This window comes from Gobius niger, assembly GCF_951799975.1.
Source record: "Gobius niger genome assembly, chromosome: 1".
Taxonomy (NCBI): Eukaryota; Metazoa; Chordata; class Actinopteri; order Gobiiformes; family Gobiidae; genus Gobius; species Gobius niger.
Genome location: NC_136852.1, coordinates 25,154,786 through 25,279,204, shown reverse-complemented (window position 1 = coordinate 25,279,204; position 124,419 = coordinate 25,154,786). Strand labels below are relative to the sequence as shown.

The 124,419-nt window shown below is 42.4% G+C and overlaps 9 protein-coding genes and 1 pseudogene across 15 annotated transcripts in view; 7 read left to right on the top strand and 3 right to left on the bottom strand.

Annotated features, from left to right (window-relative positions):
* Nucleotides 1–2,835: 2,835 nt before the first annotated feature.
* prss59 (serine protease 59, putative) lies at nucleotides 2,836–12,845 on the bottom strand. Its single transcript, XM_079564264.1, has 9 exons — nucleotides 12,630–12,845; nucleotides 11,748–11,929; nucleotides 10,856–11,088; nucleotides 10,042–10,177; nucleotides 8,675–8,789; nucleotides 5,397–5,598; nucleotides 3,973–4,063; nucleotides 3,559–3,761; nucleotides 2,836–3,176 (listed from the first exon to the last, which is right to left on the bottom strand). The coding sequence occupies exons 1-9, from the start codon at nucleotides 12,825–12,827 to the stop codon at nucleotides 3,067–3,069; spliced, it is 1,470 nt and encodes a 489-aa protein (XP_079420390.1). The 5' UTR covers nucleotides 12,828–12,845; the 3' UTR covers nucleotides 2,836–3,066.
* Nucleotides 12,846–13,158: 313 nt separating this feature from the next.
* psmd2 (proteasome 26S subunit ubiquitin receptor, non-ATPase 2) lies at nucleotides 13,159–19,942 on the top strand. The gene is made up of 21 exons (XM_079578419.1): nucleotides 13,159–13,353; nucleotides 13,917–13,973; nucleotides 14,049–14,213; nucleotides 14,338–14,459; nucleotides 14,650–14,874; nucleotides 14,958–15,116; nucleotides 15,201–15,345; nucleotides 15,429–15,489; nucleotides 15,598–15,744; nucleotides 15,847–15,953; nucleotides 16,027–16,154; nucleotides 16,238–16,325; nucleotides 16,495–16,657; nucleotides 16,863–16,964; nucleotides 17,054–17,205; nucleotides 17,288–17,371; nucleotides 17,770–17,938; nucleotides 18,368–18,462; nucleotides 18,586–18,712; nucleotides 19,067–19,185; nucleotides 19,329–19,942. Exons 1-21 carry the CDS (start codon nucleotides 13,231–13,233, stop codon nucleotides 19,509–19,511), a joined length of 2,721 nt encoding a protein of 906 aa, XP_079434545.1. The 5' UTR covers nucleotides 13,159–13,230; the 3' UTR covers nucleotides 19,512–19,942.
* Nucleotides 19,943–20,480: 538 nt separating this feature from the next.
* On the top strand, nucleotides 20,481–49,985 carry LOC306964176 (eukaryotic translation initiation factor 4 gamma 1-like). 5 transcript variants are annotated; one of them, XM_079558118.1, is made up of 33 exons: nucleotides 20,481–20,515; nucleotides 25,587–25,636; nucleotides 25,699–25,826; nucleotides 26,394–26,477; nucleotides 28,093–28,125; nucleotides 28,642–28,662; nucleotides 29,579–29,755; nucleotides 30,690–30,792; nucleotides 35,700–35,836; nucleotides 39,223–39,315; nucleotides 39,504–39,594; nucleotides 39,814–40,785; nucleotides 40,863–40,951; nucleotides 41,299–41,482; nucleotides 41,790–41,923; nucleotides 42,066–42,191; nucleotides 42,264–42,665; nucleotides 43,012–43,158; nucleotides 43,494–43,730; nucleotides 44,033–44,137; nucleotides 44,614–44,907; nucleotides 45,125–45,236; nucleotides 45,307–45,418; nucleotides 45,619–45,860; nucleotides 46,294–46,415; nucleotides 46,632–46,804; nucleotides 47,393–47,518; nucleotides 47,982–48,063; nucleotides 48,199–48,297; nucleotides 48,383–48,517; nucleotides 48,787–48,868; nucleotides 48,956–49,096; nucleotides 49,667–49,985. In XM_079558118.1, the coding sequence occupies exons 3-33, from the start codon at nucleotides 25,752–25,754 to the stop codon at nucleotides 49,846–49,848; spliced, it is 5,112 nt and encodes a 1,703-aa protein (XP_079414244.1). In that variant the 5' UTR covers nucleotides 20,481–20,515; nucleotides 25,587–25,636; nucleotides 25,699–25,751; the 3' UTR covers nucleotides 49,849–49,985. The 5 variants fall into 5 exon arrangements, with proteins under 5 accessions (XP_079414244.1, XP_079414245.1, XP_079414248.1 ...); XM_079558119.1 differs by lacking the exon at nucleotides 28,642–28,662; XM_079558122.1 differs by lacking the exons at nucleotides 28,093–28,125; nucleotides 28,642–28,662.
* A 4,425-nt stretch (nucleotides 49,986–54,410) lies between these two features.
* On the top strand, nucleotides 54,411–69,687 carry LOC306964233 (eukaryotic translation initiation factor 4 gamma 1-like). 2 transcript variants are annotated; one of them, XM_079558210.1, is made up of 23 exons: nucleotides 54,411–54,627; nucleotides 54,710–55,052; nucleotides 57,378–57,524; nucleotides 57,817–58,053; nucleotides 58,374–58,478; nucleotides 60,058–60,264; nucleotides 60,470–60,584; nucleotides 61,725–61,821; nucleotides 62,655–62,817; nucleotides 63,082–63,228; nucleotides 63,373–63,612; nucleotides 63,773–63,877; nucleotides 64,298–64,588; nucleotides 64,794–64,836; nucleotides 65,353–65,471; nucleotides 66,099–66,271; nucleotides 66,863–66,988; nucleotides 67,490–67,571; nucleotides 67,962–68,060; nucleotides 68,146–68,280; nucleotides 68,549–68,630; nucleotides 68,722–68,862; nucleotides 69,378–69,687. In XM_079558210.1, exons 1-23 carry the CDS (start codon nucleotides 54,587–54,589, stop codon nucleotides 69,557–69,559), a joined length of 3,420 nt encoding a protein of 1,139 aa, XP_079414336.1. In that variant the 5' UTR covers nucleotides 54,411–54,586; the 3' UTR covers nucleotides 69,560–69,687. The 2 variants fall into 2 exon arrangements, with proteins under 2 accessions (XP_079414336.1, XP_079414335.1); XM_079558209.1 differs by having other exon boundaries at nucleotides 64,794–64,872.
* An 8,740-nt stretch (nucleotides 69,688–78,427) lies between these two features.
* LOC306964792 (eukaryotic translation initiation factor 4 gamma 1-like) lies at nucleotides 78,428–81,310 on the top strand (the record flags this gene model as incomplete). The annotated part of the gene is made up of 7 exons (XM_079558943.1): nucleotides 78,428–78,530; nucleotides 79,070–79,232; nucleotides 79,505–79,651; nucleotides 79,869–80,108; nucleotides 80,241–80,345; nucleotides 80,898–81,098; nucleotides 81,191–81,310. Exons 2-7 carry the CDS (start codon nucleotides 79,098–79,100, stop codon nucleotides 81,308–81,310), a joined length of 948 nt encoding a protein of 315 aa, XP_079415069.1. The 5' UTR covers nucleotides 78,428–78,530; nucleotides 79,070–79,097.
* A 2,744-nt stretch (nucleotides 81,311–84,054) lies between these two features.
* On the top strand, nucleotides 84,055–85,455 carry LOC306964411 (tubulin alpha-1C chain-like; the record flags this gene model as incomplete). The annotated part of the gene is made up of 3 exons (XM_079558404.1): nucleotides 84,055–84,190; nucleotides 84,258–84,406; nucleotides 84,481–85,455. The coding sequence occupies exons 1-3, from the start codon at nucleotides 84,070–84,072 to the stop codon at nucleotides 85,453–85,455; spliced, it is 1,245 nt and encodes a 414-aa protein (XP_079414530.1). The 5' UTR covers nucleotides 84,055–84,069.
* A 12,472-nt stretch (nucleotides 85,456–97,927) lies between these two features.
* Nucleotides 97,928–100,502, top strand: LOC306964709 (eukaryotic translation initiation factor 4 gamma 3-like; the record flags this gene model as incomplete). Its single annotated transcript, XM_079558821.1, has 6 exons — nucleotides 97,928–98,030; nucleotides 99,023–99,185; nucleotides 99,458–99,604; nucleotides 99,822–100,061; nucleotides 100,194–100,298; nucleotides 100,470–100,502. The coding sequence occupies exons 2-6, from the start codon at nucleotides 99,051–99,053 to the stop codon at nucleotides 100,500–100,502; spliced, it is 660 nt and encodes a 219-aa protein (XP_079414947.1). The 5' UTR covers nucleotides 97,928–98,030; nucleotides 99,023–99,050.
* Nucleotides 100,503–103,132: 2,630 nt separating this feature from the next.
* Nucleotides 103,133–104,554, bottom strand: LOC306964422 (tubulin alpha-1C chain-like; the record flags this gene model as incomplete). The annotated part of the gene is made up of 3 exons (XM_079558414.1): nucleotides 104,398–104,554; nucleotides 104,182–104,330; nucleotides 103,133–104,107 (listed from the first exon to the last, which is right to left on the bottom strand). Exons 1-3 carry the CDS (start codon nucleotides 104,516–104,518, stop codon nucleotides 103,133–103,135), a joined length of 1,245 nt encoding a protein of 414 aa, XP_079414540.1. The 5' UTR covers nucleotides 104,519–104,554.
* Nucleotides 104,555–108,981: 4,427 nt separating this feature from the next.
* Nucleotides 108,982–110,466, top strand: LOC306964463 (tubulin alpha-1C chain-like; annotated as a pseudogene). Its single transcript, XR_013794316.1, has 2 exons — nucleotides 108,982–109,417; nucleotides 109,492–110,466. The product of XR_013794316.1 is annotated as a tubulin alpha-1C chain-like (transcript).
* A 670-nt stretch (nucleotides 110,467–111,136) lies between these two features.
* vwa7 (von Willebrand factor A domain containing 7) overlaps nucleotides 111,137–124,419 on the bottom strand; it is a 17,389-nt gene continuing 4,106 nt past the window's right edge. The window contains exons 2-17 of the mRNA XM_079558227.1: nucleotides 119,255–119,497; nucleotides 118,930–119,163; nucleotides 118,685–118,781; nucleotides 117,652–117,783; nucleotides 117,215–117,410; nucleotides 116,892–117,061; nucleotides 116,447–116,559; nucleotides 116,124–116,240; nucleotides 115,809–116,015; nucleotides 115,446–115,578; nucleotides 115,007–115,159; nucleotides 114,822–114,914; nucleotides 114,164–114,447; nucleotides 113,789–113,925; nucleotides 112,956–113,115; nucleotides 111,137–111,680 (exon numbers count right to left, since the gene is read on the bottom strand). Of these exons, the coding sequence (XP_079414353.1) occupies nucleotides 111,156–111,680; nucleotides 112,956–113,115; nucleotides 113,789–113,925; nucleotides 114,164–114,447; nucleotides 114,822–114,914; nucleotides 115,007–115,159; nucleotides 115,446–115,578; nucleotides 115,809–116,015; nucleotides 116,124–116,240; nucleotides 116,447–116,559; nucleotides 116,892–117,061; nucleotides 117,215–117,410; nucleotides 117,652–117,783; nucleotides 118,685–118,781; nucleotides 118,930–119,163; nucleotides 119,255–119,464 (2,961 nt within the window). The 5' untranslated portion in view covers nucleotides 119,465–119,497 and the 3' untranslated portion in view covers nucleotides 111,137–111,155. The remainder of the gene's footprint in view (nucleotides 111,681–112,955; nucleotides 113,116–113,788; nucleotides 113,926–114,163; nucleotides 114,448–114,821; nucleotides 114,915–115,006; nucleotides 115,160–115,445; nucleotides 115,579–115,808; nucleotides 116,016–116,123; nucleotides 116,241–116,446; nucleotides 116,560–116,891; nucleotides 117,062–117,214; nucleotides 117,411–117,651; nucleotides 117,784–118,684; nucleotides 118,782–118,929; nucleotides 119,164–119,254; nucleotides 119,498–124,419) is intronic.

The following is a 124,419-nucleotide window of genomic DNA, read 5'->3' as shown; positions in this document are numbered from 1 at the left end:
TTAAGCGACCAAAACGTCAAAGAGCTACTCATACTGCGAAGACACTAAGGGGTGGAGTTGGAGCCAGTTGTCAAGATATTTTAAAGAAAAAGACATGGGCTTTCTCCTTATACATCACTACAGTATATTGGCCCAAATGTTAGCAGATTGTGTTCAACAGAAAAAAAGACAATTCATCTAAAATGTGACTCATCAATCCGTGTACCTTTCGATCATTAGTTATTCCGTTTCAAAATAAAATCAGAAAAACTAATTATGTGGTTGTTTTATTGTATTTCCATTTTCTAAATTAAATTGGAAAGGCAAAAAATTCTAAATAAAATATTGACCCATTTCTTTGCTATGCAGTGGAAACAAACACTGCTAAAACAACTTCCGTTATTTTGTTCACTACTGCTTCGGTTTGATTTGCTACTGGAAATGATGAGTAACTTTTTCTCTGCCTCTCTCTCCCTCGCGCAAGAGGGAAACAAAAACAAACTTAAGCAAAAGAGGTCGAGCTTCAACGCGATCTCCTCTGTAACCGTTGTTTATGTCATTAGGACTTTTATTTCTCAAACTCGTTGGGTTAGCAGCAGCAGCTGAGGTGACCGGGGCGGAGGAGGCAGTGCGCGGTGATGTCGCTTCGGAGGCGGCCAAGAGCGGAGCTGAGCGAACAGGTGGAAGATGTGAGTGTCGGGGCTCGTGTAGCCGCCTCACTCACGGACTCCACACGCCTTTTTCTCTCCCATGGCCCGGGAGAGCTGGTGCCGGGAGCGTTCGGGAGCTCTCTCTCTCTGTTTCCCCAGAGCCGCGCTCTAAAACCCTTTCCCGTCGTGCATTCACAAACTGTCCCTCTGCCACTCCTCTCTCCGTCCCCCCCACTTCAGCAGTGACTTTTGTTTTGCAAAGTAATCATGCACAACTAAAGTGACGAAGAGGAATAAAAAAAATATATATAATAACGCGCATACCCGTCGCTATGGGCGGGCCATAGGGGGCCGTGCCCGTCCCCCAAGATGCTTGTGCCCCCCAGACACAGATGTGGTGTAGTCTACGTGATACGCAGGTATACGCCGTATAACCACGAGAAGCCACTACAAATTGGGCAAAGATAGGCTACGTATCACTCATTTGCGCAGTGTTACTTTTGCGCTTTCTGCCCGATTAGACCAGCCCAAACTCCACAACAAGTAACTATTTCCTCCCCTGACACCGAGAGAGGGGAGCAGCGGCATTTCATCCCTCTCTCTCTCTTTCTCTGGCACGGTTCCCTCTAAGCTGCGTTCGTGCGCAATTGCGCACGACTCCCGTGTTGTCTGGGCACAAAATAAAACATAGCTGATATGACAGAGGGGCATCAACGATCATCCTCCGCTCTGAGAGTCCACGATGTCGGCCTCTTTATGCTCATTTCCAGTCCCGGCTCGTTAGAGGCAAAGGCAGTGACAGGTGCTCAGGTGTATTTTACCAGAAAGCGCTGAAGTTGAACCGAAAAGAGCCCGCGTTCCAAGTGTGCGTTTTACACTCAGACACTGCAGCTTTAATGAAGGCTGAGAGAGACTGAAGAGTGGACGCGGCCACAGCACTGACTGAGCCATATTCATGATCCAAAAACGGTGGTGAGGGGGGTGGGGGTGTGGAGGTACAGGCGCTTTTCTACAGCCTCAGAGTCCGGTCGTTTTCCACACTCAGAAACGTGTTTTCGTTGCATCGGCGCAGTATTCTGCACATACGCAAGGCCCAGCTCATTCAGCTGCTTCTGAAAAGGACCTCACTCATAAGTTCAAGTTTGAGTAGAAGGATGTGTTGATGAGGTTCAACTCAGAGAAACGCCACCTGCAACATACTGACGTTTCCGCCACGAGGACTCATGTTACAGCTGTAGTTGGTCTGGTCATATTTGCTGTTGATTATGTTTAATGTAATGATCAGTGTGCGCCAGGGCTACGTGAATACCATATGAAAAATATGTACTTAATAGTAAATGTGCCCCCCCGTGGATTTCATATGCCCCCCTTAAGACTGACGTCTGGCGACGGGACTGATAACGCGTGTGTCCTCTCCTCCTGGCGCCTGCAGCTGCATTTCCCCGTGTTCGCGCTGCTTTCCGCCAGCTTCAGTGTCGCTGCCACAGGGCCAGGACCGCACGACTCGCAAAAAATATCAAACATGTTTGAAAACCTTGTGACCGTGCGATTTTCACTCGTACGTTCGTCGTGAGCAGCTATTCGTGGCTCGTAGCCCCTGTACACTGCATGACAGAGATGCACAGTGTCTGCCCAGCTTTTTAAGGCTTTTTTCCAAGCAGAATCTCCTCACGGATATTTCTGAGCAACCATTCCCTCCGTGGTAATATAAAGCATCTCTGATCTCTGCATGTGTTGCCCAATTTTTAAAAAGTATATGCATAAAACTTTCCAAACAAGTGTAGGAGCGGCTCTGAGCTGAGGTCTCTCCTCACTTCCGGTGTCGCAAACAATAATAAAACGAAATAATAGTAACGTCATAATTTTGGGGGGAATTAAAAACAACTAGAACCAAAACAAACACATTGACATTGACGTATACAAGATGTCTTTTTCTAATTCAAGATTAGAAAGGGAAAAAAACAAAAAAACAAATGGAAATGTTGTTTTTCTGATTTTATTTTGAAACGGAATAACTAATGATCGAAAGGTACACGGATTCTCATCCAGCGTATGTGGAAAAGTAAAAAGGCTTAGGTGAGCTAACTTAAATGGACTGGAGAGCTGGTGCTGGTAGCTCCTGGGCTACTGGTAAATCCCTGGTGTACAGCATACATGAGCTGCAGCCTTGTCAGCTAGGCTATTGTGGGTCGCAGGAATTAAAAAAAACATCACATTTTATTAATGAATTATTTGCAACAGAATATACAGGATCTCATCACACAACAATAACAGATTTTTGAAACATTCATCACACAAACTTGAATGATTCCAGTGCACATGTCCCTTGTGGGAAGCGGCCATAAAAACAAAATCAATTGCGGTGTCCCAATGTCAACGATATGACCAGAATGAGTTTTCTTTCCAAGGCCAAACAGCTGTGTCATGGTCGGTCCAGTCACTGTTGGAGCCACTGCTGCAGAAGAAGGAAGATGTGGTCACGGGCCAACGCCAGCTGAGGAGGATCCTGGCTCCGGGCCGGGTACATGTTGGCGCAGTGGGCTGTTCCTGAATTGGAAAGGAGCGATGTATAAATAGTATGAGAGGGAAAAATAAAATGCCATGTTACAAGGGCAATTATCCCCCAAATAAAGTCCACTGTTGACAAAGAACGGCACAGTCTTACAGGCAGGCATTGTCCAAGTTTCCTGGCTTTGACTTTAGCAACAATTACATTTTACAATAAAAATTAAACACATTTCCACATGGATATAGAGGCTAGTTTATGGACAGCTGTTGGACAAATAAAACCAGTAGCAAGCACCTGGAGTGGATTTGTAACAATAATATTAAAATTGTGGATAATTGACAAAGACACCTATTGTAAATGTGTATTAAGAGTTGCTAACTTCCCCCCTTAAAGCAAGTGCAGTCATGTTGTTATTTTTACCTTTTATGAAAACTGCAGGCAGCTCCGGTGAGATGTTTGAGGTGATTCCCAGAGCGTGCCACGGATCGATGGAGCCGTTTGGAAAGACTATTCTGGAGGAGCGGATGTCGTATCCACCGTAATATTCATTTGTCTGAGCCACTGCCTCGGCCAGCTGCTCCGCGCTCACATTGTAGAAGTCTGCACACTGCTTTACGTGGTACCTGGGGAATATGAGAGTACTCAGTAAAAAAAAGCAACAAAGTACAGTTGGCAAAATGGTTAACTGGAAACTACTCGAGTAAGTTACCGTAAGTGTGGTTATATTTTAGTCCTCCACGGTCAAGTAAATAAAGCAAGCATAAGGTGGAGGTGCAAAATGGCGACAGCTTTGTAATTAGTGGAATTGGACATTAGTGTGTTTAGTCTACTCACTCCAGAGGGAAGCCAGCGAATGGTTGGTTAGGTGAATCAGTGCTTTGATAGAAGCCGAACTCAGTGCATGTCTGGTAGACCCACTGTCTCCCTACGGATGTAAAATAAGAAACAAAGACAAAATTCAGAACTGCCTTTATATAATTACCGGCATATATTTTAATATTTGACTATATGCAAGTTGTATTTTAACTTTTCAACTATACAGACTTTTCAACTATGCAGAGTTTAAAAATGTTCACTACAACTGCCTCTAAAATCCTGTCACTGTCACTCAAAATGATGTTACTTCGGGTCCGAAATGCGGTCATGCACGTGCTTAATATAGAAGGTGCAGTTACATGTATGACCTGAGGTGGCAGTAGTGAGTATTAAATGGCTAACTTGCATCTAGCCCCTTTAAGTATGCATGAAAAATACTGCAATAACAAACTTTTGTTATAGCCCTCAGCCATATAGTTCTACCACCTGCGACAGAGGTCGGGGGTTTGAATCCCGACTCCTGCAGGTGCACACAGTCGTTGTGTTCTTGGGCAAGACACGTCACCCTCCTTGCCTCTGTGTACATTGGTGTATGAATGAGTGTCTGAATATGTGAGTGGTTCCTTCCTGTAAAGCGCCTTGACCCCTAATATAGGAGGAAAAGTGTGATATAAGTTGAGCCTGTTTAATACAAATCAAAACAGCCATAGTGTATTCAGAGTAATAAAACTTTGAAAAAAATGACCCTAAGCTAACCGCCAGTGTCCGTGTTTACAAATGCTTCCAGTTACAACTTGTTTTTTAAAAGCCACTTCATTCCCCTCTTATCCCAAAGAAAAAATGAAGCTGGGAAATGGAGGCACAGAGAACAGTCAACTTCTGGTTAAAGTTTTGTTTTTGTCGCGAGTATCAACCACATGACTAATGTGTTTTCTTTTCAGTTATTTTTATTTATTTTTTGTTGGTTCGAAAGTGGACATTCCTAAGTCATTCTTCCTGCAACGAATTACAGATTACATCAAAAGCTCAGTTGTTTTCTATTCCAATGTCATTGTAGGTCATCTAGAAGTCTATTTTCTGCTCAAAGTGAATATTCTATTTTCACATGTACCATATCATTATAAAGCAAAGCTGTAATTTTATTGTCACATGTGCATGCAAATCTGCTTCTGCGTCTCACCAAGTAGACCTGACTTAGTTCTAGCTTATTCACAGCTTTGGCAATGTTTAGTCCAGATTTGTAAGATCATGGTTTAGTCTGGTTTAGTCTTGTATGTCTTTGAGTAGTAATATTTTTGTCCAATAAAATATGTGCTACTTCAAAAGCCAAATACATGTATTTTAAGATGGTACAAAGTCTGAAAATCCCTTTTACAGCATGATCCGTCCTTGCCAATCATTAGCAAGTTTGTCTACACTCAAACACAGTACCCCTCACTCACCTCCTCCCGCAGCCGGACCGTCCCAGGATGTGTTGGTCATGTCCCGGAGGTAGTTACTGAAGCTGACGTCCAGACACTTAATTGAGAAAGTTTCCATCATAAGCCGTGCCACTGCAGCGTATCGGGCATAAGGGTCCCCCAGTGAGGCATCAGCCATGACCCCGCACAGAACCTCGATAGTGACGTTGGTTCCAATCACTCCCTGTAAGCAGAAAGGTAAGCTGTGGTTACTATACAATACTGTCAGTTGCTGTATATACTTTATATTTTTGGTGTGTACTTTACTTTCCAGGACTGCAATAACGTGGTATCGTAAGGCCAATGTACAATAATGATGATAATGAAATACAATAACCATGTTTCCTGGTAATTTTCCTGAACTGGGTGAGAATGATGATTAATCCCATTGTATAAGCATGAAAGAAAAGAATGACAGGTAATGTATTTGCAAAACATAGTGAGCAAATATGTGCTTTTCCCAATCGTGTGTGTCATCCTCATTATACAGGTACATAAGGATACAAAAGCACAAGGTACAGGTGGTGTCATCATTCTGTGACTCTTTTGTAAACCACAATCCCTTGCACTCTTGTTACTAACCATGTCAAAGCTAGGACAAGATTATTTATTTTTTTACCAAATGTTTCTGCCTAAAAATACCCTTTCATCAATACATTCACTGCATTGCTCAAACATAAATGCCCGTTTCCTCTATTTCATGAAACGATGGGACAAACTGGTTTACAAAAACTTTTAGAGCAAATTATGTAATAATAAATACATGTTTCCTTCAGGCTGCTGACAATAAACAATAACCAGCAATGACAAATCACAAAGAGACAAAGACTCAGGTGGGTGCCAGACAAGCCGTTGCTTGCGGTCCAAATGATTCATTTCATTTTGTATCTGTCACATCTGTTGTGCACGGCTACTGCCTGCTGCAAGGACAGTTTATGTACCCCACACTTTACAGGTTGGGACATGCTCCTGTCTTGGCCTTGTAAACCATAACATACAGTACATGATCTGCCACTGCTTTCCGCTTAGGTAGAAAGACAAAGAGTTAGCGCTGATTCTCCTCGCTTTAGTGCTACATAATGACCCTTTTCGGTTTTTTTTTATAAAGCTCTCCATTGAAAACTCCTCAGCTGTGAAGCTCTTACATTTCTTATTGAGTTACACCTTCATTCACGTTTTGCTCAAATTCCTAAAGTGATACCTGAAGCAGAGTAGTTTGTTGTGAACTGGTGAATTGGAGAGGCAATGGCTGGCTTTTCGGCTGTGGACAGTTTCTCCTGGGTCTTTTATAAGTGTCTCTTTAGCTCGGGGCGACAGGAAGTCAGAGAGACCAAAGGATCTTTTGTTACTTTTTCACATGAGCTTATTGGTAACCGAACTCACGTATCCTGCAGGCTCCAAGAAGCAAGAAGAGAAAAAGAGGGGGTTTGAGAGAGAGAGAGAGAGAGAGAGAGAGAGAGAGAGAGAGAGAGAGAGAGAGAGAGAGAGAGAGAGAGAGAGAGAGAGAGAGAGAGAGAGAGAGAGAGAGAGAAAGACAGAGAGAGTGAGTGAGTGAGACAGCTAACCAACCTGGTAAAAAGAGTGAAATGAGGAGAAGTGCTAGTTTGGTCAATATCTGTATTTCTCTAATCTTAGTATTTCTTTTGTAACATAGCTCCAGGTATGTTTTGTCCAATCATGCAACAAGCTGTTTTCATTTAATTCAAGCAATCAAACCTAGTACCACTGACCATGTCCACATCTGTAAAGTTACATAAAGCAAAAAAAAAAAAAAGCAATGAACTTAAGTGAGGAGAAAACTTGACTCAGTTAAAGAGTGAGACTCCAGGGGCCTCTCTCTCTAATAATGGAGGGTCTATTATGTTACTCTTAACTGCCTGAGCGCACAGTAACCCTCCTGCACCTCATAGCTCACTTCCACTCAACCGGGACCAGATAGTGGTCAGAGAGCCACCTAAAAGGGCCCCAAGAAGACCCCCAACTTCACCTTTCGATTGTTTCAGGTTGACTGGGAAAAAACAGTTACTTAAAGCAATAGCAAAATGAGTTTTCAAAAACACAAGACCAGGACCTCTGATAGATGCTTAGTATCAACTTGTATATTCAGTAAAAATACAATAGATGTTGTATACAGTTACTCACTACTGCCAGCACTGTTGCCTCAAAAAAAGAACAGGAACCAATTATCTCAAATATCTTAAAGAAATCATTTTGTCACTGTTTTAATTTAAACTGACGATACTACTGTACAATGTGTGTAAATGCGTGCATGTAATCGTACGTAAACCTGGTCCAGGGCACTCGTGTGAAAGAGATTTTTGATCTCAATGAGATTTTCCTGGTTAAAAAAGGTTTGAATTAATGAAAAAAATAATCTAATTTGCAATAATGTAAAATATTGTATTTTTCCACAAATAAATATGATTAATGAAATAAACCTATGAAGCTAAAATCATGATTAAAACAACACATTTCAACAGACTCAGGCAGTGTTTTTATGCTTTTACAGTAGATAGATGTTGAAAGGAAATGTTTCCTGGAGAAGGTTTGTTACCTGCTGATACCAGTTACAAACCACTTTAGTAAATTATATGGGTATAAATGTAAAAGGGTAAATAAAAGTTCAAAAATGTGAAACCCAGACAATGTATTGTTCTTAAATGTGAGGGAAAAACTGTAAGGTTGAAAGAAATTTTCACTGAGCACCTGACCGAGATGGTTAACATTAATAAAAAGAGAACTATATGGAAGTTGACTCCTAGATTTCCATCCATGTGTAATTCATCCTTAAGCTGTGTGGTTTAGTTTACCAAGTCCTGGGTTATTGATTTTTTGTGCTTAGATGCTGAATGTATTATACATTTTGAAATTGCAAAAACAATTTTTTTCTTCTTACTTGACTTGTTTTTGTTTGCAACAAAAGAAATGCTCCTTGGGGATTAAAGAAGTAATTCAATATTTATAATCTAAGAAGAATTTTATGAAACTGGGGGTACTTTTAAAGTCACACAAAATAGATACCCACGTTATTCTATTATTGACATATAAAGCATAAAATTTGGAAATGGAAAACAATTTTACATTGACATCATGTCCTGAATATAGTGGACACAGGCACGGGATTATTATGGTCTATTAGTTTGTTATGGTATGGTCAGTACAGTGGACTTATACCAAATGTTAAGTGTGTCCAGTCCAAACACCACATTTACAGGAATAGGCCGATTCTAGTGCAAAATAACAATTAACACGGACGTTACCTCAAAAGCCCTGTTGTCCTGATTGTATTGGACCACATCCATGAAGTTACCAGCCAGTGTTTCCAGAAAGTAGGCAGAGTCCCTTTCCGACTGGATCTGCAGTTTGGAGCACAAGCTAAAGAAGATGAAGAAATAATGGAGATGGTGTATAAGTACAATGTTAATTCAAACACAAATCACTCGATTAAAGCCCCACCGTGTAGAGTTTTACCCAATAATAAATTTGAAATACATGCATTTATTTTATGACAGACATTTTCATCATTGAAAAATACCCCATAAATGTACAAACAAACATGTGCTTTTGCTGTGAGCGGCTCAGCTCTACTAAGACATGACTCTAACTTTACCAGGAGTGGGTACGTCAGGTCTGCGAAAAGGGAAACCCGCTTACAGTAAAGACATCAAGTTTGTAGTTAATTAATTAGTTAGTTCTATTTACTGGGTGGAATGTTACTCAGTGTGGCTTTAAAGTTGCTGTTTAAAATTTCTAATCACCCTTGGGTAAAAATAAGAAACTTTTCAGAGGATATTTGAGGTTGAACTTGTTGATTGCAAAATATCTTTCTTTGTTTCTAGTCCTCTTTGGTGCATGTAGTGTTTTATGTCTTGATTCTACTTTTGAACTTTTGCAAATTTGGGACAGATGTTTATCTTAGTTCACAAAAACGACTTCCTTATTGTTAAATTCATAACACAGTTGCTGTATTCTCAGCGCAGTGCGGTTTGAGAGCCTTGGTGCCGGAGTGAGGGCATGTCTGCATCCTGATTCACCAGAAACCAAAATAAAACTCTGTTCCTCTTTTGTGGTCGGAACAGCGCAGACACAGACACCAAGTTGGTCCCGTAAATGAAAAAAACACCCAAAAAAATGGCTTATTGCACTCAATCATTTTCTACAATGACCCAAGACTGACTTCAGTTACGCCCACGCTAATTTGATGAAATAAACATTTGAAATTGAGGTCCTAATCAACTATATTTCCAGCCTCAAAATATTCAGTCCATTTTGGAAGGTTTACCAAAATTGTGGTTAATTAATGATGAAACTATAATAACACATTGTCATCTTGGCTCACCAACTCTAGAACGAATAAATACATTGTAACACCTTGTACACAGTTTAAATGGGATACAGAGTGGAAACGAGCTGCTTTCTATAGTGAATGTGAGCACATAGGAACTCATATAAGGTTGCCTGATTATTCAAGGCATCAGATTTCCAGTGCTGCCGCTTTAGTATCTGATATGAAAAATTTGATTGTCCTTGGCAACTAAAGATATTTCACAAGGAGAGGAACTTTCCCTCAGCCTTGAACAGAATTCTGAATGACTCAAAGTGCACGAATATTTTGCATAAACTGTACTTGAAATCTTTGGTGATGTTGTCATAAGTCGTGGGGTCTTTCAGGAGCTCCACCAGAGTGTCTGATGCCGCTTTGACCAGCAGGGGACAGTTTGAGTTTTCTGAGGCCAAGGAGCGCCTCACAACCTCCAAGTACTCTGTAAAAAAAACATGCATATTAATATAGACTACCTGACATTGGGGGACTGAGCCTTCGCCATGGCTACTAACATCCAGAGATAAAAGAAACTTAAAAGGAGTTCCTGTTTCTGCAAGTGAATACATGTCGTAATTTGAGAACCACAACAAACACAGTCTAAATGTTAAGTGTTAGTTTGGTAACAGTTTTGTAACAGCATGAGTCACTGTGTTACATTTTCCTGTGAGATGAAAGTAAAATTCTCTTTTGCAAAATCATGGACTCTTTCTACTATTATCATCAGGGAAAGCATATTTGCGTAATAGCCATGACTAACCATTACCACAGACTCTTTGTATCCAATGGTAAAACAGAAACTATGTAGACAGTTGGACTTTTATCATGCAGTGACTTTTAGTAGTATCAAAGAGAAGGTGGTCTTTTTTGTGTGCAAAGACCAAGGCTCAAAGCAACCATGGCTTTACAGTATTGGGCTTAGTAAATAAAAAATAGCAGCATTAAAATCATTGATAAATGATTTTTACACTATATTAAACGTGTGATATGTTCAAACGTCTGTATTTGCTACACCTCAACCTTCTTTTATAGGCTCTTTAGGATGTAATGATGCCACGCCACCTGAATGAAACCTATAGCGGCTTAGAAACATTGGTGGTCTTGCCTTACGCCCAATTACCTGGGAAATTGACTTGGGCATGAACTGGTGCACTGGTGGCCGCAGAGGCATAGACGAGGTGCGGATACTTCAGTCTGAACCAGGCAGCGAGGGATCCAGGGTACGACCCTCCAAACGCCACCCACTTCCTGCTACTCAACCCCTGAGACTCTGCCATTACTGTCCTGAAGTGGGCCAGATCTGCCAGGGCCTGACGACTGCTCAGGAAGCGCAGGCCATCTGTGCTCAAGTCTCTGCAGAAAGAGTTTGACTTCATTTAGTTTCAATAATCTAAGGAAACTGCTCCATCTGGTGGCCTATGCTGTCTACCTATACTTGTCTACATATCTTTTTTAAAGAATTATGAGTTGCTTAAGCTATCACAATAACGACATGCATGTTTAGGTCAGTGGAGAAAACAACCAGGCTGTTAATTAATATACACAAGTACATTTTATGATGGATACTTTTACTTCACTAGATTTCAGAGCAGGTATCTGTTCTTTGTGCTTCAAGAACTACCTGGATGCTTTTTCACACTGTTGTTGACTGAATCCAAGTTTGGCAGTGATTTTCTTGTGCACCTGTGCACTTCAATGTGTAACCACTGTCTGTGTGATCTTGTGGGACACATGATCACACATGAAGCTTGGCTTTTATGGCAAAATGTTGGTATAAGGAAAACCCAGTTTATATTGGACATATATTATGCTAACACTTTAGTGTAGTATTTGAGTTGCTAGGTTACACCTTCTTTTTAGACACACATGTGCTAAATCTAAAAAGCCTTTTACATTTACTTAAATTAATGAATATTCACAGTGTTATAGCATAATTTCCCTCAACCACATGCCTATTCTTAGAGAGTGTATTGCATTAGGGCAAAAACTCATGTTTCATTCAAGAGACTCACGCTGTTGGGTGACTTTTCCCATAAAAGCGGTGCTCCAGCATAAAGCAGAGTGCTCCCAGCTTCTCTGCATAAGTGAGCCAGGTGCCATGGTCCATCCAGGCGGGGTTGGCTGGTCCCTCACCTCCGATCATTAAAAACACAGGACCATCAGGCTGGGCATAGGTGTCATTCACAAAGTATCTCTGCAACAGACGGACAGTAGTTGAGTAAGAACGTGTTCTTTAAGCATTAGCTGGTTGTTGAAGGTGGAGCGGACAGAGCCGGGTTGCTTTAACCACATAACTGCCACCTTAGGGTTAGGGTTAACAATTATTCACATCCAAATCTCAAAGCGTCTTGACTGGAGAGCTTACCGCCTATATGCCAGTGTGATGCCTAATTTGAAAGCTAAGACCTTCTAGTTTATAAAAATATGTGTGAGATCTGTGTAAGTGAAACACAACTTACGTTGCACTTGCCGCTCTTATATCCTGATTAGGGTTAACCAACCCTAACCCCATGATCAGGGGACACAGCAGGTAAAAAGTTAAAGGTTACACTCTGTATGTCCAAAATAAAAATAAAAACAGCACCATAGAGCTGTTATACAATTTGACTATTTAAGAGGATCTAAAGTTTATTTATGTACTTACTTGAAGGCTTGGTCTGAGTTTAGTATGTTGAAATAGTTCCTATTTTATTGTATTTATTACTCATTTAACCTGCATGGCATGAAGACGTCACATTATACATTTTGTTGATTCTGCATACTCACATCTTATACTTAACTCAATACTGAACTAGTATTGTATGCAAACAAACAGTATGGCGTTCAAATATTGCATTAAAGGTTAAAAGACTCAAATATTATCTAGTGTAGAGATGTGCATGACCAAACCTTACTTGTTTCCATTCTCTGGTGTCCTGACCATTAAAATGATCCAGTTTCTGAATGAACCATTTCTCCTCAGCTTCAGAGTTTTGGGTGCTCTGGAGTCTTGGAGCAAACTTTAAAAATCCTTTATGTCCTTTTCCAACCGTGCAGAGAGAAAACACAAACAAAATTGTACAAAGAACAACCCATCTAGAGTGCAAAGCCATGTTTGAGAAATAAGGAACTGGATGACAGGGGCATGTGATTTGAAATGTGGTCATATGACAAGATCCCCAGTGCTGCTTTCAAAGACTGTCAGTAGTTTTCACAATTTGAAATAGAACGTGACTCTGACAGACTCTCGCGCAGTACTTTATAAATTGATTTGTGCATCAGTACTTAAAATCACCTGTATTTGATTTGTGTATTTTTCATTGTGTGAGAACTACTAGACGGCGACTACTACTACTACTACTACTATTCTATCCGCTGTAAACGAGCGTGAAGGTTTGAACACACCACCACTAGGGGCGCTATGGTGAAACACACGGCTGTTCTCCCTGCAGTGAAGAAGACTCCTTTCCTCTCAGTAAAGTCGCTCGCTCGGTGATAGTTCATACATTTTCAACGATGGAAGAAGCAAAAAACAAAGAAAATAAGCAAACAGAGAAGAAAGATGAGAAAGACAAGGACAAGGACAAGGGGCAACTGGCCTCTGGGAAGGATAAGGACAAGAAAGAGGAGCAGGAACTGGTAAATTCGTGTATTCTTCTCATTCACACACGCACCGACCCGAAGCCTGTTGTCATATTTGCCTTAGTCACTGCGGCTTTGACACTAACACAACCTTATCAGCCTTTATTTCTCTCACTATTGTCGCGCACATATTATTTATACAGTTATCACGCCTCCTGTTAGATAATCCCAGTTCACTTTCACAGTCAGTATATTTGAAATGTGTTATATGAAAGCTGTAGTTTGGTTTTGAGCTATGCTAACTCAGCCGGTGGGCTAATGTTAGCATGCTAATTGTTGTCAAAGTTGACTGTAATGGGAAAGCGGTGGCGTTGTTAGCATCTTAGCTTTGGTCCTAACTGTGACACAGCAGCAAAAATACTAACGCTGCACAATAAAGCGTGAACAGTGTCGTAGTTTATAATATGAGGTTGAATCTTGGGCCTCAATACTATCAGCTGTCAATTGCCCTTTCTTTGTAATTGTGTTGTTGTCACCACAAAGTGCAACGCAGCAAAAGTGATACACTTTCATTTGTAATACCACTGTGCATATTTAATGGTTTAACTTGTTACTTTCAGTCAGAGGAGGATAAGCAGTTACAAGAAGATTTGGAAATGATGGTCGAGAGATTAGGTGTAAGTATTACTTTTTAAAACATTTTTACTGTTGTTTCTTTGCCATGTAAACAATTTATTTTTGTAATTTTCCAGGAAAAGGACACGGCACTGCACCGCCCAGCATTGGAGGAGCTGCGCAGACTAATCCGCTCGTCGACCACCTCCATGACCTCAGTCCCTAAGCCCTTGAAGTTCCTTCGCCCTCACTATGGCAAACTCAAAGACATATATGATGGCATGTCTCCGGGAGAGAACAAGGTGAGACTCATAATTACTGTAGTCGTGCTTTTGGAAAAACTCTGGAAGTCGTGCCTACAATTTTTGCATTAATAGATTTGCTTCTCTGTCTAAATTTGTTGCTAATTATATATAACTTTTTCAGAGGTTCTGTGCTGATGTTGCATCTGTATTGGCCATGACCATGAGCGGAGAGCGAGAGTGTCTCAAGTACCGTTTGCTGGGATCTCAAGAAGAATTGGCTTCATGGGGACATGAATATGTGAGGTAAGGCCAACAGTACGTAGGTATTGCATCTCTCACTACAATGTATTATGTAGCATGCATTATTGCACGCAATTTAATAATTTGTGATGTTTTAAAAATGTCTCGAGAGCAGTGGCAGTTTTAGTTACAAGATGTTTTTTATAGCAGTTATATACAGCATTTCTAACCCTGGATATACTACCGTTTATAGACACCTTTCTGGGGAAGTGGCTAAAGAGTGGCAGGAGGTAGAAGAGAATGACAAGACCCAGCAAGAGACTCTGCTAAAACTGGTGAGGGAAATTGTTCCCTACAACATGGGCCACAACGCTGAACACGAGGCATGTGATCTGCTCATGGAGATCGAGAGGCTGGAGATGCTGGAGGACTACATTGATGAGAACGCATATGCCAAAGTCTGTCTTTATCTCACCAGGTATGCCAGTATATTGGAGAACGATTATAAATTTGTGACATTGTTTTGATTTTCACTTGTCACTTCTACCTTTCATTTTTCAGCTGTGTTAGCTATGTTCCTGAACCAGAGAACTCTGCCCTTCTGCGATGTGCCTTGAACATCTTTAGGAAGTTTAATCGTTATCCAGAGGCGCTCAGACTGGCACTTATGCTCAATGACGTTGAGCTTGTAGAAAACATTTTCACATCCTGCAAGGACATGTAAGAGTTATTATTTTCCCATTGTGACATTAGGAAATGGGCTGTTAGGGTTTATCCTGACATCTATTGCTATTTTTGTTGCAGTGTAATTCAGAAACAGTTGGCCTTCATGCTCGGCCGTCATGGAATGTTCCTGGAGCTGAATGAAGATGTGGAGGACTACGAGGACTTAACTGAAATCATGTCTAATGTGCAGCTAAATAGCAACTTTTTGGCCCTCGCCAGAGAGGTGAGACCTTTAAATACCAAAGTGAATTACTCCGCGATGATTTTAAGGCCATTTATTGACATCACATCTTTAATTTGTCATAGTTGGATATAATGGAACCAAAAGTCCCCGATGACATCTACAAAACGCATTTGGAAAACAACAGTGAGTGATGACTGAATACATTTATTCTGATGTTCTTCTCTGTATTGTCTCCAAATGCATATCAGATTATTTGCCCTGGTTAACCAAATGTCTGTTATTTGTTGTCAGGGTTTGGAGGCAGTGGCTCCCAGGTGGACTCCGCTCGTATGAATTTGGCCTCTTCATTTGTGAATGGCTTTGTCAATGCTGCCTTTGGCCAAGACAAGCTCCTCACTGATGATGGCAACAAATGGCTTTACAAGAACAAGGACCACGGTGAGAACAATGGCTTCATCAAAGCTGAAATTGCTTTCATTTTATGATGTTGTGGCATTTTTCTAGTACTGCATTCTCATTTATATTTGAAAATGTTTTCAGGCATGTTGAGTGCTGCGGCATCACTTGGAATGATCCTTTTGTGGGATGTGGATGGTGGTCTAACCCAAATTGACAAATATCTGTACTCTTCTGAAGACTACATTAAGGTTGGTGATTTACAACAATGTATGCTTAAGAGGTCTTTTATAAAATATGAATGAATGATCTGTTTTGTTCTAGTCTGGAGCTCTCTTGGCCTGCGGTATTGTAAACTCAGGTGTGAGGAATGAGTGCGACCCGGCCCTCGCCCTGCTTTCAGATTATGTCCTTCACAACAGCAACGTCATGAGGATAGGCGCCATCTTTGGGTGAGTTTAACCTCTGCTAATTTAAAGTGTCCGAGTTCCAGCGAAGTTGCACATCTCTCTAAATGGTTTGATTTTCTTTTTAGTCTGGGTCTGGCCTATGCTGGATCCAACAGAGAGGATGTTCTTTCTCTGCTTCTTCCGGTTATGGGAGACTCTAAATCTAGCATGGAGGTAAGTTTCTTTCATAAATATGTCAAAAAAAGGTTTGTTTTTAAAATCAGATCTGTGTCAAGTGAATAATGCATGTCTAATCGCTGACAGAAGTGGTTAATCCCCCCCGTATTTGTATTAGTATTAGTAAGTATTTGTATTTAATTATTATTCTTGTTTTGTTTGTCAGGTGGTGGGAGTGACCGCATTAGCGTGTGGTATGATTGCTGTGGGCTCTTGTAATGGAGATGTGACCTCCACCATTGTCCAGACCATTATGGAAAAGAACGAGACAGAGCTGAAGGACACTTATGCAAGATGGCTGCCTTTGGGCCTGGGACTCAACCATCTTGGTAAGCTTTGATGCAGTATAATAGATAATGGATAGACATTCAAGAGTAACTGAAGCATTTAAACACCATACCAAACGAGAGGTTTGGTAACTCAAGCCTAATGAGTGGAACGGCTTGTATGGGCTTTCACATTTTAATGTATTCCAGTTCATTGTGCACTAGAAAACTCTGTCAAGTACTAATATTCATGTTTTGTCTTCTTCAGGGAAAGGGGAGGCCATTGAGACAACTTTAGCGGCTCTGCAAGTTGTTCCTGAACCTTTCCGCAGCTTTGCAAACACATTAGTGGATATTTGTGCATATGCAGGTACTTTTTTTGTTGTTGTTTTTGTTTCCTCTCTTTTGCTTAACCCTTATGAAACATGCCTGAATTTGGACTTGGATAATTTTGTCCAGGCTCTGGTAATGTCTTGAAAGTGCAGCAGTTACTTCACATCTGCAGTGAACACTATGAAGCTAAAGAAAAAGAGAAGGAGGACGATAAGGACAAGAAGGATAAGAAAGACAAGGACAAAAAGGAGACTCCAGCTGATATGGGCTCACACCAGGTTTGGGCTGAATCTATCATATTTTGATTGTTTATATACATATTTACTAAAGTTAGGAAAACTATTGTATACGTTTATTCAGGGTGTTGCTGTTCTTGGCATTGCGCTCATTGCAATGGGAGAGGAAATCGGTTCGGAAATGGCCCTGCGCACTTTCGGACATCTGGTTAGTAGCAGTTATAAATTATGGACTAACCAGTGACTATTACATGTCATTGTGATCTTGCACTTCCTTAGGTTAATAGGGTTAGAGTCATTACAATAATCACAATAATGTTTTGCATCTTTATATAAAAGGAGTGATGCGCTCTATCATCAAGTTGATGTTAAAAACTCTTATAGCCAGACCTGTATTCTTCATTCTTTGATATACCTTTGACTTGTTTTGACATGACACAGGTATGTTGGAAGAATAAAAGTCTGGCCATAAGATTTTGTTCAGATGATTGCCATCAATAGACCAACCTAATGACCCAATGCAGTCTCTCATGAAGTGGCTATGCATTGCTAAACTGTGTATGTATTGCATAGCCACAGGTTAAGACGACCTCTTATGTTTTCCAGCTGCGTTATGGTGAGCCCACTCTGAGGCGAGCAGTGCCATTAGCGCTGGCTCTTATATCAGTCTCCAATCCTCGACTCAACATCCTGGACACACTCAGCAAGTTTTCCCACGACGCTGATCCTGAAGTTTCCCACAACTCCATCTTTGCCATGGGGATGGTGGGAAGTGGTGAGTGAGGTTTTGAAGTAGATTATCAAATTACTAATCTGTGATTCTCTTCAAAACTAATGTAATCTTGAGCTACCGAATGTCTTATTTGATTTTAGTTTGAATTAAATTATCGCGCAGGAGACTGTGTGTTAATATAGACCCTAATGGTCCCAAATTTCAGTTGCTGAATTTAGACTAATTTCTAATTTAGACTAATTAATTTCAAATGCACTCTTCAAATTAGAGGACTCTAAACTTGGGATTTTTTATTTATTTATTGTGGCTTCATCAATTCAATAATAAATGTGTTTAAATAATACAATTTCTGAGTCTACATTAGTAAATGGAATAGCTCTAAATCTTCATGTCTATGAAAGTAATTCCCAAGTTTTTGAGTGGGGTTAAAGGTAAGATTAAAACAAAATGCTCCTCTGTTTCCTGCAATAGGTACAAATAATGCTCGACTTGCCGCCATGTTACGGCAGCTGGCTCAGTATCACGCCAAGGACCCCAACAACCTCTTCATGGTTCGTCTGGCTCAGGTCGGTAGCAGCCATTGAGCTCTCTCTGTACTATATCTCTATATACCATATATACCACGAGTGAACTAGAAGTACCTGTATGTGTGATATTGTGTACTAACTTTATTTCCGGTGGCTCTGCAGGGTCTGACTCACCTGGGCAAAGGCACACTGACACTGTGCCCTTATCACAGCGACCGGCAGCTCATGAGTCAAGTTGCTGTGGCTGGACTTCTCACCGTTTTAGTGTCTTTCCTTGACGTCAAAAACAGTGAGTCAATTTTCACTTTTTATTAAACTTTTAAGTTTTTTGGGAGAAGCAAGGTCTGCTGATGCAGTATAAAACATGCACAGTAGGATAATCCTAGAGCACTGGAGAGAGGTCCTTCGCTGCAACAGCGATCCATCCTTCAATGCCCATCTTTGTGAAAGGATGGATCAAATGCTATATTTCTCAGTAGGGACATTAAACTAAAGTTTACTTTCACCTTAACAAATATCACTTTTCTTGTAGGTCGGGTGTGAATTTGACCATAAACTATGACTATCACTTACCAGGAATATTTCTGCTTACTGCACTGTCAGTTTTGATTATTGTTATTTTATATATTTTCTTATATTGCAGTAATTCTTGGGAAGTCTCACTACATCCTCTATGGCCTGGTAGCGGCCATGCAGCCACGAATGCTGGTTACTTTCGACGAGGAGCTCAGGCCACTTCCTGTATCAGTTAGAGTTGGACAGGTAAGCTTGCAGATTATTCTTTTATATGTACAAAAAAGACAATTCAACATAAGATTCGAGTGTGCACTTAAAATGATATTGTTCAAGAATACATCCATAGATTCACCGTTAAATAAGATCAAATATTATTTCTCTTCTTACAGGCAGTAGATGTTGTAGGACAGGCCGGTAAGCCCAAGGCCATCACAGGTTTCCAGACACACACCACACCAGTGCTGTTGGCCCATGGGGAGAGGGCTGAGTTGGCCACAGAAGAGTACCTCCCAGTCACCCCCATCCTGGAGGGCTTTGTTATTCTCCGCAAGAATCCCAACTATGAAACCTAGACACCCCCCGCCCCTGTCTTCCCCCACTCTTCTCTTTTTTCTATCTGGCTTCACCCAGTGTTTGAGGGTAGCCCGGATGTTATGTACTCTTTTATTATTTGGTTGAAAACAGTCAGACCTTATCATTCATCTGGGGGCCAATCTACAGCAGTCCATATAAACACACAAGGCGCTTAGAAATGGACTGGAGGACTCAATGACCTCATTCCCTTTGCAATTAATTTGTTCCATGTACATTCTACATCCAGTTGTTCGAATTACTTGGAAACAATTACAGATGTGGGAAACCCCCTTTTGTATGCTTGTCACTGGGAATAGCTTTGCAGTCGTTTTTCAATTCTCCGAGTTTGCCCCCACCTTTGCATCTGTGGACATCTTTTGTAATTACAAATAAAATATGTATTCATCACGTGTTCCGTTTTGTTACAGTACTGTAAAAGGTTAAATAAAAAAATCAGTAACACTCATCACTTTTCTGCCTTATTGTGCTCGCAAGGGGGAGCCATTTAGTCATCACTGGTCCACATGGAATAGATTGAGATCTGGTTGAGATGGATGGAGCACAATTATTTCTGTACAGTCAAACATAATGGGCTAATAAAAATAATAGAGCCCTTTTCATTTGTTTTAGCATTGGGGACTTAGTGGTTTATGTCAGTATAGTTTTTGTGAAGTAACGGAGCCCATATTCTCCCGAAAAAAAAGTTTATTTTGCTCCATTTCTGCGTTAAGTATGCGATCATAATTTTCATGAAATGATGCATGGGAAATGGGGCACAAAGGCTTTTGTCTAGTCGCCTTGCAAGGTCCACTCATGCATTGACTGAAACACATAATCAATAGATCGTACGGTAAGTTGTTTTTATTGTTGTAACGCCTCACTCTTGGTCACTGGGGCATTTTCACGCAAGTTTCACGTGATGGGATTTCGCCGGAATTACCTCGCTACCGGCTTCCGGGAAGATTTTCCGTCCGTCCGGCTCTGCGGACTCAAGGAGAGAAAGGTAATACCCCGGTCCTCAACTAAAGTCTTTCAAATTACACGTTTGTTATCATATATTTGCCACGTTGTTAATATCTATTAGAGTTTAGTCACTACTCAGGGGACTGTGTCATGTTTCGTCCACTAATAGCACCAAATGTATGGACTTTCTGTGTGGTTTCTGCTGACTGGTTCCTGCTGTGTTTTCAGGGATTAGCCGCTAGCCGCTCGTTAGCTTTCCAAGCTAATGCAACTGTCACTGCCCGATTTGAGTCACACAACTCTGTCTTTCATTAAAACGGCACTGATGGTATTTTTACTTGCATACGTACAGCGTTATATATAGGCTTTACTCCTAGTATTGTCTTGTTTTCACACACTCAAGTGCCAAACTCATGTTAGATTGTCATGTCAGCTATTACTTATTTACAGTTGTGACTTTCATTCGCATACGCAGCTTTAGTGCCCTCTGGGATCATGGGGCTAACGGTTTGTTTACCATCTACGATGTAAACTCTGTAAAGCAATGTAAGAACGACTCGACCTAGTGTGCTTAAATGTTATTTGACCCAGTGTTGTTGCCGTATCAAAGATGGTAGACCGGTTTGCGCAGGCGTAATGCAGTATTTGAAGCAAATCGGGCAGCGACGCAGATCTGGGAGCGAAACGCGACGTGGGTGTTCTTTCTTTGCTTCAGCTAGCTCGACTTGCTAACTCACTTTTGTTTTGTAAAACGACACATAAATAACCCAGAATAAGATGACGTTCACAGTTATGTAATACTATGCCCAATCTTTTAAGAAATACAGGCATATGATATACTTTGACAGAAGTGAGTTGCTGTTTTCCCCGTTAAATCATCTGTGTTGCTAGCACCGCTACATTGTCCACTACTGCTTTGTGGTCCACTCAGGCAGTGACTCGTTTAACAACGAGCTAGGTCGAAGGGCATTAGCTGTTCTTAGCTATAATATACAATTTCTTTATAAAGAAGGAGCCGACAACTTAAGTTTATGTGAATTACTACATACTGATCATCTGACACCTAAAACCATGTGATGTCAATGGCTAAGCAATGTGAAACCTCTGGGATAGTGGTATAAAGTATGCAACGGTGGCTTCTACATCCTTCCATTTGGCAACAGTAGTGTATTTGCTTTTAGTGTGCGTAATAACCAAACTATAATGCTGTGACATATTTGTCTCATTGTAATTATGTGGCCTACTGACATTGGTCAGTTGGCCTACTGTAAGATAAATCCTGTCTGTTTTCGGTCTTTTTTTTGTCAATAATTAACTTACTTTTGTTTGTCTAGTGTCACAAAGACACAAATATACAGTCTCAATTTATAATGTCCCATGCCATGTTCTGCCGGTGTTCACCGTGTGCATATCATTTTGAGTTATGTTTTGTTTTTGACTGAGTGGTTTGGTAAGTGTGTCTGAGCTTTGATCATTGCCTTTGATGCATTACTGCTTGTGGTTTGCTCCCTGCTCTTCGCATCCTTCTTGGCTATATTGGTGGACACGAAGCTGACTGTACTGATTGTGATCAGATGAGTGCTGTTGCGTTATAACTTGACTTAACTGATGTGTGTGTGTTTGTTTGTAATTACTGCGCATATCATTGTCATGATAACGCTATCACCACTGCTCTACTAGCGGCTACAGTGCAGGTGTAATAAAAAAACTTCATGCATGACCGCAGCTCAGAGCCTTGTTGCCGCCTAGCTTCGCTTTAAGATGCCTTCATTCACGATATTAGCTGTCACTCGTGTTCATTGTGAGGTGTGGCTGCACGATGCCGGCAGCAGGGCTGTTCATCGCGCCAAGAGCTGTGCAAACCACGTGGTTATTCCAGATTGGGCCTAGGAAAGTTAGCTGCGTGGCTATTAGCGCTGCATCCAGACGCACAGCTTTACGCCAAAATATGTTGGAGTTTTGACCAAGCCAAGTGAGTTATATGTACTGACACATTATTGTTCAATGTGCGGAGCTGTCAGTGTCGCAGTAAATGTGCGGATACGCAGTCAGACACGCCCCTGTGTCACATAGAAGGGGACCCACACTGAGGCGTGCATAATACCGGTGGCATGCCTGATTCATAGATTAGCATCGTTGTTAGCTTTTTAAATGTCATTGACACTTGTCTTTTGTGTTGCATGTGTCTTGTATGGTTCTGGAACATATCTTGCTTACTTTTCCAAGCTTTCTGGGGAACTGCACCTCTGTGACCTGTGCTGTAGAACTGCTCTTCATATCCCAAATCTGTAACATGGCTTACGCCTTACGTTATAATATCACTGTTTCTGCCAGTTTATGTAACATATGTCAGTCACCTATGATATAATTTCAGACCATCACAATGCCACCTCTTCATATTCTTTATTTTGTCCTCTAAAATAGTTGTATAGCTCAGGTAATATTCATTGATATCTTCCATAGTATTGTGATGAATGGAAAGCAATTACAACATATGTATTACAAAGGTTGCTCAGAGATTGGGCCGAATGTGAATGTCAAATCATCATTTGGGTTTTGCAATAATATATAGTATGCATTTATCTATTGATTACAGTTTGAAGATCTTTATACACAGGCAAATAAATTAGTCGTCACTGAGCCGTAAAACCAAATGCTTTAACTTCAGTGTGGCCTAAAGACTAGCTTTTTCTGGATTCCAAGCTCAGAGGGTGTGCATGTGTGTGATTTGGCACAATGGCCGTTCACCAGAGTTTGTGCTGGGTGTGGGGCAGAAGGCAGAGCTGCTTCAGTGATGAAGTTTAACTTTCACAGTCTCAGCCACACCACACTGTCGGCCACATCACACACATGACTGTCTGACAATTGGTGTATGCACTTATCACGCCCTTTATTCATTTAACACTTTTCATCTGATTGTGTAATATTTAACATCATCATAGTCAATATTTTTCGCAGTTAGAAATGCACTGCTCACGAGCAAGCATGTGAACAAAGTGAAAGATCTGTTTTAGTGAGGTTTTCCCTGAGCAATAAAGTGCAGTACAGATCATTCGTGTAAACATCGATATTGCCTATACCCTGCCAGGAGTGACATGATAGCTGTCATTTCTGCAGGCTTGCAAATGCTCTCACTCTGAGCAGGGCACCAAAGTGCACACAGGAGCTATGGTCTCCACGGTGCTACATGTCTCACAGACTTGAATGGCTAGCTTGTGTGTGATTAGCGGGTTAGCATGAGGGCGCCTCTTTTTTCTTGACTTTTGTCACTAAAAACACAGCCAAAAACTTGAGTGCCCCCCAGAGTGTTTGTTTGCAAACTCTGCAGTGGCGCGACTGATTCGCACTGATACCTTGATCCCCAAACATCTGCTGTGACTTTGTGCTGCTGATTTAAGCTATTTCTTCTACTCTTTCTAAAAAGTAGACAAATTCTCATTGCATTCCCCCAAAGCACCTTGTGTTTTTTAAAAGTATCTTTCTCTTGTGTACGTCAGTGAAGGGAGTGCAGCCTGTGAGCCAGTAGGAGCTGTAAGGCCAGGACCCTCTTTTAGCCCAGAGGTTGTTTACTCAGCATTTCAATTGCACCCAGTACGACTGGGCTTTCTGTCAATGGATCCAGGAGCCTTTACGCTGCCTGGCTTTTAATGTTTTAATTCTTCTTCTTTCTTTTTTTTTTTGCTACCTTTTCTCTTAAGCCACTCTTTTCTTGCCTGACAAGTAAATATTCAGTTGTTATCCCATTAAAATCTCTAGAAACTTACATTTTACACAGCAGTAGTCCTTATTCCTGTGTTTTTAGACCTTATTCTAGTCATGGCACACTTTTTTTGGTTGTTGAAGTCGATATGGTGTGCCTGTGTGGCTCATTGTATTATTTAGCAGAAATGGCTGTTTTGTTTACTTTTCTGGTTCAAAAGTTTGATAGGGACGAGCAGAAATAGCAAATGATTAAATAAAATGACAGTGTGAAGTAGTTCATTGAAAGTGGTTGCTTATTGCACAGTAGTAGGAATAGGCAGCAACATCTCCACAGAAACGAGCTGGTGATGTCCCGCTCGAGTCAGGTTGAAATTTTACGCAGCATGGCTTGACGTTAAGTTGATAACATTCTGGCTGCTCCACTGCTATTATTATAACCATTTATTACAACATTTTGTTCACCTGCTCTTTAAAACTGGGAGGAGAAAATCCTGACTCATCATGACTCAGGTGTTTTTATGGTGCCGCTGCTCGGACTGGGTCGCAGGGAGAGGAAGGCAGTACCAGGACTGTGTCAGGTCCACATATCTAACTTTAAGGGCTATAAATACAACTGTATCGGTATTGCAGCAAGACGCTTATGACACCAGTGGCTTGAGGACACTTAAAGATTAGGTAGTACCCCATGACTGACTGCGTTGATCGTCAATGGGAGGCTATTGATTCAACAAAACCACAGACGCACTGATGAAACAGCCACAACATGAAGCTAGTACATTACACTGATACTTACTAGCTCCTCTTCACCTCCATTGACCGCATTAAATCTATAGACTGCATTGTGTGTATAAGGTTTAGCAACTAGCACAGGGCAATCTCCTTATGGTAAGCCAAGCCTGTATGTTGAGTCCTATTAGACTGGCATCATGTTTCCAAAACTGAAATCAAATTACTGACAAATTTAGTAGTTTGAATAAACATTGCTTGAGGGAGTCCAGGACTCCCTTGAAAAAGAGTTTTTTAATCTCAGTGGGACTTTCCTGGTTAAATAAAATAAGAACAAATATTCTAGTATTAACAACTGCAGATGGTTAATTTGTATTGTATCATTACCGATTCAAAACAAATGAAATGTTATAGTTTCTGTCTTGATGCGTCATTACTTAGAAACAACTAAGTGTGATTCAAAGCATCACAGAAGGAAAGAAAAGTTGTGTTGTGTTGTGCGCTTCATTGACCCATGATTAAGCTGTTACTGAGACTATTATTTGTTGAAAGTGGGATTTGTATTGGAATAGGGCAAATCTAAAGACTTTAGCTACCTTGAATAATAAAGAACATCATTTATGTTTTTGGCTATCGTGCATGTATTGTATGCTAATGTTCCTCCTTTGTGTTTTTGTTTCCAGGAAAAACGATTCTCAGCCTAGCAACCCTTTGGACCTAAGAAGTTGTAATTGTAAGTGTTTATTTGCTGGTAACCTCCCAAAGTGTTCAACGATCCTGACTTATTCATTTTAGTCTGTTTGCAGATCCGTGATCCACGTCTGCCTCCCCATGCAGATCTCAATGAAATGAATAAAGCACCACAGCCTATAACGGGACTCCCCTCCGCCCCTCACCCCGCCCCCTCCCCCGGCCTCTCACAGGTAAGGCACTCTCCCTCAAGGGCTTTACATAGTAAACATTCACAACATAGTAAAAAACAAACAGAGCTGAATATTATGATGTGGGTTTAAGCACAGGCCAGTGTTTGATCATGGAATTTGCCTTTTACTGTTAAAATGTGGAGACGTGGCAATATTCAGTCACAAAGTCAGTCGTAATTGTTATCAAGTGAAAAAACTGTTAGACACAAGATGAATAATGCAACTCTGTGGAGTGAAATCCCTAGTAATTTGTCTACAGAGTTGTACAAGCCTCTGCCATTGACCCAAAATATAACATAAAATTCTTTAATGGCTTGAACGGAACCGGTGTGCACATCATTTGATTTTAAACAGAACCCTTCATGATCTGTACTGAGTGTCAAAGCTGACATCACTCGCATTCCCTCTATTGGTTGTGTAAAATGTACAAAAAAAAGTCATGACATATATGATCGTGTGTCCACTGTCCATTCTGTTTGCTGTGCCTCTGCTGCCGTTTCCCGCCTCTGCCCCCTTCACCCGGCTTCACCCTGACGCTCTCTCTGATCTCTGCCCTGTCTGTTGCAGCCCTCGTTCCCCTCGGGGCAGCCCACCTCTGTTGTGTTTGCCACCCCACCTCCTTCAATGAACCCCACACCACAGCCCCGACAGGTAACGCCCTGCTCCGCTCGCACACTCACTCATTCTTCATGAAACCTCTGTTTTTATTCAAGTCACAAACTGCTGCTAGAGTAGGCCTTACATGCTGCTCTGCTGAGCCTCTCCTCCTGTTTCATGTTCAGTGTTTTGCTTAATGCCTGCTGAAACGTTCTCCGTGCCGATTGTGCTGTTTGTCAATCTACATGTATTCACTTCACAAATGTAACAAGCATCTAGTTCATATTATATAGTGAGTGTGATCACAGTCTTTCACTGAGCTATAGGAGTCCTATAGTACTGTGCTACATTTTAAAAACTCATTATGCAATCATGTAATGGGTTTAAATTGTCATTTGTCCTAACATTTGATTGATATTAATCTCTTCTACAACGATCAGTGAACCATGTCAGTGAGCTGACCTTCTTTCTCGTCTCCTGTGAATATTGTTACTAACCGACTGCTCCTCTTTAGGACAGAGGTGCAGTGAGTATTTAGGTCTGTGTAGTGGTGCATGTCTGTCCCAGCTGTTGTGCACTTTCTCATGTTGGGTATTTCAGTAATGAAGCAGGCTCTCTGCCAACACATGAGCAGCCGAGTGGAGCCTCAGGAACATCTTGAGTTTTCACATTCAACATTATTGAACACGTTTTCAATAGCCTTGCTTTGTGTAAAATGATAAAGCGATGTTGAAGATGTATTCCTTCAGCAGGCAGTTTATGATTCTAGATATTTAGTGCCAGAAGAGACCTTGGAAAAGAGCATTTGTAACTGTAAATGGTTGATGGATGATTGGTGGCAGAGTGGTTTGCCTTTTTCTCTCACCTTTCATTTATTTTTTTCCTGATGAATACAAAACCAAACCAGACACACTTAATTAAAGGTCATGGACCTCGGTTCTTAAGCCGTCGTCTGTACTAGGTAGTTTACCTGTTGGGTGTTTCTCCTCTTACCCAAAAACCTAACTTTGTCAGTATTTCTGGCAGTCTGGCAGTAGGGGACCTACACTGTGCAAGCCGTCAGTCTTGCACAAAGGTTTGTAAAGTACAGATTCTTCATACAAGTACAGATGACAGCTTAAGAACCTTTGTCCATAACGGAAAACGAAAATTGAGAGCTTACCCAAGTCACAATTGCATTGGACACACCAGATGTAAGTGTTATAGCAAAACTGCTCATTTGCAACACTTGTCCATAGGAGGCTTTAAGACACATTTAACAAAACACATGTACATGTAATACACATCAACAATCTATTGACATTTCATACAGCGTTGCCATGTGTGCAGCTCGGATTCGACATCAGCCACTGTAGCTTTAAGTCAGTGGGCTGAGAGTTCCACAGTCTGGATCCATATTTATTAAACATGGATTTAAAAACGGGAAGAACGAGATTCAACCCTCCGTACGAAATGATTTCATTCATTTCAAATTACATTCAAAATTATATATTGTAGATTTAGTCCCCGATCATTTCATCGTCTAAAACTAAATTGCATTTCAGTTATCCAAAGACTGAGACCGAATCTAAATTGGACAGTGTTGTTTCCTTGCGCTGTGTTTAGTTGTACTGTTGAAGCATGCCCCTCTGCTTGTCTTTAACCTCTGCTGTCTGCCTCTTCCCTCCAGTTCACCCCTGGGCCCCGGCCTTTACACCAACAGGTACTAACATCTGCCTAATGTTACAAACCGTGCACACGCCTTACCTGTGGCTGTTGATTCTTCTGCTCTGTGTACAAATAAGCAAATAAGTCTGAACGTGCATGTTTGTAAAAGGCTATGGAGGGACAGTTAACGGTTTTTTTAACTTTATGACTTGTGAATTTAATTTCTGCCCCCTCAAAAACATCAAACAATTTTATACATGAGTTATTAGAAACCAATAGTGCATCATTTGTAGTCTAGACTTTGGTGCACTGCTTCTAGAGCAAATGTAGATCACAAGTTGATTACTTCATTTAGGTGGAAATGGTCATAGCTTCATGTTGTCTCCTGTTTGCATGCTGCTAGTTGTAAACTCCCTGCTTGGCTCTTAATACAGTTCATTGATGCTTTGCTCTAACTGCTGTGCTGCTCTTGTCTCTTCTTCGCCCCCGTCCCACCTCCTTCTCTTCCTCCTCTTCTGCTTCTGTTTGATGCGTCTCTGTGTGTGATCTGTGTTTTTGCGCCGCTCTAAAGGGAAACTTCAGATCGCTGCAGGTAAATCACTTTATCCTCATCGATCAGGGCTTAACAAAAAACGTTCTCCTTGCTGGCCACTGTCTTTATCAGATTTTTTTTGTGTAGTTGTGAAGTTGTGTTTACTGTATATTTTTTGATATGATGAAATTACTTGGTTAGGAAGAATGCTTAACGTAATTGGCTTGAGTGGCTGGTGATACGAGTCAAAACGATCTCCATTTGGCTGGTAGACTAATGTCAAACCTGTCCACCATCCCTCCTCACTTTAGTCCCTACGTGTCCAGTGTTTTGGCCTTGTTGGCTCCGTGTCTGTTCTCCAGCTTACGTTGTCGTGGGCTCCCGGTCTGGCAGTAGAATGTCAATGAGGCTCTCTGAATGAACCGGTATTAGCTGCTTTATCTCCTCTGGCAGCAGGCAGCACCAATATGTTTCCAGCTGGAGACTCGCCACTGATTCATGCTCCAATACTATGAGCTTGTGAAGGCATTAAGAGAGAACTGCAAGGACCACTCACTGAGACAAATTAAATTGTGTAACATTACAGGAACAGCTAGAAAAATCTACATCAGGGGATAGACTTGTTTTGCTGTTTTTTTGTTTCGTATCTATCATAATGCATAAATGCCTGGTAAGTTGCAAACTTAGCAGATTTCCAGTGCTTCGTGATCTCAGCAAAAATTCATTTGGAGCTGTAGACATAACAATTTGGAGTTCAACTTGAGAAAATCATGATCGTAACATTTGTATTTATTAATTTTAGGTATATGTAATTGGATGACTGTTTGCTTTGTCATGGAAACATTTACTAGTGTGTGTTTTCTTCTTTCTTGTCTCTTGGCTCCTTTTGGCTCCTCTTCCTCACTCCCACTGTTCATTGTGCTGTCCTGTTTCTATCACCTGTACACTTTCCGTCTCTCGCTCTCCCCCTCCTCAGCCCTACTACACAAACAGGCCAAACCTGCCCCCCAGTAGTGGGCCTCGTGGCGTCCCGGCCAGCAACGCCCCGCGGCCTGTCACCCCCACACACGTCTATCAGCCTGGCTCACAGATGATGGTGATCCCCGGACCCTTCCCCAGCTCACCACAGGGACCTTACTTTGTGCAACAACAGGTGAGAAATCAAATAGTGCTGTAAAGACTGTGATCATGACAGAAGTGCCCCCCTCCATCATTTCCCCTTTTACCCTGAAAGGAGCTTTTTAGGGAATAGTTTGTTGGCTAAATACATTGCACAATGTTCAGCTGAACAAACAGGCAGATGTTCAGCTTGTCTAACATTTAAGCTGGACATGAGCCACCAACGCTCAGCCCGGACAGAGCGCTAATCAGTCACATGTGAGCATCACTTCACTGTCACTTGATTGTCACGAGAAGATTATGATGAATTTCTTACATGTATACACAACAGTTGAATTACATTAGACTCAATGTAACACATTACAATAAAAGTAAAATAAGAATGGAACGTGCATCAACTTTTAAATGGTTTGCTTTATGTGAATTCCCTTGTTTTTCTCTTCTTTAATCAAATCAAAATGTACAAATCCACTCCATGCTGTTTCCTACTTTGCCCAATGACCATTAAAACTTAAATAAGATATTTATTTTTGTAATTTAGTGTCTTCATGTTTTTAAAAAGGTTTACAGCATATTAGGCATATTTGGTGGAGTCAGTAAATGATAATTAGATCTCAGGCCCAAAGTAGTACAAGCAGTGCTTTGCAGCTTACGAACCATGGAATTGATCTATGTAGCCTTGATTGTCCGTCTTGTCCCAGACCTCATGCATAAATTTGTTTTACCTGTGTCTGCTCTGCCTGCCGTCTGCTCGACCCCCGGCTGCACAGAAGCACTAAACCAAAAGCCATGGTCTATTTAGAAATATCATATTATAATGTGCTTTTTTTTGTGTTGTTTTTCGAAATATAGATGAAGTGGTGTGGAGCGCAAAAGATATTGTCTTTTACTTCTCTTTTTAAACAAAAGTATGACCCATGCATCTCTATTGTTTACTACAACAAATGTTTCTTTCTTTTCTCTAATAGTACCGGCCAACGGGCTTCCTCGCCACACCGCAGCAGTATCCCGGACCTGCAGGAACCCCAGGCTTCTATCCAGGCACCAGTCCAGCTGAATATAACAACTTTGGTAAGGGGCTCTAACCGATCCAAGCCACATTTTGTAAACCGTGTCCTAAAAGTACTGCACACATAGGATGCTAGGGAAATCAACATTTAAGCTGCAAATTTATAAGAAAAGCATGTTCCCGCCGCCGATTTTTGAGGATCATACTAATAACAAAGACACTGCGAATGCCATGAATCTATCTATCTATGACAAGGAATAAGTGAAGTATGCGTACACACTTGGAGTTGGTTTTCCTCATATAGCATAAGGAAATACAAATAAAGGCTTATCCAGGATTTGTTTTGACTTGAAGGTACTTTTTACCTTCAACTTTCCAAGTAGGTAATAAATTGGCAACATAACGTTAAGTGTAGGAAAATAATAAATAAAACATGAAATGTCCTTTTTTGCTTATCGTCCAGCTTGTAACAATTAACAGTAAAAACAAACATATCTCAAACACATCAGGTGAAAGATAATATTAACTTGTCTGGTTCTACACTGGCTGACTTCTGCCATGTTCATTGCACCACTGATTTACTCATGTGCTGCACCGCCCTCTAGAGGTGACTGGATGTTAGTGTGTCAAAGTAACTACTCTTGCCCTGAAAGCAAACCTGCTGAACCCAGCGTTTGGCATCTGAGCTATGTAGTGTCTTTGTTTGAAGCAGCAGCAGCAGGACTGCAGGCCCCACTCTTGACTGTAAAAAAGAAAAAAAAAAACACCTCCACTCATCCCAGATTCTCTTCCAACATTTTGGTATTCCTTGTACTTTAGTGTCCCTTCAGTGTGTGTTTATAACTCTTCAGAAAGTAGCTAACTAAAATATGTGTTTCTTATTGAGTATTCCTGTCATAGGGAGAATAAAAGTGTGTTAGAAACTCAAAGTTGAGATAGTTTGCTCGTCTACAGTGAAATAGTCTAAATGGAAATGTGTGTGACATGTTGTGAATCACATGACGAGAAGACCACATGACCCAAACTAAAGGGTCATATGACATTGTGATGAGATTTTGTTGTGATGACATTTCACCCTCGTCTCTGAATACTTCAGCCTTGAATATGTTTTGGGGCTTGTTTACATGTGTGTACATTCTGTGTTGATGTAAACAGTGGCTTTAAGTCAGTGTTGACCTTGTAGGGAAATGCATCTTCTGCATTCAGCCCATCCATCATCCCATGCCACTGGGCCCACGTGCTGTATGAGGTGCTGTAACGCTGATGGAGATTTCTTTCAAAAATATGAACCAGTACTTTGTCTTAATGCCACAACCCAGGGCTGAGATGTAATGTAAGGGTGAAATGTACATGTGTGCTAGGTCGGACCTATGATAAAATGCTTGGATAAACAGGCTAAAACTAACACAATACTGTTTTTTGGGTCATGCTAAGTTGTCCCTGTTAGGCTTTAATTTATTCCACTTTGTGAAAATAAAGATACAAAACAAGTCAAACCCTGCCTGAACCACGGGGGACTTGCACTGCATTCATAATGTGTACATTTTGGCATAACCTCTGTGTGGAGCTTGCCTTTAGGATAGGACGTGCCTCTTCCTTGCCCTTTTAAGTGGTCAGTCCTGTCTGTCCAAACAGCCCTTTTTCCTAGAAGTCTGGTAAAACAGACGCCCCCATGCGCAAAGTCCTGGTCCGCTCACAGACGATGGTGACAGGATATTTTTAAGACGCCCACCCCTTGAGTTGAGTCATCTGGTTCAACTGACCCTGTCCAAACAGCCCACCCCCTCCCTCTGTTTCTTTGTAGTAGGCAGCAGCGATGACTCCAAGCACCCTCAACAGGGGAAGCATAGAGGAAATGGGAGCCATCTGGAGTCATATTAGGGATTTATGATGTCAAATATCTCGGGCTGAATCAAATAAAGAGATTATTTGGCAACTGATCAATTACTGAAACACTCCATAACTAATTCGGTAATCAAATAATTATCAGGAATATTTTACACATTTCTCAGACACAGCGGGATTTATCACTTCAGCTTTCTGCAGTTTTGCAATCCCAATTATATCTGTTGAAATTCCTGCAAATAAAACCATTAAGCAAACAAGCATATTTTTGCTCTTCAAATAGCCATTAAACAGTCACGCTTCCTACTTTAAACAATTGCCAGTGTTTCCCAAAGCCGACAGCCTGAACAGCCCACCCCGTCTCCGCTACAATCTGCAGGAAAAAAAAGCGAAAGGCGAGAGAGGATTGAGGAAGGTCAGTGGGAGGAGCCCTGCACAGACACGCTGGAAGAGGCAGGACTGTACATTAAAAGAAGTCATTCAGCTGGGGCACCTGTAGAGCGGACGGTGAAGAAGTTTCAGAGAGGGGGTCCCACCAAAAAAAAGCCCCCTCTCGCCATCACTTTAGCTTTACCTTTCACTTTTTGGCCATGGGGAACCGGGGGTCTCAAGAGCAAGAGCAGGAGCAGGAGCAGGAGGACGATGAGGGTATGTCCTTTCTTCTTTTCGGACCCCTTCCCCAAAACGTTTTTTTTTTTTGAGCTATCGGGGATATTATCCTGCAAAGAAAAAGTATCGGCTCCAACTTTTTAGGTCTCCAGCATGTCCCCCCTCTTTGCCCTCTCTCTTCTGCCTTCCCTCCCTTTCGCTCTGGCGCACGGTCGCTGGCTGCTGTGGGTTTTTGACTATATTTAGGCCGTGCTGCTCCCGGTCAACAATGCGGACTCAGTAATGTGAGTTAGACCGAAATGCACGCAGAGGGGGAGAAAGGCAGCACTCAGCGGGCAGGGAAAAAAAGGCAGGCCTCCGGAAAAGGAAGAAAATACTTGGGATTTTACTCTCTTCGACTCTAGAGACAAGTCTGTGATTTGTCAAAAATGCGCTGAGGCTAGTTGCAAAGGCCAGGTAAAGTCACCGAAAGTGTGGCCTTGTTGTTGCAAGATCTCTTTTCTGTCTTTGGAACTAAAGCCTGGACTGGTAATGTCTAGGCATGAGGCAGGAGCTCTGGGGAATTGCAGTTTTGTTTTTGCTGGAGACCTTTCGGTGGAAGCTGTATGCGAATGCCATGAAGCCAAAAACAATAAATAAATAAAAATGGAACAAAAAGTACAAGCATGGGTTTTGAAAAAGTTGCCGTGAGTGTCATGTTTGGTTACTGGGTGTGATTGAGGGAAAGGCCCGGTACTCCACACAGCTTCAGGTATGTTGGCATTTAGGAAAAATAAATCTGCTGTTTAAGCCCCAGAAACATATTTAGATTAGCTTAGTCACTGTAGTAAAATTAGTAAGCGCTTTTGTAAACTTTTCAGGGCATAAAAGTGTTTTAGTTCAGGCATTGGTATGAAGCAGCCCCTGAATCCTGGACTCTGTTTCGGAATTTGTAACTAAAGTATGTTAAGCCTCTTCTATCTGGTCTTTATTTACTCAGAGTGACCCCAGCAACCCAGCTCTCAGTCACACTGTACTTTTTAATATAGGAAACAAATGGGTGAACTGTGAACACTTTGCAGATAAGAGTTCAGCAAAGAATGTCATAGTTAAAACATTTGCAAATGGAGAAAAAGGGAAGTTTGTTGTAAACTATAAAAATCTTTTAGCTGATGTGTGTGGGTTCTGATAAAGAACTATAGAATATTGAATGCAGCAATATTTTCTTATTTAGTGCAACTCTACTGGGCTTTCTGTTCTCTGAACAAATTTAACTGGGGTAATGTACATTTTAAACTGACAAAAGTGCAAAGCTCATTAAACTCATAGTTTAATGGTATACGGCAGTATACTGAATAAATTGTGCTCCACCTCGGCCATTTGTCATAAACCGTGTTGGGCAAGTTACTTTAAAATGTGTGTATATTCTATATATATATATATATATACCATATACCATATACCATACCGCCTTTGCTAAGCAGGATAGGGCCTGGTCGGTACTTGGATGGGAGACCATTTGGGAACACCAGGAAGCCTGGCGAATGGAGTGAGTGAGTGGTTGGTGGTGGTCGGAGGGGCCGATGGCGCAGACTGGTTGCCTCGCTTCTGTTGCCCGCTTCTGTCAGTCTACCCCAGGGCAGTTGTGGCTACAATAGTAGCTTACCACCACCGAGTATGGAGTGAATGTATAGTGCAATGTAAAGCGTCTTTGAGTGTTCAGAAAAGCGCTATATAAAACCAAATTATTAAAAATGTAATGTTTGTATTCCATATTACTGTTTCAAAAATATAGCTGAGCTACGCAACAGAGTTACTTCTGAATTACTTTTGGCAAAATATAAACTGAAAATAGTAATAAAGCCTCCGAGCAGATGTGCCGTCAAACGTTTCCGTCTCCTTCTCTTTTCCCCATTCTCGCGTTTTGTTTTCACGACATTAACTATTTGCCACTGCAGAATTTATACACCAACTTCCTGTTTGATCTGGTGCTGCACTTTATTTGGTGGAGTTTGTAATTTTTTACTCCTCTTACTTAAATTGTAATGACTGGTATATTCCCGTATTTTGTGTAAGTAATATGTTATATTCCTTAGTTGCTGAAAAAAAAAAATAATGATTTGTAACTGGTTACTTTTGTGATATGTTGCCCCAATACTGGTCAAAAAGGCTGTTGTCTTCCCTCGCCGTCAGTGTCATCATCATAAAATATGCACAATAACTAGGTAACCCTGACTAAGATCTGGCCCAAGATCTGAGGCCCCCTGGGCCGCCCGCTGCTCCTGACATGTTGCTCCAGCTGCATTGTAAGACGGATCAAACGCAGCTGACACATTTTCTTACACAGATGATAACAATACCTTCATCTTCTTAATTCATTTTGCGTTGACTGAAAAAAAAAAGCTACGAATTGCAGTTTTTTCACAAATTATGCACTCACACATTGTACCAGACCCAGATCATGTTTTCGATCTGATACACAGCATTGGTTAAGAAGTGTGGAGTATTACATTTACTCTCTGTGTCCCATCCACAGCAGGGGCGTACTACCCGGCACAGCAGTTCCCCGCAGGGGTGCAGCCCACGCCGGTCCTCATCAATCCCGGACCCCAACAGCAGCAGCCTCCGCCCCAACCTACTCAGCACATGCACACCAAGCGAGAACGCAAACAGGTGAGTCGTGTGCTTTTCTCTTACAAGTCTCTTAAATGTTACGTCAAAACTGAGCAGAATAAACCTCGCTGGTAGATGATAGATATTAGATAAAACTGCATTACTCTGTTGTGCCACATAGGGTCCTTGGTGAAATCCTTGAGTGAAATATTAAAATGGAAACTATTTTATCACCTTTATTTAGTCTTTATCTGTAGTGCTGAAGTCAATTTTTTCATGAGAAATTTCCAGCTTGACACAGCTCTTGGTGACATAACCAAGAGCCCATTACTTGTGGTAAAGAACTGAAAATGATTTTAAAGCTGACAGAAGGATCTTGTATTTGCATGTACATACTTGCAGGACACACCGAGATGGCTATCTTTTATCACTGGGACCCAGAGACACTGTGTCAAGAGCTTTAGATAAGACCACAGGGCATTTGAGAACTGTTTTGTAAATGTATGCGGGAATGTGTACAAATACACCTTAAATTTGGCTGTCGAAGTTAAGTTGTTGAACCTGGAGTACTAGTAGTATTGGATCTTGACATGTCAGCGCTCTTGATTATTCCTCTGCCATTTTAACAGTTGATAAAAACAAAACAAACAAAAAAACAGTATACAGTTGCCTAACGTCATTTAGAAATAGTCTGAAAGATGCTGCAAGAGTGGAGACCCCATTTTGAAGTTACACTTACTGTAATTTGGCTGTTTGTAGAAATCGATGACCTTAACTTGCTCCTGTAGGGTTCACACTGCCACACGCTCCCTGTTTGATGTTTCCTTTGCTCTCTGAACCCCTGCGTTGCCTGCGTTTTCTGATCTTTTTATGTCAAATATGCATTGTCTTATCTATTGTCTTATCTTTAAGCAGTATATTTTATCCTGCTGGCTTTTCTTTGCACAGGACAGGCTGTGTCATCGATTGATCGTGTTGCAGTGGACTTCTGGTTTAGTTCATATTTGGGAAATTCAAAACGTTTGAGAACATTTGTTTATTATATTATATTGCTACAAATGCTCTGCTTTCGTCGAACACATATCGCCTGTCCCCTTTTATGGTGAACGCTGCGCTTATCAGTTCCTGTGGTCGTCTGGGGAGGACTTTGGCCTGTTCCCATGGGCCCTGACCCCAACACTAACCCAGTCGTCTCTGTCACACAACCCACGCAAGTTGAGCCATGAATCTATGATAACTGAGCAGGCACAAGCTGACAAATCTGACAAAAGTTTTTTTTTTTAAGTGTAATGGCAGGGTACATCAGGCACATCTTACAACTTTGTGCTTTGTTGTGAGGAAACATTTATTGGGCAAAAAAACCCATCATATTCTTTCTGTGTCTGCAAATGTAGTCTGCTATTAAGCCTACTTTACTGGTCAATAATTTAAATACAATGACTACAGGTATAACGCCTTGAGAAGCCCGATCTCGTCAGATCTAGGAAGATAGGCAGGTAGGGCCGGGGTAGCTGGGATGAGAGACCATGAGGGGTACTAGCCAGGTAGCGTAAACGTGTGGTGGTCAGAAAGCCCAATGCTACAAATTGACATTGCTTACTGACACGCTTCCCTCAGTCTACCCCAAGGCAGCTGTGGCTATGTACAGTAACGGTGTATGGACTGGAGAGAATGAAGAATGCACTTTTGTAAGGCCCTGTGTTGCAAAGTGGGATGAATTCACCATCCAGGTTCAATAACATTACTTAAAATATAGCTCTAATATTGTGCTAGCAAGGTTTGATCCCCATTCCACTCATAGACTCTTCCAATTTCACTTCTGCCACAGTAATAGTCATCGTCTCTGGGCCGTGTGCATGATCTTATGTCAGCCCCTCGTGGGTATTGCCCAATTGTGCAAACATTTCATACCTTTTTCGCCCCTCTCTCCTACCACCAAACTGCCTAAATGCTGGGGGGGAGAAAAAAAACCTGCTCGGGGGAGGGGGATGAAGGACATGTCAGCACATACTAGCTCAGCTCCACGTGGCTGTAGGTCCCCTCCCACTGCTGAGCGGAAGGGCTAACCAACCACTCTTCCTCTGGCTCTCCCCTTCTGCTTAGGGGCGAGTCAAGAGTTTGGAAGGAAAAAAAAAAAAAAACCAGAGGAGTGACTTGGGTCCGCCCGTGCAATGTGACAGCGCTAGCATGGAGTGGAGTTTCTTTTGCGCTAGTTGTTCCTGACTTCAACTTTTTTGCAGTTATTACGGCTGACTTTTGCACTCTAATCCGGCACCTCTTTTAACTAACTGTCTGATCGTCGCTGAGGGGCGGGGGTGCGCATTCCAATACCATAGCTTTACAAGGCCAGTGGTTTTATGCTTCTCTCTCGCTCTCTCTCTCTCTCTCTCTCTCTCCCTCTCTCCCTCTCGCTCTGTCCCTCTCTCTCCCTCTCCTCTGTTCAGCATTAGTGAGAAAGTAGGGAGGGTACAGTCAAGGCAGGCTAGTTGTTAGTTAGCTCGTGTCCTGCTGCTGTCAAGTCAAAAGCCCTACCCCAACTATGTCCGGTGGCTGACACGCTGGGATTTAGCCTGGATTTTCAGTGAGTTGAAAGTCCCAAGAACTAAAAAGCAGCCATGTTCACGCTGGGGAGTTGAGCTTTTGTGGCGTCCAAAGTCCAAGCAATAAGATCCAACCGGCCTGCTGTGGTTGATCATGCCGGCCGTGAGGAGACTTTGACATACCCTCTGCTGGCAGGTAAGGGTCAGTTGCGTGTTGAGCGTACAAAGTAGACAGACGAATAGAGAGAGGGAGAGAGAGAGGGGAGGAGGAGGCCATGTTGTGCTTGCAAACTTGAGTTTAGTTTGCCACTGCGGCTGGGTATTCTAGTTCATACCAGTTCAGTGACAGCGCTGACTACTCCAGTAAGCATTTGGAGCGTGAGTGAGAGAAAAGCAGAGAATAGAAAACACGTGTTTGCAGTGGACCCTCCTTATGAGAAGTTTTTTCCTCTTACAGAGAGAAACGGCTGGGTGTAGATGTCTTTGGTAATGTGCGTTTGCAGCAGATAGAATCCATTCTATTCCATTTATGCTTCAGGCAAAACAGCGAGTGGGAAAAAGAAGCTAAAGCGCATTCATTTGAGGCAGTGGAGGAATGTGCATGCTGTTGGTTACTGTTTGGATCTGGTGTGCCTCATTGTTGAGAATGTGAGAAATGTCGCTTTGGGCCAATACAAGCCAGCCACCATGAGACAGGAGGACGGCGAAAGAATGCGTCAGCAACAACTTTGTGAAATGCCACTAATTTTTTTATTTTGTCTTTCCTAACCAGTGTCTCTTCCGCGGATATATTTGTCATTATTTTTGCCAAAGTAAAGCGTAACAAATATAGTTCTCGGGAGTGAAACCATTGTTAATTGTCAACTAAAAATCTTTGTTTGACTTAGTCTCTTCTTTCTCCAACAGATCAGAATAAGAGACCCTAACCGAGGAGGCCGAGACATCACAGAGGAGATTATGTCAGGGGGCCGAAGTGGCTCCACCCCAACGCCTCCACAAGTAAGTCAGCGCTGTATCAAAATCAATGCATATAAGTTTAGCCCTTGATAATAATAATGAGGACACAACGACAGTCTGTGGTTGACCGCTCCACCATCTGAGCCACTGTCGCCCATTTCTCAGTGAGAGACTTATTGAGCAATGGCCCTTTCACTGTTAATTGGTAATATTCTTTTTTGCACCCACAGACAGCCATATCTGGATCAGAAGGCACAGGAGTGGGACAAGCCAATGGTGAGAGCGTCCCAGCTGCAGCCACGCCGACATTGGTCAGACCAGGTGAGCCTCAAGAGGGATTAGTTACAGGCAAGTAGATACTTCAGTTCGCGCACGCTTTAGCAAAGTGATTCAAGGGATGTGACCCTGAGATACTGTGTGTAGTTGATCATGACAAAGCTCCTAACTTTATATTCTGTAGCCATTTTTAGGTTTGCTAAAATTAGCCTGTCCATTATCTTTTTGTCTCTGAAACATTTGTATTTTCTTTGTATTTTAAAGATGACCGAGGGAAACCTACGCCTCCGCCTCCATCAAAGACACCTGAACTCTCTGAACCTACTCCCATCTCCACAGAAGTCGCAGCCTCTGAAACGAACAATACTGTCTCTGTGTCTGAAGGAGAGGACACACCACTTAACTGCAACGCCACAGTCGCCGCCCCCGCCGCCCCCGCTCCTGTTTCGGACGTAATGGACGCCCCTCCGCCTGCTCCTCCCCGGGAACCCAGCCCGCCTCTGCAATCAGCCCCCGAGGTCCCCTCATACCCTGCTCCGCTGCCGGACCCCGTCCCGTCCCCGAACGCACAAGACGAACACAAAGCCTCCGAATCGGATGAAGAAGAGGAGGAGAAAATGGAGGAAGCGTTGGAAGAATCAGCTTTCTCTTCGTCAAACGGTGTGGTAGAGTCAGAAGGGCTTGTAGTAACAATGCCATCGAATCATCTTGAAGCACCGTTAGAGTCCCCCATTGCACAGCCTGAGGAGCTCCGCCTTCCCAATGGTCTGCCCCTGCCCGCGCCTCAGGATCCCAATGCCCCCACCGTGAGCACTGCTGAGCGGGACGACAGTCCAATCGCTGAACCAGACCTCACACAACAATCTGACAATATACCCGCACCTATTGATATCATTCAAACCCCTGTTGAACAGATCACACCTGTCCCACCAGAGGATAGCGACTCAGAACCTATCCAGGAGCCGATAGTTGAAGCCGAGGTCTCGCAGGTGAAAACGGACGTTCAAGAAACTCTTCCTCCACTTGCTATTGAGGTTAAAGAAGAAAAAGTGGAGACGCCAGAGGTCCAGGCAGCTGCGAACGAAGAGCCAGGTGAAACTAAACCTTCAGAAGAGACAGCCCCAGTGCCTGAGAGCACACCTGAAACTGTGCTTCCGGTTCCCACGCCCGAGGAGCGAGAGGACACCCCGCCACCCCCCGCCACCACCCCTGTCCCTGCAGAAACTACTATGCAAGGTAAGTCCGCTGGACTCGATGTGGGGGGTGTGTCATCATAGTGGCAGCTGACGATTTGAGTTTCTGTCTTCTTTCAGCTGCTGTGTCTGTGCCAAAGAAAAAGAGGAAAATGAAGGACCTGAACAAAAAGGAAGCAGTGGGAGATCTCCTGGATGCCTTTAAAGAGGTAGTCCGTTTAATGTCAAATTACAGAGATGGAGTTTGCTGTGTTTAATAATGTGTTTCACAACTTCAAAGCAGTACTGGAGAATGGTTTTGCTGACACATAATAAAAACAAACTACCCCTTTTATGATTATGGTTATTAAATCATTTGCCTTAGTGATAGTATTGTATGACAAGTGACAGAACTAGCGGGTAACTTTGATGCCGTGAATTCTCTCTTCTAATTCGATAGATTGATTTGATTGATAGATTGAGAGCCACTCTTCAATCTCATTGGATTAAAATGCGTATTATATTTTTGATGACGTACCTACTGCATTAAACCAACTTGCTCCTCTGCTTCATTCAGGAGCAAGTGGTCGTGAAGCCTGAGCCCGCCACAGCTCCAGAGCCCCAGGCCCCTGCTGCCCCTCCCACTCCAGAGGAGGCAGACCTTACCTGGGAAGACAAGGAGGACAAACTGGATGCAGAGAACATTCAGCCAGAGTCCGTCAAACCCAGTGGCACGGACAAGAAGTACCAGTACAAAGAGGGTAAGTGCTGCTTATCTGTGAAGGTAATATTTACTGCATTGTCGGAAGTGTGGCGTTGGCGTTTTAACAACTTATGATAACAGAGATTTCTGTGGAAAAACTGTTTGAAACTGAAAGCATATGAATAAGCATTATGGATTTACCTCCCAGCTCTAACAATTTGCAGAAGGTCTCTCTCTTTCTCCTGACCATTGCCTCAGATCTAAACATTGTAGATCTAAAATCCCTTTTTCTTTAATTTGAAATTATGCTTGAGTATAAACAAAAAAACACATTTGAAGAAAAAAAAAATGTTGTTTACCTTCAGAACAATGGAAGCCGATCAACATGGAGGAGAAAAAGAAATACGACAGGGAGTTCCTCTTGGGATTCCAATTCAGCTCAGCCAGTATGAACAAACCAGTGGGTCTGCCTGCCATCAGCGACGTTGTCCTGGATAAGGTAAGTCTAATTTATCTGGGCTGTGATTTAGCGGGCCACCTTTCACACTTATTGTCAAAATTCACAGTTGGTACATGTTGGCATAAAATTTTGCAAGTATAAAAATGGCTATTGTGTTTAAATAATTTGTGTCTTCCTTTAGGCAAACAAGACTCCCCTGCGGCAGCTTGACCCCAGCCGATTACCAGGAATGAACTGCGGTCCCGACTTCACGCCTTCCTTCGCCAACCTCGGCCGGCCGGGTATGGGAGGAGGAGGCAGAGGACCAGTAAGTGTTTATGCTCATCATGATTGGAGTACCCTTCACCGACACTACCACTAACAAATCTTCTCTCTTTAGCCTCCGGGCATGGGCATGGGAGTGGGCGGGCCACGACGATCTCTGCAGCGCAAAGAGCCGCGTAAAATCATCACCAGCATGTCCCTGAGCGATGACATCCAGCTGAACAAAGCGGAGAAGGCGTGGAAGCCCACCGCAAAGAAGACGACGCGGCGAGGACCAGAGGAGGCAGAGGAGAACGACCCAGATCAGCTGAAGACACAGGAGCTTTTCAAACGCGTCAGAAGCATCCTCAACAAACTCACGCCGCAGAAGTTTCAGCAGCTGATGAAACAGGTCACAGAACTGACCATAGACACAGAGGAGAGGTTAAAGGGCGTCATAGACCTCACCTTCGAAAAGGCCATCTCTGAACCAGACTTCTCCGTGGCTTATGCCAACATGTGCCGCTGCCTTATGGGGGTAAGTCCGCTTGTACATCTTAAGTTGAGTTCAGATTGTGCTCTCATTTTTCTCTCTTAAGTCAAAACATTGTCTGTGTGTTGTATATGTACCATGTCAACAATTTCAAAAGCCCTTTCAGAGCATTCAATAGAAAAACACCAAATTGTTGGCAGCCATATTTGCCGTGGTTTGGCCAAATCCTCCCCGGCTCCTGTGACGAATCTTGAGTTTGTGCCACGTGTCTGGGCCACTGATCCTAGTGATGGGAATGAGGAACTGAGGAGCCACTTGTACCCACTCCCAAAAGTGTACAACAAGGATTTTCCAAAGGAGTTTTAAAACATGTCTCCCTTTGTAATTTCAGCTCAAAGTCCCGGCCACAGATAAGCCTGGAACCACTGTGAATTTCAGAAAGTTGCTGCTCAACCGCTGTCAGAAGGAGTTTGAGAAGGACAAAGATGACGACGAAATCTTTGAGAAGAAGCAGAAGGAACTGGAGGCTGCATCAAATGTAAGGCTCTGACACGAATTAAACCTGGAACTACTAGATTAGACTTTGCTTGGATTATTAAAAATGTGTAATATTATGTATGCAGTTGTATAAATAATCAGTGGTAAGATGAGACTTAGAATAGAGATGCACGTTGTCTTATCACTTTGATCCACACACCATTTCTTTCGAGCCTGTTCCACATAAACACTCACAGCTCCACTTAGAACCTCACATGTTTATAGTGCTTATACAGAGATGCACATAGACATACACTTTTTTAGGATTGGCTTAACCAGATTTTACAACAGTAACATTTAAAGCCATTTTTTATTAACATTGTCTTGTTGTGGCAGGACGAGGAGAAGCAGCGGCTAACAGATGAGCTCAGGGATGCCAAAGACAAGGCTCGGAGGCGCTCACTCGGAAACATCAAGTTCATTGGTGAACTGTTCAAACTAAAGATGCTGACAGAGGTCATTATGCACGACTGTATCGTGAAGCTGCTCAAAAACCACGATGAGGAGTCTCTGGAGTGTCTCTGCCGACTGCTCTCCACCATTGGGAAAGACCTGGACTTCGAGAAGGCCAAGGTAGGAAAGCACAGGGAAATAATGCAATATCTGTTATCAAACCTAATTTGATGGGATCTTTATCAATGACCAAATTTAAAGAGCTACACTTTTTGAGTTGCTCTTAAACAGTTTTCTTGTATTATTTGGCCCTTGTCAACCTCATCCAAATTCACACTAATTTTTCATGCTTTTAAAACGTTTTGTATAAGTCTAAACGATATTACTGTAACTCCTTTCAACATTTAGGAATTACATTTCACTTTGTAATGCCTAACTTGTTTAAATTTGAGTATATAGTGACAATGTGTTTCTCTCCCCAGCCTCGTATGGATCAGTACTTTAACCAAATGGAGAAGATCATCAAAGAGAGGAAAACCAGCTCTAGGATACGTTTCATGCTACAAGACGTGTTGGACTTAAGAAGGGTAAATAATATGCAAAAACAAAAATAAAGTAAGAGAGTGTAGTCGTAGCCGCTTTTTAGTGGTTCTGAGCCACTCTGTCACTCCCACACGAGTTATTGACCTATGATAACTGCTGCAATCTGGCAAGACTGTTTGCAACACGGCAATATAATGTAGAAAAGTCTGAATAATCCGTCTACTGTTTGCTGTTGTATTTCTCTTCATAATCAAATGTCAAATTAAGTCTTATTTATTTCCTACTATTTCTTAGGCTTTTTTTTGACAGTCATTAGATACATTTTTTTGACACGCATTCCTTCAGCAGTAACTGTCGCTTCAGAGCAATTTAATATTAAGAAATGAACTATTATCAAAATCTTTACAGTTGAGCCTCAGTAACGGGTCTTTCAAATGTGTGCGAGTTAATTATCAACACATAAAGTTATTGATTGTTTTACTGTCAATAAAAATCCATGTCTTTCACTTACTTTTTCCAGTGCAACTGGGTGCCGAGGCGAGGTGAGCAGGGCCCGAAAACCATTGACCAGATTCACAAAGATGCAGAGATGGAGGAGCACCGGGAGCAGATGAAGGTCCAACAAGCTCTGATCTCCAAGAAGGACACGGGAGGCTCTGGAGGAAGGATGGGAGGAGGAGGAGGAGGACCTGGGGGGCGGGGCGGACCTCACACTCCAGGACGAGGACAACCCCCTCAGGATGAGGGCTGGAACACGGTGCCCATCTCTAAAAACAGACCTATCGACACTTCTCGCCTTAGCAAAATCACAAAGGTAGCGTGTAATCTTTGTTTAAAAAAAAAACAAGTTTGGGAGCCTGTTGATTAAAAAGTGACAAAACAAGACAAGGTGGAGCTGCTATTCCTCTAAAGTTTAGTTTAAAACCATTTTGATTACCTGAGGATGAACAGATGAGTGTGAAGGAGCTTCTTGGATGAGCTCAAATGTTCTCCTGTACACTTGTAAATTGTAAATGTCTTTACAATTTCAGACTCCTGTACTTGACTTCAACAATCAGCTCCTCGCCCCTGGAGGTAAAGGCACATGGGGAAGCTGGGGCAAAGGCAGCAGTGGTGGAACAAGCACTAAACCTGCAGAACCTGGTAGGTCTTGTGGATGGAATCATAAATAAAATAAGCAGCCATGAAGCTAAACTAAATGTTCTACCTTTAGGTTCAGATTCAGGCAATCGACCAGCCACGAGCACGTTGAACCGGTTCTCAGCTCTGCAACAATCCTCATCCTCAGCCTCTTCTCTGGAATCAGACAGAAGAGTACCTCAGAGGTAAGAACTTATACAACAGAATACAAAAATGAATGTTAGGTGTATTGTTTGTTGAAACAGGCAAGATAAGGTTTTTCTCACTTGAACTATTGCATCAAAGGCCAAAGACCGTTCCAAGCTACCTGTGTCTAGATCTTATCTTCTAAAATTTGGTGTCAGAGTAGCTCTATGTACTGATCATTCTCCACATCCTCGAACAGACACAGCTCCAGCAGAGAGCGCGGAGACCGGTACGAGCGCTCAGACCGGGGCGGCGACAGATTCGAGCGGCGGGACGATCGGGATAGGAACAGGCTGCAGGTGACCAAGAGGAGCTTCAGCCGAGAGACCGAGGAGCGCAGCCGCGAGAGGGAGCAGCGCGGCACCAACGACCCAGTGCGTCGAGTGTCCAGTATGACGGACGACCGAGGCAGCAGGGAGAGGGCCCGCAGCAAAGACAATGGTAAGACTCGACCACATTACAAATCCTTTTACACGTACGTTATGTACTGTCCAGACAGCAGCAAGATCTGAGATTACAGTATAGAGATCGGGATTGTGTAAATCATGCTGCATCAAATTCCCATTTAGTGCAGTCATTAACTTTTAGCATGTCGGCAATGTAGCCTTCGCACTTCTGTATTCATGTATTTACCGATGGTGTCCCAGCTCTTTTCTTTTCTTGTTTGTTTTGTTTTGAAGGAAGCATTTTAGTTGGCTTATAGGCTTTAGCATATGGTCATAAAAGTGATAGCGCAGGGTGAAAGGGGGGAAGAGCCGGGACTTGAACTGATGTGACTGACGACAAAAAGTACTTCACCATATGTGTAGCAGCCTTATTTTTGATTGTAATTGATTTGTATTGTATTTATTTATTTTTATTTTTTTGGCTACAGTACAAAAGGAAAGGGCCACCCCTCCTCCTCCAGCACCCTCCAAACCTGCATTGACAGAAGAGGAAATGGAGAAGAAGTCAACCGCCATTATTGAGGAATACCTACATATTAATGACATGAAGGTGCGTATGCTTGGGTATTAGTAGTTGTAGTAGTTGTAACAGCTGAAGTATCTCTAGTAGCAAGTAGTACTTAGCTGTATCTCTAGTAGTAGTATTTGTAGTAGTAGGAGTATCAGTTGTAGTATTAGCTCTTATAAATACAACAGTTCAAGAAAACTGTTAACACAAACCTCACTTACACAAGTTTTCTGCATAAATGTTTTTCTTCCCGTACAGGAAGCCCTGCAGTGCGTACAGGAGTTGAATAGCCCTCAGCTCTTATTCGTCTTTGTTCGAAACGGTTTGGAGTCGACTCTGGAGCGCAGCACGATGGGCCGCGAGCACCTGGGCCTCCTCCTGCACCAGCTCGTCAAGGCCGGCATCCTCTCAAAACCCCAGTATTTCAAAGGGTCAGTGCAAGGACAGAACATCTGTTATTACACTACTGGTCAAAAGGTTGGAAACACTTTTTATGTGTTGGTTTTTCTTTATGTTCAACACTATTTGCTTTGTATGATTCTCACTGAATGCATTTAACTATGAATGAACACATGGAATTATGTAGGAAACAAAAAGGTTAAAATGACTCTGACTTTATATTTTAATGTCTTCAAAATTGCGACTGTTTATTCTTTGTATTTTCTCAATGAGCTCCATAAGGTGACATGGTTTTCCACAGTATCGTGAAGCCCACCGAGAAAATGTCAAAGGTGTAGATAGCAGTTATCAAAGCAAAAGGCTGCTGTTTTGAAGAATCAATTTGACCTTCTTTGTTTAAAACAATTCCACATGTGTAAATGAATGCTTTCAGTGAGATTATACAATGTAAAAAGTCCTGAAATAAAAGAAAACCCAATACATAAAGCGTTTTCAAACTTTTGACTTGTTGCAAATTGTGTCTCAGCTAAAGTTTGTTCTATTAAACAATGTATGCATGCTCTTTAAGTATGACATGTCTGTGTTTTACTGCTAATGTATTACTCTCCCTTTGACCTTAGGCTTCAGGAGATCCTGGAGGTGGCTGAGGACATGGCCATAGACATCCCTCACATCTGGCTGTACCTGGCGGAGCTGATCACCCCCATGCTTCATGAAGGAGGAATCCCCATGGGAGAGCTCTTCAGGTAAAACGAATTGCAGCTCAGAAAACAATAGAGCTGGCGACTCTTTTCATTTTATATCAATGTGTCGAGAAGCAAACAAAGAAAACAGATGATAGTACTTTAACAGTATTGCAACTTTATTTTTGTTGTTGTTGAAATTATCTACTGTCGGACAATTATCCGCCCAGATCTTTCCAATTCAAATTCATTCCTACCTAATGTATCGTAATTGCTGTAGCATAATTCTTTGTTACTACTACGTTATAACACTGTCACATTCCTCTGGTGCTAGTATAAAATAAACTATTTTCTGTTGGTACTCTGAACTTTGCATAAAACTTTAAGTCTGTCATATTTGCCTGCAGAATTAAATGCATTTTTATTATCAATTTTATCCACTGTCTAATTGTGCTTCAAGAAATTCCATGTTGTGGTGCAGTGAGGAGGATTGTATGTGAATTGCGCTCTCCTGTTTTGTCTCCAGGGAAGTCGCGAAGCCTCTGATCCCTCTGGAAAAAGCCGGAGTCCTGCTGGTCCAGATTCTCACTTTACTCTGCAAAGGAATGGTGAGTGAATAGCCCTTTATATACTTAAAACTCACTGTGTCCAACCCAAGTATGACCCTTTGACTCTTTAGAAATAATAATAACCCATACCATTATCCTGAAGGTTTAAACCTACTTTTATCACTGTTTTTTCAGAGCCATAAAAAGGCAGGTGCGATGTGGAGAGAGGCCGGCCTCAAATGGAGGGACTACCTGCCCGAAGATGAAGACGTCAATAAGTTTGTGACAGAAAAGGTACACAAAATATATTAAAGATAATCCCATACCATTTGTTATCGAGCTCATTTGCGTAACTGATGTCTTGAAATCCTTTGTGCAGAATGTAGAGTTTACTCTTGGAGAAGAGTCTGAGAAGAGTCAAAAGTCTGAGATGAGTTCGTTGGAGTTGACGAACCAACTCGACCGACTGATCCAGGACCAGGCCGACAACCAGAGGATCTTTGACTGGATTGATGTCAGTATTACTCCATTAAGTTCAATCAAAGTTTACAAATGATTTCTCTAAATGTATTTTATGTATTTATACAATATTAATATACAAAAGTGGTGGTAGTAATAATATAATAATAAATTGATATGCAAAATTGTTAATAAATGAGTTGCATAATGACTGATGGAGGTGTTGTGATGAGGGAATAGAAGGTAACTCCTCAAAATCGTAAAAAAAAGAAATACCACAAACTAAATAAGCTCAATAATGAATATTCATGTCTTGCTGCATAGGCCAACCTGGACGAGAAGCAGACCTCCTCTAACATGTTTGTGAGGGCGCTGATGACCTGCATCTGTCAATCTGCCATCATCTGTAAGAGACTTCCCACAAGCACATCATGCATGTGTTTATACTATATTTTGCTCTGTTGATCCATTGCGTATTATTTATCATTTGTAGGTGAGAACCCTTACAAAGTGAGTGTGGAAGCCATCAAACAACGGGGTAAACTGCTGCTGAAGTTTCTGAAGGACGAACAGAAGGAGCTGCAGGCTCTGTACGCGCTCCAGGCCCTCATGGTGCAGATGGAGCAGCCTGCAAGTGAGTTAAGACTGGACAGAAGATCAAATTGCAGCTAGAAAATGACCCAGACTCTTTCTTAGAATCATTATAGGACATCTAGCTTCAAACCTGTGCCAGACCAGTATCATGCTGCCTTTTTTGCCTTGGAAGAGACTTTCCTTTCCATTAGCAACTGGGTCATGTTCATGAGCTTTTGTGATCAGAGTGAAATGAAACATGACGGGCGCATACTGGCAGGTGACGACAGGACTAAGTGGAAATAGACATTACATAAAAGAAATCGTAGGCTTCAAAATATTCAGCTTGCAGCCGTAAAAACAGTTTAATAGTCTAGCATTTGTGACAAAGGGACATTGACGAACGGATATTCATGTGCACTTTTCATCTCAACTAGTGATATTTACCATAAATTTGGTAGTTAATGAAGTCACCTCATCAGTATGCAGCACACATAATGGCATCGGAAGCTCACCAGTCAAGCGCTACCTTTATTCTGTTGTCGTCTGTGTTAAAGCTAACATGGTGGCGTATATGTTGGTATATATAGTACGTGTATACTAATGTGCGTGCTCTTTTGTTGTGCCCCAGATCTGCTGCGCATGTTCTTCGACGCTCTGTACGACGAGGACGTAATCAAAGAGGAGGCCTTCTACAAGTGGGAGTCCAGCAAAGACCTCGCTGAGCAGACGGGCAAAGGGGTGGCACTCAAGTCAGTCACCGCCTTCTTCACCTGGCTTCGAGAGGCCGAGGACGAGTCAGACAACAGCTAAACCCCGCCCCCAACCAACAAACCCCATCCCCAAAACCAGAGAGGACTGTGGAAAATGACCCGCACACGTGGACGATTCAGAGGAGTCTGAATCTGCAAAATCCTTCTGCTTAAACAGAAAAAAGCAAGAAAAAAATTCTTCAACTGGGAGAGATTGTATTATGGATCGCACGTTCGATCATGTTATTTTTCTTTTATTTTGTGTTTTTTTTTTTCTTCTGTGCAACCGAATGTCTTTTTTTGAGAAATAAATACAGGATTTAATAGAGAATAGATATGAGAATGCTGAAAAGCGTTACGCGCCGTTGAAGATGATGCCGTTCTTTTTGTTATTGTTTCAAAATGGCTTCTCTTCACACTATCCAAGACACTTTGCTTAAAGAGAGATATAAACTTCAAAGGCTGTCGGCATCTATATTTTTGATGACTTCCTTCTTTTATCATGTGAACAGGACTGGTCTGTCACATGTGCTGGTCTACATGCAGCGCCCATGTAGACCGCTCGCTTGGCTTCTTTCCCCGGTGTTGGATGAGTGGAGTGTGTGTTTTTTAATAAAACAATAAAAAAAACCTACAAAGAAAAGTGACCGAGACAAAAGGCCGTCTAATCACATTTCAGACATTGCTCCATGTAACCATTGTGGACTCCTGCGGATTTCACTAAGAACTGCTTTTAGAGAGGGGTGATAACGATGAACTTTGACCATTTTGCTGCTGCGGGGCTCCCCCTCCCTGTTGCCTCCTGTACTACACCCCTCTGCGCTCCAAACAGACCCTTAAATATGGACCTGCACAGCTGCCCTACCTGCAAAACCTGATGTGGGATTTTTTTAAAAGATGTGACATAATAAATATATAGAAGCAAATTATTGAAAAAAAAAAAAGACTGAAGAATAATATGAGTACAAATCCTAAGGCCTTTTCTGCTTCTGACGAGCAGAGGTGCATTTCAGGAGAGTCTGTACTAGAGGTCGACCGATATGTGTTTTGCTGTTTTTCATTTGTTTGCTTTTTCTTTGGCCGATGAATAATCTAAAAAAAACAAAGCAGCTGATACAGAGCAGATGTTTCAGGACCGATCATTATTATAAAACTGTAATAATTTTGAATCAAACTATTTGATTTGAAATTATTCTCAATTACTGTCAATACAGTACAGTGCACTGCTTCCAAACAAAATATGGTTAAAAAAGAAAACTGATGTCTAAAGTAAAGTTTTATTGGTAACCATTATAGGCCTAAAGTGTTTGAACAAAGCTGTACACATTGACCTCTCATTGACCTGACATAAATATAGGCTAAAGCTGAAGTCTCAAAGCTGCAAATATTGGCCTGATGTATCGGTCCATCTCTAGTCTGTACATATGCGATTATAGATTGTTTCTTTCAAATGCTGATGTAATGTGCCCCTAAAACGCTCTGTATTTATGTCCTCTCTGCGCAGAAGGTGCTTGTGTCCCAACCCGAGTCATTGATTACACAGTTGAAAAGAAATGAAAAATTTGTATATACTTTTTTGCTTTACTTTATTAAAAAAAAGATATTTAATTAAAGAAATTAATGCCTCTTTTCACATCCACAACTGGAAGAGATAAATAAACATTGTTGCAAATAAATAAAAGTGGTTCGAAGCTGTGATTTTGTTGCTGCTTTTGCCGCCCAACAGGCCCTGTCGGGTCTTCGTGGACTGTTGGGTGGAAAGTTGTTGATTTTCTTTGTAAAGTGTTTTGTAAAAGCATTCTTCATGTTAGACATTTTACACTGTTTTAGCATCAACATTAAGTCTTTTTGCATGTTCTAGTCACATGTTTATCTGTGGAAAGTGGAGACGGTTCGTTTTTCAAGTTTGCTCCAAACAGTTAGTCGTGAAGTTAAGATGTGGTAACCCTGACCTAAAACCAGATTCGTAGGATTCCCTAAAAATGACCAATGTTGACTTAAACTTAGTTCTTGTTTCCATTTCCAGTTCATTTCAAATATTAATTTGTGTCATTATTTTTACAGTAATCGTAGGACTAGTGGAGAAAGGTGTCACTGTCTTTAGTGGTATTTTTAGTGTACATTATACACATTTACAAATTAAAGGCTGCCATTATTTTTGAAATATACTACATCTGTTGAGCACTAGTCCTGAAAGTCCTGCAGTTTTTAGACTTGTCAGACAGTTATGTTTGTTGGGGCCAAAGGGTTTAGAAAAAAATATTGAATTACAGTAACTTTTTTATGTTCAAGTAATTGCTCAGTGCTTACTAGATTTCCAATGAATGTTTTGGATTCAAGATTCAGATCACTGCGCACTTTATACATTACAACATGATCCTTCCCTCAGTCGTTCAGTCTTCCCTTGTTAATCTAACATTGTACTTTTGCCAAAGCTCTGACAGAACTGGACTGCTCTCGATATTCTCATGGATAATCATACAGTGTGGTTCCCAGGCTTGTCTTTGCCCGCTTCAGTTTCGTTGTTGTTGAAGCGAGTGCCTCAAGTTCATCACGGTTTTGTACCAACATGTTTTCACTTCGCTATGTTTGTGTCGAACAGCAAAAGCAAATAGTTAGTTTAGTGAAAGTGGACACATCGCTAACAGCTGGAGAAGAAAGCGTCAGAGGCTGGTTTGACGCATTAACACACGCCCTAAGATCGGTTTCGATTTCCATGAAATGCCACGGACAGGTTTCCAATCTCTCGATTTCTTTAAGTTTCATTTCTTTAAGTCAGGGGAGGGACTGTGGGGAGAGTCTGGGATGACGACCACCTGTTCCTCTTCTGGTACCACTACTTTTCTTTGGAGACCAGGCTGAGGACAGTGACATTTAGGTGAAAAGAACTCTTCTGTGTAGTTTACACTTGGGCTCCCACAGAGGTGAGTACTGCATATTTACTCAAGTACATGCAGGGGACATTTGTAACACTTTTAACTCATTGATCTTTGAGCTATGACTCTCAAACCTTTACACAAACATCAAGAAATGCCTTTGTTACAACTGACCCCACAGTAACAGATCTGCAAAGGCAGCAGAGACACACCTTAGAATAGACTTAACAACTATTGTATTGTAAAAGTAAAACAACAAAGAACAGAAAACAAATACAAAGATACAAATACAAAGATGTAATACTTTTTTTTCTTTGTCCATTCTTTTCTGCACTCCAGGCAAGCTATAAATGATTAAAATTAAGTATTAGATGTGTTTTAAACTGGTTAAAGGAACAACTTTGTCCTTAATGTAAAGTACTGTGTTACAACCTGTTTATTTTGTTTTGTTAGCCTTAGCATGCTAGCTAGCATCAAATTAGAAAGAGGAAATGCACCACATTGTCTGAGAAGCTCTATTTAATATTGTGTAAATCTTGTGACCTTATTAGCTCATTTAAAAGCCTAAAACATACAGGTGCTCCTCATATAATAAGAATATCATGAAAAAGTGCATTCACTTCTGTTAGTCAGCTTAAAATGTGAAACTAATATATGATATAGACTCATTACATGCAAAGCCTTTGTTTGCTATAATGTTGATGGTTATGGCTTACAGTCCATTTTTAAAATATTCTCACTTTATGAGATCTTTAGTTTGGGGTTTTTACAAACTGAGAAGTAAATGCACTTTTTTCATGACATTCTAATTATAGGACCAGCACCTGTAAAGTCAAGTGTGAGCAAAAAAGGAACTTTCTTACCTCAAAATCGTTTTTGCAGATTAAATGTGCAAAGACTTTCGGACTTGATATTTGCTGTGTGAGATCTGAGAGTGTGGGGCAACAGACTTATAGGATCATGTTAGACTTATCTGGTCTCTAACTGGTTGAACTGGTGCTGTTACCACTGACCCCGGTCTCGCCTACTTGAATCTTCATTTTGGCTCAAGATGTTTAGTCTTTGTTTACCTAATTACTCATTCATATACATATTGCTGCTGCTACCCTCCCCTGCTCCAAACAGAATATGTTGTGACCGATCGCTATCCCATTTTTTTGTATATCACAGTTTATAATGTGCTTTGTGTTTAAAAACAACAAATGAATGATTGCTGGTCATATCTGTAACACTTAAAGAGGGGGTTTTATGCTTTTTTCAATCACATAGCACCAGTCTATATCACACTACAATGATGACGAAACCTTCTGTTGGTCTGTAAATGCAGTAAATTAGAATAACTACCTGCCTAAAATGGCTGTAGTGAATGTCTTGAAATAGGCCTCTGTCTCTTTAAGAACCTCTGACCCTTTCCGACACGCCCCCTCCACACGCTGTCTGTGGCATCAGTGGGGAGGGGGTTCTGCTGAGGAGCAGTGATTGGTTACTCGGCTGGTGACGAAAGCTCGGAGGCGTCTCCAGGAGGTGGGGGCGTTCCTAGGAGGACTCAGGCAAACCTATCCCTAAAATGGCTGCCATCAGAGTTTTTACAGATCACTCAAAAATATGTGAATGTGCCAAGGCAACACTTCAGGCATGTTTTAATGAGGGAGTGACAGAATAACATGATGTAAAGCTTGAAAAAGTCGATTTTGCATAATACCCCTTTAACATCCCCAGGTTCATCCCTCTATGTCCCTCCGAATTGGTCCTATCAACCGTTTGAGGTAGGCACACTAACTGAAGAAGATACAACTGAAGATACATCTCACCCCCGCTCCCCAACTAAGACAAAGGCCTTGGAACCTGTCAGAGAGATAGAGAAACCTTCAGTAAATAATCACTTGAAAGGAAGAGAATTGCCCTGAATTTGAATTTGTTCAGATGGATGCAGGAAATGGAGACTGCGCTGAATCAGAGAAATGGTTTGAGCTTCATCTTCATTTCCTTTAGTTACATTTTCATTTTAAACATTCTATGAATATACAATGTCAATCTTTTTCACAGCAAAGAAGGAAATGATGTGGCCACAACAGTGTCCCATGAACAAATGAGCAAAGCGGAGAATGTGTGGAAGCCCAAGATCATTCTGAGCATGCAGAGAGGAGGGGAGGAGGCGGAGGATAATAATCCAGAGCAGCAGAAGACACAGGAGCTTTTTCAACGCATTCGAAGCATCCTCAACAAACTCATGCCACAGACGTTTCAGCAGTTGATGAAACAGGTCACAGAACTGACCATAAACACAGAGGAGAGGTTAAAGGTAGTCATACACCTCACCTTTGAAAAGGCCATCTCAGAACCAGTCTACTCAGTGGTTTATGCCAACATGTGCCGCTGCCTTATGGGGGTAAGTGCATTTTAGATTCACTTTATTAAATTCATATTCAATCGTTCACAGCTGTGACGAAATATTTGTCAGATTCTTGCCACTCGAAGTTCTGAACAGGAGATGCACAGCAGCAACATGAATAATGCCAATATGAAAGCCTAAAACTAAAAGTCATTATTAAAAGCATTAAATCTGATTCAAACTAGCATTAAATGTACATTTCTGAGAAAATGTATGTTTTCTTTAGAGACAGAACCCACAATAACGTATTGTTTCATACATTTGTCAAAAACACAAAAAGAACTGCTAAAAACAAATGCTACTGTTCTGACTGAAACTTTATATGATCTAATGTATTGGGCAAAAGTTGCCCGTTGTGTCCAGTTATGTTTTGAATAAGCCTGTCACATTTTACTATTTAGACTTATGGTTCAATAAATGACAGATTTACATTTTTCGCCTCAATATTTATCATCACTACTTACATTTTTTCCGAATTTCTTTTTCCTGTTTTTGTAATATTTGAACAATTTCACAGGAGCACATTTCAGTTTCATGTTTATTGCAACTTGTATGTTAATAAACATAATGTTAATAAGAACTTTCAGAACAAGATTTTTTTTTGTTAGTTTCAGTGCCATCAAGTGGTCCTCAGTAATATTGATTATGTGATATTTTCCTGCCTCATTATATCGAACTTAAAATTGTTTTTATCATGACAGGCCTCGTTTTGAATATCAAATTGACCCTGTTTGATTGAATGTTTATAAATCTTACAAAATTAAAGATTTTTTTGTATTTATGGCATTAAAAATATATTATTAGTGCCTTACCATTACAAAGCATTAAATTCGACTTGCTGCCACCTGTAGAAACCCTGAAGAACTTTAGATCACAACAGTCAATAATGACAAAAGGCAGTGATTCGAGCCTCTCCCTCTGTGACAAATGCAAAGTGCATTGGGTCCGAGCTGCTGCTGCTGTTCTAAAGCAATCAGAATGTGACTGTGTGTGTTCAACACAAAGGGTTTAGGCGCACGTAAAGGTCAACTATGAACCCCAAACTATGAACTGGTGCGCACCTATTTGAAGAAGCTTAGTATTGAACAACAATTAGTTTTTCGAGTTTTTGACTTTGTTAGTGTTGTTTCCTTAAACATACTTGGAGTTGTTACCCGGGAGGCACTCTCCTTACCTACTGCCCTTGTCCCTCTTTGGAACACGACTTATTCCCTCTCCAAAGCACTCAGAAGCAAAAAAAAAACTTCAGGATTACAAACTTACTTGCACCAGTTAACGCAGATGTCACACACAGGGAATTTAGAATTTTTCTAACCAGCAAAATGTAAGATAGTGATCAAGTTGCGTTTGCTATAAACTCAACAATAATATGAAATATCTGTGAAAAAAAACAAAGAAAAAAACACACATAATACCATAATACCCCCATGGTACATATGGAAATGGTAAAAAGACTCATCTTATATAGCACTTTTCTACCTTTATCAGGCCAAAAGCACTTTACAGCAAGGAACCAGTCACCCATTCACTCACTCATTCATACACCAATGTACGCAGACACTGGAGGCAAGTACAGTGAAGTACTTGCCCAAGGACACAACAACAGTGAGCATCGCCACAAAAATTCCTTACCGTAAATTGGGTTTATTTTGGTTTTAATTCATTTCAGTTTCTTTCTTTTTGACTTGATTATTATGTTTTTATACATACTTTATTACTTTCACTGGAATTTATGACAGAATCTTGAGAATCCTTTTTTCTTTTTAAATATACAGTTGTGCCATTCAACCACAACTACCACAAAAAACTCCAAGCTGTTATTGATGCTAAAGGGGCAATGCACGGTATTAGGAACTGGGGTGTGTAAACTTTTCAGCAGGGTCTTTTGGTATTTTGTTATGGTGATTTATAAAGAGTTCACATTTTTTCCCTCTATATATGGCTTCACAACATCACTCACCATATTCTTTGAAAAATGGCCCCGAAAAAAATCAAAACATTTCCCCCGGTGTGTAAACATATTGCCACAACTGTACATTTTCAGAGCTAGAATTCAACTGTTTTTTTTACAAACATTGTGAAAAAGCCCTTTTAATAAATGTATTCAGTGAACAAAGATGATTGTTGGCTGCCATATTTACCGTGGTTTGGCCAAATCCTCTGTCCCCTCTGTGACGAATCTTGAGTTTGTGTCGCGTGTCTGGGCCACTGATCCTACTGATGAGAATGAGGAACTGAGGAGTCGCTTGTACCCACACCCAAACGTGTATGACTTGGATTTTCCAAAGGAGTTTTAAAACATGTCTCCCTTTGTTATTTCAGCTCAAAGTCCCGGCCACAGATAAGCCTGGAAACACTGTGAATTTCAGAAAGTTGCTGCTCAACCGCTGTCAGAAGGAGTTTGAGAGGGACAAAGCTGACAACGAGATCTTTGAGAAGAAGCAGAAGGAACTGGAGGCTGCATCAAGTGTAAGGCTCTGACTGATTTAAACTGGATCTATTGTATTTGACTTTCCTAAGTTTGTTTGTGTGTGACCCCAGGAAGAGTAGCTGCCCATTTGGAGACAGCTAATGGGGATCCAAATAAATAAACAAATAAACTTTCCTTGGATATGTAAAAATGTGTAATATAAAAATATTATTCTGGAACTTTGATTTTAATATTATTCCATGTTCACAATAGAGTTTCCCAGATGAGCAACTGAATCTAAATGCTATGTTTTCTAATGAGTTAGATTGATGTGTTGTATTTTTGTGGCAGGACGAGGAGAGGCAGCGGCTAACAGAGGAGCTCATGGAGGCCAAAGACAAGGAACACAGGCGCTCAATCGGAAATATTCAGTTTACTTGCGAACTATTCAAACTAAAAATGCTGACAGAGGTCATTATGCACGACTGTATCGTGAAGCTGCTCAAAAACCACGATGAGGAGTCTCTGGAGTGTCTTTGCCGACTGCTCTCCACCATTGGGAAAGACCTGGACTTCGAGAAGGCCAAGGTAAGAAAGCACAGGGAAATAATGCAATATCTGTTATCAAACCTAATTTGATGGTCTCATTATCACCTTACCCATCAGTCTGGGATGCATTAAAACTCTCAGCCAATAGTTGCATTTTCACCACTGTTCTTTCAATGACCAAATTACAAGAGCTGCACTGTTTGAGATGCTTTCATGTCCAATTTGGCACTGACAAACTCAAATTCTTCTCAACCCAAATTCTCTCACTTGGAAAGAATTTTTTCTGCTTTCAAACATATCATGCGTATGAGTCTAAATGATATTCCAGTATCTCCTCTGTAATTTGTTTCTCTCTCCAGCCTCGTATGGATCAGTACTTTAACACGATGGAGAAGATCATCAAAGAGAGGAAAACCAGCTCTAAGATACGTTTCATATTACAAGACGTGTTGGACCTAAGACGGGTAAATAATATGCCAAAATAATCAGAATTTGATAGACTTTTATGTAGTACTTTAGTAAAACCTTGTACCTGCTTCACTTTGTTTCTGTGACGTTTACAAGCTATATTAGTGTTATGACCCGGCTCTTTTGTATCACACGAGGACAGATATTTGGATAGAGCCAAAGCATACACTGGAGATGACCTCATCTCAAAGATGAGGCGTATATTACCGTTGTTTATATAGGTACAAAGAAGTATAACCAGCTGGTAACTTCTGAGAGAGAGAGAAGAGAAGTGAAGTGAAGTCCGGACCTCCTTTGACAGTTCTAGGGGTGCAACGGATCAAAAAACTCACGGTTCGGATCGTTCCTCGTATCAGTAAAAGGCATATTATCTCCTTCCTTTAAACATGGACTAATGACTATTAATAAAAAACTCTACTCTTAATAGTATAAAATGTATCTGCTGTGGACAGAAGCCAAAGTGAAAATGTAAATGAATAAAGCCCAGTTTGCTCTCCCCAAATCCTTGGACTTGGTTTTGGACAATGTTTTGAGTGAAGGGGGGCGCATGGCTCGGTCAGCACTGTGGGGGGGGTGCATCCACTTTACAGTCTCTTTCAATCCTTCAGCGACAGCTCCAGTGTCTGTCTAAAACCCACATTTCGAACAGTCTACACGGCGTCTTTCAGCGCTTTGTTGTAAAATACAGACTAGCCCGCACCTGTCACTCCCTTTGCCCAAAGCGATTAGAAGAAATGCGCATAGATGGGCCGACAGCGGGGACTCTCAGGGCGGGGATATGGCAGGGTAGGTGGCATTGACAGGGGAGACGCTGAGCTGACTCCTCCAGCACCATGAGGGTCGTTAATAAGCCTCTATCATTATCATACATTCTCAGGGTTTTGTTTTGTGCACTCTATCCAACCTCTTTCCTTCATCATTTAATTTGACAGGGAAGCCAAAATGTTCCCATTTAAATGATGCGGGGCGTTGAAGCTCCTCTGTTCCTCCACTCGCCATGACCACGCTGTGTGTGGACTGAATGTGCACACAACTGTTTTTTTTTTTTCATAAATCAATCCGCGAATCTCGTGTGTGCCGCCCCGAAGATATTGATCTGAATGGATTACGGATCAATGATGATCCGTTGCACCACTAGACAGTTCCTTTTTAATCCTAGTTTTGCTCTCCTCTGCGTAGAGAGGGTGACTGCCGACCAATGAGTCAGTTGTTTGTGGCTATGTGTTTGTACTTTTTCTGTATTTCCCGTTATATGGCTGGTGACTATGGTGTTGACCATATATCAGCTAATCTTACACTGACATGGTCTTCATGTCCTGTAGTGTGCAAGCAAAGCATTGAGTCAGAAGCTTATTCAGATTTAGTTCAATTCGGACATTAGTCTGTTCAGAATCATTGTCCCATACAGTAACTGCAGGAATCTGACAAAACTGTCTAGATGATGTAAAGTAGAACACTGTGAATAATCTATTTTCTTTTTTGCTGTTGTCTTTCTTCATTCTCAACTAAGTCTCAATTTAAGAATGATTTCCTGCTTTTTCAATCAAAATTCTGATCTTTCATTACTTTTTCCAGAAAGATTGGGTGCCAAGGCCAAGCAACCAGGGCTTTAAAACCATTGACCAAATTTACAAGGAGAGTAAGACAGGAGGCTCTGAAGGCTTGGTGGGAAGAGGAGAAAGAGAAGGGCATTGGAGACGGGGAGAACCTCACACTCCAGAACGAGGACGTCCTCCTAAACATGAGGGCTGGAACACTACTTATCACAGCAAATTCACAAAGGTACCATGGAATGTTTGCTTAGACTAAGAATAATTGATTAAAGAGGGAAAGATACGGTGGAACTTTGACAGATTTAACTTAGTTTAAAACCAGGTTGAACAGATGAGTGTGAAAAAGCTAGTAACAAGACCATCAAAGCCTTCTCCTGCACATCCCAAACATTTTTGTATCATCTTCCATTTTGTAAATGTCTTTATAATTTCAGACTCCTGTAGGCAGACTTGATTTCAACAATCAGCTCCTTGCCCCCGGGGGTAAAGGAATGTGGGGAACCTGGGGCAAAGGCAGCAGCAGCACAAGCACTGACCCCTCAAACACGGGTAGGGCTTGTTCATAAAATTATATATTATTCTATATGATGTAATAAACTGTCTAACCAAAAATAGGTCAACGCCCTAATATTTGGTTGGACTGCCTTTATCTTTGATCATTTTATTTTGATTTGTTTATTTGGTCAGGATAGTGCATGTAAACACGCCACTCCAAATTATAGCTTTGGCTCATGGTTCATTTCCATCCCCCACTCGCAAACACAGTCTCACTCAACCTGGCCTATTGTACATGTTTTAGTGGTAAGGGAGAAGGCCCCATCTGGGCCGGGGATCAAACCCAGTTGCCTGTGAAGCACGAGCGCTAACTGTTGTGCCACTGTATCGCCCTCCGTGCAACCTGTGTTCCAGCACACATTCCCTTTGGCATTGTTTCAGTAAGTGGATAGTGATGTCAAAAGATCCAGTTTAGCAGGTTTTTTTGGGTGACCACTCCAGCACCTCCAAGATTCTCATTGGGGTTAAGATCTGGACTCTGCTGTGGCCAATCCGTGTGTGATAATGATGTCTATGCTCCCTGAACCGCTCTTTCACATTCTGACCCCACTGAATCCTGGCATTGTCTCTTAGAACAGTGGTTCTCAACCTGGGGGTCGGGACCCCCAAGGGGTCGCGAGACAAATTTTAGGGGTCGCCAGATCATTTAGAGAAAATATACCTATTTTCATTAGCATATAATCTAATGTTTTATCGTAGCATGTGTTTGCTATTTTACCAGAGTGCCATTATTTGTATTTGAATTTTTTTTCAGCCATTTGTTTTTTTTCTTTATTTTTTAAGAATTATGTAGGCTAATGTTCCTATTTCCTATGGTGTGACCCAGGCGGGGGGTCACGAACCTCTTTACCTGTTATAATGGGGGTCGCGGCTCCAAAAGGTTGAGAACCACTGTCTTAGAAAATGTCCGTTTTATTAGGCAAGAAGAAATCCATTGATGGTATAACCTGGATATTCAGGATGTTCCGGTATTCCGCTAATCTCATTCTTTGGGATCATTGTGTTTCTGAACCAACTGCATCAACCCCAGATCAGAACATTTAGTGAAACCAAGTGGTGACTGTTGTTTTTGGTTAGGCTGTGTATTTGAAGTTAAGGCAGTCATTAACTGAATTCACTGAATTTCATATTCAGGCAGTCGTCCAGCAACAAGCACTTTGAACCGGTTCTCAGGTCTGCAGTCCTCCTCCCCAGCTTCTTTCCTGGATTCAGACAGAAGAGTACCTCAGAAGTAAGAACGTATACTTGAAATTACAATAAATGTAACATTCAGTTTGGTATTATTTGTATAAGACAGGATCCATCCAGCTTTGTCAACACATTTACATTGTGGCCTTATTGGTTAATATGATGTTTGTGATCTGTGCTTCTATGATTCAATTCTTTTACTTTAAACTGCATAACACAACAAAAATGAATAGTATGTATGGGGATACCTTCAGTTTCGGACTTACCCCGATACATTTATGATGTTTATTGTTCCTTGGCCACATATTCACAGAGTTGGTCAATAGCAAAGAAAATGTACATATTAGTATTGTACTTGTAGAGTTTTTTGAGGATCTATATTTTACTTTACGAGTTGTATTTTTGTTGAGAACTTATTACTTTTAGTACTTTCTCTTCTATAAAGAAGCCAGCATTAGTACCATTTAGGCTTGATTTAAATGTTTTTTAAGGTGCAAAGTTGTTATTCATAATCATAAAATGTGTACTATTGTATAGTACAGTGGTTCTCAACCATTTGGAGCCCGACCCCCATTATAACAGTTAATTGAGATCGTGACCCCCGCCCGTGTGACACCGTGGGAAAAACAGGGACGTTAGCTGATAAAAAAACAAATAAATTAAACAAAAATGAAATAATTATAATAAAAAATATATTTTTTATCTACATTATCTGGTCATGTAGATTCGCCTTGCTCTTGAGTGGTCCCGACCCCTGGGTTGAGAACCACTGGTATAGTAAATAGTAAGTAATTTCTGCAGAAAATACGTCAGTGCTTTAACTTAAGTAAAAGTTTTATTCAGCCCCTTTAATTGTATTTTTAAATGTTTCCGAAGCATCCCGTCACAGAAGTTTCAGCAGCTGACGAAACAGGTCATAGAACTGACCATAGACACAGAGGAGAGGTTAAAGGAAGTCATAGACCTCACCTTCGAAAAGGCCGTCTCTGAACCAGACTTCTCTGTGGCTTGTGTCAACATGTGCCGCTGCCTTATGGAGGTAAGTCAGCTTGTACATGTTAAGTTCAGTTCAGATTGTGCTCTCAATTTTTTCTTTCAACTTAAAACAATGTATGTATATTCCGTATGCACCGTGTCAGAAATGTCAAGCGTTTCAAACCATTCTGTGGCAAAACGTAATCGTTGGCAGCCATATTGGCCACTGATCATGATGGGACTGAGGAGCCTGTTGTGCTCAATCCGAAAAGTGTACAACTAGGATTTTCAAGGAGTTTAAAAAAAATCCATCCCTTTGTTATTTCAGCTCAAAGTCCCGGCCACAGATAAGCCTGGAACCACTGTGAATTTCAGAAAGTTGCTGCTCAATCGCTGTCAGAAGGAGTTTGAGAAGAACATAGAAAACAATGAGATCTTTGAGAAGAAGCAGAAGGAACTGGAGGCTGCATCAAATGTAAGGCTTTGTCACTACGTTAAACTGGAGATGTTCAATAATCAGTGCAATCAATAATTAGTGGATGCTAATCTGGAACTGATTTTAATCTCATTCCTTGTGCACATATTATGAGTTGGTTTGATGTATTGTTTTTTGTGGCAGGACGAGGAGAGGCAGCGGCTAAGAGAGGAGCTCAAGGAGGCCAAAAACAAGGAACACCGGCGCTCAATCGGAAATATCCAGTTCATCGGCGAGTTGTTCAAAGGGAGTATGCTGACAGAGCACATTATGCACGACTGTATTGTGACGCTCATCAAAATACCATCCAATGAGGAGTCTCTGGAGTGTCTTTGTCAGCTGCTCTCCACCACTGGAAAAGAACTTGACCACGGGAAAGCCGAGGTAAGAAAGCGCAGAGAAATCAAACAGTATGTGTAAACCTAATGAAACCTAATTTAATGGGCTCTTTATCACCATACACGAGTCTGGAGTAATTTCACTTTCAGTAATGCCTAACTTGTTTAACTTTGTTTATATAGTAACAATTTCTTTCTCTTTCCAGCCTTGTATGGATCAGTACTTTAGCCAAATGGAGAAGATCATCAAAGAGAGGAAAACCAGCTCTAGGATACGTTTCATGCTACAAGACGTGTTGGCCCTAAGACGGGTAAATAATATGCAAAAACAAAAATAAAGTAAGAGAGTGTAGTTTTTAGTTGCAGCCGATTTTTAGTGGTTCTGAGCCACTCTGACCTACGATAACGGCAATATAATGTAGAAAACTCTGAATAATCAGTCTACTGTTGTATTTGTCAAATTTGTCAAAAAGCCTTTCATATGTATTTCTAAATATGTTTTATATTTTTTCTGACAGCCATTATCTATTTCATTTTTCAATTAGACCTTTTTTGACACGCATTCCTTCAGGTGTAATAATGAGAAATTTACTATTATCAAAATGTATTATTCCTAATAGTTGAGCCACAGTAACAGATCTTTTAAATTTGTTCCGGTTCATTTTCAACACATAAAGTTATTCATTATTTTACTGTCAACAAAAATCCATGTCTTGACTTACTTTTTCCAGTGCAACTGGGTGCCGAGGCGAGGTGACCAGGGCCCGAAAACCATTGACCAGATTCACAAAGAGGCAGAGATGGAGGAGCACCGGGAGCAGATGAAGGTCCAACAAGCTCTGATCTCCAAGAAGGACACGGGAGGCTCTGGAGGAAGGAAGGGAGGAGGAGGAGGGCCTGGGGGGCGGGGCGGACCTCACACTCCAGGACGAGGACAACCCCCTCAGGATGAGGGCTGGAACACGGTGTCCATCTCTAAAAACAGACCTATCGACACTTCTCGCCTTAGCAAAATCACAAAGGTAGCGTGTAATCTTTGTTTGGAATAAGAAGTATGGGAGTCTGTAGATTAACAAGTGACTAAACAAGACAAAGTGGAGCTGTTATGCCTAAAGTTTAGTTTAAAACCATTTTGAGCATGACCTCAAATGACCTGAGACGAGTGTGAATGGATGAGCTCAAGTGTACATTGTCATCTTGTATATTGTATTGTCTTTATAATTTCAGACTCCTGTACTTGACTTCAACAATCAGCTCCTGGCCCCTGGAGGTAAATGCACATGGGGAATCTGGGGCAAAGGCAAAAGTTGCGGAACAAGCATACTTACACATTCATGTAGTTACCGGTGGTGTCTCAGCTGTTTTCTTTACTTTTTTTGTTTTGGAGTGAATATTCTATTTGGCCCATAGGCTTTAGCACATGATCATGAAAGTGATAGCACAGGGTGAAAGGGGGGGAGCAGCAAATGTCAGAGCCGGGACTTGAACTGATGATGCTAAGGACAGAAAAGTACTTCACTGTATTATGTACAGCAGTCTTAACCACCATCAGCTCCATCAGATATCTAACAGCTCCACTTTTCAACAAACTGTCAATCCTGATCTCTGGCATTATCTGCGTTTGGGAAATGCCTGAACAACAAAGAGCTTACTCGACAGATGCAGAAATATGAATCGAGGCATAAAACATATAATTTTAATATAATAATATCCCCAACAAAATTATATGTATTATTTGAATGAAATATTTTATTTTGGATTGTTGATTTTTTTTCTTTGGCTACAGTACAAAAGGAAAGAGCCACCCCTCCTCCAGTGCCCTCCAAACCTGCCTTGACAGAAGAGGAACTGGAGAGGAAGTCAACCGCCATTATTGAGGAATACCTACATGTTAATGACATGAAGGTGCGTATGCTTGGGTAGTAGTAGTAGTAGTAGTAGTAGTAGTTGTAGTTGTAGCCGCTGAAGAGGTATCTCTTGTAGCAAGTAGTAGTAGCTGTATCTCTGGTAGTAGTCGCCAGAGGTCGTAAGGTAGGAGCTTTTATCTTAGAGCAAAAGGCTAGTGTTAAAAAATTATAATATCACAAGTGTAAACAAGTAAATATTATTTAAACTACTGACAGGACGATTCTTTTTTGTGCAGGCTCGTTCAAAACTTTGGCTAGTTTTCATTTTTATTTGTATTATGTCTTGGCGTTAGCCTCAAGACAAAAACATCCACCGTTAAGAACACGGAGGTTTCCTCCAGTGAAGTTGTTACATTCCACGTAATATTTTTTAACCTGCTCCAGTCACATCCGAACTTTTACTCGCTGTCCATCATCAAATCTTGAGCTATTGCTTCATTTCTGTGGGACCTGCTAATTTTGAATGGGAAGAGATAGCGGACAGGAAGGACAGCGTCTGGTTTACTGTCCAGGCGGAAATCACGTGGGGTCACTGTGCATATAGCCCATTAGCTCTTGTAAATACTTTTCAAGAAAAACCTCACTTAAACAAGTTTACTTTATAAGTGTTTTTCTTCCTGTACAGGAAGCCCTGCAGTGCGTACAGGAGTTGAATAGCCCTCAGCTCTTATTCGTCTTTGTTCGAAACGGTTTGGAGTCGACTCTGGAGCGCAGCACGATGGGCCGCGAGCACCTGGGCCTCCTCCTGCACCAGCTCGTCAAGACCGGCATCCTCTCAAAACCCCAGTATTTCAAAGGGTCAGTGCAAGGACAGAACATCTGTTATTACACTACTCGTCAAAAGGTTGGAAGCACTTTTTATGTGTTGGTTTTTCTTTATGTTCAACACTATTTGCTTTGTATGATTCTCACTGAATGCATTTAACTATGAATGAACACATGGAATTATGTAGGTAACAAAAAAGGTTAAAATGACTCAGAATAGGTTTTATATTTTATTTTTTTCAAAATTGCCACCATTAATTCTCTGCATTTTCTGAATGAGCTTCATGGTTTTCCACAGTCCTGTGCAGTGAAAACCATTTCTGGTGACGACATCGTGAAGCCCACTGAGAAAATGTCAAAAGTGTACATGGCAGTAAGCAAAGCAAAAGGCTATAAAACAATTCCACATGTGTTCATTAATAAATGAATGCCTTCAGTGAGATTCTACAATGTAAAAAGTCCTGAAATAAAAGAAAACCCAATACATAAAGCGTTTCCAAACTTTTGACTTGTAGCAAATTGTGTCTCAGCTAAAGTTTGTTCTATTAAACAATGTATGCATGCTCTTTAAGTATGACATGTCAGTGTTGTGCTGCTAATGTATTACTCTCCCTTTGACCTTAGGCTTCAGGAGATCCTGGAGGTGGCTGAGGACATGGCCATAGACATCCCTCACATCTGGCTGTACCTGGCGGAGCTGATAACCCCCATGCTTCATGAAGGAGGAATCCCCATGGGAGAGCTCTTCAGGTAAAACATATTGCAGCTCAGAAAACAATAGAGCTGGCGACTCTTTTCATTTTATATCAATGTGTGGAGAAGCAAACAAAGAAAACAGATGTTAGTACTTATATTAAACAGTATTGCAACTTTATTTTTGTTGGAAATTATCTACCGTCGGACAATCGATATATTATGTAATTCTGGGTGAAGCTTTATCTTGTTACCGCTAGATCTTGTCAATTCAAATTCACTCCTACCTGTCCTTTAATGTATCGTAGTATCATAACTCTTAGTTACTACTACGTTATAACACTGTCACATTCCTCTGGGTGCTAGTATAAAATAAACTATTTTCTGTTGGTACTCTGAACATTGCATAAAACTTGAAGTCTGTCATATTTGCTTGCAGAATGTAATGCATTTTTATTATCAATTTTATCCACTGTCTAATTGTGCTTCAAGAAATTCCATGTAGTGGTGCAGTGAGGAGGATTGTATGTGAATTGCGCTCTCCTGTTGTGTCTCCAGGGAAGTCGCGAAGCCTCTGATCCCTCTGGAAAAAGCCGGAGTCCTGCTGGTCCAGATTCTCACTTTACTCTGCAAAGGAATGGTGAGTGATCAGCCCTTTATATTCTTAAAACTCACTTGCATGTGACGCAGGTTTTGTGCTCAAGGCTGCGCCACTAGGAAGACGGCGTTAGAAATATTATTTTCTTCTTTCCATTGCGCTGCCTTGTTTTCTTCCTTAGAATCGATGTCAAATTGAAAACAAAAAGCACGGGGAGGGGGGCAATGTGAGTCTGTCCACCCCCTGTCCTGCCCACTTTTTGCGCCAGGTATGACATTGAAGATTGCAAGGAGCGCCACCGGTCTGCGCACTCGTCTGCTCTACAACCTGCGCCATGAACCACAAGATCTGGCCCTTTGAATCTTTAGAAATAATAATAACCCATACCATTATCCTGAAGGTTTAAACCTACTTTTATCACTGTTTTTCCAGAGCCATAAAAAGGCAGGTGCGATGTGGAGAGAGGCCGGCCTCAAATGGAGGGACTACCTGCCCGAAGATGAAGACGTCAATAAGTTTGTGACAGAAAAGGTACACAAAATATATTAAAGATAATCCCATACCATTTGTTATCGAGCTCATTTGCGTAACTGATGTCTTGAAATCCTTTGTGCAGAATGTAAAGTTTACCCTCGGAGAAGAGTCTGAGAAGAGTCAAAAGTCTGAGATGAGTTTGTTGGAGTTGACGAACCAACTCGACCGACTGATCCAGGACCAGGCCGACAACCAGAGGATCTTTGACTGGATTGATGTCAGTATTACTCCATTAAGTTCAATCAAAGTTAACAAACGATTTCTCTAAATGTATTTTATGTATTTATACAATATTAATATACAAAAGTGGCGGTAGTAATAATATAATAATCAATTAATATGCAAAATTGTTAATAAATGAGTGCATAATGACTGATGGAGGTGTTGTGATGAGGGGATAGAAGGTAACTCCTCAAAATCGTTAAAAAAAGAAATACCACAAACTAAATAAGCTCAATAATGAATATTCATGTCTTGCTGCATAGGCCAACCTGGACGAGAAGCAGACCTCCTCTAACATGTTTGTGAGGGCGCTGATGACCTGCATCTGTCAATCTGCCATCATCTGTAAGAGACTTCCCACAAGCACATCATGCATGTGTTTATACTATATTTTGCTCTGTTGATCCATTGTGTATAAGTTGTTTATCATTTGTAGGTGAGAACCCTTACAAAGTGAGCATGGATGCGATCAATCAACGGGCGACCCTGCTGCTGAAGTTTCTGAAGGACGAACAGAAGGAGCTGCAGGCTCTGTACGCGCTCCAGGCCCTCATGGTGCAGATGGAGCAGCCTGCAAGTGAGTTAAGACTGGACAGAAGTTCAAATTGCAGCTAGAAAATGCCCCAAACTCTTCCTTATAATCCTTATAGGACATCTTGCTTAAAACCTGTGCCAGACCAGTATCATGCTGCCTTTTTTGCCTTGGAAGAGACTGTCCTTTCCATTAGAGCGTTTGTTACTATAGTGAAATGAAACATGGCGAGCGCATACTGGCAGGTGACGAGAGGACTAAGTGGAAATAGACATTACATTTAAAAAATATTGTAATTCAGCTTGCAGCCGTAAAAAACAGTTCAACACATTTGTGACAGATATTCATGTGCAACTAGTGATATTTACCATAAATTTGGAAGCTAATGAAGTCAGCACCTAACCTGTTCAAATCAGTATGCAGTACACATAATGGCATCTGAAGCTCACCAGTCAAGCACTACCTTTATTCACTGATAAAAACACAAAACGTGCTATCGTCTATGTTACATATGTTGGTATATATAGTACTAATGTGCGTGCACTTTTGTTGTGCCCAAGATCTGCTGCGCATGTTCTTCGACAATCTGTACGACACGGACATCATCAAAGAGGAGGCCTTCTTCAAGTGGGAGTCCAGCAAAGACCCCGCGGAGCAGACGGGCAAAGGGGTGGCACTCAAGTCAGTCACCGCCTTCTTTACCTGGCTCCGAGAGGCCGAAGAAGAGTCAGACAACAGCTAAACCCCGCCCCCAACCAACAAACCTTGTCCCCAAAACCAGAGAGGACTGTGGAAAATGACCCACACACGTGGATGATTCAGAGGAGCAGGCTCCAAACAGACTCTAAATATGGACCTGCACACCTGCCCTACCTGCAAAACCTGATTCTTTAAAAGATGAGGCTAATAAATATAGAAGCAAATTATTGAAGATGAGTACAGATCCTAAGGCCTTTTCTGTCTCTGACAAGCAGAGACGCATTTCAGGAGAGTCTGTGCAGGAGGTCGACTGATATGTGTTTTGCTATTTTTCATTTGTTTGCTTTTTCTTTGGCCGATGACTAATCTAAAAAACAAAGCAGCTGATACAGAGCAGATGTTTCAGGATCTGTCAGGTAGATCATTATTATAAAACTGTAATAATCCAATCCAATCCACTTTATTTGTATAGCACATTTAACCAACAAAACATGTTTCCGCATAAGAAAACAATAAACAGATACAAATCTATTTGATGTAAAATTATTCTCAATTACTGTCAACACAGTGCACTGCATCACAACAAAATATGGTTAAACACATCTCATTGACCTGACATAAATATAGGCTAAAGCTGAAGTCTCAAACCTACAAACATTGGCCTGATATATCGGTACATGTAATCACATATTATGCGATTACACTGTAGATTGTTTCTTTCAAATGCTGATGTAATGTGCCCCTAAAACGCTCTGCATTTATGTCCTCTCTGCGCAGAAGGTGCTTGTGTCCTTTGATTACACAGGTGAAAAGAAAGGAAAAATGTGTACTTTTTTGCTTTACTTTATTTAAAAAAAAAAGACATTTAATTAAAGAGAGAGAGAAGAGAGATATAAACATAAATAAGTGTTTCGAAGCTGTGATTTTGTTGCTGCTTTGCCGCCCAACAGGGTTTTCGTGGACTGTGGGAAGTGGCCAGAGTTTAACTTATTAGCTATTAACATCGCATAGTTACATAGCCTCTCTGTTCAATAGATTAAAAAAAAAAAGACATAAACATAGCATTGTATATGGGTGAAATGGATCTATTAGCATCCCGAGACACATATGGTAGGCCGACAGAAAGTGTGCACCCACCAATAATGAAAAAGGCTCAAGACAGACGCAGCACAGTACCACGCTTTTGGAGCAAGGAATAAACCAATGACTTTGTTAGTGCGGTCAAAGACACTACACGGGTTATTCCAAAGTGTGCAGAAACCTGAATAGACCATAACCCGAATTTTGGCGGCATGTAAACGTATTTAGTAATGTGAACGTTACTTTTGGCCACTTTCAACATAACGTTATTTAACATGTTTTTTATTATATATATCTGGTTTGGAGAAACTTTCATAAACGTTAGCATCGTATGGGCTAACTGCTGTAGCATTAGCCGTTTTGTTTACATACGAATTGAATCAGCTGGACGCTCTGAGGACGTAGTGTTGAGGAAGCGAGCGTTGGGTCGTTAAAGAAACTGCAAACCTGCCTCAAGTTCATCTAGGTTTGTAACATTATCACCTTTTGTGATGTTGTTGTAAATAGCTAAATATCCATGTTTGCTGTCTATTAACAGCCAACAACAAATCAATTAGCAAAAGCAAATTGTTGGTGGACACATCACTGGTAATAACGGAAAAAGAAAACGGTAGAGGCTGGCCGGATGGTTTGAAGCATTAAATGCCCTAGGCTCGGTTTCTATTTCCATGAAATGCCACGGATGGTTCTGCAATCTTTAGATGTATTTTTAAGTTTAATTTCTGTACATGAGGAGGACTCTGTAGGTATATCCTGGGATGCACCGAAGGCAGGGTGACAACGTGCTCGGACACTTCTGGTTGCACTTCACAAACAGCCGTCCAGGCCTCTGTCCGGCAGCCCATCTACTAAAAAATGTCCCACTCTTTTTGGAGACCTGTGAACAGTGACATTTAGATGAAAAGGACGTATTTCTTGTAGCTTCACTTTGGCTTCTACCCAGAGGTGGGTCGTAGTATGTCGTAGTGCCGCAAGTACATTTTCTCCTTTACTACTAAGATATATTTAGTCTTTGTTTACTCTTATGTATTGCATTTTCTCCACAAATATTACAATTTTCTGATTATTTCATGTTTTGTAGCTGCACACCATGAAGAATTTGTAATGTATTTGTATACCTGTTGTAAACACTGTATTTTCTATTTAAAAACAACATTTATACAGCATTCTTCATCATTTATAAATGATTTGTAAGCGCAGAAGTAGATGTTTTAATGTTAAACATCTAGTGTTTTTCTCACTCTCTTTACAAACCATTTCATTATGATTTTATTTGTTTTATTCATTATTAAACATTTAAAAAGCATTAATGGTTAATTGTTTATAGGCCCAAAATGTGATACTTTTTCATTATAAAGAATGCTTTACAAATCATGTTAGGGTTAGGTGCAAACCTTTTTTAATAGAAAATACACCGCAACAGGTTTACAAATGCTTTACTAATGCTTTATGGTGTGCAGCTATAATGAAGAAGTATTTCATTTTGTGCATAGATTAACCATTAATGATGAATGCTTTTTAAATGTTTTAAAAAGATTATAACAAATAAAAAATAAATGGTTTATAAAGAGGATGCCATATGTCTTGTAAATAGTCTTTTAAACATCTACTTATGTGCTTACAAATGCTCAGAACATTCTTTAACACTAGCTTATAAATGCTTTACTAATGCTTTATAGTGTGCAGTTATTATAAAGTGTTACCAAACTCAAGCAACATTTTCTCCAAATACTAATAGTCATTTTCTCGGTCACTTAACTTATAGCTACTTGAAATAAAATTATTTTTAAAGTAACTTTACTCTTGCTTAGTAAATATGATGGCTGCTCTACCCCCCTTTGTTCCACACAGAATATTTTGTGACCGATTGCTATCCCATTTTTAGTAAATATATCACAGTTTATAATGTGTTTAAAATAACACACAAATGGTTTGCTGACCTTAAATAGGGGGTATTATGCTTTTTCAATCACATAGCACCAGTCTATAGCCCACTACAATGATGACGAAACCTTCTGTTGGTCTGTAAATGCAGTAAATTAAAAATAACTGCCTTGTATAAAATTGCTCTCTCAAAATGGCTGTATAGTGAATGTCTTGAAATAGGCCTCTGTCTCTTTAAGAACCTCTGACCCTTTCCGACACGCCCCCTCAACTGTCAGTGGCATCAGTGGGGAGGGGGTTCTGCTGAGGAGCAGTGGTTGGTTACTCGGCTGGTGACGAAGGCTCAGAGGCGTCTCCAGGAGGTGGGGGCGTTCCTAGGAGGACTCAGGCAAACCTATCCCTAAAATGGCTGCCATCAGAGTTTTTACAGACTACTCAAAAATACGTGAATGTGCCAAGGCAACACTTCAGGCATGTTTTTAATGAGGGAATGTCATAATAACATGATGTAAAGCTTGAATAAAGTCGATTTTGCATAATACCCCCCCTTTAAAGCTTAGCATCTCCAGGTCCATCCCACCATGTCCCTCCAAATTGCACATCTGGTCCTACTTTTTCAACCATTTGAGGTGGTTACACAAACTGAAGAAGACACAACTGAAGATTAGTGTTGGGCAGTTTTTTTCATTTTTTTCTAAAAATTGCTATGACGCATGTGACAACACTGAGCTTGGTGAAATATTTTTAACCACGCTGGTTTTTGTATATCAGCACGAAAAAGTGGAAGCATTAGGGCCTGTCAATCAAGCTCTGGAGCTCTATGGACGCTCAGCCCGCCTCTTTGCCTTCTTAACCCCGCTTGAACCAAATGCGGTTGATTTACCCAAATCTAAAGGGCCAGTGTAACGCCTGATTTAAAATTCTACTTACAAAACTCATCTCAGCTGATCTTTTTATTCGCTTTGTTGTCACTTTTTTGACATTTTGTTTCCATTGCTTTTTTGCGTTTTCATCACACGTTTTGTCCCTTTTTCTATTTCTCTTTTGTGGCTTTTTGTCTCTTTTTTGGTCACGTATTTGTTGCTCCTTTGTTGCCTTTCATCCTTGTTTTATCTCATTATTGTTGCTATTTTGAGGCTTTTTTCAAGAAGCTTTTAGACTTGGTTAATGCCAAACTGGAGAGAATGTGCTCTGTTCAGGTGGGGGTTAAGAGGTTAAGGAACAGGCTTTGTAGGAGGAAGTTGAGCAGCCTTGACTCAGGACCATTACTGTGAATGAGGCTGAATGGAACACAGGCTATCTCTTGTATATTTTATCTATGGTCCACACTCAAAACTTCTGCGAACACTAAATGCACCTTCACACCATTCTGTGATACATTCACACTGTTGTTCTGTGTCAAATTGTTGTTGTCTTTATCATAGCATACAGTTAATCTCTTATGCATGCCCTTATAGTCTATAGTTTTAAGTTTTTATCGTTTATTATTTATCTGAGTTATGTGTTCTATGTTTTATGTTTTATGTTGCATGATTGAACCAAAAAACAACAACTTGAATTTGAATTTGTGCAGATGGATGCAGAAAATGGAGACTGCGCTGAATCAGAGAAATGGTTTGAGCTTCATCTTCATTTCCTTTAGTTACATTTTCATTTTAAACATTCTATGAATATACAATGTCAATCTTTTTCACAGCAAAGAAGGAAATGATGTGGCCACAACAGTGTCCCATGAACAAATGAGCAAAGCGGAGAACGTGTGGAAGCCAAAGATCATTTTGAGCATGCAGAGATTAGGGGAGGAGGCGGAGGATAATAATCCAGAGCAGCACAAGACACAGGAGCTTTTTCAACGCATTCGAAGCATCCTCAACAAACTAATTCCACAGACGTTTCAGCAGTTGATGAAACAGGTCTTTGAACTGCCCATAAACACAGAGGAGAGGTTAAAGGGAGTCATAGACCTCACCTTTGAAAAGGCCATCTCAGAACCAGATTACTCAGCGGCTTATGCCAACATGTGCCGCTGCCTTATGGGGGTAAGTGCATTTTAGATTCACTTTATTAAATTAATATTAAATAGTTCACAGCTTTGACGAAATATTTGTCAGATTCTTGCCACAATAACTCAAATTACAGGGTTTTCGCGAGGCATTAATTCAATTTAATTTATTTCATTTTATTTGTCTATTCTTTTCACAGTGAATCGAAATAGTTCATTCTCTCCTCCTTGTTGTGGAGTGGGGGATGGGGAGTAAGGGGTGGAAGCACAGGGAGGGTAGCGTTAAAAGTGAATAATGTGCTCAGAACAGTTTAAAGTGATCTTGGACATGTTATTTAATGATTACCTTTGTTATATTGCATTTTCATTCATTCATTGTATCTAAAGAGAAAATGTATGTATTACAAAAATTATCATTAATATCAGTCACTGGGTCCATGGTGTCTCTGTACAAGACCAAAAATGTCCTCAAAAACAAAATAATTTTACCTCTATATAATACTACAGGCCTTTAGAACACTGTGATGTCACCAGAAACCCAGCAATAGGTTGAACATACTTTTGCGGTCGAAAAAAGGGCTTTGTAAAATTAGCTAGTTTGCTAACAAGGGCTCATTTGGCAAACCACCATTTTTGCAAGTGATGTTGTGAGGACAAGAATTCACTTGCGGTCACATGACATGACAGTATGTTACGTGGATGTCACTCTGGGACTTCAATGGTTCAATTGAAGATTAATGGTCTATTTGGAACTTTCCAGAGTATTTAGATTGTGCGTGGCACCTGTGTCACCGTGGGTCCTTATGGGTTAGGACTTTTAGAACAAGAGAATTCTGAGATTTCCCTTTTTTAAAAGTTAGTTTCAGTGCCATCAAGTGGTCCTCAATAATATCGTTTATTGCAATAATTTCCTGCCTCATTATATTGAACTTAAAGCAGTACTAAGTAACTCATGCCCCAGAGCCCATAAGCGCCACTGCAGGTGTTGTAGCATGTTGCGTTTTTTTACTCATTAATTGTCCATTTGAACCATTTTAGATCAATACGGTATGTATAATTTTCTAACCAACTGAATGTAAGATGTGTTAGATAATAAACTCTACAATAGTATGAAATATCTGTATAAAGCATAATACCCCTCTTAAAGGGACTATACAGTGTTGAAAAATGTTAAATTATTTATTTTCCTCCCCCTACATGTTCCAACAATGTCCTAATGTGTAGAATGAGCCCAAAAGGTGTCAATTTGGGTCTGAAGTGCTCATGCACGAGCTTAATATAAAACCTGCAGTTACGAGTAAGACCTGAGTTGGCAACTTGCATCCAGCCCCTTTAATGTGAAAACATGCCACATATGGGTACCAAAAATCTCTTACCATAAATTGTTAAGATTAATTAATTTAAGTTTTATAAATTTATGATAGAATCTTGAGGATTTGTTTTGTTTGTTTTTTGATAAGTACACTTTTATCTTTTAAGGAGTTGAAAACTTATTTCCTTTTGTTATTTCAGCTTCAAGTTCTGGCCAGAGACAAGCCTGGAACCACTGTAAATTTCAGAAAGTTGCTGCTCAACCGCTGTCAGGAGGAGTTTGAGAAAAACATAGAAAACCATGAGCTCTATGAGAAGAAGCAGAAGGAACTGGAGGCCGTATCAAGTGTAAGGCTCTGACACTAGTTAAAAATTGATCTATTGGATTTGACTTCCCTTTGATTTGTAAAAATATGTAACATAAAAAAGACTTTGTGTTGCTATTCTGGAAATGTGTATCTTATTCCATGTTCACAATAGAGTTGCCCAGGTGTGCAACTGAATCAAAGTTTTCTTATGAGTTTAATCCACAAACCATACATAGTTTGAGTGTATTGTATTTAGGATGAGGAGAGGCAGCGGCTAGCAGAGGAGCTCATGGAGGCCAAAGACAAGGAACACAGGCGCTCAATCGGAAATATTCAGTTTATTGGTGAATTATTCAAACTAAAAATGTTGACAAAGAGCATTATGCACGACTGTATTGTGGAGCTGCTCAAAAATGAGGAGTCTCTGGAGTGTCTTTGCCGACTGCTCTCCATCATTGGGAAAGACCTGGACTCCGAGAAGGCCAAGGTAAGAAAGCACAGGGAAATAATGCAGTATCTGTTTACCTAATCAAGCCTAATTTGATCAGTCATCAGTCTGGGTTGTATTAAAACTCTCAGCCAATAGATAGAAGGATCTCCTCACCACTGTTTCATTTTCAGTCGTGCCTGTTTTTTGTTTTGTTTTTTTTGTATGCTGTATGTGGTGACAATTTGTGTCTCTCTCCAGCCTCAGATGGATCAGTATTTTAACCAAATGGACGAGATCATCAAAGAAAGGAAAACCAGCTCTAAGACACGTTTCATGTTACAAGACCTGTTGGATCTAAGACGGGTAAATAATATGCCGAAATAATGAGAATTGAATCGACTTTTCTGAATAATCAATTTGCTTTTTTGCTGTTGATTTTCTTCATTCTCAATTTCCAATTTAAGCTTTTCAGAATGATTTCCTGTTTTATTTTTCTGAAAATTCTGATCTTTCACTAATGTTTCCAGAATGATTGGGTGCCAAGGCGAGGCAACCAGGGCCTTGAAACCAATGACGACATTCACAAGGAGAGTAAGACAGGAGGCTCTGAAGGCTTGGTGGGAAGAGAAGAAAGAGAAGGGCATTGGAGACGGGGAGAACCTCACACTCCAGAACGAGGACCTCCTCCTCGGGATGAGGGCTGGAACATACCTAGACCTATCAATACTTATCGCTACAGTAAATTCACAAAGGTACCATGGAATCTTTGCTTAGAATAAGAATAATTAAAGATTGAAGAGGGAAAGACACGGTGAAACTTTGACAGATTGAACTTAGTTTAAAACCAGTTTGAACAGATGAGTGTGAAAAAGCTTCTCTGACGAGTGGCAAAGCTTCTTCAACTCAAACAACTCTCAGTCATCCATTCCCGGAGCTTACACAAACATTTTGATTCAGTGTCGCATTAATCTTTCCAAGAGATCTTGCATCGGTGATGGGAGAGTCTGACCACTAAAAGACCGTCAAAGCCTTCTCCTGCACATCCCAAGCATTTTTGTATTGTCCTCCATGTTGTAAATGTCTTTATAGTTTCAGACTCCTGTAGGCAGACTTGGAAAAGGCAAAGGCAGCAGCAGCACAAGAACTGACCCCTCAAACACTGGTAGGGCTTGTTCATAAAATTATATATTATTCTAACCTATATGATGTAATACACTGTCTAACCAAAAATAGGTCAACGCCCTAATATTTTGTTGGACTGCCTTTATCTTTGATCATTTTATTTATTTATTTATTTATTTATTTTTTATTTGTTTATTTAGTCAGGATAGTGCATGTAAACACGCCACTTCAAGTTATAGCTTTGGGTTCATTTCCATCCGTTATCCCCCACTCGCAAACACAGTCTCACTCAACCTGGCCTATTGTACATGTTTTTAGTGGTAAGGGAGAAGGCCCCATCTGGGCCGGGGATCAAACCCAGTTGCCTGTGAAGCACGAGCGCTAACTGTTGGCATTGTTTCAGTAAGTGGATACTGTGACCACTGTGCAAAGCCTTCTCCAGCACATCTCAAAGATTCTCAATGGAGTTAAGATCTGGGCTCTTTTGCTCCCTGAACCACTCTTTCACATTCTGACCCCACTGAATCCTGACATTGTCATATTGGAATATGTCGGTTCCTTTGGAGAAGAAGAAATCTATTATAATAAGGAATAACCTGGATGGTATTCCGCTAATCTCATTCTTTGGGAACGTAGTGTTGCTGAACCTCGATCCGACCAACTGCATCAACCCCAGATCAGAACATTTAGTGAAACCAAGTGGTGACTGTTGTTTTTGGTCAGGCTGTGTATTTGAAGTTAAGGCAGTCATTAACTGAATTCACTGAACTTCATATTCAGGCAGTCGTCCAGCAACAAGCACTTTGAACCGGTTCTCAGGTCTGCAGTCCTCCTCCCGAGCTTCTTTCCTGGATTCAGACAGAAGAGTACCTCAGAAGTAAGAACGTATACTTGAAATTACAATAAATTTAACATTCAGTTTGGTTTTCTGTTGTATAAGACAGGATCCATCCAGCTTTGTCAACACATTTACATTGTGGCCTTATTGGGTAATATGATGTTTGTGATCTGTGCTTCTGTGGTCCAATTCTTTGATTTTAAACTGCATAACACAACAAAATTGAATTGTATGTATGGGGATACCTTCAGTTTCTGACTTACCCCGGTACATTTACATCCATGTTTCCATCACCTTGTCCACAGAGTTGGTCAATAACAAAGCAAATGTACAAATAAGTACTGTATTTGATCAAACAATGTAGTTTCTTCTAGAAAGAAGCCAACATTTGCACCGTTTAGGCATGATTTTAATGTTTTTTAAGGTCCAAAGTTGTTATTTATAATCATAAAATTAGTTTTAAGTAATTTGTACTATTGTATAATAAATAGTAATTTCTACAGAAAATACATCAGTGCTTTAACTACAGTAAAAGTTTTATTGAGCCCCTTTAATTGTATTTTTAAATGTTTCCGAAGCATCCCGTCACAGAAGTTTCAGCAGCTGATGAAACAGGTCATAGAACTGACCATAGACACAGAGGAGAGGTTAAAGGAAGTCATAGACCTCACCTTCGAAAAGGCCGTCTCTGAACCAGACTTCTCTGTGGCTTGTGTCAACATGTGCCGCTGCCTTATGGAGGTAAGTCAGCTTGTACATGTTAAGTTCAGTTCAGATTGTGCTCTCAATTTTTTCTTTCAACTTAAAACAATGTATGTATATTCCGTATGCACCGTGTCAGAAATGTCAAGCGTTTCAAACCATTCTGTGGTATAACGTAATTGTTGGCAGCCATGTTGGCCACTGATCATGATGGGACTGAGGAACTGAGGAGCCACTTATACCCAATCCCAAAAGTGTACAACTAGGATTTTCAAGGAAATTTAAAAAAATCCATCCCTTTGTTATTTCAGCTCAAAGTCCCGGCCACAGATAAGCCTGGAACCACCTTGAATTTCATAAAGTTGCTGCTCAATCGCTGTCAGAAGGAGTTTGAGAAGAACATAGAAAACAATGAGATCTTTGAGAAGAAGCAGAAGGAACTGGAGGCTGCATCAAATGTAAGGCTTTGTCACTACGTTAAACTGGAACTACTAGACACAAGATGTATGCTGTTCGATAAGTAATTGGTGGTTGTAAATGTGTAACTTTATTTTAATCAGATTCTAAGTTCACAGCTGCCCAGATGAGCAACTGAATCTAAATGCTAAGGCTTCTTATGAGTTTTGTGCACATATTATGAGTTGGTTGGATGTACTGTATGCTTTTTTGTGGCAGGACGAGGAGAGGCAGCAGCTAACAGAGACGCTCGAGGAGGCTATAGACAAGGAACACAGGCGATCGCTCAGAAATATTCAGTTCATGGGCGAGTTGTTCAAAGGGAGTATGCTGACAGAGCCCATTATGCACGACTGTTTTGCGACGCTCATCAAAAAACCATACAATGAGGAGTCTCTGGAGTGTCTTTGTCAGCTGCTCTCCACCATTGGAAGAAACCTCGATTATGGGAAAGCCTTGGTAAGAAAACGCAGAGAAATCAAACAGTATGTGTAAACCTAGTCAAACCTAATTTGATGGGCTCTTTATCACCACTTTCAGTCAGTTTTCAGTTAAAAGTTTGTATTTTTACCAATTTGTTTCTCTCTCCAGCCTCGAATGGATTATTATTTTAACCAAATGGATGAAATCATCAAAGAGAGCAAAACCAGCTCCAGGATACGATTCATGTTACAAGACGTGTTGGACCAACGACGGGTAAATAATATACAAAAACAAAATAGTTTCCTGTAGTTCTTTAATCCTCGATTTAGCTGCTCAGTCACTCCCACACTCTAACAACAGAACCTGCTTCACTGGTACCTCTGAGCCGTCGACAAGCTACAGTATATTCGTCTATTTAGACAAGTCTTTCTCAAACTTTTTCAGACCAAAGACGACAATTTCTTTGAGGACCACCGAGCTTGCGAACCCGCCAAAATGGGGGACACACTCAGAAAATACTTAAGCAACTAGCTTTTTTTCTATTGTGTTTTTCTTCATTATCTGGTGCCAGTTTAAACATTTCTGAATTATTTCATGCGTTTTTCATTTAAATGTTGACTTGTTCAATTAAACCTTTTTGGTGACCCCACATTTCTTGATGATTATTTAGAATTAACTCTCGTAACTGACTTTTTTACCTGCAATAATTCTAATAAAAATCTGTAGACCCTTTTAGTCGAGCCCCATTTACGGATCTGTCCAACGTGGTCCGGTTCATTTTCACACATTAAGTTATTTTTTCTGATCGTGCTCCACTTTTTCCAGAACAATTGGGTGCCGAGGCGACGCAACCAGGGCCTTAAAATCACTGACCAGATTCACAAGGAGAGGAAGACGGCAGGCTCTGGGGGCTGTATGGGAGCAGGAGGAGAGTCAGGGGAGCGAGGCGGACCTCAACCTCCAGGACAAGGACCTCTACCTCGGGATGAGAGCTGGAACACTGTGCCCATCTGCAAAATCACAATGGTACAGTGGAATCTTTGTTTGTACTGAATGAACGAACGAACATGCATACATATTCGCTTCGTAACGTTCATTATGTCTACTTGTGTTACTAGAATAACTTTCAGAGTTCATTTGGTCAGACACTAGGTTTAGAGATGTCAAATCTTTACCTTTACATGTTTCAGCCGCCATCAGATGGTGAGATGTCACCATTCAGCTGTTCTCCCTTCTGAGGCGTGGCCAGGCCAACAGTCCTGACAGGCCTGTCAGACTGGCCACGCCTCCTGCCACCCGGTGGTCTAAGGGCGGCAGGGGGCGTGATTTCTGAAGAAGGGTGTTCCAGGTATGGGAATGGGGAAACGCTCCGTCTTCATGGTTGATGGTGTCGTGCCCCCTTTCCTGATCAGGAACCTAGTGTCTGACCACATGAACTCTGAATGTTACTCACGTGTACATATTTATTTGTATTATTTTATTATTTATATCTTTGTTTGTTTTTGCTAGAGTGCCAAAGAAAAAGACTCCTCCTCTGAAGAAGATGTCAGCCATCATCATCAGAGCTCGTTGGAGTTGATGAACCACCTTTCTTGTTTATTTCACCTGCCCCAAATATGATTGTTAAATGGAAAATGCGTTATTAAATATGTTTGCACTTGCCTCAGTAGCATGAATGTCTTTATAATACAACCCTGAGAAACTGAACCCAGGCTGTAGCTTCAAGCTGCCCTTATCTGAATCCATCTCCCGTTTCCCTGTCTCTCACACACTCGGCCTTTAGGGAACACCTTATCTGTGGTCTGTTCAAATACTGTGTGTGACAGGGGCATTTCTCACAGTAGGGTATTCATGAAGGTCTGTTAAACCAGTGTTTTTCAACCACTGTGCCGTGGCACACTAGTGTGCTGTGAGATATTGTCCGGTGTGCCTTGGGAAATTATCCAATCTCACCTAGTTGTTTTTTTTTTAAACAAATGCATTATTATGCACAAACAATGTACCGTTTTCGAGTGTCGATGCCGTCTAGTGATCGGCAGAGAAACCATATTATACTCTTCCATATCAGGTAGTTAATTTCTTTGAGACAAGAGAATTAGTGATGTATTGAGGCATCGTGGCTAGTGAGACTATACGGCGTTCCTAGCCAAGACACTTTGATGAGAATATTTCCTGCTGGTGTGTGCCTCGTGATTATTTAAATGAAAAAAATGTGCCTTGGCTCAACAAAGGTTGAAAAACACTGGTCTAGGGCAGTGGTTCTCAACTTGGGGGTCAGGACCCCCAAGGTGGTCGCGAAACGTATTTGTATGTAATTTGATGGATTTTACTTTAGCCATTTGTTTTTTTTCTTTGTTTTTTAAGAATTAGGCTAATGTGCCTATTTCTCATGGTGTGACCAGGGCGAGGGGTCACGAACCCCTTTAACTGTTATAATGGGGGTCGCGGCTCCAAAAGGTTGAGAACCACTGGTCTAGGGGACTGCAGATGGAAATTAGCTCCAAGAGCTTAAGTCTGGTACAAAGTATCTTTTTATATACTGATTAATGCTCCTGTACACGGTCCCTGTCAAAAAAATAAAATAAAAAATGAATAAAATTAGGAAAACCTATTGTACATGTTTTCGTTTAGTTGAACCTAAAATACCACGAGCTATGGTCAACCGAGAGGTGCTACCTTAATATGATGGATGTGAGCATAGCAACATAAGATAACCATGCAGGAATGTGGAGGAAGACCACGAATATGAACATTGATTTGACTTATTCATCAGTAGGTTACATTTGCAAATGGTTAAAAGTAAAATCATATCACATTTTGTGTAAAATATTTTCTGCATTCATTTCATTTTATTTAAAAAAAATAAAAATAAAAACTTTTATTTTTATTTTTTTTAAACACTGAAGTAGACCTACGTCTTTCTCTGATGGACTGACGTTTAACCAATCAGAGCGCTCATGTGCGCCGTATAAAAGTCCAATCTCCAGCGCTAATGGCCTCTTCCTCTCGACCGCGACAGATTTAATCTTGTGCCAAATCTACTTTCAAACATGGTAAGATTCTTACTTGTTTAATGAAGACATGATTATATGATGTTAGTTTTGATTGTAACAGATAAAAATGACCAGCGATTGTGATCAACAAAATCTGGATTCAGTTAAAAAGAGGGGGAAATAACTTTACGTAGCTAACGTTAAACCCGTTATTTTTTTTCCTTCCACGGACGTTAACTAGGTTTATGCGGAATTAATACTATATTTTAACAAACTAGTCGGGAGCAACTGAAACATTTTTTGGGTCGTTTGCTTCATGTACGGGCGCATGTTTCTGTATTTTAATGTTGATGAGTTAATTTTGCCGCTTTTTATGGCAGAGCTATGTGATTTGGGCAGCTCCAACGGCTGCCCCCACGACCCAGCAACGGTCAAGTGGGAGAAAATGGATGGATGGATGACTAACCTTATTTATAGCGTTCGGGAATGTCCACAGTTACCATGGAGATCCGCCATCTTTGCAGCTGTTAGCATACATTTCCATAGACTAACATTAGCTAAAAACAGTATTAAAAGTGGAGAAAAAAACAGTGGAACGACTCCGTTCGCTGCTGAGATACTGCTGGTAAATACATCTAACACACTGGTCTACAAGTGTTTTAATGTGAACAATAACTCCAGTATTTTAACTTTTAAAATCTCCATTAGTTTACAATGGCTGCTAATCCCATAATGCTTAGCGATTTGACGTCACATTCCCGAGCTCTATAGCATTGCTTCAGTGGCGCATCGCGAAATTAGTCAAATGTTGTGTTAGCCATGTAGCTTTGAGCAAAACATGATCATAGGGAAATAAATGTAAAAAATGTCAAGATATTAATGGTCAAATTCCTGTTTTTCAGCGCGAGTGTATCTCCGTCCACGTGGGCCAGGCGGGAGTGCAGATTGGCAATGCCTGTTGGGAACTTTTCTGCCTGGAGCATGGCATCCAACCTGATGGACAGATGCCCAGTGACAAGACTGTTGGAGGAGGAGACGACTCTTTCAGCACCTTCTTCAGTGAAACAGGAGCAGGAAAACATGTGCCCAGAGCCGTGTTTGTTGACCTGGAGCCGACTGTAATTGGTATGACACGTTTATGACAGAAGTTAAGTCTTAAAGCTGTGGTTACTATTTCACAACTACTTTTTAGATGAGGTGCGCACTGGAACCTACCGTCAGCTCTTCCACCCGGAGCAGCTCATCACTGGCAAAGAAGATGCTGCCAACAACTACGCCCGCGGCCATTACACCATTGGAAAAGAAATTATTGACATGGTGTTGGACAGGATTCGAAAACTGGTAATTGTTAAGTACTTATGTTGTGTTAAAACTCATGGCCTACTATTCATGTTTGTTTTTTCACCTGTCATTAGGCTGACCAGTGCACTGGGCTCCAGGGCTTCCTGGTTTTCCACAGCTTTGGAGGTGGGACAGGCTCTGGCTTCACCTCTCTGCTGATGGAGCGTCTTTCTGTGGACTACGGAAAGAAGTCCAAGCTGGAGTTCTCCATCTACCCTGCCCCCCAGGTGTCCACTGCTGTGGTGGAGCCCTACAACGCCATCCTGACCACCCACACCACCCTGGAGCACTCCGACTGTGCCTTCATGGTCGACAACGAGGCCATTTATGACATCTGCCGCAGAAACCTGGACATCGAGCGCCCCACTTACACCAACCTAAACCGACTGATGAGCCAGATTGTGTCCTCCATCACAGCGTCGCTTCGCTTTGATGGCGCTCTAAACGTGGATCTCACAGAGTTTCAGACCAACTTGGTGCCATATCCTCGTATCCACTTCCCTTTAGCCACCTACGCCCCCGTCATCTCGGCGGAGAAGGCTTTCCATGAGCAGTTAACAGTGGCTGAAATCACCAACGCCTGCTTCGATCCGGCCAACCAGATGGTCAAATGTGACCCTCGCCACGGGAAGTACATGGCCTGCTGCCTGCTGTACCGCGGAGATGTGGTTCCCAAAGACGTCAACTCTGCCATCGCCACCATCAAGACCAAGCGCACCATCCAGTTTGTGGACTGGTGCCCCACTGGGTTCAAGGTGGGCATCAACTACCAGCCGCCCACTGTGGTCCCAGGAGGAGACCTGGCCAAAGTGCAGAGAGCCGTGTGTATGATGAGCAACACCACGGCCATCGCAGAGGCCTGGGCTCGACTCGACCACAAGTTCGACCTGATGTACGCCAAGCGCGCCTTTGTGCACTGGTACGTGGGCGAGGGCATGGAGGAGGGAGAGTTCTCTGAGGCCAGAGAGGACATGGCTGCTTTGGAGAAGGATTACGAGGAAGTCGGCGCCGACTCGGTGGAAGGAGAGGAAGAGGGAGAGGAGTTTTAAGTTGTTCTTTAAATCAATACTGTTTCACCTCAATCAACTGTTCTATACTGACGTTCCCTCCAGTTTAAAAACAATCAACATTTCAAATTGAAACTATCTGACAGATGTGCATATTGCAACGTTTCTGGCAAATCGTCTGTCCCATTTCTTTGCTCCTCTTGTTGCCCCCAAGACCTGTCCACTGTCCCGTCCCTCCTGTTAATGCCTCTTGATTCCTGTTCGCACTGTGTTAAACCGTCCACAACAACCACCACTGTTATTGTTCCTGCTACTGTAGCTTTACTTCTGTTTGCCTTTCAGTTTCATTAAAGAATAACAATCATTTCTCTCAGTCTTTGGTTGTGCGAGAAAGCACAGAAAAACACACAGACGTTGGTACTAACTCACTACAGTCGTTAGTTGAAGTGTTTTTGTTCTGACTTTTTACCTTAACTGAAATATATATACTATAAGGTTAAAACCGAGCGCATTTTCTCCAAGTTTGGCTTTACCCAAATTCAAAAGCCTCTCGGCAGGAGCTTACAGACTACAGGCCAGTGTGACGCCTCATTTCAAAGCTAAGACCTACAAAACTAATCTTCATTTTTTGTCATGTCAAAAAAAGAAAAACACAGAAAACTTAGAATTAGGCAAATGTTCATATTTTATTCACATCCATTATTTACATCAATAGTGTCACACCGCATGTATCAGTCTTGCATCCTTTGACTAAGTACACAGTATAAAAGCCCCAATATGACGAGAACAAAGCTTGCATGTGTCCTCCTTTCTCCATTCATGTCTGTGCTCCTGTCCCGTTGCGCCCTCTGCTGTCCGGACGTCACATAGCACCTCTTCATGTTCCCTGCCCCGTCCCACAAGAGGAGCTCGGCGCTGGAGGAGCAGCAAGGTGAAACATACCCCACCCACAGAGGTTGGGACGGTACTTGCACCCATTCGGAGACATTGAAAGGTGGGTCCCCTCTTCGCAGCTTGGCTCTATGGTGATGATGGGGGTGATGAGGGGGCATTTCGGGCATGTCCTCGGTGGGTGGAGGTTTATGGAACAGTGTAGCCAGGCCTTCTCCTCTGCGTATCTGTACGGAGGCTAAGCCAGAGCGGCCCCTGTCGGAGAGAGCCAGAGATGCGCTCCATTTAGATTCGGAGCAGTCAGAGGAGGTGCAGGAAGAATGGACTTGCGTGATGGTGCACGTGGGGGGCGCAGTGTCAGGGTCCTAAAAACAAAGCAAAAATAAAAATTAATCGTCCAGTTGACTGATTGTTGCAGTGCTAATCTGCAGTGCTGTTATACCATTGTGTGCTCTCCCAATTTACCTACAAGTGCACACTGTGTGACAAGGCCTTTACTCAAAGTCACTGTTTAAAAAAACACTTGAACAGCCACCAGACCGAAGACCCGTGTATGGAAATACCTTATCCTCAAAAATCATTGTCCAAATATAGAGCTGTTTCTTGGAGCAAATGTTCAAGTTCATCATATGCATCAAGTACAAGGTACCAAAAGAAGTGAAAAGAGTTTTGCACTGGTGCTCTCTCCGCTGAACAAGAGAACTAATCTACAGATAAAAACATGAATACGATACAAACAAAGCATTCCAGGAATAAAACACAAAAACCTCAGCTCTCCTTTAGGTTAGTGTTCATGAGCCTCACTGCCTGAGGATAAAAACTCACTGAAACAAGAGTTATGAGTTATGAGGCTCCGTAGACGTCTCCCCAAAGGGAGGCCATTGTATGTTCTCTTGAACCAATTGTTTCCTAATAAATCATTGTTATTTAATGCTACAAGGAGTCACAAGTTTGTGGGCTTTACCGATTCAGTGTTGGAACAAAATATGGTCATGGGGAACAAGGTGCTGTTCAAATCCTAGTTTCTTGATACATTGCCTTTGTTTTTGAGATGTTCTATTTGGAGGCTCAAATTTCAACATTTAATGTTTCAATAAAATCATTACTAACCTCTCCTGTGGGTGTGTGGTTTTGGTTTGTTTTTGCTTTGTATGAAGCTTTCCCTACTATGGTATATTCACACAGCAGACATGTAAATCTGGCTTCACTGACTTTGTTTACGACATCGCTCTGTGAATGATTCTTATAGGTTGGATATGTTGCTCGCTTCTCAAGAGAAAAACTCTGTTATGTTTAAATCTGGCATTGACAGAACCTTTACATCATCACTTGCTGTTGTGCCGTGTGCGTCATAAACTTTGCCACCAATTTTACACTTTTTACTTTTATTATTTTTAGCAATGTGAAGCACAAAGTAAACCATCATCTTATGAAGAGGTGAAAAGGTATGAAAAGCGCTTTGTAAATAAAGTTTGATTGATTGATTGATCTTTGAATTGTATTGGAGCAAATGTAACAAGTACATTAAATAAGTACACAAATATACAACTCAAGTGCAGTTCAGACCCTGGAAAACTCAAAGTAGTGTACTTGAGTGAATATACTTGTACTGATCACCTCTGTATTAATTATTGCATGCATTACTCACAGGTGGGACTACAGTCAGGTAGATCACAGCGTAGTTGGAGTCTGGAGAGCTCAGGTCTTGTACGGAGAGAGTGAGGGTCACGGTGGCTCCAGCCCGGGCAGACGGCGAAGTCAAGAGGTCCACCTGCCCACGGAAACTGCCCCTTTCACCAACAGGAAACCTACAAATACAGGTCAAATACAGGTGACCATTCCTGACCTAACCTCAAAGGTGCATTATGCAACCTTTTATGTGGGAAAAAGTTTATTTGTGCGTATTTGACTCAGTAGTGACTCAGCAGCTGTATGAGTGGTCGGCATGGCAACTTTACTTTCTATCACAGTTTTCTCTAGGACGCTTCAGGATCATTGTAAGGTTTTCACTGATGACCAGAAAACCTACAAAACAATTGATCCCGGAGCGTTGTAGAGACCACCGGGATCGAAAGTAACGGTGCCAACCACTCACACAGCTACAATTAGAAACGTCTTTTTGTCCACATAAAAAGTTACGTAATGCACCTTTAACCAAATCCACAAAATCTATTATTTTATGCCCCAGTTTGATCTGAGCAGGGTTTAACTTGACCTTCTTAAACTGGTAGCTCAGGTGGGTGTTGATTAATGGTTCTTGGAGGGGCCCATAGGTGCACATCCAGTCCAGTCTGCCCTAGGACAGCTGTGGCTACATACTTAGCTCCCCAACTCAAGTACAGAGATAATGCATTTAATTATAAAACCACTGTGGACATCTGGAAAAGCGGTATATCAGATCCTTATTTCTATCATCATTTACATCTATTCTCTCATACCTGTGTGGGCCTCTATTTTGGAGATAGCCGCAGTCGTCATCAGCCGTTAAACTGAAGAGTCGTCCCGGGCCATGGTTCAGAAGGTCAAAAGTCACTATGGTGCTATGTCCCGGGACGAGGTGAGGAGCAGAAAAGACCTGAACAAATATAATAAATGCCACAATAATAATACATTTTTATAGCCTACCAAACATGTTGTGCTTATTCATCTATTTCTCAATATTCCAGCTCAGAAAATACAGACATAACTTCGCAGTTACTCACATTAATCCCACCTCTGTGAGCGAGTAGCTCTTTAAAGGTTAAAGGACGGGAAGAAGAAGTGATACATTTTTTATTTCTTTTGTTCGTCCCACCTGCCTGTCCTCCTCTTACCTGTATCTGAACATGAGTGGGCTGGACCATCTCACTGGACACCCTCTCCACCCTGGCTCCGCTACTGTCCCATCCTGTCAATGTGACCGAGAACGGGTCCCGGGGCACAGCCTGCACCCATCCCACCAGCTCCTCCGCAGAGAAGGCAGAGGGGTGGGAGGAGGAATTTAGCGCCACCTGCTGGAGACTCTCACCGTCCGCTCCCAAAAATGTCACGAGATTGAAGATCTCTGCGTTTGGGTTCAGACCTGTTACTGCCGGCACCAGGAAAGCCGGGACACCTAATCATAGTATCATAGTATACATTTAATCTCTTATGCCCTTATAGTCTATAGTTTTAAGTTTTTATCGTTATTTATCTGAGTTATGTGTTCTATGTTTTATGTTTCATGTTGCATGATTGAACCAAAACAAACACAACTTGAATTTGAGCTAAACACAGCTGTAATGTTTTATATTTTTATCCTTAAATGACAAAACTGCGGAGAAATGAACCCATATCAGTTTCATCAGGACATTTGGCAGCACGTTCTCCAGAGGAACTCTGACAGAGACTCAGGACTTTGTGGAGAACAGCAGCGGAGCCGAGGCCCGACTTTGCCGGGATGAAGAGAGGAGTTTACCCGCATCATATGCACTGGAACCCGGCGCGGATCCGAGTCTCGCCGCGGTCACCGGACAACCGGACGTACGGGAGACACGGAGTCTGAGACACGAGGACGTTTGAGGACAGAGATGGAAGCGGACAGGAGAGCTTATGGAGTTGGCAGTGACGCATATGGAGGAGAAGACACGAAGACATCAATGGTAAGTTGTGCTTTGGTGTCGCTGTTGTTGTGAATAAAATGGCGATAACCTATAGCCTGTGTTGCCCCCTCGGAATCACCAGGGAGAATCAGATGTCTTTTCAAAGTTTATTTTGAGCTCAAACATTACAGAAAAAAGGTAAACAAAAGGCTTAGGCCACGGCCCATTACTGCGCCACAGCTTCTGCTCTGAGGCTGTGGGCCTGTGGGCCGAGCTCTTTTAAACTAGCTTTGCAAGGTCACGTGATGAACGCGCTTCCGGTTTCAATTATAATAAAAAGGCAGTATTTAACATTAGCAAAAAGATGAATAAATACTGTTATTCACAGTGAACCATTTACCAGCAATGATAAAAAGTGCTTAACTACTTTACGTAGAAAATGGGCTGGCAACACCCTCCCCCACTAAAAAAAAATGTTAAGCCAACATTCCCTTAATCCTACTGGGGGGTCTTACTTGACTTAAACCATAAACTGTAGCAAATAAACAATTTGAACAACAGCAATACTTCAAAATAAAGTCCAGGCTAAACGAATAGTATCCGTTATCCAAGAGTCCTTTGGCACGGCGGTACACGCAGGGTTAAAAGGTCCATTTGCGTATTTGGGTAGATAGTCCATTGAAGCATTGGTGGGCCCCAGAATCTTCAGAATTGACTCAAGGAAAATACCTTTTACCCAATATTTTGGAGCAGCATAGTAAACCAACTCAACCAATTAGCATGTACTACTTAAATAATAATTAAAGTACATCAACTACTATTGCACACAAGCCACATACTTTAAAGTGCAAAGTGCTTTAACTGCTACGTAAAGTGCATGTTACTACTGCATTACGACTGGGAATAAAAAGGATATAGATCGGCCGAGGAGCTGAAGAAGCCGCCTCGGACCCTCGCTGGTTTGGACACACCGACAGGACAGGTCTGCACTTCCCGGACCGTGAGCTCACCAAGCTGGTCGTAGGTGTAGAAGCGCCTGGCCCGTCTCGTTCTGACAGGTCCTGCAGGTCCCTCCGAGGAGTCTGAGGAGGATGCTTCTCGCTCAGATGAATCTGCTTCCTGTACTGGCTCCGGCTCCGGCTCCGGCTCAGGGTCAACCTCTGGGATCAGGATCACCACTTCAGCTCTCTCCTCAGCAGTTGCAGCTCTCTGTTCCGGCTGTCTTGGAGTGGGGGCTCTCGGTTGGAACTCTCTGGCAGTTGGGTTGAGGGGCTGAAGAGTGGGTTGGGGTGGCAGGACGAGATGGTAGTCTTCATCACTAGAGCTCTCTGTACCTGCAGGCTGGATGTTGGACTTAACACTTGTCCCTCTCTCTGGTGACGGTCTGGCTCTCCTGCTTCTCCTTTTAGGGTTGAGGACAACAGGTGCAGGTTCGACAAGGTAAGAGTAAGTTTCTGTGCAGCACACGTCGTCTCCCTACAGCGTTCAGAGGCTCAACCACATAGACAGGGCTTCCAGGGCCTTTGCTCTCCCTCACCACATGGACAGTGTCCTCCCAGCAACTGCGGAGCTTCCCCGGACCACCTCGAGGCGTGAGATTTCTCACCAATACATGGTCACCGGGCTTCAGCGTGGAGCTCCAGGCGCGCTGATTGTAATAATCATCACCTCTTTGTAGATTTTTTTCATGTTGTTCAAGGCAATGGCATATGCTTCCTGCATTGCCTCTCTCCACTTCTCTGCATAGCCAGCAGGGGTCTGTTTCTCTGCATCACCGAGCTTCTTGGGAAACAAGAGGTCAACTGGGAGGGTTGGTTCACGTCCAAAGAGCAAGAAGAAAGGAGAGTAACCTGTTGCCTCGTGGATGGTGGAGTTGTAGGCATGAACTACTTTGTTGAGGTGTTCCTTCCATCTAGCCTTTTGTGTCTCCTCCAGCGTCCGCAGCAAACTCAACAGAGTCCTGTTAAAACGTTCAGCAGGATTAGCTTGGGGGTGGTAAGGTGTAGTGCGAGAGTGTTGAATACCACCATATTCCTGGAGCTTCCGAAACAGCTGGTTCTCAAACTCTCTTCCTTGGTCGTGGTGGATCCTGGATGGAAACCCAAAGCGTGGGATAAATTCGTCAAACAGGTTTCTGGCAGCAGTTTTCCCAGCCTTGTCTTTGGTTGCGTAGGCCTGAGCGTATTTAGTGAAATGGTCCACTAAAACCAGGATATACTCTTCACCTCCGTTGCTTTTCTCCAGATGTAAAAAGTCTATTGAGACCATCTCGAATGGTGCAGAAGTTTCAATGCTTTGAAGTGGTGTCCTTGTGACTCTGTTGGGCCTTTTGTTTTTGATGCAGCTGCAGACACGTGTAACGTAGTGCTCCATCTCCTGCCTCATTTTTGGCCAAAAGAAGCGCTCTCGGGCCAGGGCCACCATCCGGTCAGCACCTAAGTGTCCCATCTCCTCATGGAGGTACTTGTACACCAGGGGTTTCAAGGACTCTGGTACCACCAGTTGCAGCCTGTTGTTGGTCTTCCTCCACAGGAGTCCATCTTCACCCAGCTGCAGCTTTGGCCATTCCCTTAGGAGAACTCTGACTTGCTCACTCTCGGCAGCTTTGTCTCTGTACTTCAGGTATGTGTTTTCTCTTTTCAGGTTGGAGACCCTCTGGATGGCTGGATCTGCATTCTGCTGGGCCTGGATGTCTTGGATGGAGAAGGGCTGAAGGGGTGGTACAGCATTGCCATCTGGTGGTAGGACATCCACATTGCAGGTGACAGCAGAAATCCAGTTGATCTCACCTGTTTGGCTGCTTTTGACTGCTTTACAGATGCTGTCCATGACCTCCGGCTCACACTCTTCCGTGCACTCCTGCATGATGGTTTTGATGGGCTTAGGTCTGCGAGAGAGAAAGTCAGCATCTGTGTTAGCTGTTCCAGGTCTGTACTTGAGTGTGAATCTATAGTCTGCCAGCTCTGCAACCCAGCAGTGACCGGTGGCGCTGAGTTTTGCCGACTTGGTAACGTACGTGAGTGGGTTATTGTCACTGTAGACTGAAGTGTGGCGCGTGGAACAGGTAGTCACGGAAACACTCTGTGATGGCCCATTTCAGTGCGAGGAATTCCAGTTTACCCGAGTGCAGCTTGTAGTTCTTCTCTGCAGGCGTCAGGGTTCTGGACCCGTAGCCAATCACTCTCAGTGCGCCATCTTGTCGCTGGTACAGCACAGCACCGAGTCCTTGCTCTGAGGCGTCAACATGGAGAATGAAAGGCTGCTCGGGGTCTGGATATGCCAAAACAGGTGGATTTGTAAGTTGGAGAGGAGGGTGGGAGCTGAGCATTTGCATGTTTTGTCCCCTTTTTGTGGCAGTGTTTTGGCTCACCTTTGGGTTTTGCCAGCAGCTCATACAGTGGCTTTGCAGTCCTGGAGAAGTCCTGGATGTAAGCTCTGTAGTAGCTCAGGAATCCCAGGAGCTTCCTCACCTCTCTCACTGTAGCTGGGGTCTGGTGTGTGAGCGCCTTTACCGCCTCCACCTCCCTCGGATCCATCCTGTATCCTTCTGCAGAGATCACACGACCAACATATGTTACTTGTGGCTTAAAGAACTCACATTTTTCGGCTCTCAGCTTCATCCCACAGGCTTTCTGTCGCCGCAGGACTTGTCTGACGTTTTCCACATGTTGGTCAAATGTGCGGCTGAAAACAAGGACATCATCCAGATAGGGCACACAGACTTCATCCCTCAGATCTCCCAGGCATCCTTCCATGTGGCGTTGAAAAGCAGCCGGGGCATTTGAGAGACCAAATGGGATCCTGGTCCACTCATAGAGTCCCCATGGTGTAATAAAGGCTGTGTAAGGCCTGCTCTTCTCGCTCATGAAGCCTTGGTGGTATGCCTTGCCCTGGTCCAGAACGGTGAACCAAGAGTTTCCACCCAAGTTTTCCAGGATTTCTTGGATCCTGGGGATGGGATGACGGTCTGGCAAGGTCTTCTCATTCAGCAGCCTGTAATCAATGCATAGCCGGAGAGTGCCGTCCATTTTCCTGACGCAAACTACCGGTGAAGAGTAAGAGGAATAGGACTTTTGAACCCAACCTCTACTTAACAAATCCTGAATGTGAGCCTTAACTTCCTGATACAGGTGTCGGGGTATGGCATTGTATGTTCTCTGGACAGCAACAGAGTCTTTCAAATTAATGTCCATTTGCAAACCCGTAATACAACCAGCATCCCACTCATCTCTGGCAAACACGTCACCCTCCTCCGTCAGCATCTGACGAACTCTGTGCTGCTGCTCTGCCGAGAGGTGACTCAGATCTACAGGCGGGACCGAGGGCTCCCTCTGTGGTGCTTGACTGGGCTGCTCCGGCGAGGATGTGGCACTGCCCTTTGGTGACTTGGGCTCTAGTGGATAAACAGCATCAACACTATGTAACCAGCCAAGCGTTGTGCGGCCACAAAGTGTAATATCACAGTCTGTTGTGTTTTCAACAGTTACCTTAATCCTTGTGTTCTCTTGATGTTGAATGAGCTGTTCTCTTACTTTGAGTCCTGTGGGCCACGGTGTCTCTGGATTAGGCTCCAACACGACGTGAGTTCCACATAGCAAACCTTGCATTGCACTTGGATGGCGTTCCTCTTTGGGACAGTAACTGGCATTCTTCCCAGACGAGCAATGTGGGGGTTGTTTTCAGGTGGCGGCTTCTGTAAAACAGTTAGAACAGCCCTCGCAGTTTCCTGACCCACATCAAGTGCTGAACAAAATTTCCTTATCATGTGACCAGAAGGATAACAGCTTCCAGGACCCTCATTTGTCAAAGCCAGCTCTTCAATGACATTGAATCCAATAATAGGACGTTCCAGCTCTGTAGACGCGACTAGGATAGGAACAACTACTGGTTTATCACTCATCCCAGCAACAGCCTCTTGTGACAGTGCAAACTTCACTTCAATCCAGCCCTGGTATGGGATCTTTGTCCCATTTGCTGCGGACAGATCCAGCCCCCCTTCTTCCAGTAACTCTTCCACAGGCCTCACAGTAACATGGGGTAAGTGTCTCTGTTTCCACTCATCTCCAATGATGGACACCTGTGAGCCAGTGTCCCACAGCACTTTGGTGTCAACATTGTTCATTGTGGCTCGAACAAGGCACCTCCTCCCCACCAGCTTAGCAGTTGGATGTTGTTTACCAGTGAGGGGCGCTGTAGTGCAGAATATGTCTGTGTTCTTACCAAGATGTACGCTGGTTTCGATCTTATTGGTGGAGGCTGGGGTGTTCCTGGGCGCTCTGCGGAAACCAACAGCCCAGTGGTCTATGCTCCCACACTTGTAACAGTGGTCACATTTCCCCCCTGGATTGGTCCGCTGGCACTGGTGACACTGCCGGTTGGGGCGTGTCCTTGGCGGTGGCCTGTTGTAGCTGTGGCTGGCTTGTCCCCATGGTGGTGGTTGTCCGGGTGGCTGGTGCAGGCTTGACAGCAGAGTGGTGAGATTCTGAATGGCTTCACAGATGGCTTTATTCCCTTGGTCTACTTTCTCCATCAATGTGTCACGTTTTTCAAACGTTTGTTTTGGTAGAGTTACTGTCATAACTGCAGCTCTCTGAATCAGTGAAATGTGAATCATGACTCACCGCTGACACCTTGGCTCTGGATTTGACAGCTTGCCCTTCCTCTCCATTTCCAGGTTGTAGGTGGCGGTCATTTTCTCCAGCAGAACTTCATCAGTTACTCTTGGATTTTGCAAGTATGGTTTTAAGTCAGTACGGATGGTGTCATCTTGGAGTCCGGTAAGTATGGTTTGCAAAAACTGATTTTGGATGAGTTCTGGGCTGTACTTCAAGCCAGTGTCTGCTCTCTCTGAAGCAAAGTGTATTTGTTGCCTCAAGTCCATAGCTCGAACTGAAAACTGGACTGGAGTCTCTCCGTGATCTTGTGCAGCACAAGTTAAGGAGTGGTACAGCTCATTAGCATCTTTTTCAACAAAATGAGTCCGTAATATTTGTTTCAGAGCTTGCAATGACAAATCATCTCTACTTTAACTTCGCAGTTTTGTTCCTGGAATAATAGCTTGAAGGACTGCATCGACAATATCACATTCATCATATCCTTTCTTTAATGCCTTTGTAATTTGTCTTTCTAAACTTGCATATCCCAGCTTATCCGTTTGATTATGTTCACCAATTTGTCCATTAATTTTCAAGTCTTTTCTATACATTGGGTGAACAACAGTTTGAGTTATTTCAGACAAATTATTTGAAGCAATAGACATAGTGGTAGAAGTGCGTGGTCTTACCACAGGGTCAGTGTTGCTGGGCGCAGTACCAGCTGTGTCCGCCAGAGGGCGACGTGGCGACGTGGGACCAGACTTGGACAGCGATTTTCTCAGTTCATCAATTCTGTCATTTATTTTCAATAACAATGACATTCCTCCATCTTCAAGCGACGTGACATCCTCACACTCCAAATGCTGCAGAATTAGCCTTCTCAATTTGCGAGGTGAGCTTTTATCTTCATCTTCAACAGTGATTTCGAGTGTAGTGTTTTAAGAAGTTCCGAAGCAGGTAAGGCAATTAGCTTTCCCTCCATTTCTTCCAGCATATTTCCCCATTCGGACACTTGTTCGTTAAAGTCTGGCATGATTGGAAAGTCTTATACCTTGGCTTTGATCGTGACTTGCGGTTGTATCGTCTTCCTCGACCTCGCTTCCGTTAGCATTAGCTCCGTGATATAATAATAATAATAGCTTCGTGTTGGCGTCTCTCGTAGCGTATTCCACTCACGAATAAAATCCACACACGCGCCCCGGTAGCCACAATCCACGGTAGCGATCCAGATGATCCACAAACTTAATCCAACCGGGCAGAAACACCAAGATTTTGTTGCCCCCTCGGAATCACCAGGGAGAATCAGATGTCTTTTCAAAGTTTATTTTGAGCTCAAACATTACAGAAAAAAGGTAAACAAAAGGCTTAGGCCACGGCCCATTAATGCTCCACAGCTTCTGCTCTGAGGCTGTGGGCCTGTGGGCCTCGCTCTTTTAAACTAGCTTTGCAAGGTCACGTGACGAACGCGCTTCCGGTTTCAATTATAATAAAAAGACAGTGTTTAACATGAGCAAAAAGATGAATAAATACTGTTATTTACAGTGAACCATTTACCAACAATAATAAAAAGTGCTTAACTACTTTACGTAGAAAATGGGCTGGCAACACCTACACATTTAATATAATAAATGATGAGAGTGGTGAATGGCCGCTGCTGCGGTTGGGAAGGTGTGATGCGTAATAGCGCAGAGCGCACTTGGAGAACCTTTGGCACAGCTGGACGTTCAGTTCCTCCACAGGTGTGGCAGGGCTGAAGATCTGGGACGGCTTTACTTATTGCACGTGGGGCTAATTTTGCCAGTTTGTGATTTATTTCTTTGCGTTTGAGTTTTGGAATCGTCATCGCAAAACACTACGTAAAATAAAGTTGTTTCTGAATTGGTTAAATGTAATGGACATACCCTCAATGGGAGCTTGGGGGCGCTGTTTTAGCAAACGTCTTATATGGTCGTAATTAAGGGATAAGACAAACGACCACTTGTGTCGTTTTCTGTCGGAGGACAGTCTCGAGGGAGATAAGGGACAAGGCCCGATCTGGGCCGGGGATCAAACCCAGTTGCCTGTGAAGCACGAGCGCTAACTGTTGGCATTGTTTCAGTAAGTGGATACTGTGACCACTGTGCAAAGCCTTCTCCAGCACATCTCAAAGATTCTCAATGGAGTTAAGATCTGGGCTCTTTTGCTCCCTGAACCACTCTTTCACATTCTGACCCCACTGAATCCTGACATTGTCATATTGGAATATGTCGGTTCCTTTGGAGAAGAAGAAATCTATTATAATAAGGAATAACCTGGATGGTATTCCGCTAATCTCATTCTTTGGGAACATAGTGTTGCTGAACCTCGATCCGACCAACTGCATCAACCCCAGATCAGAACATTTAGTGAAACCAAGTGGTGACTGTTGTTTTTGGTCAGGCTGTGTATTTGAAGTTAAGGCAGTCATTAACTGAATTCACTGAACTTCATATTCAGGCAGTCGTCCAGCAACAAGCACTTTGAACCGGTTCTCAGGTCTGCAGTCCTCCTCCCGAGCTTCTTTCCTGGATTCAGACAGAAGAGTACCTCAGAAGTAAGAACGTATACTTGAAATTACAATAAATTTAACATTCAGTTTGGTTTTCTGTTGTATAAGACAGGATCCATCCAGCTTTGTCAACACATTTACATTGTGACCTTATTGGGTAATATGATGTTTGTGATCTGTGCTTCTGTGGTCCAATTCTTTGATTTTAAACTGCATAACACAACAAAATTGAATTGTATGTATGGGGATACCTTCAGTTTCTGACTTACCCCGGTACATATACATTCATGTTTCCATCACCTTGTCCACAGAGTTGGTCAATAACAAAGCAAATGTACAAATAAGTACTGTATTTGATCAAACAATGTAGTTTCTCAGTCATCCACATAGCTAATTAGACTCAAAAAAGGGTGAATTAACATGACTGGACTTACATTAAAAGGGAAGTGTGGGTACGCAGATTGGACCTTCGCTCGGGAGTCGAATAGAAGTCAATGCTAGAAGCCCAAAATCAGAACACTTCTGGATACTCCAAGGCAGGAAAGCCCCAGACATGGCCTGGATCCAAGCAGTGTCTGGGGCCCCCGCCAGTGACGTCATCTGCCGTCACTGAGTATTCACCATCCACGCCCACCACGTCTATATCTGGGGGCTGTGGTCACCACGTACAACAGCTCTGAGGAAGCTGTCTGGATGGACAGCAAAACTGTCAGCTCTTTTTTTGTTGATTCACCCCTTTTTTTTTGTCTAAGTACTGTACTTGCAGAGTTTTTGAGGATCTATACTTTATTGAGTTTGTTCAGAACATATACCTTTAGTACTTTTACTTCTAGAAAGAAGCCAACATTTGCACCATTTAGGCATGATTTTAATGTTTTTTAAGGTCCAAAGTTGTTCTTTATAATCATAAAATTAGTTTCAAGTAATTTGTACTATTGTATAATAAATAGTAATTTCTACTGAAAATACGTCAGTGCTTTAACTTAAGTAAAAGTTTTATTGAGCCCCTTTAATTGTATTTTTAAATGTTTCCGAAGCATCCCGTCACAGAAGTTTCAGCAGCTGATGAAACAGGTCATAGAACTGACCACAGACACAGAGGAGAGGTTAAAGGAAGTCATAGACCTCACCTTCGAAAAGGCCGTCTCTGAACCAGACTTCTCTGTGGCTTGTGTCAACATGTGCCGCTGCCTTATGGAGGTAAGTCAGCTTGTACATGTTAAGTTCAGTTCAGATTGTGCTCTCAATTTTTTCTTTCAACTTAAAACAATGTATGTATATTCCGTATGCACCGTGTCAGAAATGTCAAGCGTTTCAAACCATTCTGTGGTATAACGTAATTGTTGGCAGCCATGTTGGCCACTGATCATGATGGGACTGAGGAACTGAGGAGCCACTTATACCCAATCCCAAAAGTGTACCACTAGGATTTTCAAGGAGTTTAAAAAAAATCCATCCCTTTGTTATTTCAGCTCAAAGTCCCGGCCACAGATAAGCCTGGAACCACTGTGAATTTCATAAAGTTGCTGCTCAATCGCTGTCAGAAGGAGTTTGAGAAGAACATAGAAAACAATGAGATCTTTGAGAAGAAGCAGAAGGAACTGGAGGCTGCATCAAGTGTAAGGCTTTGTCACTACGTTAAACTGGAACTACTAGACACAAGATGTATGCTGTTCGATAAGTAATTGGTGGTTGTAAATGTGTAACTTTATTTTAATCAGATTCTAAGTTCACAGCTGCCCAGACGAGCAACTGAATCTAAATGCTAAGGCTTCTTATGAGTTTTGTGCACATATTATGAGTTGGTTGGATGTACTGTATGCTTTTTTGTGGCAGGACGAGGAGAGGCAGCAGCTAACAGAGACGCTCGAGGAGGCTATAGACAAGGAACACAGGCGATCGCTCAGAAATATTCAGTTCATGGGCGAGTTGTTCAAAGGGAGTATGCTGACAGAGCCCATTATGCACGACTGTTTTGCGACGCTCATCAAAAAACCTTACAATGAGGAGTCTCTGGAGTGTCTTTGTCAGCTGCTCTCCACCATTGGAAGAAACCTCGATTATGGGAAAGCCTTGGTAAGAAAACGCAGAGAAATCAAACAGTATGTGTAAACCTAGTCAAACCTAATTTGATGGGCTCTTTATCACCACTTTCAGTCAGTTTTCAGTTAAAAGTTTGTATTTTTACCAATTTGTTTCTCTCTCCAGCCTCGAATGGATTATTATTTTAACCAAATGGATGAAATCATCAAAGAGAGCAAAACCAGCTCCAGGATACGATTCATGTTACAAGACGTGTTGGACCAACGACGGGTAAATAATATACAAAAACAAAATAGTTTCCTATAGTTCTTTAATCCTCGATTTAGCTGCTCAGTCACTCCCACACTCTAACAACAGAACCTGCTTCACTGGTACCTCTGAGCCGTCGACAAGCTACAGTATATTCGTCTATTTAGACAAGTCTTTCTCAAACTTTTTCAGACCAAAGACGACAATTTCTTTGAGGACCACTGAGCTTGCGAACCCGCCAAAATGCGCGACACACTCAGAAAATACTTAAGCAACTAGCTTTTTTTCTATTGTGTTTTTCTTCATTATCTCGTGCCAGTTTAAACATTTCTGAATTATTTCATGCGTTTTTTCATTTAAATGTTGACTTGTTCAATTAAACCTTTTTGGTGACCCCACATTTCTTGATGATTATTTAGAATTAAATCTCGTAACTGACTTTTTTACCTGCAATAATTCTAATAAAAATCTGTAGACCCTTTTAGTCGAGCCCCATTTACGGATCTGTCCAACGTGGTCCGGTTCATTTTCACACATTAAGTTATTTTTAGGTCACATTGACAGGATGGGACAGTAGCGGAGCCAGGGTGGAGAGGGTGTCCAGTGAGATGGTCCAGCCCACTCATGTTCAGATACAGGTAAGAGGAGGACAGGCAGGTGGGACGAAAAACATAAATAAAAAATGTATGGCTTCTTCTTCCCGTCCTTTAACCTTTAAAGAGCTACTCGCTCACAGAGGTGGGATTAATGTGAGTAACTGCGAAGTTATGTCTGTATTTTCTGAGCTGGAATATTGAGAAATAGATGAAAATGTTTGGTAGGCTATAAAAATGTATTATTATTGTGGCATTTATTATATTTCCCGCCCTTGATCCTCTGTTCAGGTCTTTTCTGCTCCTCACCTCGTCCCGGGACATAGCACCATAGTGACTTTTGACCTTCTGAACCATGGCCCGGGACGACTCTTCAGTTTAACGGCTGATGACGACTGCGGCTATCTCCAAAATAGAGGCCCACACAGGTATGAGAGAATAGATGTAAATGATGATAGAAATAAGGATCTGATATACTGCTTTTCCAGATGTCCATAGTGGTTTTATAATTAAATGCATTATCTCTGTACTTGAGTTGGGGAGCTAAGTATGTAGCCACAGCTGTCCTAGGGCAGACTGGACTGGATGTGCACCTATGGGCCCCTCCGAGAACCATTAATCAACACCCACCTGAGCTACCAGTTTAAGAAGGTCAAGTTAAACCCTGCTCAGATCAAACTGGGGCATAAAATAATAGATTTTGTGATAAATGGGTCACAAATCCTCTGGCTTTGTTATGGGTTTCTGAGTCTGGTTAAAGGTGCATTACGTAACTTTTTATGTGGACAAAAAAGAAGTTTCTAATTGTAGCTGTGTGAGTGGTTGGCACCGTTACTTTCGATCACGGTGGTCTCTACAACGCTCCGGGATCAATTGTTTTGTAGGTTTTCTGGTCATCAGTGAAAGGCCTTGTCACACAGTGTGCACTTGTAGGTAAATTGGGAGAGCACACAATGGTATAACAGCACTGCAGATTAGCACTGCAACAATCAGTCAACTGGACGATTAATTTTTATTTTTGCTTTGTTTTTAGGACCCTGACACTGCGCCCCCCACGTGCACCATCACGCAAGTCCATTCTTCCTGCACCTCCTCTGACTGCTCCGAATCTAAATGGAGCGCATCTCTGGCTCTCTCCGACAGGGGCCGCTCTGGCTTAGCCTCCATACAGATACGCAGAGGAGAAGGCCTGGCTACACTGTTCCATAAACCTCCACCCACCGAGGACATGCCCGAAATGCCCCCTCATCACCCCCATCAGCACCATAGAGCCAAGCTGCGAAGAGGGGACCCACCTTTCAATGTCTCCGAATGGGTGCAAGTACCGTCCCAACCTCTGTGGGTGGGGTATGTTTCACCTTGCTGCTCCTCCAGCGCCGAGCTCCTCTTGTGGGACGGGGCAGGGAACATGAAGAGGTGCTATGTGACGTCCGGACAGCAGAGGGCGCAACGGGACAGGAGCACAGACATGAATGGAGAAAGGAGGACACATGCAAGCTTTGTTCTCGTCATATTGGGGCTTTTATACTGTGTACTTAGTCAAAGGATGCAAGACTGATACATGCGGTGTGACACTATTGATGTAAATAATGGATGTGAATAAAATATGGAACATTTGCCTAAGTTTTCTGTGTTTTTCTTTTTTTGACATGACACAACGGTGACAATGCAACAAAAAAATGAAGATTAGTTTTGTAGGTCTTAGCTTTGAAATGAGGCGTCACACTGGCCTGTAGTCTGTAAGCTCCTGCCGAGAGGCTTTTGAATTTGGGTAAAGCCAAACTTGGAGAAAATGCGCTCGGTTTTAACCTTATAGTATATATATTTCAGTTAAGGTTAAAAGTCAGAACAAAAACACTTCTAACGACTGTAGTGAGTTAGTACCAACGTCTGTGTGTTTTTCTGTGCTTTCTCGCACAACCAAAGACTGAGAGAAATGATTGTTATTCTTTAATGAAACTGAAAGGCAAACAGAAGTAAAGCTACAGTAGCAGGAACAATAACAGTGGTGGTTGTTGTTGTGGATGGTTTAACACAGTGCGAACAGGAATCAAGAGGCATTAACAGGAGGGACGGGACAGTGGACAGGTCTTGGGGGCAACAAGAGGAGCAAAGAAATGGGACAGACGATTTGCCAGAAACGTTGCAATATGCACATCTGTCAGATAGTTTCAATTTGAAATGTTGATTGTTTTTAAACTGGAGGGAACGTCAGTATAGAACAGTTGATTGAGGTGAAACAGTATTGATTTAAAGAACAACTTAAAACTCCTCTCCCTCTTCCTCTCCTTCCACCGAGTCGGCGCCGACTTCCTCGTAATCCTTCTCCAAAGCAGCCATGTCCTCTCTGGCCTCAGAGAACTCTCCCTCCTCCATGCCCTCGCCCACGTACCAGTGCACAAAGGCGCGCTTGGCGTACATCAGGTCGAACTTGTGGTCGAGTCGAGCCCAGGCCTCTGCGATGGCCGTGGTGTTGCTCATCATACACACGGCTCTCTGCACTTTGGCCAGGTCTCCTCCTGGGACCACAGTGGGCGGCTGGTAGTTGATGCCCACCTTGAACCCAGTGGGGCACCAGTCCACAAACTGGATGGTGCGCTTGGTCTTGATGGTGGCGATGGCAGAGTTGACGTCTTTGGGAACCACATCTCCGCGGTACAGCAGGCAGCAGGCCATGTACTTCCCGTGGCGAGGGTCACATTTGACCATCTGGTTGGCCGGATCGAAGCAGGCGTTGGTGATTTCAGCCACTGTTAACTGCTCATGGAAAGCCTTCTCCGCCGAGATGACGGGGGCGTAGGTGGCTAAAGGGAAGTGGATACGAGGATATGGCACCAAGTTGGTCTGAAACTCTGTGAGATCCACGTTTAGAGCGCCATCAAAGCGAAGCGACGCTGTGATGGAGGACACAATCTGGCTCATCAGTCGGTTTAGGTTGGTGTAAGTGGGGCGCTCGATGTCCAGGTTTCTGCGGCAGATGTCATAAATGGCCTCGTTGTCGACCATGAAGGCACAGTCGGAGTGCTCCAGGGTGGTGTGGGTGGTCAGGATGGCGTTGTAGGGCTCCACCACAGCAGTGGACACCTGGGGGGCAGGGTAGATGGAGAACTCCAGCTTGGACTTCTTTCCGTAGTCCACAGAAAGACGCTCCATCAGCAGAGAGGTGAAGCCAGAGCCTGTCCCACCTCCAAAGCTGTGGAAAACCAGGAAGCCCTGGAGCCCAGTGCACTGGTCAGCCTAATGACAGGTGAAAAAACAAACATGAATAGTAGGCCATGAGTTTTAACACAACATAAGTACTTAACAATTACCAGTTTTCGAATCCTGTCCAACACCATGTCAATAATTTCTTTTCCAATGGTGTAATGGCCGCGGGCGTAGTTGTTGGCAGCATCTTCTTTGCCAGTGATGAGCTGCTCCGGGTGGAAGAGCTGACGGTAGGTTCCAGTGCGCACCTCATCTAAAAAGTAGTTGTGAAATAGTAACCACAGCTTTAAGACTTAACTTCTGTCATAAACGTGTCATACCAATTACAGTCGGCTCCAGGTCAACAAACACGGCTCTGGGCACATGTTTTCCTGCTCCTGTTTCACTGAAGAAGGTGCTGAAAGAGTCGTCTCCTCCTCCAACAGTCTTGTCACTGGGCATCTGTCCATCAGGTTGGATGCCATGCTCCAGGCAGAAAAGTTCCCAACAGGCATTGCCAATCTGCACTCCAGCCTGGCCCACGTGGACGGAGATACACTCGCGCTGAAAAACAGGAATTTGACCATTAATATCTTGACATTTTTTACATTTATTTCCCTATGATCATGTTTTGCTCAAGGCTACATGGCTAACACAACATTTGACTAATTTCGCGATGCGCCACTGAAGCAATGCTATAGAGCTCGGGAATGTGACGTCATATCGCTAAGCATTATGGGATTAGCAGCCATTGTAAACTAATGGAGATTTAAAAAGTTAAAATACTGGAGTTATTGTTCACATTAAAACACTTGGAGACCACAGTGTGTTAGATGTATTTACCAGCAGTATCTCAGCAGCTAACGGAGTCGTTCCACTGTTTTTTTCTCCACTTTTAATACTGTTTTTAGCTAATGTTAGTCTATGGAAATGTATGCTAACAGCTGCAAAGATGGCGGATCTCCATGGTAACTGTGGACATTCCCGATCCATCCATCCATTTTCTCCCACTTGACCGTTGCTGGGTCGTGGGGGCAGCCGTTGGAGCTGCCCAAATCACATAGCTCTGCCATAAAAAGCGGCAAAATTAACTCATCAACATTAAAATACAGAAACATGCGCCCGTACATGAAGCAAATGACCCAAAAAATGTTTCAGTTGCTCCCGACTAGTTTGTTAAAATATAGTATTAATTCCGCATAAACCGAGTTAACGTCCGTTGAAGGAAAAAAAAATAACGGGTTTAAAGTTAGCTACGTAAAGGTATTTCCCCCTCTTTTTAACTGTACATGAAGCAAATGACCCCAAAAAATGTTTCAGTTTCTCCCGACTAGTTTGTTAAAATATAGTATTAATTCCGCATAAACCTAGTTAACGTCCGTGGAAGGAAAAAAAATAACGGGTTTAACGTTAGCTACGTAAAGTTATTTCCCCCTCTTTTTAACTGAATCCAGATTTAGTTGATCACAATCGCTGGTCATTTTTATCTGTTACAATCAAAACTAACATCATATAATCATGTCTTCATTAAACAAGTAAGAATCTTACCATGTTTGAAAGTAGATTTGGCACAAGATTAAATCTGTCGTGGTCGAGAGGAAGAGGCCGTTAGCGCTGGAGATTGGACTTTTATACGGCGCACATGAGCGCTCTGATTGGTTAAACGTCAGTCCATCAGAGAAAGACGTAGGTCTACTTCAGTGTTTAAAAATTAATAAAAATAAAAGTTTTTATTTTTATTTTTTTAAAATAAAATGAAATGAATGCAGAAAATATTTTACACAAAATGTGATATGATTTTACTTTTAACCATTTGCAAATGTAACCTATTGATGAATAAGTCAAATCAATGTTCATATTCGTGGTCTTCCTCCACATTCCTGCATGGTTATCTTATGTTGCTATGCTCACATCCATCATATTAAGGTAGCACCTCTCGGTTGACCATAGCTCATGGTATTTTAGGTTAAACTAAACGAAAACATGTACAATAGGTTTTCCTAATTTTATTCATTTTTTATTTTATTTTTTTGACAGGGACCGTGTACAGGAGCATTAATCAGTATATAAAAAGATACTTTGTACCAGACTTAAGCTCTTGGAGCTAATTTCCATCTGCAGTCCCCTAGACCAGTGGTTCTCAACCTTTTGGAGCCGCGACCCCCATTATAACAGTAAAAGGGGTTCGTGACCCCTCGCCCTGGTCACACCATGAGAAATAGGCACATTAGCCTAATTCTTAAAAAACAAAGAAAAAAAACAAATGGCTAAAGTAAAATCCATCAAATTACATACAAATAATGGCATTCTAGTAAAATAGCACACACATGCCACAATAAAATATTAGATTTTATGCTAATAAAAATATGTATATTTTATCTACATGACCTGGTGACCCCCTCAATTTGTTTCGTGAGCACCTTGGGGGTCCTGACCCCCAGGTTGAGAACAGTTCAGTTCAGTTCAGTTCAGTTCAAGTTTTTTATTCAGCCATGGTGTTATTACAGACACAATAAAAACAACAACAGCAAAAGCAAAATATTCAATGCTGAATAGGAGCATGAGGAAGACATTGTCTTATAAATTTCATGCCCCTTTTTTTTTTTTTTTTTCTCCAAAATCTGAGCTGGCTAGGGCAGAACCACTGCCCTAGACCAGTGTTTTTCAACCTTTGTTGAGCCAAGGCACATTTTTTTCATTTAAATAATCACGAGGCACACCACCAGCAGAAAATATTCTCATCAAAGTGTCTTGGCTAGGAACGCCGTATAGTCTCACTAGCCACAATGCCTCAATACATCACTAATTCTCTTGTCTCAAAGAAATTAACTACCTGATATGGAAGAGTATAATATGGTTTCTCTGCTGATCACTAGACGGCATCGACACTCGAAAACGGTACATTGTTTGTGCATAATAATGCATTTGTTTAAAAAAAAAAAAAAACTAGGTGAGATTGGATAATTTCCCAAGGCACACCAGACAATATCTCACAGCACACTAGTGTGCCACGGCACAGTGGTTGAAAAACACTGGTTTAACAGACCTTCATGAATACCCTACTGTGAGAAATGCCCCTGTCACACACAGTATTTGAACAGACCACAGATAAGGTGTTCCCTAAAGGCCGAGTGTGTGAGAGACAGGGAAACGGAGATGGATTCAGATAAGGGCAGCTTGAAGCTACAGCCTGGGTTCAGTTTCTCAGGGTTTTATTATAAAGAAGTAAAAGTACTAAAGGTAGTATGTTCTGAACAAACTCATTAAAGTATAGATCCTCAAAAACTCTGCAAGTACAGTACTTAGACAAAAAAAGGGGTGAATCAACTCCTTTAACTGTTATAATGGGGGTCGCGTCTCCAAAAGGTTGAGAACCACTGGTCTAGGAGCTGCAGATGGAAATTAGCTCCAAGAGCTTAAGTCTGGTACAAAGTATATTTTTATATACTGATTAATGCTCCTGTACACGGTCCCTGTCAAAAAAATAAAATAAAAAATGAATAAAATTAAGAAACCTATTGTACATGTTTTCGTTATGGTCAACCGAGAGGTGCTACCTTAATATGATGGATGTGAGCATAGCAACATAAGATAACCATGCAGGAATGTGGAGGAAGACCACGAATATGAACATTGATTTGACTTATTCATCAATAGGTTACATTTGCAAATGGTTAAAAGTAAAATCACATTTTGTGTAAAATATTTTATGCATTCATTTCATTTTATTTAAAAAAAATAATAACACATTTTTTTTTATTTTTTTTTAAACACTGAAGTAGGCCTACGTCTTTCTCTGATGGACTGACGTTTAACCAATCAGAGCGCTCATGTGCTTCGTATAAAAATCCAATCTCCAGCGCAAACGGCTTCTTCCTCTCGACCGCGACAGATTTAATCTTGTGCCAAATCTACTTTCAAACATGGTAAGATCCTTACTTGTTTAATGAAGACATGATTATATGATGTTAGTTTTGATTGTAACAGATAAAAATGACCAGCGATTGTGATCAACTAAATCTGGATTCAGTTAAAAAGAGGGGGAAATAACTTTACGTAGCTAACGTTAAACCCGTTATTTTTTTTCCTTCCACGGACGTTAACTAGGTTTATGCGGAATTAATACTATATTTTAACAAACTAGTCGGGAGCAACTGAAACATTTTTTTGTCATTTGCTTCATGTACAGTTAAAAAGAGGGGGAAATAACTTTACGTAGCTAACGTTAAACCCGTTATTTTTTTTCCTTCAACGGACGTTAACTCGGTTTATGCGGAATTAATACTATATTTTAACAAACTAGTCGGGAGCAACTGAAACATTTTTTGGGTCATTTGCTTCATGTGCATGTTTCTGTATTTTAATGTTGATGAGTTAATTTTGCCGCTTTTTATGGCAGAGCTATGTGATTTGGGCAGCTCCAACGGCTGCCCCCACGACCCAGCAACGGTCAAGTGGGAGAAAATGGATGGATGGATGACTAACCTTATTGTAGAGTTCGGGAATGTCCACAGTTACCATGGAGATCCGCCATCTTTGCAGCTGTTAGCATACATTTCCATAGACTAACATTAGCTAAAAACAGTATTAAAAGTGGAGAAAAAAACAGTGGAACGACTCCGTTAGCTGCTGAGATACTGCTGGTAAATACATCTAACACACTGTGGTCTCCAAGTGTTTTAATGTGAACAATAACTCCAGTATTTTAACTTTTTAAATCTCCATTAGTTTACAATGGCTGCTAATCCCATAATGCTTAGCGATATGACGTCACATTCCCGAGCTCTATAGCATTGCTTCAGTGGCGCATCGCGAAATTAGTCAAATGTTGTGTTAGCCATGTAGCTTTGAGCAAAACATGATCATAGGGAAATAAATGTAAAAAATGTCAAGATATTAATGGTCAAATTCCTGTTTTTCAGCGCGAGTGTATCTCCGTCCACGTGGGCCAGGCTGGAGTGCAGATTGGCAATGCCTGTTGGGAACTTTTCTGCCTGGAGCATGGCATCCAACCTGATGGACAGATGCCCAGTGACAAGACTGTTGGAGGAGGAGACGACTCTTTCAGCACCTTCTTCAGTGAAACAGGAGCAGGAAAACATGTGCCCAGAGCCGTGTTTGTTGACCTGGAGCCGACTGTAATTGGTATGACACGTTTATGACAGAAGTTAAGTCTTAAAGCTGTGGTTACTATTTCACAACTACTTTTTAGATGAGGTGCGCACTGGAACCTACCGTCAGCTCTTCCACCCGGAGCAGCTCATCACTGGCAAAGAAGATGCTGCCAACAACTACGCCCGCGGCCATTACACCATTGGAAAAGAAATTATTGACATGGTGTTGGACAGGATTCGAAAACTGGTAATTGTTAAGTACTTATGTTGTGTTAAAACTCATGGCCTACTATTCATGTTTGTTTTTTCACCTGTCATTAGGCTGACCAGTGCACTGGGCTCCAGGGCTTCCTGGTTTTCCACAGCTTTGGAGGTGGGACAGGCTCTGGCTTCACCTCTCTGCTGATGGAGCGTCTTTCTGTGGACTACGGAAAGAAGTCCAAGCTGGAGTTCGCCATCTACCCTGCCCCCCAGGTGTCCACTGCTGTGGTGGAGCCCTACAACGCCATCCTGACCACCCACACCACCCTGGAGCACTCCGACTGTGCCTTCATGGTCGACAACGAGGCCATTTATGACATCTGCCGCAGAAACCTGGACATCGAGCGCCCCACTTACACCAACCTAAACCGACTGATGAGCCAGATTGTGTCCTCCATCACAGCGTCGCTTCGCTTTGACGGCGCTCTAAACGTGGATCTCACAGAGTTTCAGACCAACTTGGTGCCATATCCTCGTATCCACTTCCCTTTAGCCACCTACGCCCCCGTCATCTCGGCGGAGAAGGCTTTCCATGAGCAGTTAACAGTGGCTGAAATCACCAACGCCTGCTTCGATCCGGCCAACCAGATGGTCAAATGTGACCCTCGCCACGGGAAGTACATGGCCTGCTGCCTGCTGTACCGCGGAGATGTGGTTCCCAAAGACGTCAACTCTGCCATCGCCACCATCAAGACCAAGCGCACCATCCAGTTTGTGGACTGGTGCCCCACTGGGTTCAAGGTGGGCATCAACTACCAGCCGCCCACTGTGGTCCCAGGAGGAGACCTGGCCAAAGTGCAGAGAGCCGTGTGTATGATGAGCAACACCACGGCCATCGCAGAGGCCTGGGCTCGACTCGACCACAAGTTCGACCTGATGTACGCCAAGCGCGCCTTTGTGCACTGGTACGTGGGCGAGGGCATGGAGGAGGGAGAGTTCTCTGAGGCCCGAGAGGACATGGCTGCTTTGGAGAAGGATTACGAGGAAGTCGGCGCCGACTCGGTGGAAGGAGAGGAAGAGGGAGAGGAGTTTTAAGTTGTTCTTTAAATCAATACTGTTTCACCTCAATCAACTGTTCTATACTGACGTTCCCTCCAGTTTAAAAACAATCAACATTTCAAATTGAAACTATCTGACAGATGTGCATATTGCAGCATTTCTGGCAAATCGTCTGTCCCATTTCTTTGCTCCTCTTGTTGCCCCCAAGACCTGTCCACTGTCCCGTCCCTCCTGTTAATGCCTCTTGATTCCTGTTCGCACTGTGTTAAACCGTCCACAACAACCACCACTGTTATTGTTCCTGCTACTGTAGCTTTACTTCTGTTTGCCTTTCAGTTTCATTAAAGAATAACAATCATTTCTCTCAGTCTTTGGTTGTGCGAGAAAGCACAGAAAAACACACAGACGTTGGTACTAACTCACTACAGTCGTTAGTTGAAGTGTTTTTGTTCTGACTTTTTACCTTAACTGAAATATATATACTATAAGGTTAAAACCGAGCGCATTTTCTCCAAGTTTGGCTTTACCCAAATTCAAAAGCCTCTCGGCAGGAGCTTACAGACTACAGGCCAGTGTGACGCCTCATTTCAAAGCTAAGACCTACAAAACTAATCTTAATTTTTTGTCATGTCAAAAAAAGAAAAACACAGAAAACTTAGAATTAGGCAAATGTTCATATTTTATTCACATCCATTATTTACATCAATAGTGTCACACCGCATGTATCAGTCTTGCATCCTTTGACTAAGTACACAGTATAAAAGCCCCAATATGACGAGAACAAAGCTTGCATGTGTCCTCCTTTCTCCATTCATGTCTGTGCTCCTGTCCCGTTGCGCCCTCTGCTGTCCGGACGTCACATAGCACCTCTTCATGTTCCCTGCCCCGTCCCACAAGAGGAGCTCGGCGCTGGAGGAGCAGCAAGGTGAAACATACCCCACCCACAGAGGTTGGGACGGTACTTGCACCCATTCGGAGACATTGAAAGGTGGGTCCCCTCTTCGCAGCTTGGCTCTATGGTGATGATGGGGGTGATGAGGGGGCATTTCGGGCATGTCCTCGGTGGGTGGAGGTTTATGGAACAGTGTAGCCAGGCCTTCTCCTCTGCGTATCTGTACGGAGGCTAAGCCAGAGCGGCCCCTGTCGGAGAGAGCCAGAGATGCGCTCCATTTAGATTCGGAGCAGTCAGAGGAGGTGCAGGAAGAATGGACTTGTGTGATGGTGCACGTGGGGGGCGCAGTGTCAGGGTCCTAAAAACAAAGCAAAAATAAAAATTAATCGTCCAGTTGACTGATTGTTGCAGTGCTAATCTGCAGTGCTGTTATACCATTGTGTGCTCTCCCAATTTACCTACAAGTGTACACTCTGTGACAAGGCCTTTACTCAAAGTCACTGTTTAAAAAAACACTTGAACAGCCACCAGACCGAAGACCAGTGTTTGGAAATACCTTATCCTCAAAAATCATTGTCCAAATATAGAGCTGTTTCTTGGAGCAAATGTTCAAGTTCATCATATGCATCAAGTACAAGGTACCAAAAGAAGTGAAAGAGTTTTGCACTGGTGCTCTCTCCGCTGAACAAGAGAACTAATCTACAGATAAAAACATGAATACGATACAAACAAAGCATTCCAGGAATAAAACACAAAAACCTCAGCTCTCCTTTAGGTTAGTGTTCATGAGCCTCACTGCCTGAGGATAAAAACTCACTGAAACAAGATTTATGAGGCTCCATAGACGTCACCCCAAAGGGAGGCCATTGTATGTTCTCTTGAACCAATTGTTTCCTAATAAATCATTGTTATTTAATGCTACGAGGAGGCACAAGTTTGTGGGCTTTACCGATTCAGTGTTGGAACAAAATATGGCCATGGGGAACAAGGTGCTGTTCAAATCCTAGTTTCTTGATACATTGCCTTTGTTTTTGAGATGTTCTATTTGGAGGCTCAAATTTCAAAATTTAATGTTTCAATAAAATCATTACTAACCTCTCCTGTGGGTGTGTGGTTTTGGTTTGTTTTTGCTTTGTATGAAGCTTTCCCTACTATGGTATATTCACACAGCAGACATGTAAATCTGGCTTCACTGACTTTGTTTACGACATCGCTCTGTGAATGATTCTTATAGGTTGGATATGTTGCTCGCTTCTCAAGAGAAAAACTCTGTTATGTTTAAATCTGGCATTGACAGAACCTTTACATCATCACTTGCTGTTGTGCCGTGTGCGTCATAAACTTTGCCACCAATTTTACACTTTTTACTTTTATTATTTTTAGCAATGTGAAGCACAAAGTAAACCATCATCTTATGAAGAGGTGAAAAGGTATGAAAAGCGCTTTGTAAATAAAGTTTGATTGATTGATTGATCTTTGAATTGTATTGGAGCAAATGTAACAAGTACATTAAATAAGTACACAAATATACAACTCAAGTGCAGTTCAGACCCTGGAAAACTCAAAGTAGTGTACTTGAGTGAATATACTTGTACTGATCACCTCTGTATTAAATATTGCATGCATTACTCACAGGTGGGACTATAGTCAGGTAGATCACAGCGTAGTTGGAGTCTGGAGAGCTCAGGTCTTGTACGGAGAGAGTGAGGGTCACGGTGGCTCCAGCCCGGGCAGACGGCGAAGTCAAGAGGTCCACCTGCCCACGGAAACTGCCCCTTTCACCAACAGGAAACCTACAAATACAGGTCAAATACAGGTGACCATTCCTGACCTAACCTCATAGGTGCATTATGCAACCTTTTATGTGGGAAAAAGTTTATTTGTGCGTATTTGACTCAGTAGTGACTCAGCAGCTGTATGAGTGGTCGGCATTGGCAACTTTACTTTCTATCACAGTTTTCTCTAGGACGCTTCATGATCATTGTAAGGTTTTCACTGATGACCAGAAAACCTACAAAACAATTGATCCCGGAGCGTTGTAGAGACCACCGGGATCGAAAGTAACGGTGCCAACCACTCACACAGCTACAATTAGAAACGTCTTTTTGTCCACATAAAAAGTTACGTAATGCACCTTTAACCAGACACAGAAACCCATAGCAAAGCCAGAGGATTTGTGACCAATTTATCACAAAATCTATTATTTTATGCCCCAGTTTGATCTGAGCAAGGTTTAACTTGACCTTCTTAAACTGGTAGCTCAGGTGGGTGTTGATTAATGGTTCTCGGAGGGGCCCATAGGTGCACATTCAGTCCAGTCTGCCCTAGGACCGCTGTGGCTACATACTTAGCTCCCCAACTCAAGTACAGAGATAATGCATTTAATTATAAAACCACTGTGGACATCTGGAAAAGCGGTATATCAGATCCTTATTTCTATCATCATTTACATCTATTCTCTCATACCTGTGTGGGCCTCTATTTTGGAGATAGCCGCAGTCGTCATCAGCCGTTAAACTGAAGAGTCGTCCCGGGCCATGGTTCAGAAGGTCAAAAGTCACTATGGTGCTATGTCCCGGGACGAGGTGAGGAGCAGAAAAGACCTGAACAAATATAATAAATGCCACAATAATAATACATTTTTATAGCCTACCAAACATTTTGTGCTTATTCATCTATTTCTCAATATTCCAGCTCAGAAAATACAGACATAATTTCGCAGTTACTCACATTAATCCCACCTCTGTGAGCGAGTAGCTCTTTAAAGGTTAAAGGACGGGAAGAAGAAGCCATACATTTTTTATTTATGTTTTTCGTCCCACCTGCCTGTCCTCCTCTTACCTGTATCTGAACATGAGTGGGCTGGACCATCTCACTGGACACCCTCTCCACCCTGGCTCCGCTACTGTCCCATCCTGTCAATGTGACCGAGAACGGGTCCCGAGGCACAGCCTGCACCCATCCCACCAGCTCCTCCGCAGAGAAGGCAGAGGGGTGGGAGGAGGAATTTAGCGCCACCTGCTGGAGACTCTCACCGTTCGCTCCCAAAAATGTCACGAGATTGAAGGAGATCTCTGCGTTTGGGTTCAGACCTGTTACTGCCAGCACCAGGAAAGCCGGGACACCTAAGGACAAATAAGGCATGGGACCAGTGCCATATCAAACTCTGATCTGTGGTTATTTAAGAACCTTTTGGACCCTCAAGGACATATACATGGCATTATTTATTCACTCCCGAGTTACTATACTTTTACTCAAGCAAGAGTAAAAGTATAGTAACTTTTACTCTTGCTTGAGAGTAAAAGTTACTATACTTTAATAATTTCTATATTATTAATATAATTTAGCAATTATATTAATAGATGTTAAAAGTACGGCATGAAAAAACTACTGGCAAAAATATAGTTACTTAAAAAGTGACTTAGTACTCGGATCATGTGTGCTAATGTGTGCCATCCATTTGCAGCGCCAAGAATTTAAAATTGAAGGGCTTTCTTACCCGCAATAGGACTACCCTCCATCCTGGCCAGGCCTGGGTGTGTCTCATTGGTCACAGTGGCAAAATAATACAAGAAGTCAACACTGCTTTCTCCTGCAAATCACAATCAGAGATCATTATGGTCCAACCCACTGACTGTGGATCGATCTACTGTCAATGGTCCAACCTCGTACATTCACACTTACCTATTACATTGAAGGTCATGTGCCGATCACTCTCGGCTTGGAGCTCCCATTGACCCGGCTGCACTGGGGGGAGGAGGCGAATTCGGTAAAGACCCTCGAAATGCTCAGTCTCAGCTAAAGGCCCCTGTTCATTCAGGAGGGGCTGGTTTTGACCTAAAGAATAGACAAAAGCGACACTCAATTGCACATCAGTATGTTAGATTATGGCAAATGAAGCGATTACACTCTTCTCTGAAATGTTCTTTTTATATTCCCGATTGCTTTACAGTTGAGGAAAATCTAAATTGTGTTTCTTATGATGACTGATACAAACTGGGCAGTGATTTGCACACATTTGTAGTTTAGTCTAACCTATTTCTTCGGTCATTGAACTGAAACGAGAATGTCTTTTTCATTATCCATTTTGCTAACCCAGATGCCCCCTGCTGAAAGGCTTTACCTGATGGAGAAGTGAGGAGGCATTCAGAGAGAAAGCCAGTGACGTGGAGGGTGACATTTCTCAAAGATCCATCGACGAGAAATGAATGAGATGACGTCTGTTCCCCATCACTCTCTGCATGAAGAAGAGTCACCTACAAGGACAACAGTAAACTTTTAAAAACATGTAGTCATTCTATCTTTTATAATTCAACAGTATGGTAATGACATAAAGCCTCTCAGGAAACATCTATTATGAACTGTCTCTCCATTGCACTAATCTCATTCCGCCTCTTCCGCTCTGCCTCTCCCTCGTTAACTGCCTGTGTTTACTGAAATCGCATTACGAATCAGATCCGTCTCAATGTGCCCGCATGTAATCCACCTTGTCAGTGGCGATGTTGTCCTCCACGATGGCAGAGACTTTGTGGATGTCCGAGTCGGTGGTGAAGATGGTCATTCCTCCGGACAGAGCGGAGAGAGAGGAGTAAAGTGAGAAGCGGTCCGGGGGTAAAGTTTCTGTACTCCTCCTCCTGATCTTCGCTCTGCTCTCAGGCACATAACGGGGGTCCTCGGTCAACAGAAAGGTCACCTGCACATAAGGGGACGTATTGGAACAGTGGTTAGTTCCCTGGACGACTGGGAGATTCTTTAACAAATCAGAATATTTGACATTTTCCATAGTGGCTAAACCTCTGACCTTGCTCTGTTTCTCCAGCGCGAGAGCTTTCACTGCATCAAACAGATGAGCGTCTTTGGGAGAAGCATCAGTGAAGACAAAGATCTCCGAGAGCGGCGGGCTGTGTGTGAGCGCCAACTACAGGCAGGACAAGGGAATGCCACATATTATAAGATTATATTACCATTGCCTCTACTTCTATTATTGCTTCTATTTAACAACCACTAAGGCCCTAAAACGTTGTTCAAAAGAAACTACTCCCTTTCAAAATGTAGTGGTTTGAGTTTATGATTCCTCAAAGTACCTGGCACAGTTGGCTTAAAACAGTCTGATAGTATCTTTACCTGAATGGCAGAGAGGCACATCTCGGGCTCGTCTCCTCCTCCCAGAGCCAGCAGGTTCTCCATGTACTGCATAAACTCCTGAGGGTCATCGGTCTCAGACACTGGGCCCACCTCTGTAAAAGTCATATTTAATAATTGAGCTACACCAAAGTGTGTAATTTGGGCCGACGGTGGCTCAGGCGATAAAGCAGGCCTCTTATAACAAGGAGGTTGGTGACCACTGAATTGCCATTTTATCCTTGGGCAGCCTTGACAATGATTGAATGTGGTCAGGGGTGGTCGTGGAGGCCATTGGCACAGAGAAGTTGCGGCAGCTTGGCAACACCAAATGTGCAGTGAATGATTAACGCAGTTTAGAGCGCTTTGAATCTCTTAAAAGATCTCCATGTGAAATTGTATTGCATGATTTCTTTACATTCATATCTTATCTTGGTTCTAGACTGACCTGGGTCGTGAAATGGCACCAGTATGAAGGTCCCCGGCTGCTGAGGGCTGAGGCCTCTCTGTGAGATGATGGAGTGAGCCCTGAGCCGAGCGGCTGTGATTTCCTCAAACATGCTGCCGGTCGTGTCCAAAACAAAGACCAACGAAGGCACCTGGTCCACACTCAGCAGACTGAGAGAGGGAGTGGTCAGTATTAATTACTTTTGCAGCAAAAGACAAACAATCTACTCGCACCTTGTTGCTAAAAGGGTGTTTTTGAGGAAACTGATGAAAAAGGAGCAACTGAAAGGAATTAAAGATCGGTATAGGCTTGCAAAGTCTTACTTGAGGAAGTGTTTGTGTCCCACAGTGTCACGCAGGTCCCTGAGCACAGCCAGAGTAGCTTCAGTGGCGACTCGTGCGGCCTCTTTGTGCAGATAGTGGTGAGGAGAGAACAGAGGAGATGTGCTGTCCTTGTTTATCCCGCCTTTGGCTCCTAAAGCCCTGCTGCTGTCCATCACCCCTCCATGACTACATTTACCTAAGGAGAAAGACATAACACATACGTGCACATTGTTAAATTATATCGCATTGCATCAGTTGGAAGATTACCCAGGGCAAAAGAAACTAAAATTTGCTACAATAGAGTGTGTATGAAAACAGTTCAATAACTTCTGGATTGGTTATGCACACAAAATTGCCCTCATTGACAGTTAGAGGTTTGCTGTCCGCTCATCTTGCAGTTTATTCTGGTTAAATGTTTACGTCATGGGGTTTTGTACCCTCAGGTTTTGGTGGAGCAGTGCTGAAGTATCCTGTGGTGAGCAGTGAGTCTCTGTGGGACCTCCTAAGACGCAACAGGAGGTTGTCTCTGCAGGTCAGACTGAAGCACTCCATGCAGGTGGGAGTATCCGCTGCACAGAAAATGCCTTTATGAACAACATAATACAATTTAGTGGCTTCCTTAGTTTCATTTGTATGTGGGGTGTCAAAAAAATGTACACACATATTTATATTCTTTTGAAAAATCTTATATTATACTATATTAATATTCAGGCTACAGTATTATAACTGCTTTAAAACTGATACAAATGCAAAGCTTAGCACTGCCACACATTTAAATGTACTCTCTATATTACCTTTATCCTTTGACACACCCCTCATTGTTAACTTGAGGGATGGCCAGGAGTTGTCAGGTGTGGTGTCCTTATGTCAAATTGCTGAGCCCTGCCTTAATTACCTCTAATAAATAATGTAGTCCCCTGGCAGCACTTTCTTAAACTTCTTTTTTACTTACAAAAATAACAATTCCATAGTCATATATGACAGTTGGAAATGTTAATTTCTTTAACCCACTGTACCTGTGAGTCCATAACTAGAACAGGTGGTATACAACAGGTGGTGTTGTGTTTTACAATACCTGTTCCTGAAACAGTTATTGTAAAACACTGCCTGTTACGGGAACTTAAAACAAAAACCTATTTACCGCAAAGAGGTACTTTCCCTCTGCAGCAGTTGTTTACTTCCACAGTTCCTAATTCTAATTTGTGGTGTTGAGTAGTTATTGTAGTAAACTCTGAAATATAATGTCAAAAAGCATAAAACTTGACAAAGGTGAGTTGAGAAGACAATCTAGTCACTGTATGTACTGGGCCTGATACATGAATTTGTTGTTTTGGACAAAATACAGTAGGTTATATCATTTGAAAGGAGAACTTTTGAAAGAAGAAAAAAGACACACAACTTTCATGTGTGCACGTGCGCGCGTGCGTGCGCGTGTGTGTGTGTGTGCGTGCGTGTATCTGCATGTGTTACATTTAGCCACGGGGACAGCTGGCTCCTCAGGGTGCAGTAGGTGGAGGTAAATGTCCTGATGTCCCAGCTCTACCCAGTTGCTGTGGCTGTAGAAGTCCTGCAAAAGTAAATTGCAAATAATTATGAATAATACCTGATTGATTTGATCTCTTCTTATGAGCTTATGTTGTAAGGACTAAAATTCCTGCCCCTTGTGGAGCAGCCTCTATTTAATTCCATTTACCGTAGTCTGTTACAGTATGTACCTGTAGTGAGTGGAAGAGTTGTCCCAGGGTGTGGCGGGCCCTCTGATACTCCCTGGCCTTCAGGGAGAGTAGGGTTTGTGTCCACAGCTGCCGGAGCACGCCCACCGAGCCGTCCCACCGCTCCGAGTCGAAGTGGAACACCGGGTCAGACCTGGTGGAGCTCAGGAAGTCCATGGCAGCGTTGGACTTCACCACTTCCCCCACGGCCCTCCAAAAGGCCCGGCCCAGTCCACTCTGAGTGAAAAAAACAAGGGTCATCATGTTTCAAGGTAGTGATGCATGGATACTGCTTCTTTTATGGTTGGTTAGTGCAGATGTGGTTCACCTGTTGCTCCGTGCGGTCATGTTTTTGATTGGCTTTCAGCGTTTCCATGGTAACGTTCAGGATAGCCCTCTCCGTAATGAACTGATGTGTCTGAGAGTCCCAGGACAGGGTCAGCACACGGGACCAGAAATTGGGCAGAAAACCCATACATGGTACAACCAATAAGATGGGGCAAATCAAAGTAATACACAGTGTTTTGTTCCTCTTCATTCTTCATTCTTTTCCGTGCTGATCACATCCTACCTGTAAATTACGAACAAAGTATTTGTTTTTGTATATTATTAGAAAAGGAAAGAAAAGAAGTATGGTTAAGTTAGTACTCTCGGCCAAAAACATTTAGACACTTAGTGTAGCGACAACTGTCTCACCTTTGGTCGCTTCTGGGTGCCGGGGGATCCAGGTATAACGCGCTTGATCCGAACACGATATCCAGGCTAAGTTTCATGTTTTGGAGGCAGCGGCGATGGATTGAGGTGCGTGACGGCCCAAGATGATGGTTTGGACAGATTGGACATGGATATTACATGTGGTAGAGGTAGTCTAAGGGCCCTAATGGCAAGCGGTAAAAACCGTGCAACCTCCCGTCACCCAAACACCCCATCCACTGGCACCTGGGTATCCATATAGACTTGCCTCCATCCTGCCCCCAAGTGGTGGAATGTAATGTAGGTCAACTACGTCTAATGTAAACAAACGCTTGCAGGCTAGATGAACCATAATGGCTCCTACACTCCGGCCCCAATTGTGTAGACAGCACAATTCCCCTAGCATCAAACAGGAGTCCATTAAGTTGTGGTTGTTTTTTTTTTTGTTTTTTTTTTTCCTTTTTTTTTTTTTACACTGCCTCTTGGAGAAGGCAAATTTTGGAGATGGGCCTGTCCAGTTGTCCCGTCTTTGTCTTCAGCTGGACAGCCCGCACTAGTCCCTTTTTATCTGGGTAAGTATTGATAATCTTTCCCAAGATCCAAGAACCGCGAGGAGCAGTGTGATCCATCACAACCACGATGTCACCAACTGTGAAGCTTCTCCGAGGCTTAGACCACTTCTGTCTCTCCTGGAGAAGGGGCAAGTACTCTCTTATCCATCTTTTCCAGAACAGGTCTGAAAGATATTGCACCTGTCTCCAGCGTCTTCTGACGTACAAGTCATTTGTCTGAAAGGTACCAGGAGGGAGGACGGGCTTGCCCTTGAGCAGCAAAATGTGGTTTGGGGTTAAAGGTTCCAAATCGTGTCCGTCTTCAGATACTCCTGTAATAGGGCGGTCGTTGAGAATAGCCTCCACTTCACACAAGATGGTGTTAAGGTTTTCGTCGTCCAGGGTCTGCTGTTGCAAGACAGAAAACAACACCTTTCTGACCATCCTAATGAGGCGCTCCCACACACCTCCGTGGTGAGATGCAGCAGGTGGATTAAAAATCCAATCGATTTCCTTTGACAAGAGAGCTTGGTGAATCTTATCGTGATCCATAGCAGTCAACGCCTCCCTCAACTCTCGCTCTGCACCTATAAAATTGGTGCCATTATCCGACCTCATCTGCCGCACAGGGCCTCTTCGGCATACAAAACGTCTAATGGCATTAATGCAGGAGTCAGTAGTGAGTGAGTGTGCTACTTCCAAATGTATTGCCCGGCTGGCCATGCAGGTAAAAATAACGCCATATCTTTTGACCATTGTTCGTCCTCTCTTCACCTCAATAGGCCCGAAATAATCCACTCCTACATTGGTGAAAGGTGGCAAGTCTGGATGGATGCGTTCCTCAGGCATATCAGCCATTTTCTGCTCCCCGGGCTGGCCTCTGTAGCGTCTGCAGACAACACATTCAGAAATTATCCTCCTACAGGCGGAGTTGGCGTTAGTGATCCAGTATCTTCTCCTGAGAGCTGAGAGCATGTGATTTTTTCCTGCGTGTCCAAGCTGTTGATGAATATGTCGCAGAATAAGCTTGGATATATGCTCTCCTTTAGAAAGAATAGCCGGATGTTTCTGCTCTTCAGGCAAGGCTGACCGACTTAACCTTCCACCCACTCGCAGTACACCTTGGCACAGTACTGGATCGAGCCTGTAGATGTCACTCTTGCTCTTCACAACGGATGCTCCACTCAGCAGATCACTGATTTCTTCTCTGAATGTTACTTGCTGACTGTGACAGATGATGGCGGTTTCTGCTCTAGTAAGATCATTCACTGACAGTGTTTGTTTGACAACTGCAGCTCTAGCTTTCTTCATCTCCTCCTCTACACGAGCAGAGACTGTGGAAGAGTCGGCCAAACCCAGTGCAGACACTACTTCCTTTCTTTTACGGCTGAACTTCCACAGGATGTCTTTTAGCTTCAGGATCCAAGCTACCGAGGTCTTCAACTTGGTCCAGCTCGAAAAATAGCACAACAGTGTACTGGTGGGACCCATGGGTAGAGTGTCAATGGCGTACACCGAAACATCCCTCTTCACCTCTGGATCCTCAGATGGAACGGGCTGGGGCACAAAGGGCTTTGGCCACCCCTGCTCGGGTCCTTTAAGAAAGTCAGGACCATTTAACCACCGCTGACAGGCCACGAAGTTGTCTGCTGTAAGACCTCTGGAGGCTTCATCTGCTGGATTGGACTTTGTGCCAATATACCTCCACTGGGACACGTCTGTTGCTTGTCTTATAGTAGCCACTCTATTTGCCACGAAGGTGTGAAACCGCTTGGAGTTGTTGTTAATATACTTCAGCACTGTTTGGCTATCTGTCCAAAAACATGAACTGCTCAACTGGAGGGACAGCTCCTTCTTCAACATCCCATCCACCTTCGCAGCAAGCACAGCGGCCGTGAGCTCTAAACGTGGAATCGTCGTCTGTTTTAGTGGTGCTACCCTGGCCTTTCCGAGCATGAATGCCAAATGCACTCTTCCTCTCTCGTCCTGCAGCCTCAGGTAAGACACAGTCCCATATCCATGTTCACTGCCGTCTGCAAAGTGATGTAACTGCGTGTGCAGTGGGCCTGTGAAGTTGCTAGGTTTAATGCAGCGCCTGACTTTAACCTCAGCCATTTTCCCCAGATCTTTATGCCATGCTGCCCAACTTTGTGCCATTGAATGGGGTATAGGTTCATCCCATGAAAGGTTTAATCTGCACATTTCCTGCAGCAACAGCTTTGGCAGCAGAGTGAAAGGTGCCAGGAAGCCCAGAGGGTCGAAGATGGAACTGACCATAGAGAGAATGCCGCGCCTGGTGTAAGGTTTCCTTTCCAGAGTGAGCTGGAAGGTGAAAGCATCACTCTCGGCGCACCAGCTAAGACCCAGAGCTTTCTCCACGGGCAGACTCTCTTCATCCAGGTGTAGCTGTCTCATTGGTCTAGAGCGCCTTTCTTCGGGAATAGATGCCAGTACTGTACGACTGTTGCTTGTCCACTTCAGTAGTTGGAAACCTCCCTTTGAACACAAGTCGGTAAGATCCACCACCAACTGAATTGCCTCCTTTTCCGTGGCCACAGATTTTAAGCAGTCGTCCACGTAAAAGTTGCTCTGAATGGTATCAGTCACCTGCTTGGGGTAGCCGTCCATGTTTTCTGCTGCAGTCTTCCTCAGAGCATAGTTGGCACAGCTAGGCGAAGAGACTGCTCCAAAAATATGCACGGTCATACGGTACTCCACTGGGCTTATTGATGTATCTCCGGAGGGCCACCACAGGAAGCGGAGGAAATCCACATGCTTGTCTGACACCTTCACCTGATGGTACATGGCCTGTATATCGGTCATCAATGCGACAGTCTCTTCTCGAAACCTTGTCAAAACACCAAAGAGAGAGTTCGTGAGGTCCGGCCCCTGTAGAAGCTGGCCATTCAGTGAGGTGCCCTTGTAGCTTGCCCCACAATCAAAGACAACTCGCAGAGACAGTTTTCGTGGGTGGTAGACTCCGTGATGGGGCAGATACCATACGCTTCCATGACTGGGCTCCAGTTGATCTTGAGGAACCACCTGTGCATATCCTTTGTCAATCAAGTCAGCAATAACTGCCATGTACTCCTTCTTGTATTTCTCGTTTCTATGAAATTTCCTTTTGAGGCTCTGAAGCCGCTGTTCCACAACGCATCGGTTATTGGGCATCGTTATGGCCTCCTTATTAAAGGGTAGGTCCATACTGTAATGTCCGTCTTTCATACAGGTTGATTTTTCCGTTATTCCCATGAATTTCTTGTCGTCCATTGACATTTCGTGATCCTCCTCCGGTGCCCTTTCAGTAAACTCTTGGTTGTATTGAGATACCAGCAGCTCCTTCAGTTTGGCCACGGAAATCCGGTTGACATGAGCGGTCGGGCAGCTCCCCTGGCCTCTGTTTTCACTTCTCAATGGTCCGTTTATGACCCACCCCAACAGGGTCCTGACGGCGTACGGCCCATTATCTTTACTATTGATAATCTCCCACGGCTCCATAAGTTTTGCAGCATTTGTGCCGATCAAGACCTCCACCTCAGCGTCCAGCTCTGGGATTCTGATGGCCTTAAATTGCTCCCATTTCTCAATGTCTCGCTGACGAGGAATATTATATCTGGAGACGGGTATAGAGTCTTGTGTATAGATTTCTGGCAGCTCGATAAAACTATTTCCTTCCAGCTCGGAAATCTCCAGCCCTGTAAGATAGTGGCTCCGCACCACCTTTTCCTGTCCCATTGTACGCAACAGAATGTTAGTTCTTGTGCCTTGTACGTTCAAATGGTTCATAAGAGCACTTGTTATGAAGGTGGCTGTACTCCCGGGATCCAAGAAGGCATAAGTCTGCAGCACTTTATCTCCTTTCTTGGACTTGATTTTAACAGGAACAATGGAGAGTGTAAAATCCTGGTCACCGGCCCCAGTACAAACGCTAGCCTGGTGAGACACGAGGGCACTGCTCACTGGTGTTTCGGGAGGTTTAGCCTGCTGCACCCTGTTGTCTGAATGCAGAAGAGTGGGATGTCTAAGTTGGCACATGTCACAGGTAAGACGACGCCTACATTCCCTGCTCATGTGACCAAACTTAAGGCAGCCAAAACATACTCCTTTGGTCTTAAGGAATTCAATTTTCTCATTATGAGACATTTTATTGAGCTTTGGACATTTAAGCGTGAGGTGAGGCTGCTTACAGTAAAGGCATATTACTGGGGAATCACTAGAGAGTGTTGGTTGCTCTGGTGTATATACGTGC

Coding starts and splice junctions, on each gene's coding strand:
- psmd2 (XM_079578419.1), top strand. CDS start 13,231: ATGGAAGAAGCAAAAAACAAAGAAAATAAGCAAACAGAGAAGAAAGAT. Junction 17,206..17,287: donor CTGATATGGGCTCACACCAG/GTTTGGGCTGAA, acceptor ACGTTTATTCAG/GGTGTTGCTGTTCTTGGCAT. Junction 18,713..19,066: donor TTTCCTTGACGTCAAAAACA/GTGAGTCAATTT, acceptor CTTATATTGCAG/TAATTCTTGGGAAGTCTCAC.
- prss59 (XM_079564264.1), bottom strand. CDS start 12,827: ATGGCTTTGCACTCTAGATGGGTTGTTCTTTGTACAATTTTGTTTGTG. Junction 5,599..8,674: donor AGGACAACAGGGCTTTTGAG/GTAACGTCCGTG, acceptor TTCTGCTTACAG/GGAGTGATTGGAACCAACGT. Junction 3,762..3,972: donor TTCGCTGGCTTCCCTCTGGA/GTGAGTAGACTA, acceptor CATATTCCCCAG/GTACCACGTAAAGCAGTGTG.
- LOC306964176 (XM_079558118.1), top strand. CDS start 25,752: ATGAATAAAGCACCACAGCCTATAACGGGACTCCCCTCCGCCCCTCAC. Junction 40,786..40,862: donor TGCAGAAACTACTATGCAAG/GTAAGTCCGCTG, acceptor GTCTTCTTTCAG/CTGCTGTGTCTGTGCCAAAG. Junction 42,666..43,011: donor TGTGCCGCTGCCTTATGGGG/GTAAGTCCGCTT, acceptor TTGTAATTTCAG/CTCAAAGTCCCGGCCACAGA.
- LOC306964233 (XM_079558209.1), top strand. CDS start 54,587: ATGGATGCAGGAAATGGAGACTGCGCTGAATCAGAGAAATG. Junction 58,054..58,373: donor TGGACTTCGAGAAGGCCAAG/GTAAGAAAGCAC, acceptor TTCTCTCTCCAG/CCTCGTATGGATCAGTACTT. Junction 62,818..63,081: donor TGTGCCGCTGCCTTATGGAG/GTAAGTCAGCTT, acceptor TTGTTATTTCAG/CTCAAAGTCCCGGCCACAGA.